This window comes from Cynocephalus volans, chromosome 5 (assembly GCF_027409185.1).
Source record: "Cynocephalus volans isolate mCynVol1 chromosome 5, mCynVol1.pri, whole genome shotgun sequence".
In the NCBI taxonomy this organism is placed as follows: Eukaryota; Metazoa; Chordata; class Mammalia; order Dermoptera; family Cynocephalidae; genus Cynocephalus; species Cynocephalus volans.
Genome location: NC_084464.1, coordinates 31,560,811 through 31,704,989, shown reverse-complemented (window position 1 = coordinate 31,704,989; position 144,179 = coordinate 31,560,811). Strand labels below are relative to the sequence as shown.

Here is a 144,179-nt window from a genome sequence, read left to right as displayed (position 1 = left end):
TTATTAGTGAAAACAATTACACAAAATTTCCAGTTTTTGTTCTATAGCTCAAAAAAAAAAAAAAAAAAGAAACCTACACACAAAAACGTTACCCACATTTTCTTCCCTTAGGCAGAACCAAAATAAATGTTTGCTGTATTCTCTGTCTTTCTCACCCTGTTCCGACTTGTGCATCAGAGGTCAAATTAAGTCCGAGGGTGCAGCTGTCAGTGGCTCCGTCAAGGAGGGGTCCAAGCCAAATCCAGACCCAAAGATGAAGTCAGCAAGTTATAGCTTTGGAGAGATCTCCCTCTTCGTTTGCTACCACTTTTCTTATTCTGGCCTTTTTTTTCTCCTTTCTGGTCCTCTTCTTACATCCAGGCTTTTATGGTGACCCATTCCTTGTTCCAGCCCTGTCATCACAGTGGGGAAGGAGGGTGGAGAACCGGCTGCAAAACGGTGAGGCAGGTTTTAGTTCCATGTCTCGTGTGATCTTGACCAAGCCCCTTCTTTGGGTTTCCCTAGTCAGAAAGGCAAATGAGATCAATTCTTGTAAGTTTTATTACATTTTTGACATGATATGATACATTACTCTGCTGAGGGTTTGTTCTCTTGGGTAGTATATTTGCATTCCAATGTAAACTTCTAAAGCCCATCTAGCTGTTTCTAGTGGGGAAAGAATATGATAATCTTCTAGTCTCCTGGACTCCCACTCATAATTTTTGTATTTTATCAGAAGTCAGAGTAGTTTTGTTCCCTAGATTGTAGGCAACCTATCCGTGCATCAGAATTATTGGAGAGGATTTTTAAATCTGTGAGTGCCCTAACACTGGGAACTCAGTAGGTCTTAAGTTGAGAGACAGAGACAGAAAGAGAAGTCGAGGGAATTCGAGAAGGTTAACAAGATTTGTGTCCCAATATACATGGTTATTACCTATTCCTTGGGGAAAGTTTTCAGCCCTTTGCCTAGTATGTGTCATAAAAGCAATTGCCCTAATAAAATGCGAAAACCAGTTCATCTACAGCACATGCATTAAAATCCATGAAAGAAATTTCTGGGAAGCCCAACTCAGACAAAAATGACAATTTCTTGGAAATTTCAGCATGGACATTTGGTGTTAAGTATTATTAAGAGAGTTTAAATGGGAACTTAACCAAAAATGATTTCAAAGTCTAAAGTGTCTGCCACAGAAGCAACGATTTCAGGGAAATGCTGCATTCAATCATAGCTGTTAGGATTCATTTTACTTGTCCCCATTCAGCTTAAAAGCTATGTTCAAAATTTGTGCACACATGTAAATTGACATATAGCCCTGGGTTGTGGGTACAACTGGGGTGCTAGAAAATGAACTTGTAAACTCCATATCTCATTACACTCTTTTAACTTGAACTGAAATGTTTGGCCCTCTCTATTTCACTTTAGGGGAAATGCATTTATTCCGTCTATGCCTCATTTTAACCACTGTGCTCTTAGGATGAGGTCCAGTCATCACAGAGGTGAGTCAGGCCTTTGTCCAGTGACCCATGAATATTCTGTACTTTTTTCCACACCTCACACCCCATTTTTTTTTGTAACATAATTGATTGTATATATCTGTGGGGTTCAGAATTGAATATCATTAACTGTGTGCAATATGTGATGTCCAAATCAGGATAATTAGTATACTCAACATTATACAATGTAATCGGTTTTCATGGCCCTTTACCAATTCCTCCTTTACCTCCTCCCCATTGCCTTTCTCACCTGTGGTAACCTCAGTTCTGTTCTCTCCTTTTGAAAGTTCAGTGTATTATTGTGATTGTTGTATCTTTCTTTCTTGGCTTGGTGTCGCCCGCACCACACTCAGCCAGTGAGCACACCAACCATCCCTATATAGGATCCGAACCCCCGGCGGGAGTGCCATTGCACTCTCCTGAGTGCACCACGGGGCCGGCCCTCTTTCTTTCTTTTTTAAAAAAATTGTTTGTTTATTTTTTAGCTCCCACTTATGGGTGAGCACTTATGGTATTTCTTTTTCAGTGCCTGGCTTATGTCACTTAACGTGATTTTCTCTAAGTTCATCCACGTTGCTGTGAATGGCACTATTTTCATTCTTTCTTATGGCTGAGTACATTGTGTACATATACCACATTTTCCTTATCTAGTCATTCATCTATGGATATTTAGGTTGGTTCCAACTCTTGGCTATTGTAAATAGAGCTGCAATAAACATGGGAGTACAGGTATCCCTTCAACATGATGATTTCCATTCCTTTGGGTATATACCCAGAAGTGGAATTGCTGGATCATATGGCAGTTCTATCTGCAGTTGCTTGAGGAATCTCCATACTGTTTTCCGTAATGGCTGCACCAATTTACAGTCCCACCAACAGTGTAGGAGGATTCTCCTTTCTCTGTATCCTCACCAGCATTTGTTATTCTCTGTCTTTTTGATTTTGATAATAGCCAGTCTAACTGTACCCCCTCTTTTAAAAGAATGGACAAGTTGGAAGGTGAGTGGTCTGACACTAATAGAGATTCTGCCTTGGTAGCTCAGCATGACAGAAGTTTATGAAGAGTAGACATTTATATGCTCTGTGGAAATAACTCAATATTCTCCCACAGATTGTGTGTTTTGTCTGTCTTATCTAACTATACAGTTTGTTGCCTACCTCTCTTGAAAAAATATAAGAAGAATGACAGCTAAATCTTTGTGACCGTTTGAAATATAATTCAAAGTATGTATCCAAAAAAAGTGTGTTACAGTTGCATAAAGATTAGGTACAATCATGTCAAAGGTAGTTTATGAATTGCAAAGGAATGGGACATAAAAGAAAGGATCACCCCCACTTCCATTGGTGATCTGTTGATTTGGCGTTAACAATGGGCTAGGGCATCTTTCTAAAATCTTGTTCTTTGACTTCAGAATTTAATCTCATATTGGACTCTTTTTCATAGGCCTTTTACAGCCTATATTCTGTATAGCTGTCAGAATGAGACTTTTAAAAGGATGAATCAGATCTTGATGCTCATGACATCTCAACACCCTAGAGTCTAGTGGTCTAGCTGTTTCTCATCACATTTAGAGTACAATCCAAAGCCGAAGGCCTGCAAGTCTCTACATGATCTAGCCCTTGGCTATCTCACTGAAACGAACATCTGGTTCTCTCTTACCCACTCTGCTCCAGCCACACTGGCCTCCAGGGTGAGGGGATAATGGATTTAAACTTGTGGTTGTGGGAAGAAGTAGATGGATTTGATGCAGAACAAAATGGTCTTGCTGATACATTAGGTGGGAGAGTTGAAGAAAAAGAGGAATAGAGAATTATTTTAGCTCATAATGGAGTCTCAATAAGTGTTAGCTCTAAGTACTATCAAACATTAACAATGACTGGATAAAGTATCACACCTGAATATGTGCCAGTGATAAATCCTGCTTTAATTTGCATGTTAGGTGCCCACATTAGGGTCAGAATTTAGTGTTCTAATCTTAACCTGTGAGTCAATAGCTCAAGTTTTATGGATTGCAGTGCTGTTTATCTTTGGAAGCAGTGACACTATTCAAGTTCATCACTTACTCTAGCATTTTCAATATTTTTGCAGTTGATTCCAAGGCCATGGCCAATGAAATATTCATTTAAAAATGCAAGCCAAATTCCTCTCCTAGAGGTAGGACCTGGGAATCCTCATTTTAACATGCTCCCCTTGATCCTTATAGAGTCTAGGCTTGAAAATCACTGTTTAACAGATTTCTCTGGAACTTATGTGCTTTGTTGGGTCTACTAAAAGTTGAACTTGAGTTGCTTTCACTCCTCCTTAACAGAGAAACTGAACATCTCTTAGATGTCCAAGAATGCAAATATTTATCTGACAGGCCTAGGAGTGATGAATGAGATCAGGTTCCCCTGCGAAATGAGCTGTTTTTGCAGGAAGGGTGTACTTTGACACCCATAAGTCTTTTGGTTCATTGAGAGAAGGCAATTGGGACCCAAACAGTTGATGTATTCAGACTCTGCTGCTTCAAGGGGATAAACTAGTTTCCAGGAATTGTGTGGCAGGCTGCTGTCCATCTCCCCTCTGGAACATGAATACTGTCTTACCAACTTGAGTTTGTTCTATCTTTCTGACATGCTTTCACAGAGACACCATGGAATGCCAGGTACTGAAAAAGGTGAGATAAAACAAAAAATTCAAGCAGTCTCATTACCTCTTCTCTTCTTTCTTTTCCAGACTTCATAAAGGTCAGGCACTATGTGAGGGTTTCTTTTTCATCATAATCAAAACCAAAAAATAGAAAAGTTCTAATCTCCAATTTTAAACACAAGACAAATCTCTAGCTGCTTTCAAGTCCCATATAAGAGGGAACAGGCCATTCCCCCAGCTGAGAATTGGACACATTCACAAATTTAAATTCAATTTACCACATTCACATGAAAAGAGATGGGATTTCTAAACCCAGTGATGGGAATGACATTGAATACAAGATTGTGTAGCACTTTAAAGAACTTTTCTTTTATTAGCAGCTCTATAATCACATTAACTTAGACTGAAAATTTGAACTAATTCTTTCCCTAGAGGGCAAGCAGTAATAATTGTAGAAATCTGTGAAAAAGGATAAATACAATTCAATAATTATATTGATAAATAAAATGAAAATCAACTAATTGTGTCATTCACTCAGATGCTCGCCTCGGCTGTTGCTGGCTTTCTGCTTCACTGCCTGCTAAACTTTTTCTGTCACACTTCAATAAATTTAATTGTGCAGAATAAATGAGCTAATTTTTGAAGTCACAGGCTCTGTTTGCAAGATAAGGGTGGTGATTTATTGACCTCTTCGAGCTCTGGAAGAGCGTTACCCCCCTTCTCTCCTGCAAGTGGCACCAGCAGCTTCCCCCCTCTGTTCAGTGCCCCTCACGGCTCTCACTAAGTCCTATCCTTGCCTTCCCTCTTCCCTCTCATCTCCTCTCTTGAAATCGCTGACTGCATATCTCAGCAGTCTGGCAGGACTTGCTTCCTGTTGGCTGCCGAGGAACATTCTGTGGTTCCTGTGGTAGCTCTTCATAAGGTGATTAATTATTTCTCCATTACTGCAGCTATTTGAACCCATCATTCAGAACTGAAGCCCCAGGTTGTGAACTTCTACCTTTCAACACCCCCAGGTAAAATCCAGCTCCTCTGTAGGTGTGACATAGATAATGGAGACAATAGTGTTCATTCTTGAACTTAAAACTGTTTCCTGCAATAGGCACACTGATGTCACATACCAGATCAAAGCTCCTGATAAAACACAATTTGTGAGAGCTGGGCCACTTCCCACATTTTGGATCAAGATATGACAACTTGAAACCATTCAAAATGCCAAGAATTATTTGAATGAGCAAAATAGAATCTGCCTTAAACCAATGCCTTCGGATCTAAAATAGCTTTCATATACAGTCTCTCCCACATTATGTCCAGTTTATATTAACTGATTAGTTGTCATATTAGCCCCAGGTTTTTAATACATGCCAAAGAACATGTATTATTTATACTTTTTCACAGTGTCCAGTTTCTAGCCTAATGCCTGGAATTAGTAGGTGTCAATAAATAACTGCTGAACGAACACATTCATTGATTAATGAATGAATCATACTGGTATAAAAGCTATCATGTTAAAGGAGCACATGTGTGTATATTTCAGCCTGTTCTGGGACAATTTGGAATTTTCTGTGAAATTTTATGTGAAACTATAGCATATGTATCTCTAAATTGTGGGACCAAATTAAGATTTAGAAGAATCACCTAAAGGGAGAGTAGAAAAATAACTCTATTGTTTAGTAGAGTAGGTCTTATAGATAATCACTAGGCATCTAAATGTTGTCCAGATTTGTACACAAAGAGAATATGACCCATGGCATAGCATAGCCACCTATCTACTGAGGGAGTCCCACAGACAGTTCTCCCAGAGGTGGGCTCATTTGTCTGCCTCTCCTGGCATCAAGAAAAATGGTGGGACTATTAATACTGAGATTTGAGGTTCTTAGTACAATGGCTTCACTATTCTGATTAGGGAAGCTCAGAGTTACAGATTTACAGCTGGGCATAAGGACTAGTAAAGTATGACTCTGTGTTCGTGTATGTGTGTTAATTACCTGGCTCTCTTGAACATGAAGAAGACAAATGCTTTATTTATTTATCCTTTTATTTTACTTTTCTTTAACTATCTTCTTCCTTTTATTTTTCTAAACCTGTGCTATTACTATCTTTTCTCCTCCAAAGCCATGTGATCTCTTTGAAGTCTGAGGGCCAATGTGGCTTAGAGAAGGCGGGCATTGCCCGCAGTGCTCTTAATAAGGACTTAATGTGATGGCATTGTCCTGAGCTCAGCAATATCTGCCCCGGAGAGTCTCCAGGTGTTTGCCTGCCTCCAGGAAGTCATAGAGTCAGTGCAAATCAGGGTAGATCCCCCACAGGCAAGAAAGAACTTGCACACACTGGGTGCTTTTGCTGTCATTGTTACCATGTTTGTTGCAATAACAATCATTTTTAATAACATCATTTTTAAAATAGTTGAGTGGGTATTAGATTTTGGTTACCAGATATATCAACAAAGGACGGAGGTAATTCCTCACAGTATGGACTATGCCCCATTTGAAAATACCCACCTCACACTAGAACTGGAAGAACCACTAGGACTTTTCTACTGGGCTTTCCTCATTCCTGCCAAAGTGTTTATTGAATCTCTAACTAAAACCACTTGTGCTCTTAAACTCTCCTCTTGGTGAAAAAAAAAAAAAAAAGCAATTATTGTTTCTTTCTCAGAGGGACACAAAGAAGGATTACCACAGAAGATCTAGAGGCTTTAGAAGATGAGCTTGCATTGAGATAGAAGCTGGAAGTGCATTTAGCCAACTGCCTCCATGGGACCTGGCACTGAGCAGGCATGTGACAGTAAATGCTACACAGCCCCCTTGTGAGAAGGAGAAGTTGGCGTTCCTCCTTCTAAACCCGCTGTCCCTCAGCCCAAAGTGCCTGGGAATTCTGTGAATCATTGCCTGTGGCAGGGACGCTGATTTGTATTTGGGTATGAACTTAAATGAAAACATGAATTGAACTCATTACTTGAGAAAGGAAACACTGCCAAATTTAACAGGATGAAATTCCAGCAGGGTGTAAGGTTTTATGGGGCTGCAGTGGAATACCTCATAGAATGGTTTCCAGTTCATAAAGCACGTTCAAAACACGCTCAGCCCTTTTAAGTTGAGGGGACATTATCATTTCTATCTATGGTATTTCTCTGCAAATTGAACTCAAATATCCTTTGGGCTGCCTACACAAAGAACAAAAGAAGGAAGTGGAAGAAACTTGGACTGAAGTTTACCACCCTGAAAAGGCTTCCTTCAGGCAGAATTAGGTGAGAACAAATGACATCAGAAAACAGCATGTCAGTATGCTGCTGCCAGCTCCATATGGTTCGGCTTGTGTTCACAGGTATTTAATTAATTCAATAAATATTATTTAGTCCCTATCAGGCATGGGGTACTGTTCTAGGCATTAGGGGTGCAACGGTCAATTAAATAAATCTACTTTCGTGGCGCATATTTCTCAGAAGGAGAGAAAAGCAATAAATAAATAAACAAGATAATACTGTAAAGTGCCAGGTAGTGATCACCGCTATTAAGAAAAACAAAGCAGGAGAAAATAGGATAGAAGATGATGGGGGTGTGGGTTGCATTTTAGATAGTGTGTTTTGCAAAGGCCATTGTGAGGTGGGAACATTTAAGCAGGGGCTTGAATGAAGTGACCTATATGCTGAATCCAGAAAACTAATCTTATATATTTTTTGGAAGGGGGTGAGAGAAAATCTAGCAAAAGGGTGAGGAAGTTATTTTGATTCAAAGAGGCCCAGTTGAAAAAACCATAAGCCATAGTCCCCATCTTTCCCCCAGGATGGAGCTTTTAGTGGCCGTTTGAATAGAGCACTGAATGTCTTCTTGGGATTTTCATGTGTGTGTGACATATTTGAGATTTTCCAATATGTGTTCTGCAGTCTTCTGGCTTGACCTCTTACTACTTGCTAGCAAGAAGCAGAAGCTGTGGGAATTGCCGTATACAGATGTAAAATAATTTTGTACCTTTCAGCCTGGGCAGAAAATTATAGAGAAAAGTAGGTGGAAGTCAGAAAAACAAGAAATGAGAAAGAAAGGTATAATTTAAGTGAATTCTCTTTTTGTTGTCTCTGTCTTTGTATGGCTTTCTTACTGGCTCTGACATGGGGTACAAATGCAATTTGTGATAATGGGTATAGAGCCAGTATGAATCTGGCCCCCACATCATGGGGATGAGGGGTGACAATCACCTTTGTGTCTCATGAATATTCATAACCAATAATAAAAGAAAAAGTAAATATCTCTGCAAATTTCATTTGATTTTCCCTCAACAGATGCAATAAGTCTTGTTTAAGTGTTTTTTCCCTGCTGTCAGGTACAAACTCCACATTAGCAGGTTTGAAAACTTACACATGTTCAGATAGCAATGGAGGTTTTAATTTGGCCAACATCAACATACAAATCAAGAATTCCTCACATGTGCAACACTTGCATAGAATAAAATTGAGTATGCAAATATTTGCCAATTCTGCTACATATGGTTTATTTATAATTATAGAATGTAAAAATTACAGATTTATTTTTAAAAGCTAGTATCCTGATGATTATTGATTTTTACCCTCAAGTTATTAATTAATTTAGATTGCAAAATCATGCTACATGTCTAAAAGATTGTATATCCTGGAAGTACTTATTGTCTAAACTAAAGCCCACTCTCATTTCTAAAAAGAGAGTTAGTAGGAGGTAGAACTTGCATTTGTATGCATGTGTATTGATGTATTTCTCATGATCCTTCTGCATGAAGGTAGTTCTAAGGTCAGGACCTTTAGGAAACAACTGATCTAACCATCAAGCTTAAAAATCAAATATTTAAGTAGTTGATTTCTGTCCAGGCACTGTTTTCTCCCGTGGTAAGCCCTGTAGGTGAGCTCACTTACCTGCATTCTCAGGTCTAGATGAGGAAAGTTGGAGGAGGTACAGAGCCAGAGGATACATACCAAAATGGGAGACAGTCACACTTGGCTAAGAGCCCCCACCTTGATATCCAACATACAAGGGTACTTCAGAAAAATTCATGGAAAGATTCACATTATCTTTTAATTCTAATTTTCCGCAAACTTTTTGAAGTACCCTTGTACTTGGGTTTTAGTCCTTGTTCTTCCAGGTACAACTATAATCTTGAGCGAGAGTCTTGAGTTCTCTGAACCTCAGTTTTACCTTCTGTGAAATGGAGCTACTTCATTGAATTATTTTGGGCTACACATAAAGTGTTTAGCCAAAGAGTTAACATTCCATAAGTGTTTTAACAAAACACTTCCAAATATTTTATAATAAATATTTAAAGAACTTGTATAATTTATGGAAGAGTTATAATCAAATGTGCTCTCAGCAGCCTTGAATAGAAGCTCCTGACTAATAACCATAACTATTACTTTGGAGATGTCTACATTGCCCTTTCCCCTGAGACTATCATTAGTGCTTTCAATGAACCTGGAGTCATCTGCAATATTTGGCAGGGATCTTATTTTCTGTTACTCTCCAAAATAGTGATAACCTCATACATACCTTTCAAAGCCAGGAAGAAGGTGACTAGAGAATTGAATGTAATAGTAGTGTTTCCTCTTAGACTTATACCAAATCCAATGTAATTGAAGTGAATTTTGCTTTTTAAATTTAAAAAGCACAAAATCTATTTTCTGGCTTGGCTAAAAGGCCACTGACTAAAGCAAACAATAACTATTTGTTTTCTAATGCAGGAATAATCTGCATAGACTGAAATAGAGCTCTAGATAAAAACCCAAATTCTTGACTAGTTGAGTTCTAGAAAGAAAAACAGTAATTTTGAAGGGCTGGTGGTGGCGAGTTAACTCGATCCTACTTTGAAAACTCTGATTAATTATGCATGGCTATGCACGTACACACACTGGAGAAGCAAAATTCCTGCAATGTGAGTGGAATTTATCTAAAGATTCATGTCACTGGAAGTGTATAGGGTATAAATGTTATTTAATGAGAAGAATCCTCATGTTTATGGTAGTAATGATGGCTAGTGTTGAGAAGATAAAAAAAGAAAAGGTAAAAATAAGTACAATGGTAATATTTTTAATAAATTATAATCTTTTATACTCTAATAATTAATAATAGCTCATTATTTTTTTCTTAATTGATTCATGCAGAGGATTCTATTTCTATCTCCAGGTAAACATCTATAATTGTATCAAAGCAACACAATAGTTTATTGAGTGCTTACTATGTGGCACAGACTCTGATAGGCACTTTAACTGACACTATTTAATTTACTCCTTTCAGACAACCCAGGAATATAACATTACTCATCCTATTTTGTAGATAGGAAAAAAATATAAATGGCCCAAAATGCTTAAGTAGCTCTAACAAGACCGTATAAGTACTTGGACAAAAACCCTGCATTTGAACCCAGGACTTCTGATTCCGAGTTTCATATTCAATATATTGCCTTCTACATAAGAATTGCTAGGTATAATTTAATAATTATGCATAGGGCTCTCTCTATTTCTCCTTTAATATAATGGCTACCAAAGATCTCAAATGTGATTTGTCAGTGAAACCGTTAAGTTTTATTTGGTCCATGTGTAAAATCCTGGCTCAGTAAACTTTTGTTGAATAAATTCTAGGAAAGAAACTGTTTAATGAATCATTTCTTAAGCATCTATGATTAGCTAGCTAGTGCCATAATTTCCACAACTTGGGTATCTATTAAACGTAGATGGGGGATAAGAGCTTAAAATTAGCATCCAGACAGAGTCTCTCTACCCCCCATGTCCAAATCTTTCCGCCAGTTGCTCACTAATTCTAGGGATAGGACTGGTTACATAATTTTCAAAGCTTAGTGTGCACAATGTGGTGCCCCTTGTCCAAAAAGTATCAAGAATCTCAAAATAGCAGTAGAAGAGCTTTAAACTAACTGTGGGCTTTCTGAGCAGGGGTCCCTGTGCAACGGCACAGGTTGAAAACTTATGAAGCCACATGCATCTAAACAAATGAGTGTTCACTTTAGTACATGCAAAATGTTCCACAAAGAAATTGAGACTGATGAAGCTTATTGATTCAGCAGCATCATCAATGACAAAAAACCTAGCAGAGAGTCTACAAAGTGGCTTAGGAGGAAATGAAAACCAATCTGAAGTTTAGAATCAGACTCATCTGTTAAGGATGAAAGAAGAAAGCAAAGACTTGATCTATCAGCCTTTGAGAGCAATGTAGATACTATCTTCCACAAACACCTTGCTGCATAGATTATTTTCTTTAGCTAATATTTATCCCCTTGCCTCCTCTCCTGTCACCAGAGATGTGGCATTCCTGCACTGATCCCTAGTTGTACTGTTTACAACTTAATTTGAGGGATTTTATGGGATCCTTGTATCATCTTTTTAACCAAAAATCCTGTAGTTTTAGGAGGGCAGGGACCATGCCTGTCATTCACTGTCATATCCCCAGCATCATGTACATGCCTGTCACATAGTAGGTGCTCAATAAATGTTCATTGAACAATTGAAAGAAGGTCAAAGGGAAAGTAGTAAGAGTGGCCAAAAGTTGATGGCAGTGAATAAAATGGCAGAACGATTATTTCTATTCACAAAGCTCTGCAAGAAGCCAAGTCAACAATGTCAATTCTTTTATCACAAATCTAGTGACAGCACTACTATCTCTGCATCCACATATCTTACTTGTTTGTTTTTGTTTTGTTTTGTTTGGACCACAGGATATTGCTTCTGCAATGACTAAAGTCAGTGAAGAAAGTAAGAGGACTGCAAAGGTTTCCCAGCTAATTCTGCCAGCGGAAATGTTTTTATTGTGCTGCTTTTGGTGTGTACGATGAGTTAGTCTCAAAGCTAAAATCAGATCAATGAAAATGCATATGGATGCATGTATTCTCTCTCTCTCTCTCTCTCTCTCTCACACACACACACACACACACACACACACACACCCACGGGCCTTCATCAGTAAATTACTTGAAAAACAAATGAAATGGGGGTGGAATTTGAAACATGAAACAGGTAACATGCTCTTTGTGCTGTACAATGTGCCATGGTATATCAGAAAAGTAAACAGGCAAGTCCAGCAAAACTTGGAGACCTCAAAATGCCACCAACATACACAGAAGAATGAAGTTGATTTTTTTTCTTCTCTTCCCCTCACATTCAGTCCAATAGCAACTAATCCTAGGGAACTAAAAATATACGAGGTGTACAGTAACTCCCTTCTTTGGCTCTTTCTATAATGTATACAATTCTGACTGATAAAAGGCTCAATTCACTCGGCAGAGAGCTGGCTTCTGTCTGATGGAATTTCACCATAGAGTTTTTGCAGGGAGAGCGGTTGGAGCCTTCCTGTCTCCCATCCTTCTCTGTGGGAGTCAGAGCCTTATGAATCTGAGCGATAGCAATGAGCAGTCTGGGACATGTTGGTCGCCGTGTCTGCAGGCATCTGACAAGAGGAGGATATGATTGCAGCAATGTGTCTGAGAAGTCTGGCTTTCTCCCTCAAAGCCCTCTTTATTCTAAGGTTACCTGCCCTTGCATAAGAGCCAAGCAGGCAAATTAAATTCCTTCTATTCAGCCTTGCAGAGAGGTGAAAAAACTCATCTCTCAACTGGCAATATTTGCTGCTGGCTGTGCCCTTCCCAGCAGCACGATGTTGGGCATGTGATAGCCGGGCAAGTCAGGAGTGATGTTTTTCACTTTTATTTATATCTGGACTTTCTTTAATTCCTTCAGGATTGTCCAAATTCGTTTTAGGCTCTGTGTTCATGTAGTCAGACTGATTTCCATAGTTTGACCTTGCATTTCTTTGCCTCCAAAAGAACTTGTTATCGAGGGTGACAGTAGCATCAAGTATTTCTCAGATTTTTGTACACTTCATTCCTCACTTCTTAGATTAAAATTTGGAGTTATTTAAATAATTGTCTTGCTCTCTTTGAAACCATTAACTTAGTAATCACTGTGCATTTTCTATGTGCCAGTTGTGATGGTCAGTATCATCTCCTTAGATTTTGATTAGTTCTTACAATGACTAGGTTGAAATTCAAATTTGTCAAAGTGAGATTATGTTGGTGAAAAGAGAAAAGATTTTCAAAATTATTTCAAGTTGGTCTGGCAAGCCTCTTTTGAACTAATTATAACGTTTTCAGATATTGCTAATATTGTAGCTATACTTTCTTAGGTGAGAAAGCTACAGATTATCTAACATCTGTAAATAAATCCAAATCTCTAGCCAAGGAAATTAGAAGCTTGGGTTAAAAGAGGACATCCAGGGCAAATGTTATGATCTTTAAGAAACCACGGATAAGGGGAGAATAGACTAGAGTCAGGCAAATGCAGTTCTCCTTAAAAAAGAGAAAAGGGGAAAAAGAGAAAGAAAAAAGGTAAAAAAGAAGGAAAGAAGAAGAGAAGGGATGAAGGAAGGACCCACAGAACAAAAACTTTTAAAAACTGGTCCAAGAGAGAATTCTAGATTAGATTAATGAAATGATGATCTTTAAGCATGTAAAAGTCTTAAACTAAAAGAATATAGCTAGGCTTTAGCAAGACATATGGCATTGTCTTTTTACATGCTTTTTATCATACAGTTATGTACAGTAGTAACCGATGGAACAAAACTTACTTGTTAAGTGCTGTGTATTCATGGTGGGATATCACACTGTCTCTCTCTTGGCCCTTTCCAGTTCAAAGACTTATTAATCAACAAGTTTGATAAGAATAAGCAAGGTGGTTAAGAGGACAGGTTCTGGAGCCTGGTTGTCTGCTTCTGAAACCTGATTCTGCCACTTATTATCTCTGTGACCCTAGGCAATCTACTTAATCCTTTTGTATCTCAATTTCTTCATCTTTAGAATGAGAATAATCGTAATATCATCTTATAATTTTACTGTGAATATTAAGTGGGTTAAAATGCCTAAAATGCTTAGAACAGAAATTGGCATATGAGAAGTGCTAAACATTACCTAATATCGACATCAATAATAATAATGATATGCTTATAAAATTTACTGAAGAGAAGTTGGGAGAAACAATGATATTGTGAGATATAAATGAATATAGTAAACTGACACTAAAAAAATAGTATTAAGACAGACAAATGTGAGGTCTGTTGGGGCTCAGAAAATAATAGCTCAAAGTATGGCACTTCAGCATGCTGAGTATTGAAGGACATTGTGGGGCTGGCCAGTTGTCTCAGTTGGTTAGAGTACAGTGTTATAACACCAAGGTCAAGAGTTTGAATCTCCATAAAGGCCAGCCACCAAAAAAATAGAAATAAAAATAAAATAAAGGAGATTGGAAGGGCTCAGAAACAAAGTCTGTAACCTCCTACTGTAACCCACCCTTCCTTCTCCCCTGAAGCGAGTCTAGGAACCAGAATTCTTCCTCCCCAAGGTAGGTCATGAAAATTAGAACCCCTCTCTCCCAAAGCCAGCCATAAAATCTAGAAAGGTCATTTTCTCCCTTCTCCCTTCTCCTTTGAAGACCCTCATTCCAGAGAGGTCCTGCCTCATATCAGGGAAGAAGGGATGGTACACAGACTGGCCAAGAAGAGTCTGAACAGACAGGACTTGCTGAGTTCCCCACCTTGGTGTATTACCATTAGGTCATCCCCTCTTAATCCAGTCACATTTCTACATGGCTGTCCATTCTTCATAAAACCTAAACAGAAAAATAGACAGTTCTCAGTTCTTTGGATCTTGATTTCTGAAGGCTCCTATGTCGTGTAAAACTTTGATTAAATAAATTTTCTATACTTTTCACTTGTTAACCTGTCTTATTTTATAGGAATATTGGCCATGACCCTTATGATGGTTGAGGAAAGGTATACATTTTCACTCCTCCAGGTCCCATTCCCAAAAGCTAACTGGGTTATAGCCGACTTCCTTCTCAAAAGGAGCCATTTATTCATTGGTTCTTAAGCACCAGCCAGGTACAAGTCATGATGTAAGGTTCTGCTTAAGAGGAAGAGCAAAAGCAAGAGGGAGATTTAATTTGAGGTGGCATCAGTGGGATAAGTGGGAATATGTTTTCTGAACCAAGTAATCTGCTGCCCTGATCAATCACGTCTTGAGTACTGGATTCAATTCTAGCTGCCACATTCTAAGAGAGACACTGGCCAATTACCAAGTGCCCAAAGAATATCAGTCAGGGTGGTAAGGAGATTTGTAACCATGACTTATAAGAAAGTGTGAAGGAATTAGGGATGTTTGGACTGGAAAGGATAGGGGTAAGAAGATTAACAACAAGTTTGCTAGAATAGTCTAAGTCTATGGCTGTTGTCCCAGCATAATTGCAAATTGTATTCTTTTTCACTTTCAAAAGTGTCCCAGTTTGGACAATGAAAATATAATCTCTCTAATGGCTTTCAAACATTTTAAGAGCTTTTATAAAAAGGATGAATCATACTTATTCCTCTACCAAGTCTCATATTTGTATGTGACAGCAATATAACTTGAAATATCTTAAGCAAACAAGAGAGGCTTATGTCTCATACAACCAAATTATGGAGAAGGCAGAGGAAGGATATAGAACCAGAGTGTCCTCTCTCTCTCATTCTCTTGCTCTCATCCCTATTTTTGGAATAGACATATTCTCTTACTGTTGCACATTTCATTGGACTGTCATCCATCATGCATAACATCCACAGAGAAAAGGAGGCTTCACTGTCAGCTAAGACTGAGAAACACTTGAAAAGGGCTTTGTCTGCCTGTGCTTGGGTCATGGACAAGATGAAGGGTAAGGTGAGAAGGCATGCAGGGCAGACTAAAATAATAATCACTATAAACAGCTATTAGCCAGTGATAGGTACAAAGAAACAGATTCCAGCTCAATGCAACCATGGGGGCAGCCTCATGAACATGAGTTTCTGATCACTGAAGGTATTTAATTAGCAGGTGGGTGACATATTATGGAAGGATTCAGGTATGGGGTTGAAAATTTGACTAGAAAAATTTTAGATTTTTATGCAATACCAAGATGCTTTACTTCCATAAATTTTCCTTTTTTTTTTTTTTTGCATACTTAATTACAAATAATTCAATTTCAAGTGTAGAAAATGAAGTAATCACCACTTTTAAAAATTGCACTGCATCCCAAGGGATCCAAGGATTGCTGCAGAAGTATTGAAATTGACCCAATAAAACTACATAATAAATTTAAATAGTGTTCTCCAGGGCCACTTTGTGTTCTGCAGTTCTGTGATTCCATAAAACCAATCATGGCAAAGGGAGATCATTTGCTTCTGGGGTGCCGAGCATAACTTGAATTATTCAAAAGTCACTTTGAGCACCTGCAGCAAGGGAAACTTTTTGAACCAGCAATGGTGGGAGCTGTAATCATGGAATAAAAATGTTAGCAAGATTTGATGAGACATCCCCGCACTTTGTTCAGTCTGTCTCAAACATTACAAAGCAGGGAGGTGCTACAAGAATCTTTAGTAATGTGTATTGTAGGGCGGCCATGATAAAGTACTGCAGACTGTGTGGCTTAAACAATGGAAATTTATTTCCTCGTGGCTCTGGAGGCTACAAGTCTGAGGTCAAGGTATGGGCAGGGTTGATTTCTTCTGAGGCTTCTCTCCTTGTCTTGTAAACGGTTGTCTTCTGGCCGTGTCTTCACACGGTCCTCCTTCTGTGTGTGTGTCTGTGTGCTAATCTCCTCTTCTTAAAGACACCAGTCTGATTGGATTAGGGCCCAGCCTAAAGACCTCTTTTAACTTAATTACCTCTTTAAAGGCCTTATCTCCAAATACAGTCACATCTGAGGTTTTGGGGGTTAGGATTTCAACACATCAATTTTAAGGATACACAATTCAGCCCATGGGATATGCTAACCACTTTGTTGTCAGAATTTCTGCTTCAGAGATTGTTTATATTTCTTATACTTTGCTTTGAATTCATACTTTTTCTTGTCCCACCTTTGGTGGAAATGGAGAATAGATCACTATATTCCCCACACAACAACCTTTCATTGGTTTGCATGAGATCATTCAATCTCCTCCTCAGCCATCTCTTTACTCCTTTTGCCTCTTTTTTTTTTTTTTTTGCAATGCATCCTACCTTCCTGTGCAGAGAACCGTTTCATGGTTCTCAGGTGCTGCATTTCTGTGGAGTGCGCCCAAACTCAGGCTTGTTTTCTTGCCAGTTAAAGCTACATCACAATCTCTATGTTTATTTGCCTCATGGTTCAGTGTGACTCTCTCATCTAAACAGTTGCTCTACAACTTATATATTCTGTAGTCTTCTACCTGAAAGGATCTCACTAGAATTTAAATAATATGTTGTTCACAGTCGGTCGTGGTAATTTTAAATTCTATCTCATAGTTGAATTAGAAGCTATCCTTTCATCTGTTGAAACAGAAAGGGTGTGTGAAAACTTTCCTCCCCATCATAAGGGTCATAGCTAATACTCCTGTAAAAAAAGACAGGTTAGCAAGAGAAAAGCGTAACAAATTTATTTTATCAAAATTGTATGTGACATGGGAGCCTTCGGAATGAAGATCCAAAGATACAGGAAAAACTCCCCATTTTTATGCTTAGGTTTGATGAAGAATGGATAGCTGTGTAGAAATATGATTGGACAAAAGAGAATGATCTAATAGTAATAGACTGAGTGTGGCAACCCAGCAAATCCTGTCTGTTCAGATTCTTTTTGGCCTCTCTGTGTGGCATTCCTTCCTCCCAGATGTGGGGCAGGACCCCTCTGGAACAAGGGTCTTATGACCTACTATCAGACAAGGGTAGGTCAGACAGTTTATTTATGGCCTGCACCTACCAAGAAAAGTGGGAGAAGGTTGGAGTAATATTTCTAGTTTTATGGCTGGCTTTGGGGAAAGGGGGTTTGAGTTTTTGTGATGTGCCTTGGGGAAAAGGAATTCTAGTTTCTATGGCTTGCCTTGGGGGAGAAAGAGGAGCAAAAAAAAAAAAAAAAGGAAGGCAGAAGTTTAGAGACCTTGGTTCTGAGGCTGCATCTGAGGACTTCCAGTGTCCTTTAGCTCAAAGCACCGAGTATGCCAAAGCACCATACTTTGAGACATCATTTTCAGAGCCTCACCACATCCAGAAAGTATGAACCACTCAGTAAGTTTGGTTCTGTCACCCCAAATTTATACAAGAGAAAATTGAGGCTCAGGATGGTTAAGTAAATTGTTAAGGTCACACACATAGATGATGACAAAGTTTGGATTTTTAACATAATGTGTCTAAATTGCCGAGTGTATAAACTTTCCACTATATCTCAGGGGATGAGTACCTCCTCCATATTCATTTCATAATTCAATCATTTCCCCAATCTCTCAATTAATAACCTGAAGTCATCTTTCCTCTCTCTCTCTCTCTCTCTCTCTCTCTCTCTTTCGCTCACCATATCTGATCAGTCATCAAGTCCTATTGACTTTCCCTTAACACTTTTATTTTGCATCCTGTTTCTTTCACCGCCAACATCAAGTTCAGGCCCATTTAATACTACTTATTGCCTATTGTAATAGCCTCCCAATTTGTCTCAGTTTGTCCATCTCCACTAATCCACTTCTGCTTCCAAAGCACCTTTTCATTCTGAGGATCCCTCTCTCCCATCAGTCCCTTCCTTGTCTTCCAGTTGCCTAAAGAAATAGTAAGGACTGAATTTTGTCCCTCCCAAATTCATGTGTTGTAGCTTTGACACCCAATGTGATTGTGGTTGGAGATAAGGCCTGTAAGGAGGTAATCACAGTTAAGTGAGGTGGTTAGAGTGGGGCCCCAATTCAATATGACTGGTGTTCTTATAAGAAGAGGGACAGCAGGGATGTGTACGCATAGAGAACATGTAATGTGAGGACACAGAGTGAAGTCTGAAAGTCAGGGAGACAGACCTCAGGAGAAACCAAACCTGCCAACACCTTGGACTTTCAGCCTGCAGAACTGTGAGAAATAAATTTCTGTTGTTTAAGCCACACAGTCTGTGGTGATTTGTCATGGTAGTCAGAGCAGACTCACACAGGCATGAAGTGTAAATTTCTCATCCAGACAATCCAGCCCCCCACATTATTGAGGGGCTGGATTGTCTGGATGAGAAATTTACCTTCCTACAACCTCATTCATGAAAGTACTTCCCATCCCAGTGAAACCCCTTAATACATAGCTCTCTTTCTACTCCAGGCTGTTGTTCCTTTCTGGAAGGGCCTTCTCTCACCTTTTCACTTCTTTAGGTCCTACCTGTCCTTTAGGAATGAGACTTAACCTCACTCCTGTTTCCTTATCTAGACTGTAAACCTCTTGTAGGGATTATGCCTCCAAATCAGTATCCCTTGAAGGACCTGGTGCAGGATCTGCCTTTGGTGCCCAACAAGTGTCTGTTAATTTAGTCATTAATTTATCCAAATTGTCATTTCTTTGATACTTGCTCCTCTATTGCAATCTTCTGGATGTTTCATGGCACCACAGTTGTAAAAATGTTAAAGCCTGGATGATAACAACAGTGAGCATTACCTTCAGAAGAAGTGTAGGCTGTCATCTACAGAGAATTTACTCTCATCCTTAATATTTAGAAACAATGGAATCATGAAACAAATTTCTTCCCAATAATAAGCCTTTCTGCCATAATTCCATTTTCCGGCTAAAGCCGGAATATCCACCCATAGCAGCAAATAAGAGTGAGCTCTTACAGGCTAGATATGAATGTTCACTTCCTCCTTTCTTTTAACAGCTGAAACCCTGAAGGCTTAAGAACACTCATCAGTGGGTCTGAGGTATGTGTAGTTAAGGAAGTTGTTTAGAAGCCTGTTAAGTCTTTTCTCAAAGGCAGTGCATAAAATGAACTTTCCACTTCTCTGCAGTAACCAAGAAACCCAGTCATTAACATAGGAAAGCCTCTTGTTTGCATTTTTTAACAGCTGACATTTGTACCTTTTGGAGGAAAGTGAAGGGCATCTCATTGCTTCCTTGTTTAAATCAGCCTGAAAATAATGGGGATGATAGGGAAGCAGGGCTAATTTCCTTTGTCTCCTATTCAGCAGATAATGGTGGTCTGCCTAGGGTGTTAAAGGCCAGGCAGCCGTGGTGACCCGGAGATGACTTCATTCTTCCGAGGTTTATCAAAGGCTCCTGTCAGTCAAACTCATGCTGGGAGACTGGGGAATGGCCATCTGGCTCGCTGCTCATCAGAGAGGAGAGAGCAGAGTCAGAAGGTGAAAAACCTTGCTGTCAGTTCTGAGCCAGGTGGAAGGGTAATGCATTCGGAGCTAGGTTTAGCCCCTTCTGTGCACACATGCACGAGACAAATAAATGTGAGTGTATCTGTGTATGTGAAAGAGAAAGAGACAGAGACACTGGGGAGAGGAGGAGAGACAGGGAAGATGGGATGGAGACTTTTATTCAAGCCAGAGTGATCATCTTGAATCGATTTCAAGTGGGAAGACTGAAGGTCACTCATGCTGCTAACCATGTGAAGAAACCTCTGAATTGTTTCGCTGGTTGTGGTGAGGAAGGGGAGTAAGTGGCTCCCAGGAGGGAGCTGATTTAATTTAAAGCACAAGGTTTCTGTTCTGAAGCCAGAATTCTTTCATCCTGTCCTTGTTGATTACAAGTGCTAACAAGGTATTACAAAAAGCACTACTAGGAAATCTTCCCCTCTCCCTTTACTCCAAGTTAACAGCTCCTGAACTAGGATGTCCTGGGGCCACACAGCAGGGCCTCCCCACAGGGCAGCACTCAAAAAGCCTTCCCTTGTTTGGAGGCTCATATCCTATGCCACTCAGATTGGGTCCTTTTTCACATGAGAATGCAAGGGTGCTTTAACACTTCAAAGATCTGTAAGGACTGAGGCTTGCTTTCTTTGTTTATTTCTTTTGTCCTTCCTTCCTTCCTTCCTTCCTTCCTTCCTTCCTTCCTTCCTTCCTTCCTTCCTTCCTTCCTTCCTTCCTTCCTTCCTTCCTTCCTTCCTTCCTTCCTTCCTTCCTTCCTTCCTTCCTTCCTTCCTTCCTTCCTTCCTTCCTTCCTTCCTTCCTTCTTTCCTTTTTCCCTCTCTCCCTCCCTCCCTTCCTCCCTTTTGCTGTGTTTGAATGTCCCAAGTTCATGTTGGAACTTTATCTCCAATATGGTATTTAAAAGGTGGGGCCTTTAAGAGGTGATTGGATCCTGAGGACTAAGCCCTCATGAATGGATTAATAGGCTAATGGTTTAGCTGGTTATTGGGAGTAGACTGGGGGCTTTATAAGGAGAGCAAGTGAGCACACTAAAGAGCTCTTCCTCTTCCTCACCGTGTGATAACCGAGGTCACTTTAAAATTCTGTGCAGACTCCCCACCAAGGAGAAGGCCCTCACCAGATGTGCACCTTGACCTTGGACTTTTCAGCCTCCAAAACTGTAAGAAATAAATTTCATCTTCTTGTAAATTACTCAGTTTCAGATATCCTGTTATAAGCAACAGAAAGCTAAAGCACCTTCCCTTTCCTTTTCTTTCTCTTTATCGTGATAAAATAAACATCCCCCAAAATGTATCATTTTAAACCATTTTTAGGTGTAAAGTTTAGTGGCATTTAGTTTAGTAGTGTAGTTGTGTGGCATTCATATTGCTGGGCAACCATCCCCACCACCCAGCTCCAGAATTTTTCTCATCATCCCAAGCTGAAACTCTGCACCCACCAAACCATACCTCCGTCCCCTCCTCTCTTCCCACTCCTGGCAACCACCATTCCACTTTGTGTCTCTACGATTTTGACTACTCGAGTAACTCACATAAGTGGAAACATACAATATCTGTCCTTTTGCTACTAGCTTATTTCATTTAGCATAATGTCCTCAAGATTCATCCTCATTGTAGCATGTGTCAGAATTTCTTTCCTTTTCAAGCTGAATGATATTCCATTGTGTGTATATACACTCCATTTTGACTATCCAGTCATCTATCGATGGACCTCTGGGTTGCTTCAACAGAGGCTTACTTTTAAATTATGCTTTTCTCAGATGTCTATCCTCTTCATCCAGTGCCTAGCATTAAATTAGGCCAATGACCTGTAAATATCACTTTTGGGTTTTTTTTAGGTAGACATTGTTGACCTGCATAAAGAACTTGAGACACTGATAAAATATCAGAGAATTTATTCAAGCCAAAATATGTGTGACCGCAGCCCAGGACAACATAGATTCAAGAGGGCTTGAACCGTGTATTATGAATTGCAAGCCAGGTTTCAGTAGTTTTTATAATCACAGAGAAATAGAAAACAAAAGGGAAAGAGGGGATAACACTTTAATCAGTACATCATTTTTTTTTTTTTTGGTTACATAGTATCAAATAAGCTAATGATTGGTTCTCGGTTACATCCTATTGATAAGCAAGAGTTGTAAGCTGTCTTTCAGAATTCCTGAGTTAATTGATCATTTTCTTTGGTGACAGCATTTCTAGCTTCTAAATTACAATGATCTTATGGGAAACATTTTTCAAGTTAGGTGTATGGGGCTGTTGGCTCCAAAGCATTAGGGATCTAGCTCACAGACTTCTGGTTTAACAAGATTAATAAGGAGAGAGAAAAGGGGATCACCGGTTCAATCATTTAGTTGCTGTCAACACAAGTCTTATCTCATTCTGAAGTCCTGTCAGGAAAGTGGGGCAATCACTGTGGTTGGTTTTCTGGCTACTTAAAGTGGAGAGAGGTGTTGCTCCAAAAAGAGCATGGAAGAAAAGTGAATGATGAGGTGAAAAGGGAATATTCCCACAAATTTTTTTTTTAAAAAGTTTTATTATAGAAACTTTAAAAATATGCAAAAATAGAAAGACTTGTTTGATAAACTGCTCATGAACCCCTTAGTCAGAAAAATCAGTAATCAACACGGGATCAACATTTCTTTATCTGGATCCCACATACCACCTCCCCTCCCTGGGTTATTTCACATTTTTTGTTCAACTTTTTATTTTAAAAAGTTCAAACCAGCAGAGAAATTTCCAAGAAAATTGGAGAAGAACTATCATATGTCATTTCTTCACCTAGATTCACCAGTCGTTACCATTTTGCCACCTGTGGTTCATATCTATCACCAATCTGTCTGTCGTTCATCTATCTTCTATCTTTACATTTTTTTCTTGAGCCATTTGAAAGTTAGTTGCACACATGATGACACTTCATCTATTAATACTTCAGCATCTACCTAAGACTAAGGACATTTGCTTCATAACCATGATACAATCATCACACTCAGGACATTTAAACACATGCAATGTGATTATCTAATAAATAATCTATATTCAATCCATATTCAATTTTCCCTGGTTGTGCTAATATAGTCTATTAGAGTTTTGTTTGTTTGTTTGTCCTGTTATAATACCCAGTCAGGGATTAAGTGTGATATTTATTTGTTATTTCTCTATAGTATCCCCTTGACTCCCAGGCCTTTTTTGTCTTTCATGTCATCACCTGTATTGAAGTGAAGATCCTGTAAATAAGTAGTTTAATCTCTGATATGGTAAAGAAATGATTGTGATTCTTTCTGAATCTGATGTCATCAACGATTTATAAATGTTCACATTGTTGTTAGAGAATTGGGGAGTTGAGCATGTCTACAAATTTCTAACTGACTGACACCCAAATATCTCCTGAGATGTTTGGAAAGAGCGAGAATAAGACATTAACTAGTTCAAATAAAGTAGTCACACATTAAAGAAGCATTTCATTTCTGCCTTTTGAACTGTTTCAGAAAGAAAGGCAGAGTTGTCTTTTGTTTCTGCTGGTACATACAGTTGGCTCATTCTAATGCAAGACTAAATAGATTTTTTAACATCCACTAGTTAAATCTTGTAAAACACCAGTCGTCAGGACATTTCTCATTTATATATGAAAGAACTGAATGTGGGACCATTTAGGGTATATGATACCCAGATGGTGAAAAGGTCTCTGATTTCTTGAATACTTCCCAGGACCACACCATCTACTTGAAGTCACTTAAGAAGTATTCTGTTAATAGGCCCAAACTCAAAACCAGTGAGTAAGCAAAATGGTCTCTAGCTATTTATTCTGGATGGTTAAGGCTAGTGAGGTGTCTGAATGCAGTAGGATCTTGTTATCATGTAAGAGTGTATTGTTTTTGTGAATATTATGTACTATAAATTTTAATAGACTTTATTTTTTAGAGCAGTTTTAGGTTCACAGCAAAACTAAGAGGAAGATACAGAGATTCTCCATGTACCCTCTGTGACTTCACAGGTATACCCCACTAGCAACTTCCCCCAACAGAGGGATATTTTGTTACAATTGGTGAGCCTACATTGACACGTTGTATTAGTCAGTTTTCTGTTGTTTATAACAGAATAACTTAAACTAGATTATTTATAAAAAAATGAAATTTATATGTTACATTTTTGGAGGCTGGGAAGTTCAGGATCCAGGGAACATGCATTCTTCTTGGAGGTGACTCTGTATGGAGTCCCATGCAACTCAGGGTGTCACACAGTGAGAATGGCAAGTGCTAACCTTCTCATTTGCTCTCCTTATAAAGCCATCAGAACCACACATGTCAATCCACTAAAACAACCCATTACTCCATGAATGAATCAATATATTCAGGCGGGCACAGTCCCCATAATCTAATCCCCTCTTAAAGTCCCCACCATCCACCACCATATTGAGAGTTAAGTTCCAATATGAACTCGGGGGACATTCAAACCACAGAACAGATCATAATCACCCAAAATCCATAGTTTACATTAGATTTCACTCTTGGTGTTGTACATTCCATGTATAAACATATGGACAAGTGTGTAATGCCATATATCCACCATTATAGGAACACACATAGTGGTTTCACTGCCCTAAAAATCCTCTGTGCTCTGCCTATTCTATATATTACAATTTTTGAGTCAGAAATATTATGTTGTTAAAATGCTCACTTAGGCATTTATAAAGTTCAGATGAACATTTGCAAACTATCTACAAAGTGAATAAAAGCTTTAAGTTTGGCTTTTTTGAAGGAAAAATACACATAGCTGGAATACACACTTACCTACTATAAATCAATGGGCAAAGCTACCCTGATCCTTTGTCCTCACAGTTTAATTAATAATATGAAAACTAGCCTACAAGACAAAGTCTGACATTTTAAAGTTTTATCTGTCACATTTGTGTTGTTTGGCTGTCTAAGAAGAAAAAAAATGTTCAAATTTGGTTCACTTAGCTGATGAGAGAAGTCTTGCTGTGTGTGTCTTGTCAGCTGGAACTTTAAAATAAAAATCCCTTTCTTTTAAAATTCCCCCCACCATGTACCTGAAGCATTACCCTAAAGGACCCCTACCTGTCTGAACCAGCCTTTTAGACAGGGCCCATGGACACTTGCCACCGTATGACATGTACTGTACTCAGTGGCTTTAAAAACAGACAAAATACAGTGAGTCTGTGGGATGCTGAGGTCAGGAAGTAACATCAAAACAGCTTCCAAGGAAAACCCCGGTGTCTGGGAGGAAAGTGAGGAGAGTCTGTCTTCTCAAGAGTTATCAGAACACCGTTGCGTAGACAGGAATAGTGCTGGAAAAGAGAGGAACGTGAACTGAATTATTTACAGAGACCAGGTACTTGCTCATCTGTTTCTGTTTCTGTTTTTTTAAAATTTATTTATTTTAACAAGATTTGCTTAACTAAGCCACGAATTGCCTGCAGTGATTTTACTCTATATGTGCTTTGAACTTACATGGTCAGTCTTTCTATCTCCACGTCTCTTCTTGGAAAGCTCATGGAAAAAACAATGGTTACCTTAATGCCATTGGATGTGTTGTGGGGATTCAGAATAGTTTTCCACATGGTTTTCTTTGACTTACTAAATTTTGTATGCTTTGGGGGTTAATTTCAAGACTCATGGAGCAAAATGTCTTCATGTTTATGTTGGTTTGGTTAAGAGATTTCTTAGTAGAAAGGAGGATAGGATGAGCTGGGTATTTGGACAATATAGGGAATAGTGGGAAAAGTCAGTGGCCCCAAGGAGCTTGGAGATCAGTTCCTATCTTTACCTTTACCTGTTTTGGGTTATTCCCCCCCCACCCCGGCAATGCTACAGCTGAGTGAATGGAGAGGCAACACGTACCCTTAGTCCTTCAGACTGTTTTATCCACAGAAAACCCAAGGACAGATTTATTTCTTCATCACTTATTTCTCTTCCACAACAAAAATGTATCTGTCCTAGGTCCCCTTCTTTCTCATCTAGGTATTACCCTGGAAAATATTAGCAGTAAATAATTATCTAATGAATGATTTCCGATAAGGTACTGATGGCCTAGCAATGGATTGGTAGCTTTTAGCTTCATAAATTTTAAATCGTAGTAGGACTACAGGAGGCACAATATCTCAGTCTAAAGACATCCATGTGGTTTAACAATGGAAGTGCAGAAAAAAAGAATTATATAAGGAAGTCACTCAGACACTAAGGAACCCAAAGTAGGCTGTAGTGGGGTCCCATTATCATAATTTTCTTGCATCAGGTTGGATCTCAGAGACCAAGGCCAAGTTCATCAAATGGAGTGATGTGGATCTAGCTGTGGAGATTGGTGCCATTAAAGTGGAATGTGATGTGAGGGTCATTATCATATTTCTCCAAGACATTAGTGACCTTCCAGCTATATTCCTGAACATCCTATCCCTACACTGTATTGAGTACTGTGGTTCTTTACCCTAATAGTGGAGATAAGAAGGATAATCAGCATAATTGTCCCGTTCTGATACTGGGTATTCCATCCCAAGGGGGATCTATGGCTCAATACTCTTATTATAGCTGGTGTTTAGTTGTCATTCAGATAGATACTGAGGCCTGGCAAAAGCTGAGGGTCTATAGATGACAGCAAATAATTTCAAAGGCAGGCAAGTAGGAATGTAAACTTAAATTATACACGAGTCTAAAATTTCAAGGTATGGAGGAAGGGCAGATGTTATTGTATAAATTTCAGGTCAAATCCAAGATCTAGAGAAGCCAGCAATCAGGCCCTCAAGGAAAATCTGGGAGGGAAGATTCCTGAAAGAAGTATCACAAACTCAGTAATTAGGAGAATGAATGAAATCACTGTACAACCTGGAGAAAAGGTAGGAACACAGTTTTGGAGAGGCCTAACTACCAAATTTAGGACGGGACCAGCCAGGTAGATTTGACACTGGTCAGCAACTGCCCTAGGAGGTTCCACCTCCTGCTCTCCTTGAGTAAGGTTGATCCTGGAATTTAGGTATGTGTGAGTGTTGAGTATTCAGTTAAATAAGGCCAGCTGCTATGTTAGAAGCACAGGAGGATGGGTGTGATAGGGATTCAGGCATCTTTTACCAAATCCAAAGGAATAGATTTGGAGATTAGAAATTTGTGCCCTACATCCAGCTTTTGGGATAGGATCTGGCTTTGCATTATCTCTGAAATCATAACTTATGGGTGAAAAATAGATTCTGCACTATAGACCTTCTCTAACAAGCAAGGGCTCTGACCTCAAGTCCCCTGAGAACCCATCGGGCTCTGGAGGTCTAAGGGACTTTTTGGAGTCTAGAAGGTTCAGTCTCATCACATGAATCTGCCATCTGTAATTCAGAGAGGAGGCTTCTTAGACCCGTCTTTGCTGTGAGTTGGTCCTGCCAGCCTCCTGAGAGGAAGATCCTGAGAGGCAGAAAGGATCTGGGGAATCAGCAGTTGCCTGGGTTTCCAAGAAATGTCTCCATCCTTCAGTTGGTTCTGAAAGTAACAGTCTGTTTCCCTTGAAAAGGGAATGCATGCTGAGTTCTCTTCTCAGCTTATAAATTATGCTGTATTAACACTGGCAACAGTTTCATTTTCGCTGTGTAAACATGAGGCAGCCCAGAATGGGAAGGGGGCTGGAAGGGCCGGCCGCCAAGCCCCAGCAGAGACTGTGAGTAGCTCTTTGAATGTTGAGTGGTGATCATGCTAGCATAGGGGTAGGGGGGTCCCCAACACCTGTCTCCAGCAGCCAGACCTCTTTGAATATGAATACCTCTGCCACTGGCACTGGCTTTGTGTGTGAAGCACATGGTTAAATAAATGCTGTGGTTCAAATAGCCCTGAGAAAGGTTCCTCTTCTCAAAAAAATGTCCAGTGGCTGGCCGTATGTCTGAGATTCTATTATAGGTTCCTTTGTGGGTATTATAATGTAATACTTCAAGAGTTCTCTGATCAACCATAAATACTCTCTATAGGTGACTTTACATATTCATTTCACTAATCCTTTTATTGGCCAAGCAAACATTTATAGATCTTCTGTTGTGTGCAAGGTGCCTCAGTTCCAAATTAAAGTTCCCACTGCCATTATTGGCCAGGAGGAGCTCAGGGTGAATTTCATCAATGATTCCACTTAGCTGACTTGAGAACTGCAACACAGTGTAACTAAAAGTTATGTGAGGATTGGGGTCCAGGGAAGACCATGTAAGAGGATGTGTATTTAAAGGGGCAGGCTCTGATAGGATCTAGAACAAGATCCTGGGCAGCCCAGGGACAGTGTGAGGGCAATGACCAGAGCGTGGGCTGAAGAGAAGGGTTGGGAGGGCCACAGGGAGGAAAGAGAAGTAGAGGATGTAAAAATGGAAAACAACAACAGCAAAAACTTGGTTCAGCTACACGGATTTGTTTTAGAGCCCATTTGTACTGCCATCCACGTGTGGAGTGAGAAGGCCCTTTGTGAACAAGGGAAGGACTTCTAAACATGAAACATCACTATGTTATAATGTATTTTAAAAATTAGAATTCTTCAGTATTAGAAAAGTGAAAATTTTCATTTGAAATATCCATCTGAAATGTGAGGTTTTTTAGAAGTTCCTCTAGGGCAGTGTTTCTTGATCTTTTTAAAGGTGGAACACTCTATCTGTTATGATAGTCCTGCTGCAGGTGATTGAAAATCCAACTCAAGTAGGCTTATAAAATAGGGCAATTATTATCCCATATAAGAAGATTTCCAAATGTAAAGCCAGCTTCAGGATCTGTTGAGTCAGCTGTTTAATAAACTCAGCAAGGGCCCAGTTATTTTCTTCTCTCTATACCAATAATGCCAGTGTTTTATCCCAACAATGATTCCCCCAGTCCTCATCAGATGGCTACAAGTGCGTGCAGGGCTATAATTCTTCCTTGTTCACACGTGGTGGGAGAAAGGATTTCTCATCTAACCCAGAATTTACTTCCTTCCAGTTGGTGTAATAGGCCAACCAGGTTCACATGCCCGCAGGAGAACGGCATCCACTGATTGGCTTCTGCCTGGACTCCTGAATCAGTCAGTAAGAGAATGATGAGATCACATGATTGGCTTGAGGGCTCTCAGCAACTGGAATCAGCTCATAGTGCAGGAAACTAGGAGAGTGAGATGGACTGGCTTAGGAAGTCAGCCACAATGTCCACACCCTCATCAGTGAAGCTACTGTGATTAAGATAGGAGGGGAGGCAGCAGAGCCTCCCGGTCCCCCACCCCTACCTTCTTTTCTCCTTTATCTTTCAAACACCACTTTGTACTTTGGGGGAACTTGTAAGATTTTAGTTTGAAAACCACTGTCAGCACAAGAACATCAACCAAAGAAAACACATGGGTGTGAAGACTGAGTGACTCAGTTTCCCTCAAGAACTTAGAGATTCTGAGTTTGTGACCAGGTCTCTTGTACAAGATTCTCCTTCACTTTTAGTCTGTCATATAAAGCCTTCATCATCTGTGCAAGGAAAATAAACCAGAATAATGATGCAGAAGTTTTGGGAGTTCCTAGCTAAAAACACAGAGGAAAAAACAAACAAACATACAAACAGAAAACAAACCCTGAATCCTTCATTTCTTAAAAAAAAAAAAAAAAAACCAGTGTGTAAGAATCCAAAGTAAAATCTTATGTACATCCAAGAATATTCTATCCTTCATCTGCACTGTGAGAAGATTTTTAGTTTATGTCTCTTAATATTTAAATTTGTCAAAGGAATTTAAAAAGAAACGGTTTGGCTGTAAACTCTGACACACTTTTTAAAAAGTAGTTTTATTTCTTTGAAATCATGGTTTATTAATACAGTCACGGTTCTCAGCATCCCAACAGACTTGTGCTGGCGGCTGCAATGAGTACCAATGAATCCAACAGAGTTCATCCAGCCCATCTGCAGAAGCTGTGAACTAAGTGCTGATGCTGTCATGGGGACTACGCTTTTTATATGTTTATCTGATAAGGACATTGAAAGTGGTTAGTTTTGACCATATTACTAGCAAAATGAGTTTTATGAGAACTCTTTTTCTTTTTCTTCTTGAGAAATCACTCAGGAATTGTTTTGGTTGACCACTAGGATGAACTAAATAATTTATAGTCTATTTTAATGCCATGATTCAATGCTGTTATTCTCCTGCCTATGTGTCCTATGTGTAGGACCCTACAATAGTGTTTGCCCTACATTACACATTCTCATAGGAGACAAGCTACAGCCCATTTGCCTCTTAGCTCTCAAATGAATTCCATGCCCTTACCCTTGTTCCATTGGAGGCTGAATCTGCATCAACATTTCCAAGTCTTTCTTGCCAACTTGCTTCCAGGTTAAGTTCTAACAACGGGAGGCGCTAGTAGGAGACTAAAGGATCTGAAGGCAGCAGACGTCAGGTCATTTCCCTTTTTCTCTTTGCCCTGGTAAGTGGCTGCAGTTCCCACTAGCCAGTTTCTCCCTTCAAATTTCCAGCTCCCACCCAGCAGACATGCCACGTTGCAGTCCTACTAGCTGAACTGTTTGGATGCACATTCAGACATACTTGGTTGAACAATATTTGATTTCTTTGAAGTGATATTTTATAAGTGTTCATGTGCATCTTAGCTGCAATGTCGAGGCCCCAGTGACACCATCTCCTCTCATCATCTCTCCAGCCCTAAACGTGGTAGGAATTTCCTGCAGTTGCTGCTCATCTTCCTTGGGTGTCTTTTAGTTCTTCTGATGCCTTTGAAGACATTTCTCACTATTACATTCTTCCTGTCGCATATCTGGCACAGGTTTTGTTTTCTTAGTTGAAACCTAACTAGTATTGTAGGAAATTATTATTTTTTTTAATAGAAAGTTCTTTTGATACACCAACCATGCAACTACAAATGATGATGACAACATTCTTTGAAAGTGGAACCATCTCCCTGCTAAAATCCTATTCTATCTTCTTTTGTTTATTTTATGGGAAATTTAAAATTTCCATGTGCGGATTATATGTTTTGGGTTGATGCTTGTCCACATCTTTGAACAGTGAGAATTGAAGTCCTAACTGTATACAATAAGCATACAAGCTGTCAATATGACAGGAACAATAGTTCACTGAGCTCCTCCTGTTTTTTTTAGTCTTTGCCCCAGTCTTTCAAATTCCCTGTTAAGTAGTTTGTGCGCTTTTCAAAGTCAGTAATGCCAAAGGAATCTTTTGAATCTGATTTAAAGCAGGTGAAAAAAAAAAAAAAACTGTGCTCAAAATTGGCATATGTCTCTCACTATTCTCACATAAGATACTAATGCACATTAAAATGTAACTTGTAGTTTTTGACCAAAGATCAGTTGAACCAAAGGGGAGCCGGGAGTTAGTGCTGGTTGAGTGAGTCTGAAACTTTGGTTGAAAATCCCCGGAGGTCTCAAGTCAAATCACATAGAAGTGCAAGCAGACATCCCTGTCAGGGCCTTCGTTCTGGAGTCAGCCATTTTGAAGGCTGGATTGTGGAGTACGGGTCTGTGTGTCTGTGTTAATTACTACTTAAATCACTGGGTGGGATTGGCAGAATATGTATGCATCACTCAGGTGGGTCTTTATTTGCACATAATGACTTTGGTCTTTTCCTTAGCAAATAATAAATTGTACTGTAAGGAGAAAGAATGACATTTATAATAATTTCTATTTCTTAAAACTGCAGACAGAATAACGAGCTATAATTTTTTTTGGAAAGAGAATTCAAATTTTCCATTTTGCTTAAGAAAGACTCAGGAAAAGCTTATATAGGACAGTTCTGGATACTGCTGCTGAAAAAAACCCCAAAAAGCCAAGGTTGGTGGGGTATGAAGAGGACCCCACTCCTTGCTAAAAAAAATCTTGAAAAAAACAAAACAACAACAAAACCCACACAGAAAGCAAATGAAACAGAAACACAAGCAATCACTCTCTCCTTCTCCCCACACAAAATAACAGAGAAAAATCTGTATTTTGTTTTTCAAAGTATAGTAGAGAGAATTTTTTTCTTTTTTTAAATATGCTTTCAAATCCTCAGGGACTTTATAATTTATCAAGAAAGACACATTCTTCCTAATGAAAGGTTACTGACCTTCATGAATGTGACAGTTCAATTACAGCCCATTCATATGCAGAGCAGCGTTGATAAAGGATTTGGGAAATGTGACTAGCATAGCAAAAAAAGAAAAATGTCTAGGAAATTATTATTAGTTTTTGAAAAATTTTAATCATGAAGAAAGAATAAATAAGATTTGCTCAGGTAGTAGAATCTTTTCTTTTGTGGCTCAGCAACCCATTAGATTGGCTCTTTCTTTTTTCTTTCTAATATTTCTGCCTTTTTAATCCTCTAAACCACTAAACCTAACAAATCAGAAAGCCCTTGGGGTTCTGAAATGCAGGGTTTCAAATTTTTCCTTTTCCCTCTGACTGGCAGGGCAAGCTGGAACATGTCTTAATGTTTTTTCAAGTGCTTGACTACTATTTAGAGGCTGAAATGGATGGAGAGTTGTTAAGACGGAGGGCACATACAAGCATCCACCCACACATGCACTCAGGCCAGCCTCGCCCCTCCAGGACAGTGAATAGCTAGGCCAGATCCTGGCTAGACTCATTGGAGCCAGCTTTTAGCCAGACATGAGTGACACCTGCAAGCTGCTGTTTGCTGAGCTCTTCCAGGTGTGGGAAAGACATGTGATTGCCACTTTGTAAATCAGCAGAGAATGTCACTCAGCCACAGCTCTCAGGAATATTGCAGAACCAGGTTCTTTTTTAGCAACTGCTAATAGGAATTCTCCTATAACCATAAAATGTTCATTAAACATAAGACAAAATGCATCAAACTATAAAATTCCTCTTGGGATATAACCAAGATAAATATTTTAAGCAATTTTGACGTATAATTATTACTTTTATTTTTCATTCCTTACCTTGGAAATTAATATTAGCCACATATGTGTGTGGTATGTATGAGCCATTGAATGGTAAACTTAACTGAAAGTTCTGAGAAAACATATGTGTTCCCAACGCCCATCATACTGCCTGGCACATAGTGACTATTCGGTATTTGTTGAACACATCCCTTTTCCTACTGTATTTATTTTCTATTCCTTCATTTTTGGATAAGCTGCATGACCTATCAATTACTCCTTTAAGATATTTACCCTCTCTAATTTCCCCTTATAAGTTGCCTTCTTCCCCCACTACTCCTGGGCCAAGTATTTGTCTTCGCATCACTTTCAATCAGCTTGTTTCTTTGAACGCAAGTCTACCACAGAATCAAGAATGCATGATTTATGTAGACTTGTAATTAAAGTTCTATATTAGCTTTATTTTCTCAAACTTCACCTTTGTTTAGAGGTCTTACCCATTTTTGCATAATCCAAAGGACATAATGTGTTCAAAGACGCTCAATAAAAATTTCTTCCAATTAATATTTTTCTGAGTTTCAGACCTAGACATATTCAGAACTCTGAAGTGGCTTTTGGAAGCTTATCAGTTCTGATTCAGTGCACTGGGAAGGTGAATTTTGGACTGTAAAAAAGAAATGTAGATCAGTGTTGCATGCTTTATATCTCCTGATATTGTTCCTGATGTTTCTTCTAAGTATCCTTTTTTACCTTGTTAATTTTTGATATCACCCAGAAGCACAATTTAACTATTAACAAACTTTATTTGAGCAAATAGTATGCATTTTATATTTGATGGGTAAGGAACAGTCATGCAGATAGTAAGTGATAGAGTAAATCCTCAAACCCTGGTTGGCCTGACTCCAAAATCTTTTCAGTTAACCCATTCACTACTATATCATTAAATGAACTTAGCCACAAGTAACAGGAAATCTAACCAAAAGTGGCTTAAGTAATAAGAATATTTTATTATCTCATATAACACATGATCCTAGGCAGGGTGGCTCCAGTGTCAGACAATACAGTAGTTAAAAATATCATGGAAGATTCAAGTTTTTCCATCTCCCTTATCTGCTCTCCCCCTATCTACTATCCTCAGATAGGTTAATTCTCCTCATAGTTGCAAGGTGGCTGCTATAGCTTCAGGCATCATATTTTTAAATTTCAATGTCAAAGGTCAAACTATCCTAAAAAAAAAAAAAAAAAAAAAAAAAAAACAAGTACCTGTATTTTCCTTTGGACATTTTGTGAGAGCTAAGAAATCTTTCTTTGAAGTTCTTCCAGCAGTCTTACCCTCATATCTCATTAATCAGAACTGAGTCATACAGACCATCTTAAACACATCATTGATAAGAAAATGAAATGGCCACAATTGGCTTAGATAAATTCAGATTTATTGAGGCTAGGGCTGTACTTTTTTCAAGAATATGGCTGCAGAAAAAAAATTAGGGTATCTGAAAATTTGGTATTTTTAGCAAAGGTGGGGAATAGGTGTTGGGAGGCAACCAGTAAAGTTGGTATAACAGAGCTATCTCAGGATCATCTGAGATAAGGAGGAAGACAGGGAAATACTAAAAGGTAGTATTAGTGGTGGAGAAAGAAAAAAAGAGTAATCTGGTGTAGAGCAGGTGTTTAATAATTGCTAATGACAGAAAATGAATGAAATACAATTTACAGCAAAGTTAATCTGACACATATTTAATGATATGTGTTGTTCCGTGACAATTCAGGCCAATAGCTGAAATTAGTACTACTTTTTGACAGATCTGTATAGTTTGTAATCTTCTGTTGTTAACTAGTTTAAGCACAAGCATCCTTTTGTTGGCTCATCCTACAAAGAGTTGGGCCTTAATCATATATTCACTGATAAGTACTGGAATGATCCCCCAGCACTTGGGGTAGCCTGTGATTCCTCTGGTCTTCCCCATCCACCTGACCATGTCTAGAAATGAACCTCCTCTCATTTCCTAAGAGAAGTTTTCAGTGGCAGATAGAAAATAAACTCTCAAGACATATTGCTGTCTGACTCTATCAGATCTGGGAGAAAGGCCTTCATTCAGAAAGCACAGCAATGAATAACTGGTAACAGATCTTTTTCTATTTTAGTAAGAAGGGAGGGACCAGAAAGCAAACTGATAGTGCATAAGAGGCTTCCGCCATGAAATACAGAATAGTACTAGGAATAGCATTGGAACAGTACTGGGTCACAGAAATAGTACAAGACAATAATCGGGAAATTCAGTTCTTCTTTGGCTAAAATGTTTAGTGATTAAAAATTCATTTCCTTAGATGTGAGTGGCTGGAAGTAAGTGCTACCTAAGATCCCTTCCAGCTCTACCTTCAATGATTCTACTTTACAATTTTGCTTTAGGCCAGAGAGGTTTAACTCAATTATCAGTAGACATATAGAAATTGTATTTGAGGTGATTTCACATATTACAGAAAACATTGATTTTAATTAATTAAATAGCATCCTACAGATTTTGGTTGCTTCTAGTGTTTTGAAGTTGCCAATAAAGGGCTCTGCTATAGTGATAAGCTCCATCAATCTTACACAACGCATGCTAGTTTCTTGAAAAAAAGGTAAATCACTTTATATTATATACTTTGTTTTCTTTTTGGAACCCTGAGCCCAGATCTGACTTATTTTAAGACAATTCAAAGAAAACTGAGATCAAATATGACAACATTATCCTTTATTATTGTTAGTATTTTCTATAAGTGGCGTAAGAAGCCTCCTCAAGGCAATACCATTAGAATGGTCAGAAAATGGCAATTTCTGAGGAAAGTCCATTCTTTCCTTTTTTTGGAGAATATATCTTCCAAACATTTGCCAACTTCACAAGGTTAAAGTCTTCTGGCTGATTAGCCTTGAATTCCTTGATAGACCTTTGTTTGGACACTGGAGATCGGACAACACTTGTCAAGGAAGAGTGAGCACTAGAATGCTCCATCCCAAGTAGCTCACTCCAACACCTGGTCCACATGCTGTCATCTGTCACCCTCCTCTCCCACTCAGTGTGTCACTGTTCTTTTTCTTGGCTACCCACGTAGAGCTATGGCTGGGTCTTGAGCTCACAGACCCCCCGAGCCCATTCACAAACCCTTCAAAGATGGGTCTATGAGCTAGGTAGCCGATAAAAAGGTCCTTGGAGCCTTAGTTGAAGAAGGAATAGTCTTTATTCAGCACACACACATCTAATACCTAGGCAGTCCAAAGAGAAACTCAGAAACTCAACTGCAACCCAGCCAAGTCCAAAGGAAAACTGAGCAGCTGCCAGCAGAGAAAACATGCTCTATTTTTAGACAGGAGCTCTGCCCACCAGCTTTTGCTTCACAAACTGCAGAGCACACAATAGCAACAAAACAAAAAAGATACGGTGCACATGTGCACCAACTCCACCCACACACAGCTTGTTTACAAGAAATGTGCTGCTCATGCCCAACCAGACCTGAGCTGAGGGAGCTTGACTAAATTATCCTATTTTCCCCACAATCCACCCTTCAGGGTCCCTCACTGTACAATCTACACGTTAAAAATCTTCCATGATGTTCCCTTAGTGAGGATAAAGGACCCTTTTATTTATACAACCTGTTGTCTGTTCGATATGGCTTAAGGCTTGTCTTTAAAGCTTGTCCTGTAGTTCTGTCCTTTAGTCATACATTTCCGGTTAGTAGTCATCACTGGTGTGATTTTCCATGGGAATCTTGTAGTCATACTGATGTGAAGTTCAGTGCATATTCAGTAGATGGTCATGCCCATGTATGTATATACCCAGTCAACTCTGGTGCAGTGCTTGCAACCAGAACACTATGGGCAAAAAGACAGAAGGGTTATTGGTACCAGTAGGGGAAGTTCTCGCCCCTCTGGTAAGATACATGCCAGTTTGTCATCCTGAGAAAGAACGGTTGCAGGAATAGGTATCTTACCCAGTTTCGGGCCCCACAAGTCCATAAAAACAGAAGACCAGTAACTCTGACTATGGCAGTGGTCCCACAAGATCCACCTGCCACTGTGTCAGGGGCATTCTCACATGAGTTATCTGGCCATCAGGGGCACCCGTCTGCTCATCAGGAGCACATCTGCCCATCAGGGGCATTTTTTCTCAGGTTAACGTGGCAATTGGCAAGCCATTGACCACCTAGCCTTGCAGCCAGCATGCTGCATTCTCCAGCGTAGCCACCCAGCTACATCAGCTGCTGGAGTTCTCTCCAGCCACCTTACAGCTGCATCATTGCCAACTCAACATGAGGCCTCTGGTCCTCGCCTACCCCCAAAAGACAAGCATCTTGGCCTGCTCCCTAATTGGAATGGAACATTTCATCTGCTTCCTCAAGAGCAATCAAAAAGTCCTTTAAATCCACTGAATGTACTTTGCTACCTGTTTCTGGATGTTTAGTGAAACGCTGTTCAGGACACAATTGCTGCCACAAGGCAAACAGGACTGCATTTGGCTGCCAGTCAGTTTTCTTCCTATCAACGCCTGCTGCAAGCAAGTCAAGCCACATCTGCTTATGGCTAGTCTTGCTTGGTCCCCTTGGGATAAAATCCCAAGCATCATTTCTTGGGGGTTTGGTCTTAGCCACCTTTTGGACCTCCTTTGCTTGTCTTCTATCCTCTACTTCACCCAAGCTGGCTATCATGGTCGTTACCTCATGTATATGATGACCAATGTATGGGGCCAGTATGGCCATCAGTGACCCAAAGGATGTTGATGGGGAACTCTGCAGCACTATGTCTCTCATGTTACCTGTAAAGTTTTCGTCGTCTGGGCCACGAGTGTTCACATTAAACATGGACTGCCGCATCCCCAGCTCTCGGATTATTTGGACCAATTCAGCATACATTTGCCATTTACTAATAATCTTGGCCAGTTCTCCAGCATTTGCCCACACAGTTCAGGCAACTGCACTCACCCAGTACATTAAGGAGTGACTACCTGGCCCTGGTGCATATCTGGGGCTATTCTGTAGCCACTGCCTCAGGGATGGGTGCATGGTGATGGAGGCCAATTTTTCCGTCTCCTTGCCAGAGCACATCACACTATCCACCCCTAGATCTCATAACTGCAACAGCCAAGCAGCCAGGGGATCCCCCATTTCTGCCGAAACTGTCTCCCCAAGTCAACCAATTCAACCAGGGTATACGGTACATAGGTGGTGAACTGAGTCACCTGTGGATCACCCACCGGTTGCCCACCTGGTCCCCTAGGCTGATTGTGTTTCACTTTCTCATACATAACAGGTTATGCCTGGAGACGCATGGTCTCTCCCAACTCACCAATGGGTTTGTCGTCCTCCTTGGTGTGAGAAGCAGGAGTGGCCAGTTGCTGCATGTCATCCTCCAGGGCATCTATCCGTGCTTCTAACAACCCCGTTTTCCACTTCGAATCTTCCAGTCACTGCACATCATCGGCCAACAACTCTGCTTTCCACTTCAAATCTTGATCAACTTGCAGCATAGCAAGCAGCAGCCAGGCTCTGGTCATCAGAAAAGTGGCCACCGGGTGCCACACACTCAAAAACAGCCACATTTCTTCCCTCTCCCAAGGGGTTTTCACTGTAATGCCTGGTCGATGCTGACTTGCAGTGCAGTGAGCAGCAACCAGATCCCGGTCAACAGGAAAGTGGCCACGGGGCACAACATGTTCAAAAGTAGCCACATTTCCTCCTTCTTCAAAGGTTTCTTGGCTCCTGTACCTGCTCAGAATCCTGCCAACTCTGCCAATTGTAGGGCTAGGGCTGAGTCTGGAGCTCACAGACCCCTCGAGCCCACTCACAAACCCTTCACATGCAGGTCTATGAGCTAGGTAGCCAGCAAAAAGGTCCTTGGAGCCTTGGTTGAAGAAGGAATAGTCTTTATTCAGCACACACACATCTAATACCTAGGCAGTCCAAAGAGAAACTCAGAAACTCAACTGCAACCCTGCAAAGTCCAAAGGAAAATTGAGCAGCTGCCAGCAGAGGAAACATGCTCTATTTTTAGACAGGAGCTCTGCTGGCCAGCTTCTGCTTCACAAACTGGAGAGCACACAATAGCAACAAAACTAAAAGATTGGTGCACATGTGCACTAACTCCACCCACACACAGCTTGTTTACAAGAAATGTGCTCCTTGATCCCCAGCCAGACCTGAGCTGAGGGAACCTGACTAAATTATCCTATTTTCCCCACAACCCAGTATGGTCACCAAAAGTAAGCCTTGCTAAGACCAGAAGCAGCACACATGTCTCACCACCTCCACCTTCAACAAGGTCATTGCAGCCACAGGACTCTTTCTCAGATATTGGAATAGTTTAATGCCCTGGAAAGAAGTGTAAAAAATGAACATAACCTGATTCTGCCAACTCTTCCCACTTTTCCTCTTGTTCCATCATTTCTGGTGGTAAACTGAGGAAAGTGGGAATCTTGGAGTCGCACATTTTCTCTTTGACTCTGCTCTCTCTCTCTCACTCTGGCAGGAAGAATCTAAGGTGAGAATTCTAGCCTTTCTCAAAGAAGAGTTCAAAACTGCTCCTCTGTCTTTGTGAGTCCCACTAGCTCATTCAAGTTGGGGGATGTAGTTGTCACTGAGCAGACCTGGAACAATTACTCCAGAGACATAACTTTCAACTCCAGAGCATGTGTGCCTATATTGTATGCCACGCCCAATGCCCAGCTTTCCAGAAGTAGGGTTATTTCATTTCAGTCTACAGTCAGCCCTGATCTTCCAAGACCTTTCCAGATTATAGGACCCATTCAACTGAAGCCTCCTCTTGTCCTGAGCAGTTCTCAAGTACCAGATTTTACATTCATCTGTTTTACTGATATAAAGTTAAGCTAGGGAACTATTATGCACGTAAATTTCTCTGGTAAAGTTGAGCCCAAGAGCATAATTTCTCCTTTCTTTATGCTTAGCTACTCTTCAGAATATGTGTTATTACCAAACACAGTACATCTCAGGGGTGGAAAATATGAAAGGATAAAAAAATCATAACATCTTGGTCAAAAAATATGTGTAAGTAGGAAAGGGGAGATATGTTAGTAAATATTTGTTAATTTTCACACATTTACTGATTGTTGTTTGAAATGTTTTGCTTAATCTTACATGATTTTAACAAAATATTCAGTCTAATTGGAAGAAGATTTGCTTCCTTTACCCAACCTCAGTGTATGCTTTGCAAAATTAATTAGAAACTGGCTAGTGTGACTTTGTGAGACTAGGTTATATTTGCTGAACTTGAGATGGGAAAATTTCTTTTGTTTCTTTTAAGCAAGATTCAGGTGGTTCAATAAATGCCACTTAACTGGGGCAGACTTGATCAAGGAAGTTGCTGAATTGGGAAACCAATTAAGTCTAACGATAATTAGCATGCGCTGCTGCTTAATTGGGATAGGTGGTCCATTGAGTTGGTATTACTGTAGGTAATTGAATGTCGTTCTTGGAGGATAAGAGATAGAGTCTTCTTGATGCTTTCAAGACTGAAGGCAATTTATTTTCTCTCTTGATCATGCTATTGCTGATTACAGAAAACTCAATTTCTAAGTGACGCCTTCAGAAGTTCTATTTGTGTTTCCCTTGGGTTCCTGAGGTAGGAGAGGGGGTGGGGGGGTGGGGGGGTACTGAAGGCCTCAGCCCCACCCATCACCACTGCAACAAGTCTAGCAAGGGAGCCAGCAGTGGACCAGCCCCGTCTCCCAAAAACATCTTAGATTGTACTTATTATATATAATAAAGTTCTACTTGTTTTGAAAGAACTTCAATATTTGTGTTATTTGTACACACACACACTCACATATATATTTGTTCCTCCCTGTTAATGGACTGATGAGAAATGAAGGATTACACATTTTAAGAATGGAAATAGTGAGATAGAGAGAGTTTTAGTGATTTATCCAGAGCTGCTACCATTTAGTGATTGAACATGAATAAGAACATGGACTTCAGAATTCCTGAAGGAATTTACATTCCAGCACAGGAATGTTGACCACTTGGCAGCCAGGTTCAGAGAGGCTGGGTGGAGCAATGGAAAGGGCCTGCCTGGGAGTCCAGGGACTTGGCCACAGCTCTGTTGTTGCTACATGGAGATAAGACACTGGCTTTCTGGGCTTCAGATTCCTCTTTTATTAAATGAAGGTGTGTAACTAAATAGTCACCAAGACCCCTTCCAGCTGTAAAAACAAATGTGTCTCAATTCAGTTCCTTTATTTAAAAATTGTTACTAGGGAAAAAAATCTTTATTTTAAACTTGTATAAAGCTTTTCTTTACTAGGCCAGGTCATTGGCAAAAAGTAATGATAATCTCTGGCTCTATATTTAAAAAAATCTTATGCACAAGTTGTACTGGCTGCTTTTTGGGAGAGGGTGGGGAAAGTATTTGCAGAACAATTTTTGTCTATCCTATGAAAAAAGTATAAATCCAGGAGTAAAGAAAATGAAAAGATACTCCTGAGTCTGGATAGTCTGAAAAATATATGAAAGTGAAGTAGTAAAGGAATGTAGAAGAAAATGAGACCTAGTGGGCTCTATGAAGGAGAAAAATGCTGGGGTGAGCCAGTGATGCAAAAGGCTGGTTCTGAGGAGTCATGCAGGATGAGAGTTGAGTAACTTTGGACGTGACATTTGGGAAAGATTGCAATGGAGAAATTATACTAGCAACCATATCCTAATGGCTGAGACAAGACATGAATAGTAGTTATTAGTGGGATCTACTCTAGTTTATTGATTGATTGATTGATTTAGATATGAATTTAAGGTATCCCATCAAAAAATTAGTTTCATCTATAATTTTTCTGTAAGAATCAGCATAATACCAGGCATTTGGACCAAGACAAACACAGTAGAAATCTCATGACTATCGTAGCTCTTATTTTCTTTCTTAATTTGTCTCTTGAGGCTCATAATTTGCATATTCTCTCAAAGTAACATCAATCTAGACCATCAATTCTAGATCATTGATGACTCGTAACTTTACTCGGAATCCTATTCAAATTTGTAGAGTCCTATATTGGCTTCTGATCTTGCAGATGGCTTTAAATGCCTCATTGACCTAACTATAAATTCTGTCTAAATGTTTATTTTGAAGTCACAGTGTAGATAAATATCATAGAAATGTATGTAAACACACACACCTGTATAGATATACAGATGAGGATATATCTCGTATTTTTGAAGTAAAATAATATGCATTTGAAAATGTGTTCACTTTTAAAAATTTATTTTGCTTCACCTATCAGTCACATCCCAGTTAAAAGCAAGTGAAAGGGCACATTTAAGTTATGTTATATTCCTCTGTGTGTTGTTATTACATGCAGGCTTGTAAAAAGTCAGTGAAACATTTCCAACTACCATTTGAAGAAATTCATATGATTTATTTAAAAAATAAATCAGCAAACAAATGGACATAAAATTGCCAGTGGACCACTTCAGGTTCAGAAGCCATTGCCCTTGTGGGGGAGTTAACAATCATGCATTTAATAGGAATCTGATGACAGTGGCCCTGAGCTGAAATGGCAAGTGTTCTATGCTCCATTGCATAAGTTGCCTACTTCTTTGTATATTTTGTAAATATAAAATCTACTTCTGGTGTTAACTGAGCTTTATCTTATTATTTATTATTGTATAACTCATATGGTTCTTGAATAAAGATGTTTTTGGCGGGTAGACTTTGTAAACTCTTCTTTCATTAACAACAACAACAACAACAAAAACTATGTCCATCTGTAATTAAGGGCCCTAGTGCACGTAAATCAACATTATCTCCTTTAAGTTTGCTCTTTGCTGCCACTTGGGACGTGCAATCAGGCTATCAGGGAACAGAATTTTGGGGAAACTGTAATAAACTCTCCAGCCACACTCCTTCACCAGAGGGACAAAACAGTTCACTGCAGCTCCAGCTTTGCTGAACTTTATACTCTGACTGCCTTACTGCTTGATTAAAAATGTGCTCATGCTTAAAGGCAAATTGCTGATGGGGTTTATAATAAGGCACAAATACACAGAGAGATTTATTGGAGGTACTCTATGTAACCATTTTCGGCAACGTGATTTTGTTTGAGAAGTTACTAGAAGCCGGAATGGCAACTTCTCTGTAACTCTCTGGTAAGTTTTCCCAATCAGTTCATGTGGAAATCAAATTGCACCTGAGCAAATATTGAAGGGTGTAGCAAAAGGAAGGAATAGCTTTCATTTTGCAACCACAAATATTACAATACCCTATGCACATATTTTAGGAAAACATTTTTTCTTATGTGAAGTCACTTTGCATGAAATTACAGGATAAATTTTGGTAGAGTGGCTAATCTGAGTTGTTCTTTCACAGTTATAGCCTGCAGGAGAATTAGGATGTAACTGCTCACAGAAAGATAAATGGGAAAAGAAGCTCATATTTCTTGCCACCTAATAGCATTAGTGGTATCATTTTACGCCATGATCATAGATGAAAAACACAATCTAGAAATTGATAAAAACACTCCAAATCTTACCATAAAAATAGATGATAGTCATAAAACAGTCAATATTTAAAAATTCATAATATGAATAGCTATATACATTAAGTGTTTAATATTCCAGGCACTATTCTAAGAGCTGTATATTGTTTCCATGTTGTAATCCTCACATTTCTAAGCATTAGATACAGTTATTACTCCACTATATCACTGAGGAAACTGAGGCACAGAGAGATTCAGTGTCTTGTCCAATGTTATACAGACATTGTGGTAGAAGTAGGATCCAAACTCAGACAGTGTGACTCTGAGTACCATTCTTTTAAGCCATATGTGATACATCTCCTTAAATGTACTCCAGCTGAAACAAACGTGGCCTTTGTGGCCAGAGATGATCAAGCCGTTGGTATCAAAGATTCTACTTTGAAATGAGCTTCAAACTGTAGAAAATAATTCCATATTCTCCTTGAGTGGTAAGACTACCTGAGTGAACTAGTATCCTTTCATTTTTACAGAGAAGACCATAGTAAGTGAAAGCCTCAACTTCTGGAGCCAGGCATACCAGCTATCAACACTTGATAAATTACTTTATCTATGCCTATTTCCACTTATATAAAATGATGATAAAAATAGGCACCTCAGATTTTTTTTTTGGGGGGGGGAAGGCTAAAACAAATAGCATTCCTTAGCTGTTTACTTAGTACAGGGTTTGGCAACTAACATGCACCCAATTAATGGTAGCTGTCACTATTATTAATTAAAAGCATTTAACCAAACGGCATCAACTAGATCTGGAAATTCTGATTTATTTGCCAGTTCTTATTTTTCTCTTCATGTATTATTTATATTTTCCTCTCTTGTTTTATATTTTTTCCACTTTTCTGTGGATCTTATTAAGAAGAAAGTTATTCTTTGCACAGTGTTTTGTAACATAAAGTTTAAACTCTGGGCAAAAAGGAAAGTCATTTAAATCTATTTGGATTAATGAAATAAAGGATTAATGAAAAAAATGAGACAAAAACCAATCAGTGGACATGGAGAATGGTCTATTTGGGGGTAGTAATAAGTTGAGTTAATAAGTTAAACAAATACATGAAAAAAGACCGAGAGGACATTTCTAACACCAAAGAAAGAGCATGCCTGGAAAGAACTTGACAGGGGGAGGTTGATGCTAGCTAAGCTGATAACACATGAAATGTCAGTACTTTAGAGCCTATATTCAAATGGCATTTGCTTGCATATGGGCGAGTGATGACATTTTCAAACATTGTCTTGAACCACAACTGAGTAAGTCTGTAAAAGACTGTCTCTTTCACTGACTTTAAGTTTTTTTGAAAAAATACTTTCAACCAAATTTTAGTTTTCCATTGAAGTATGCTAAGGAACTACTGAGGAAATTCATCTGTTTAATGATAGCCTTGCAAGGTATAGTGAAGTGGCATGGTTGGGGAGTCAGAGAGACCTGGGATTTAATCCCATCTCTGATAGCTCCTGATGCATGATGATGATGTGTGATGTTGGCTGAGCCTCAGCCTCTCTAGCTACGATACTTCTGTATATGTTGTTATAAAGTACGAAGTGCTTGGTTACATCAGTGCTCAGCCTGTGGCCTCCAGCCCAACACCACTAGGGAATTATTGGAAATACAATACCTCATACTGAACTCTTCAGGTGGAGTTTTATCAAGCCATCCAGGTGATTCTGCTGCAGGCTAATCTTTGAGAACAATTGACCTAGCACAATTTTTGGCACATTATGGGGGTCAATAAAAAGCTTCTAGGATGATTGTGGTTATGTGGCTAGCTCTATGCTAGGAGCTGGAGATACACAGAGAAAAAATGTTTGTGTTTCCAACTAGAAGAACTCAGCTGTAGAGAGTGATAAGAACTATTTGAGACTATCATTTGGTATCCTTCATGGTTCTCAAACTTAGGTGTATTGAAACACCTGGAGTCCCCCCCCCCCAATATTTTTAAATGTTAATTGTGGCAAATGTAGGTAACATAAAATTTATCATTTTAACCATTTTAAGGTAAATAGTTCAGTGGCAGTAAGTACATTTACATTGTTGTGTTACCATCACCATGATCCATCTTCAGAATTATTTTTATCTCCCAAAACAGAAATTCTGAACCCATTGAACAATAACTCCATCTTCTCCCCACTGCCAGCCCCTGTCGGTACCATTCTATTTTCTGTATCTATAAATATGACTATTCTAGATATCTCATATAAATGGAATCACCCAATATTTGTCCTTTAAATTGGCTTATTCACTCAGCATAATATCCTCAAGATTCACATATCTTGTAAAATGTGTCAAAATTTCCTTAATTATTTTTTAAGGTGGAATAATATTTTATCATATGTCTATTTCACATTTTGTTTCCATTCACCAATCAATGGACACTTGGGTTGTTTCCATCTTTTGGCTATTGTGAATAATGCTGCTATAAACAGGTGTGTAGAAATAACTTTTAAAGCCCCTGCTTTCAGTTGCTGTATCACATGGGAATTCTATGTTTAATATTTTGAGGAACTACTGTACCATTTTCCATAGCAATTGCACCATATTCCATTTCCACCAACAATGCACAAGGGTTTCAATTTGTCCATGCTAATACTTGTTATTTACTGTTTAAACTATTTTATTTTGTATTTTAATAATAGCCATACTATGGGTGTGAAGTGGTATCTCATTGTGGTTTTGATTTGCATTTCCCTAATGAATAGTGACATTGAGCATATTTCCATGAGCTTATCGGCAATGGTATATCTTCTTTGAAGAAATGTCTGTTAAACTCATTTGCCCATTTTTTAATCAGGTTGGTTTTTTTTGGAGTTAAGTTGTAGAAGTTCTTTATATATTCTAAATATTAATCCCTTAACAGATATATGATTTGCAAATATTCTCTTCCATTCTGTGGGTTGCCTTTTCACTCTTTTCATGCACAAAAGTTTTCAATTTTGATAAAGTCTAATTTATATTGCCTGTGGTTTGAGTGTCATATTAAAAAATCATTGGCAAATCCAATGCCACAAAGCCTTTTTCCCCTATTTTTTCTACTAAGAGTTACATTTAGGTCTGTGATCCATTTTGAGTTAATTTTTGTATTATGGTGTAAAATAAAGGTCCAACTTCATTCCTTTACACGTGGACATTTGGTTTTCCCACCGCCATTTGTGGAAAAGACTTTTTCTTTTAGAATAGTCTTGGCACCCTTCTTGAAAATGATTTGACCATATATATGAGGGATTATTTCTGAGGTCTGTTCTATTCTATTGGGTTTTATGTTTGTCTTTATGCTAGTACTCTACTGTTTTGATTACTGTAGCTGTGTAACGAGTTTTGAAATTAGGAAGTATGAGACCTTCAAATTCGCTCATCATTTTCAAGATTGTTTTGGTTATTCAAGGTCTCTTGAAATTCCATATGAATTTTAGAATGGCTTTAAAAAATTTCTACAAAAAAATAAATTATGATTGGAATTGCTTCGAATCTGTAGATCTCTTTGGGTGTTATTGATATCTTAAAAATGTCAAGTGTTTCCAGTCCACTTATTTATATCTTTAATTTCCTTCAGCAACATTTTGTAGTTTTCACTGCACGTGTCCTTCACCTCCTTGAGTAAGTTTACTCCCTAGTATTTTATTCTTTTTGAAGCTATTGTAAATGGAATTGTTTTTTTAATTTCCTTTTTTGGATTGGTCATTGTTGCAGTATATAAACACTACTGAGTTTTGTGTGTTGATTTTATATTTTGAAGCTGCTGAATTCACTTATTAGTTTTAGCAGTTGTGTGTGTGTGTGTGTGGGTGTGTGAGTAATCTTCAGGGTTTTCTACATATAGAATAATGTTGCCTGTGAAACACAGATAATTTTACTTCTTTCTATCTAATTTGAATGCTTTTTGTTTCTTTTCCTTGCCAAATGGCTGTGGCTAGGACTTTCAATACTGTATTGAATAGAACTGGTGAATGCAGATATCCTTGCCTTGTTCCTGATCTTAGAGGTAAAGCTTTCAGTCTTTCATAATTGGGTATTGTGTTAGCTGTGGGTTTTTCATATAGGCCTTTGTTATGTTGAGATAGATTTTTTCTATCTCTAGATTGTTGAGCGTATTATCATGAAAGGTTGTTAAATATTGTCAAATGCTTTTTCTATACCAATTGAGATCATCATGTGTTTTTTCCCCCGTTCTACTGATATTGTGAATTGTGTTGATCAGTTTTCAAATGTTGCATTCCAGGAATAAATCCCACTTGATCATGGTATACAATCCTTTTAATATGCAGTTAAATTTGGGTTGCTAATATTTTGTTGAGGATTTATAGTTTTCCTTTATAGTTGTCTATAGTTTTCCTTTCTTACAGTGTCTGTCTAGCTTTGGTATTAGGGTAATGGTAGCAGCATAGAATGAATTAGCAAGTGTTTCCTCCTCTTCAACTTTATGGAAGAATATGAGAACGATTGCTGTTAATTCTTCTTTAAATGTTTGGAAGAATTAACCAGTTAAGCTGTCTTGTTCTAAGCTTTTCTTTGGGGGGAAGTTTTTTATTACTGTGTCAATAGTCTTACTAGCTATAGGTCTATTCAGATTTTTTATTTCTTCATAATTCAGTCTTGGTAGGTTGTGTGTTTCTAGTAACCCATCCATCTCATTTAGGCTATTCAATTAATAAACATATAATTGTTCATAGTGTTTTCTTACAATCTGTTAGATTTACAATTTCTTACAAATTCTTACAATTTCTGTTAGATAGGTATAGTGTCCCCCTTTTTGTTTATGATTTTATTTGTCTTCTCTATTATTTTCTTAGTCAGCCTAGCTAAAGATTTGCCATTTTTTAAAAAAATCTTTTTGAAGAATCACGTCCCAGTTTTGTTGATTTTCTCTGTTGTGTGGAAGGTATTTTTAAAAAGTGCCAAGGCCCTACTTCCAGAGGCCCTCCTTTAATTTAGTGTGGGATAGAGTCTTGACTTTTTTCTAAAAGCTTCCTAGGTGATTTTAATGTGCAATCAAGTTTGAGTATCACTGGTGTAAGAGATTCTTGATTCCAGGTATACTTAATGGTATTTTCCTAATTCAATATTTAGGTTTGTGATAGGGAAATTCTTGCAGAAGGTAAAACAAAATAATGTTATAATATTATATAGAGTTGGTCAGTTAAAAAATGATATGTTGGAAATTGAATGCTGGCTTTCTCTATTTTCTTTTCAGTGGTCTTGTTGCCGCATAATGATGACTACTTCTTATTTGTGTTATGACAACATAATGAAAAATATTTATAATAGATTAGGTATTGTAAAATATACAGTTAATCCCTGTATTCAAGAAGCTGACAAGAGGCAAAAGAAGCAAACACATACCACTAGAGCTAATTTATAAGACTTTCTTCTCTAATACTTCCTAAGTTTACTTCTTATTGCCTCCTCATTTCTAGCACTACCAAGACAAAAACTTCCCAAGAAGTTACAACTCCTGTGTTTCATCTAATCTAAGACACTATCACTTTAAGATGTAATATTTTCTAATATTTTAATAAAATTATTCCCAAAGACACTGCTTATAAAATTGATGACAAAGCATCAATTATAAAATGCATTCTGATTTGAGAGAGATTAAAATGTGAAAAAATAGGCATCTTTGGATCAAGGAAATATGTAAATTTACTATTCACCTGAGCAGAAGTATAAATTGATGGGAAGAAAATAACCTAATGTATTCCAAGGCTCAATATATTTAATTTACGGATTATTTGCCAATGTGGATTATTTTTGTCAAGATTGCTAGCATTCACACAGCTAATCAAAGTTTGTCTGTGCACCAATTTATCTGGGATAATAGAATTTTGCTTTAAGAGTCAAAGAAACATAAGAGATGCGTTCTTCCTGTCTCTTGCAGTGCTCTGATTATGAATTCAATATAGCTTTAAGGCTGAAGACCTTACCAGCTACAACCTAGACTTGTACTTTCAGTAGAAGGGGCAGTCAAAACATTTCTGTTCCTCCAGATATTCACTCTTGCTAGGCAGTATCTGTCTTGTCCAGATTGGGATAAAGCCAGTTCATCTCCCAAGTCTCCACCTCACTTATCCTGAGAAAGCAGAAGAAATGTATCATCTGGGTTAGAAGAAATAGTAAGAACATGGATCTGAATCCACCCACATGCTGGTGATCCTGCAGAACCAAATTCAGTGTGAAGGCCTCTCTCATGTTATTTGTGAACTTGGCAGGTCACAGGAGGGAATTCAGAGTGGAAGATGTGCACATTTAAAAGCCCCAGGAAGAATTCTGAACGATTAGAGGAGTACTGGTGATCCAAACAAACGAAGTGACCTGCCAAAGTTATGTGGCAGTGATTCAAGCTTAGAACTCAGGTCAGGAGACTTTGCAAAAAACAAGGAAAACACTGACTCGTTTGCTTCTCCCTCATACTTTTCTCCTGCAACATATGTATCTTGTGAATATTTTTAAAAGTTTCCTCATGTAATATGCCACCCGCACCCCATTTTTTCTACTTTGAAAATGTAAAAAGCTCCTTTAAATAGAACCTGCTTTGTCAACTCCCAGATAGACAAAGGATTAAATTAAAGAAACAGCCAGCTGCTTTTCAACAGTTATAAGTGGGGAAGGAGTGAGCTAGAAAATATTCCTACTTTAGGAATGCTTAACTGCTCTTGGGGTTCTTCCTTCATTATTTCATTGTTTGCTTCTCTTGGGCTGGGGCACCACATTGTCAAACCCCCAGCCATGATCTTCAATCTGATGAGAAGAAGGCAACAGTGACCAAATTACACTCTGTATAGATCCTTACAAATTATCCACATCTCACTTTCTTCTAAACACAGACACACAAACACATAACTTCATATGCAGTCTTTAGTTTTGCTTTTCAATTTCGAGATGTGACTTTTTCCAACTTCCCATTGCTATAAACATAACAATGCACAAAAAGGGGTCAAAATAACTGATACTAAAGACAACCAGTCCTCTCCAGAGGTTTTTCTGGAAGGAAATAATTTACTGTCACAGTCCAGATGGGTCAGGATAAGAAATCAGCTCATGTGCAGACTTCCGGAAAGGGAACTTGGTTAGATTTTCCTAACTATTCACACCTCACCAGGCCTCCTTGTTCCCCCTTTGATTCTTCCACAGACTCAAACATCAGAACCTCTCTTTTTGTAGACATGACACAGATTAAAACTGCAAGCCCTTCAAGATGGAACAGTGTGGACAGGAAGGGACAATAGAGATGTTCTCTATCTTGGGATATCAGCACTAAGCAGGAGAGAGAGATAGAGACAGGAAACGCCTGAGGGCTGGCATGTTACTTGGGATAAAGACACCTCCTCACTGTTAGAAAGCAGACAAGGGAGCAAGAGAGCACTTACCTCAGTCTGGGAGAGGAGTACTAAATAAATACAATTAAAGCTAACTAAGGACTACACATTTTTGCTTGGAGCTATGAAATCAGCTTGCCCTTGAGCTTCAAATTTGAGAATGGAATGTCATAAAGATCCAAGTAAAGCAGCACCTGCTTGCTGGCATTCTGCTGATCTGAATGGAGCTACTTTTGTTAGAAGAAGAAGGAAAATAAAACTGGTAGGATAGAACCTGTGTATCAATTCTGTAATACGAAAGAAGAAAACTAATAATTATAATAATTAAACAAAGCGTGCACCTGCAGAGATTTTACTCTGGGAAACAGAAGAATAATTTAGAGTGCAGTGTGGTAGACACCGCTTGGGGAGGGCCCCAGTGCACCCATTTCCTACAGCAAACACAACCGATTGATTATTCTTTTCCACTGAGCTAGAATCAAAAAACACCACTCAATCCTTCTCAGAAATCACTGCTGTTGGAAGATATTTTAACACTCTTTGGTACTGTCTAAATAGGTATTGCTTTTACTGCTCAGGGCTCATCAAACTTAACGCATGAACTGTTTCAGCTTGCTTTATGCCTGATATTAAAACAAAACAAAACAAAACAAAAATTGAGCTTGCCTTTTCGTAGCCTATCTGTCCCTACTAGATGACTTTGCTCCTAGGGATATCAGCTCATCAGAGGCCTGTCTATGATGTTTTCATGAACTTGGTAATAGCCAATGAGATAACTGCTATGATTTTACCCTGGATCACAGCAAGACCTGCATGATGGCACTAGTAACTCTGGAACAGTACTACGTTTTATAGGAATTATAAATCAGATTCCACACAAAGACCTCTTGACTGTCATCCCAGAGCAATGGTTTGTTTGCTACCAATAACTAAGGTCTGATAAAAAACTCAACTGATTAGGCCCTCCACGTGCGTTGGACCCCCAGGCCACCAGCTAGGCAAGTCTCCACACCCCCCAAGAGAGGCTGCAGCCACTGCTGAGCCCCCAAGACTGAGGCAGCAGCCAAGCCACAGAGTTTCTGGTGCCCTCCAGGTGCACAGGACCCCCAGGATACTGGCCAGGCAAATTCCTGCACTCCCTGAGAGAGGCCACAGCTGCTGCCAAGCCCCAGAAATCCAAGGTAGCAGCTGAGCTGTGGAGTTCGCAGTGCCTTCAGTGGGCATGGGACCCCCAGACCACCACCAGGCAAGTCCCTGCCCCCGAGAGAGGCCACAGCTACCACCAACCCCCCAGAACCTGAAGCAGCAACAGGCAGCTGAGCATCAACAAAGCTCCCTGATATTGCTCCAGACACCAGGGTGGAACAAGTAGACTATAATGACCTTACCCACAATGACTAAACACCAACAGAGAGAGACAAGAAATATGAAAAACCAAGAAAGTACAACACCGCCAAAGGAATGCAACAATGCAACTTCTAGGCCCTATAGAACAGGAAGTCCTTGAAATGACTGACAAGGAATTTTGAGCAACAATCCTTAGGAAATTTAATGAGATACAAGAAGACCCAGTTAGACAACAGCAAAATGAAAAAAAGTATACAGGCCCTGAAAGAGGAAATGCACAAAGAAATCAATGCCCTGAAAAACATATAGCAGAGCTTGTGGAGCTGAAGGATTCATTCAATGAAATAAAAAAACAGAACAGAGAGCTTAACCAGCAGACTAGAACAAGCAGAAGATAGAATATCTGACCTTGAAGATGGCTTGTTCAAAATAACACAGGTAGACAAAAAGAAAAAAGAATTTAAAAACTTGAAGAAAATCTAAACGAGACAACAGACAACCTCAAGCACTCCAATGTCCAAATCATGGGTATTCCAGAGGGGAAGGAAAAAGGAAATGGCATTGAAAACATATTCATCAAAATAATAGCAGAAAACTTTCCTGGTATAGGAAGAGACATGGATCTTCAGATTCAGGAAGCTCAAAGATCTCCCAACATATTCAACCCAAAAAGGTCCTCTCCAAGGCATAATATAGTCAAATTGGCAAAACTCAAAGACAATGAGAGAATCTTAAAAGCCACAAGAGAGAAGTGTCAAGTCACCTATAAGGCGACCCCTATCAGACTAACATCAGACTTTTCATCAGAAACCCTAAAAGCTAGAAGAGACTGGGATGACATAATATCAAAATACTAAAAGACAAAAATTGCCAGCCAAGAATACTATACCCAGCAAGGCTATCCTTCTGAAACAAAGGACAAATAGTATATTTCCCAGACAGGCAAAAACTGAGGGAATTCACTGCCTCACAACCAGCCTTACAAGAAATTCAGAAGGGAATACTGGGTCTGGTACCTGAAAAATAACCATCACTACCATGAATACTCAAGATAGAGCAAAACCCACCAGTAAAATAAAATGTTAACAATGAAGAAAGAAAGAAAAGAAAAAGGTTTATCCACTATTCCAAGAAACCAACAAACAGAACACAATCAGTAAATCAGAAAGAAAGGAACAAAAGATATTTAAAACCTCCAAACAAAAATCTGTATAATGCCAGGAGTAAATCAATATCTTTCAATAGTAACTCTTAATGTGAAAGGTTTGAATTCCCCACTCAAAAGACACAGACTGACTGATTGGATTAAAAAGATGGACCCAACAATATGCCGACTTCAAGAAACCCACCTCACCTGTAAAGACACATGTAGACTAAGAGTGAAAGGATGGAAAAAGATATACCACCATGCAAATAGAAATGAAAAAAGAGCTGGAGTAACTATTCTTATATCAGATGGAATAGACTTTAAACCAAAAACCATAAAAAAAAGATAAAGAAGGCCACTATATAATGAAAAAAGGATCTATCCAACAAGATAACAACAATCATAAATATTTATGCCCCAACTTAGGAGCAGCCAGATTTATAAAGCAAACACTATTAGACCTAAAGAAAGAGATAGACACTAACACCATAATAGTTGGGGATCTGAACACCCTGCTCTCCACATTGGACAGATCATCTAGGCAAAAAATCAACAGAGAAACACAAGACCTTAACAACACTTTAGACTAACTGGACTTGGCAGATATATATGGAACGTTTCATCCAACAACGTCAGAATATTCATTCTTCTCTTCAGCACAAGAAACATTCTCCAGGATAGACCACATGTTAGGTCACAAATCAAGTCTCAACAAATTCAAAAAATTTGGAATTATTCCATGTATTTTTTCTGACCACAACAGATTAAAACTATAAATCAATAACAAATGAAACTCTGGAAACTATACAAATACATGGAAATTAAACAACATTCTACTTAATGACAAATGAGTCCAAGAAGAAATTAAGCAGAAAATCAAAAAATGTATTGAAACTAATGAAAATAATGACACATTATAGCAAAACCTGTGGGATACTGCAAGAGCAGTACTAAGGGGTAAGTTTATTGCACTAAATGCTTATCTCAGAAGAATAGAAAGAAGGCAAGTGGGTCTAGAGGTATGGGACCCATACCTCTCACCATATACTAAAATCAACTCAAAATGGATTAAGGATTTAAATATACACCCTGAAACAATAAAACTTCTTAAAGAAAACATAGGAGAAACACTTCAGGAAATAGGACTGGACACAGACTTCATGAATACGACCCCGAAAGCACTGGCAACCAAAGGAAAAATAAACAAATGGGATTATATCCAACTAAAAAGCTTCTGCACAGCAAAAGAAACAATTAACAGAGTTAAAAGGCAACCAACAGAGTGGGAGAAAATATTTGCAAAATATACATCTGACAAAGGGTTAATATCCAGAATATATAAGGAACTCAAACAACTTTACAAGAAAAAAACAAGGAACCCAATTAAAAAATGGGCAAAAGAGCTAAGTAGGCATTTCTCTAAGGAAGATATACAAATGGCCAACAGACACATGAAAAAATGCTCAACATCACTCAGCATCCGGGAAATGCAAATCAAAACCACACTGAGATATCATCTCACCCAAGTTAGGATGGCTAAAATCTAAAAGACTCTGAACGATAAATGCTGGCGAGGTCGTGGAGAAAAAGGAACTCTCATACATTGTTGGTGGGACTGCAAAATGGGGCAGCCTCTATGGAAAATGGTATGGAGGTTCCTCAAACAATTGCAGATAGATCTACCATATGACCCAGCTATCCCACTGCTGGGAATATACCCAGAGGAATGGAAATCATCAAGTCGAAGGTATACCTGTTCCCAAATGTTCATCGCAGCACTCTTTACAATAGCCAAGAGTTGGAACCAGCCCAAATGTCCATCATCAGATGAGTAGATACGGAAAATGTGGTACATCTACACAATGGAATACTACTCAGCTATAAAAACGAATGAAATACTGCCATTTGCAACAACATGGATGGACCTTGAGAGAATTATATTAAGTGAAACAAGTCAGGCACAGAAAGAGAAATACCACATGTTCTCACTTATTGGTGGGAGCTAAAAATTAATATATAAATTCACACACACACACACAAAAAAACCCGGGGGGTGGGGGTGGAAGAAGATATAACAACCACAATTACTTGAAGTTGATACAACAAGCAAACAGAAAGGACATCGTTGAGGGGGAGGGAGGAGAGGGAGGAGGGAGGGAGGTTTTGGTAAGGGGCAACAATAATCAACCACAATGTATATCGACAAAATAAAAGTTAAAAAAAAAAAGAAAGAAAGAAAGATGGCAAGTGAGCAACCTAACACTTCACCTTAAAGAATTAGAAAAAGAAGAACCATCCAAACCTAAAGTTAGTAGATGGAAAGAAATTAAGATCAGAGAAGAACTAAATGAAATAGAAACCACAAAAATGATACAACAGATCAATTAAACAAAAAGTTGGGTTTTTTTTAAAGCTAAATGAAAATGACAAACGATTAGCAAGGCTAAGTATAAAAAGAAGAGAGAGACAAAAAGAACAAAAATTAGAAATGAAAATGATGATATTACAACTGATACTTAGGAAATACAAGGAATCATTAGAGACTACTATGAACAACTATACACCAACAAATTTGAACATATGGAGGAAATGGATAAATTTTTGGACACATACAAACTACCAAGACTGAGTCAAGAAGACACAGAAAATCTTAACAGACCAATAATAATTAAATAAACTGAAGCTGTTATCAGCAGTCTCCCAACAAAGAAAAGCCCAGGATCAGATGGCTTCAGTGCAGAATTCTACCAAACCTTTAAAGAAGAATTAATACCAATTCTCTACAAACTATCCCAAAAAATTGAAATTGAGGCCACTCTCCCAAACTCATTCAATGAGGCAAACATCACCCTTAAAACCAGACAAAGATACAACAAAAAAAGAAAACTACAGGCCAATATCCTTGATGAATATAGATGCAAAAATCCTCAATAAAATACTAGCTAATAGAATACAGCAACACATACATAAAATTATATGCCATGATCAAGTGGGATTCATCCCAGGCATGCAAGGTTGTTTCAACATATGCAAATCAATAAATATGATACACCACATCAATAAAATCAAAGAAAAAAACCATATGCTCATCTCTATAGATGCTGATAAAGCATTTGACAAAATTCAACATTCATTCATGATAAAGACTGTCTATTAATTGGGTATAGAAGGAATGTATCTCAGCACAATTAAAGCCATATATGACGAACCCACTGCCAATATCATCCTGAATAGAGAAAAATTGAAAGACTTTCCTTAAGAACAGGAACGAGACAAGGATGCCCACTCTCACCATTCTTATTCAACACAGTGTTGGAAGTACTAGCCAGAGCAATCAGGGAAGAGAAGGAAATAAAGGGTGTCCTGGTTGGAAAATATGAGATCAAATTGTCCCTGTTTGCAGATGACATGATCCTATATATAGAACAGCCTAAAGACTAAGAAAAGAAAAAAAAAAACCCTCTTAGAGTTAACAAATGATTGTAGCAAAGTTGCAGGATATGAAATCAACATGCAAAAATCAGTAGCATTTCTATATTCTAAGAATGACTGGCAGAGAAGGAAATCAAGAGAGCTATTCCATTTACAATAGCCACCAAAAATAAATAAATAAATAAAATAAAATACCTAGGAATAAATTTAACCAAGGATGTGACAAATATCTGTGATGAGAACTACCACTGTTGAGAGAAATTAAAGAGGACACAAGAAAATGGAAAGATAGCCCATGCTTTTGGATTAGAAGAATTAACATTGTGAAAATGTCCATACTACCCAAAGTGATCTACAGATTCAACTCAATCCCCATCAAAATTCCAGTGGCATTTTTCTCAGAATTGGAAAAAACATTCCTAACATTCATATGGAAGAACAAAAGACCATGAATAGCCAACGCAATCCTGAACAAAAATATAAAGCTGGAGATATAACACTACCTGACTTTAAGCTATACAAAAAAGTGATAGTAACCAAAATAGCATGGTACTTGCATAAAAACAGACAAATGGACCAGTGGAACAGAGTAGAAAATCCAGAAATCAACCCATGCGTGTACAGCCATCTGATCTTTGACGAAGGATCCAAGACCACACACTGGGGAAAAGACTGCCTCTTTGGTAAATGGTGCTGGGAAAATTGGACATTCATATGTAGGAGAATGAAACTAGACCTGTATCTCTCACCATATACCAAAATCAACTCAAAATGGATTAAAGAATTAAATATATGTCCTGAAACAATAAAACTCCTTAAAGAAAACATAGGAGAAACACTCCAGGAAGTAGGATTGGGTACAGACTTTATGAATATGACACCAAAAGCACAGGCAACCAAAGGAAAAATAAACAAATGGGATTATATCCAACTAAAAAGCTTCTGCACAGCAAAAGAAGCAATCAACAGAGCAAAAAGACATCCAACAGAGTGGGAGAAAGTATTTGCAAAATATACATCAGACAAAGGATTAATAAGCAGAATATACAAGGAATTCAAACAAGTTAACAGTAAAAAAACCAAGTAACCAAATTAAAAAATGGGCAAAGGAGCTGAATAGGCATTTCTCTAAGGAAGATATACAAATAGCCAACAGACACATGAAAAAATGCTCAACATCACTCAGCATTCAGGAAATGCAAATCAAAACCACTTTGAGATACCATCTCACTCCAGTTAGGATGGCTAATATCCAAAAGACTGAGAATGACAAATGCTGGTAAGGTTGCAGAGAAAAAGGAACCCTCCTACATTGTTGGTGGGATTGCAAAATGGTGCTGCCTTTATGGAAATAGTATGGAGGTTCCTCAAACAACTGAAGATAGATCTACCATATGACCCAGCTATTCCACTGCTGGGTGTATACCCAGAGGAATGGAAATCATCATGTCAAAAAGATATCTGCACTCCCATGTTTATTGCAGCATTATTTACAATAGCCAAGAGTTGGATCCAGCCTAAATGCCCATCACCAGATGAGTGTATAAGGAAAATGTGGTATATCTACACAATGGAATACCACTCTGTTATATAAAAAAATGAAATAGTACCATTTGCAGCAACATGGATGGACTTAGAGAAAATTATATCAGGTGACATAAGCTAGGCACAGAAAGAGAAATATGGCATATTCTCACTTATTTGTGGGAGCTAATAAAAATAAATAAATAAATAAACAAACAAATGGGGTGGGGGGAGGGAAGAAGACACAATGATCACAACAACTCCTTGATTTTGTTAAGACATGTGAACAGATATGATGTTGATGAGGGTGGAGGAGGGAGAGGGAGGGAGGAAAAGGAGGAATTGATAAAGGGACAGAAGTCAACTATATTGTATATTGATAAATTAAAATAAAAATAAATAAATTGTTATCTGTTTATACCCTGCCTTTATTAATCCATTCAAAAGTGACTGACAATGCCCAACCAGCCCCTCTCCAGACACCCATATGCAAGAGGGAAGTAACAGTGAAAAAAACCAAACAAACAAAACAAAAAAACCTCAACTAATTACTTTTTCAGAGGCAGACAATAGCAAGGCTCAGAGTGGCTGCACAGCATGATCATGGAAGAGTCTAAACCACCATCTCATTAGCACTGGTCAGAGAATGAAGATTCATCTATGTATAATATTTGCTTCTCTACAAGAAACCAAAGCAAATAGAAAAGAAGCAATGTTCAATAACCAGGTAAAGGACGAACCCTATGCCTTCCAGAGAGGGGCCCCAAAAGAGATAAACACAAGCTGGAATTTAGCCACCTACAAAGGGGCTTTGCCTCCCTCCTTCTTGAGAGTATGAGCTGCTCAGGAGAAACTGCTAGCAAATGGTTAATAGACCGGGCAACCTCTCTCAGTCTTTGGCAAAGCTGATAATAATAATATTAAGGATGCTAATGCTGACGACAATCACAAAGGCAACATAGACTTGAGGAAGTAACATCTAAGCTGAGAATTAAAGGATCAGAAGAATTAAGCCAGATGAAAGGGAAAGGGGGAAAGTGTTCTTGGCAGAGTGCATTTGATATGGCTAGAGACCTAGAGGATAAAGCACAGTATATTGAACACAGATACAGAATTGTAGTATGGCTGGAGGAAAAATTGTGACGAGAAATGAGGACTGAAAAAGTAACATAGGCATGTCTTGAGGTCTTCATTGCAGAGACTGCTACTTGCCTACCTGATGGTTATTGTCTTGCCTTGCCTACTATTCCAGCCAATGAGATATGATCAAAGTTATGGTTGCAGATTCTGGATGGATTCCACAAATAGGGCTGATTCTGTAGGCACAGACCTTTTCTCCCTTGCTCTTCACCTTCTATAGCTTGCTCAACAAGAAGATTCCTCCTGTGGGCAAAACACGAGCATCTGCCAATCCAAGGCTTTGAAAGGGAGCAGGATTCACCTTTTTCCCTTTTCTTTCCTCTCAGCTTCGGTCAGCCAGGTTCTCCAAGCCCTCAGAGCTGTTTTATAATCTGCTTAAATGGTTTGATTTCTGAGTAACTACAATGATCACCTGTGGAAGGACCACTTACTATTGAAGTCACTGATCCTGACAGGAGCTGATAATTCTCTCTTCTGCTTTCCTACGTGGCTCATACTGATCATTGCCTTCAGAAGAGCATGGTAGAGCCACATCTAATGACTTTGACTTAGGAATCTATAATAAGTTACCAAGAAAGTATTTTCCCAGGCCCATGTCTTGTAATCTCAAAATGGCTTCTGATTTAAATGTTATAAAGAAATTAAAATTAAGATAATATTTAAAATATGAATACTAAATATTATTCACAACTTTCCAGTTTTTAAAGAATGTCCAAACGTATCCATATATCTATATCTATCTATCTAGCTATCTGATCAATTGCATTGATAATTTGCTTGTTCTTAAAACACTTTCTTTACTTGACTTTCAGGACACTATGCCCTCTGGGTTATTCTTCTACCTTGCAAACTATTTCTTCTCAGTCTCTCTTGCTATGTTCTTCTTCTCTCCCCTAACTTCAAATATTGAAATTTTCCAGGTCTCAGTCCTCACATTTATTATTATTTTTTTTACTTATGCTCATTTCTATGAGATTCATGGTTTAAATATTATCTATATATTGATGATTTCCAAATTTATATCATTAGCCTCACCTCTCCTTTGAGATTTGAACTGTTTTCCCGACAGTTTAAACAAATATTTCCAACCAGATGTCCAATAGGCGTGTCAGACTTTGAGGTCTAAAATGAAACTCCTAAGTCCTCCTTCGTGTGCCCTGCTCTCAGTAGTTGGCATTGTCCCTCATCCAAATGCTCAGGCCAGACTCCCAGAATTCACCCTTGCTGTCTCTCTTTTTCATACAGCCCACATTTATCCAACTCCAGCAGCAAGTCTTGTTATTTGTCCCTTGAAACTGATCAGTTTTCACCACTTCTGCAGCTACCACCCAAATCCAAGCTACTATCGTCTCATGTCTGAAATATTTCAGTAGCCTCCTAACTGGTTTTCCTGCCTTTGCTCTTTCACATAATGGTCCAGGTGAGATTTTTAAGGTGTAAATCAAATCATGTCATTCTCCTGCTCAGACCCTTACAATAGCATCCCATAGCCCTTAGAAAGAAGTCCAAACTCATAAACATGACAAGGTTCTGCCTATTTCTTTGATTTCGTCTTTGATGATTTCCCGCTCTTGCCAAATGTTTTACAGCTCCACTGACTTTCTTGCTATTCTTGAATACCCAAAGTGTGTTCTTACAGCAATTTTTTTACTCTGCTGCTTCCTTTCCCTAGAATTCTCTTTCCAAATCATCGCTGCTCAGTCACTCTCTCTCTCTCTTGCTCTGTGTGTGTGTGTATATGCACTTCAAGTTCTCAACTAGACCTTTTCTCAGCACCCTAATTTAAATAGCTTCTTGACTCCTTCTTTTCTCATGGTAAGTTTTTCTTCACAACATATATTAGTAACTGATATTTTACAATTTTCTATTTATCCCATAAGAGTGTGACAGCAAGTTTGTTCTGTACTCTAAACACAGCAACCCAAACAGTATCTGACAGTAGCAACTGAACAAATATTTATTGAATTTATACATGTGACATGTATATTTGTTTACACACACACACACACACACACACACACACACACACACACACACACACATACACACACAGTACCAAATGTTAACAATGGTTGTCATCTGAGATGCTTGGGATATTACCTGAAAGCCTACAATGTGTTCTTACAATAACATCACATTTGTATTATTCTATTGCATGGTCATACCAATATTTTATTGTTTTCCTTCGTTCCTTCCTCCTTCCTTCCTTCCTTCCTTCCTTCGTTCCTTCATTCCTTCCTTCCTTCCTTCCTTCTTTTGGTCACCTCATGATATACCTTTTCTACATGTGATCAATTTCCTTTGAATAAGACATACTCTTTCACTATCATAGAACAAATATACCTTCATAATGGTCTCAGTACTATATGAAAGATTGTACTAACTGCCTAAAGATAAATTTTAAATTCATTTTATTATCCTTATTGGGATAAGGTCATATAACGTAGAGGTTAAGGCCATGAATTCTGAAATCATACTGCCTGAGTTCAGTTTCCAGTTCTATTGTTAACTGTTTTGAAACCTTAGACAAGCAATTTAATCTGCCAAAGCCTTGGTAACTACCTCACTGCCGTGTTGTAGATAATCAATGAGTTCATGTATGTAAAGCACGTAGAATAGTGTCTACACATACAAAGTACCCAATAAATGTCAACTATTATTATTATCTTCCATAATAATATCAAAGGTAGAATTGTTTCTCACTACCTTTGAGAAAAGTTATCTATTATTATCATTTTTTTTTTTAAAGATGACTGATAAGGGGATCTGAACCCGTGGCCTTGGTGTTATTAGCACCACACTCTCCTAAGAGCCACAGGCTGGCTCTTATTATTGTCATTTTTAAATGGTACTTGATATCTGCTTTGATACCAGGTTTTAAAGTTCAACTGTCCCTTTCACCAGAAGTATCTGGTTGACAAATCTTCTGTAAAAATAATACTTTTCCAGTCTTCATAGTTGTATTTCATTTCTTGCCACTTTATCATTCCATTTTTATAAGCCAGAACAATTAATCCCAGTCTTTGATAACTTCCATAGAGCCAGCAGCTGTCTTCTGAAATTCTCTTTTTTTTTTGGACATTATATTTCAACTAGAAAAACAGGAAAAAGTAAGCTCTTTCCTTCCTTTCTTCCTTCCTTTCCTCCTTCCTTCCTCCTTCCTTCCTTCCCAAGGCTTTTTGATTTATCCACTCTTTACTTTAACTTTTAACATGTACCTTGCAGTTTTATTTGGCTTTGTCACTCTTTCCTATGTGTATCTGCAGAGCATGACTGTGGCCACGAAGTTTGGTGACTCCTGGCAGATGTTTCCTCGTACATGCTTGCAGCTGTGGTGCAGTAGAAAGAGCATGATACAGGGAGTCAGGACATCTCTGATCAAAGTCTCATCTCTGAGGTTTTCCAGGATATAATTTGTACAATTTAACTTCACAAAGCACCATTTTTTTCCCCTCTAATGATGAGAGAACTGGAGATCGTGATAGATTCTTTCACTTTGGAAATCCTTTGACACCAGGAAGACAACATAGGACCATGATTCATCAACAGCGGTCTAACCTATACTGTGCACTGAACCCTAGGGCAGGAAGTCACCAGTGCTTTTACGTCTATCCTATAGAGTTAGCAGCAGCATTGCTTGAATTTGCCGTGCCTGGAAGTTGTACTTGTCTTTGGCGAACTATTGGCCTAGCAACTACTGTAGACCATGTGTGGAATGGTGTGTATGAAATAGTTGAAGGGTAAAATCTTAAAATCCTAAGCTGTACAACCCGAAAATTGCCCCTGGAGTTCCCTCCCAGCCCAAAAATGATGATTATGCTAAGAAATATGGGAAGTTGCTAATATGAAGACATTTTAGTTCATTTACAGCTACTTTAATGATGACTGAGATTATTCTTGGTATTTATTTATAACTGGTGTTTTGCGATTGGTTTAACTAGAACAGAGAACATTTTCAAAATATTGTACATATTTGCCTTTGTGCCTCAGTAATGGAATAGGCTCTGTAAAGTCTTTCTTTCCTTTTCTCTGTGTAGGCTGTGCTTAAATGAAGCTGCCCAGCTAGGCCTTTTAAAATATATTTCTCCAGCCTTGTCACAGAAACATAATTGGATCAGTGTTCAAAAAAAGAGTTTTTCTCCCTTTAGAAATTGTGTGGGTTGAAAAATTCTCCATGCTGTCAAGCTCTTTATGACTAATAAATGTTACCTGTATCAAGTCTTCTAATTATCTCCAAGATTTTGGAATTTAGAGCCAACAATTTGATTATTTTACCATCTGCCAAAGAGTGTTTTTGGCAGGGTGCAGTAGAAAAATAGGCAATGTGGATGAAAACTTGACTAATTAAATACTAAACCTATGTGTAAAAATGATACTATAGAGCTTTACTTAAGCCAACCTGAGGCTGCATCTGGTACCACTAGGTCTGTGGTAAATTTGGGTGTGTAATATGCTTTACCCACTGACCATGTCACTCATGCCCAAGGAAATTAAAGAGGAAGAGAGGAATATTTTCTATAATGGTTAATGTTGAGTTCCTTAGGAGAGTAGTTTATTTTTAAATAACTTGTAATTTCAGGTTATTAAAAATAACAAATTAACAAAGAAAGCCAAAAATGTAAAGTAATATGTTTTTAACATTCTATATTTGCTACAGAAACAATGTCTACATTGAGACCTAGCATGCTTTTTGTGATCCTTATGAGTTTTTCCCTATCCACCAAACACAAAAAAGGTGGGCATATGAATTGGATATAGATTTCTCAGGTAGTTTTAAATACCTTATAGACTGGGTAAACTGCTTCTAAACAGAAACACTACATGAGTGCCCTTTTACCCAAAGAAGACATTTAGACACTGAACTAGTCCAATTCTTTCTATACCATGAAGGTGTCCCACTACCATTTTAATGAGGATTTATGTAATAACATGTTCTGTGCATTATCCTGAAAAAGACTCGTACTGATACTCAGTCTTAGGAGTGTGAGTACACCTGTTCACAGGTGCGCTTGCAATGCTCCATCTTTGGAATCTGCAGTTGAACTCCAACTCCATCACTTACAGTCTAGCCATAAGGAAAATATTTAATTTTTCCTGTGTGCCTCATCTTCTGCCTCTATAGAGTAGGGATCATAATACTACCTTCCTCAACAGATTCATGTGAGGATTAAATGAGTTCATATATGTGAAGCACTTAGAACAATATCCAGCCCATAGTAATCCCACAAAAAATGTTACCCATATATAATGTTATTTGTATCATTTGACATAAAAATTCCCTTAAGAAGAACTACTTAAACACATATGTGTATGCAGAGAGATATCCATTGCAACCTTTATAACTGCATAAATATGGCAGCAGTTATAATGACCAGATATAAGGAATAGAAGAAAAAATAAGTAAATGATGATATAGCCATATAATGGAATATTAAATGAAATGTGTAAAAATTTTAGTAACATATAAATTCCAATTCCCCCTTACCCACTTTCTGCGGTTTCACTTTCTGTGATTTCAGTTACCTGTAGTCAAACATGGTAAAAAAAGTAGGTGACTACAGTACAGTAAGTAAATAAGATATTTGAGAAAGAGACCACATTCACATAGCTTTTATCACAGTAGATTGTTATAATCATTCTATTTTATTATTGTTGTTGTTAATTTCTTACTCTGCCAAATTTATAAATTAAACTTTATCACAGGTATATATGTACCTTATTTATTATTTAGCAATACGAAAGCTAATTTATTAGCTGTATATTACCCTGGACAAGCAAGACACTTAGTTAGCATGTCCTTATCTTCTGTTGGTGCCCTGAACACCGCCTCCAGTCCCCAGTCAAGTTAGTATTTTCTCATGTTTTAATACCACATTATATGGATTGAATTCTTACAAATTTTTGCTTATTTGGGCAAGCATAAACTTTAGTAAGATAATCCCTTTGCCTTTCCTCCATATCTTACTGCTTCCTCCTGCATTTGTTTTGTGTATTCCTGAAGTACAACTTCTAAAGATTCTTTCAAAGCCAGTCATGTTATACTACTGTTTGAGATCCTGCATGCATGAGAATATCTTTTATCCCCTTTTGTATTAAATTCACATTTAGCTGTATATGAAATTCTTTGTTAAAATGTAATTTCTTTAGCACTCTCAGAATGATATTCCATTATCTTCTCTCACCAGTGTTGCTGTCAAGATATCTAATGCCAATCCAATTCTTACTCCTTTGAGAGAGATCTGAGATTTCTCTCTAGAAACATATATATATATATGTATATATTTGTCCACGATGTCTTGAATTTTACTAAAATGCATCTAGAGTTTTTATCTTCCCTATTTGATACTCTCTGAGCCCCATTTATCCAAAATATTACATCATATACTATTTGTAAAATTCCCATCATATTCTCAAGTACTTTCTACTCTCTGTTTATATTTTTTTCTGGGACTCCTATTGGGTAGATGTTTAATATTTTCTGTCCTCTTCTGCTGTTACCTTTTCCGTTATCATTTATCCTTTCCTGAAGCCCTTTGACAATATTGTTTGACCTAACCTCCTGCTATCTAAGTTGTTCCTTAGTTTATGCATTGAGAGTATTTCAACCACTATATCTCTTATACCAAATATCCCCAATTAATTTCTTATAGCTGCTTTTTTCTATTTCATGTACCCAATATCCTCTTCTATCTATACATATTCTAAATTCTTGTCTTTTCTCTGTCTCTTTTTGTATAGCTATTTTTTCCTCCTTTTGTCTGTCTTTTTTTGTACAGCTTCTTCAATTTTTTTTTAAAATTTTATTTTGTCGATATACATTGTGGCTGATTATTGTTGCCTATCACCAAAACCTCCCTCCCACCTCCCTCCGCCCTCCCCCCACCAATGTCCCCTCTGTTTGCTTGTCGTATCAACTTCAAGTAATTGTGGTTGTTATATCTTCTCCCCCCCCCCAGTTTTTTTTTGGGGTGTGTGTGTGTGTGTGTGAATTTATATATTAATTTTTAGCTCCCACCAATAAGTGAGAGCATGTGGTATTTCTCTTTCTGTGCCTGACTTGTTTCACTTAATATAATTCTCTCAAGGTCCATCCATGTTGTTGCAAATGGCAGTATTTCATTCGTTTTTATAGCTGAGTAGTATTCCATTGTGTAGATGTACCACATTTTCCGTATCCACTCATCTGATGATGGACATTTGGGCTGGTTCCAACTCCTGGCTATTGTAAATAGTGCTGCGATGAACATTGGGGAACAGGTATACCTTCGACTTGATGATTTCCATTCCTCTGGGTATATTCCCAGCAGTGGGATAGCTGGGTCGTATGGTAGATCTATCTGCAATTGTTTGAGGAACCTCCATACCATTTTCCATAGAGGCTGCACCATTTTGCAGTCCCACCAACAATGTATGAGAGTTCCTTTTTCTCCACAACCTCGCCAGCATTTATCGTTCAGAGTCTTTTGGATTTTAGCCATCCTAACTGGGGTTAGATGGTATCTCAATGTGGTTTTGATTTGCATTTCCCGGATGCTGAGTGATGTTGAGCATTTTTTCATATGTCTGTTGGCCATTTGTATATCTTCCTTAGAGAAATGCCTACTTTTATCTTATTTTCAATGTAAGTTCTCAAAAGTCTTCAATTGAAATTTTATGCTCTGTCATTATCAGCTGTATTAACTAGTTATGTCCACTTTAGGGGTATTGATAAAAACCTGGGTCTCAGCTTTTACTCAGCCCAGTGAGATTGGAGGGAGCAGTGCTTATAACCCATGTCTCTTACCTCCCCCAGCATCTCTTGCTTCTGCAAAAATCATCCAGTGCTTCTGACCCAAGCTATGTTTTAATCCAGTGGTACACACCCTCTGAGGTTATTGCCTAGTTCAAAGAATGGAAGAAAATGGTCTAGACCACTCCAACATTTATTGATATTGGATGCCCAGGGGAGCAAAGTATAAACTACTAGAGAAAAGGGCACTCCTAGAAAATTCTCCCTAGGCCAGACCACAAATGCATATCCTGGAGCTCTCCCATTGAGGCTTTTTCCCACATACTGAATTTATTCACTTTCTCTCTTCCAAGGTTTATACTAAGACTTTTTGTTAGTAACTATGGCATTTTAAAATCTGGGTTGATGGGAGGGAGTCAGAAGCCTGGACTTGTTATTTGCTTAGAAATGTATACCTCTTGTATTACATGTATGATCACTTACATGTAAACTGTTAAGTATGTTGATGTATTTCTTAGCCAGACTAGATTCTTCAATTTAACTTCAAGGATATACAGAGGTTTTAACCAAACAAAAACTATTACAAACACTTTAAGCAGTTAACTTATTAATAAAAAATTTTAAACAACTTTTTAGTTTTGAAAGAATAACTAGATACAAAATATATAGATAATGCAAACAATATGATAATAATAATACATTAATGTTGAACACATATTAAAGTTTGTATTATGCAGAGAAAATGCTTCATTTTTTAGGTACTCATGTTTTACTTTACCTATACAATCTTCACAAGAAACCTCAATACATTTTGAGAAGTAAAGTTTTTACCAATCACATTCTTATATGAATTGTTGCAAGAAAATTCTGAACCAATAATAATAAAAGGCTAAACAACCACCACCAACAACACAAAAATCCAAGCTTCTTAGAAATTAAAACTTATCTGCTAAATACCACAGAGATCAAATTATAAATTAAAATGTTGGTTATATATCAAGGTTGCCCAGGATATAGGAAAATGAGCATGGATACTATTATTGTATGAACTGATACAGCTTTTTGTGGAGTGCAATTTGTGAATACTTATCAAAATTAAACATGTACATACCCTTTGACCCAGGAAACCCACTCCCTGGAATCCATTATAAAGAAATATTTGCACATACAGGAAAGAATATGAGCATAAGAATGGACATTCACAGCCTTTTTAAAAATGCAATGCATATTTATGTGCATAAAAAAATATCTGAAAGAATAAGGAGACTGTTATCAGTTGATAACATTGGAAAGTTGGTTTGAAATGAGGTAAAGAAGAGAATTTATTTTTAGTTATATATTTCTGTATTTTTGAATTTTATAATGAATAAAATGACATAAAATAATAATATATTTGATTTTAGAGCAGGAAATAATCATAATGTGATTAAAACATCATTATAATAGGTGGCCAAAGGTCTATTTACACACCAATTCGGATCACTGAATACTAACATTATACTAGGAATAATGAAAATATGTAAATAAAATATTCAATGATAGAAATTGAATATGTACAATAAAGCAACTCTGAGAAAAATAGAAAGAAAAAATATTAAAAGTGAAAGTGGACAGTTAATGATTTAGTAAATACATTCAAGAAGTGGTTCTTTGAAAAATTTAATAAAACAGAAAACCCTTTGGGAGGTCTACAGTAAGTGTAAATACTCAAAAATTAGGAATGAAAAACAGGACATAATTACAAAAAGAAAAATTGCAAGATAAGGGTTGTATACCTTTAAGTTACTTTATATGTTATGATAAAATACATGATTTTCTACAAAAATAAATCTATGAAATTGATCTCTTTTCTTAAACTACAAAAATAAGCCAAGAACCAACATCTATTAAAAGTGCTAAGCCCTGTTGATAAACAAAAAACTTTTTAAAAAAAATTAAGAAACAGTTCATAAAATAAAAGGAATATGAAACAAATGGAAAGCATTAAAATCATTTTATAATTATTGTCATAATCATTACATAAAAATCTGTTTTGTAAATGTATATTTCAAACCAATGGAAGAACAATTTCAGGCCAAATCAGGCATTGGATTAAAATCCAAATACTACTATGTCCAAGTAAGGTATATTTTGAGACTATAAAGAAAATGTAAAGTTAGAAAGTATTTTAATAAAACAAAGCATGTGAATAAGCTAAAGTTATTTTCTAGACCAATGGCTAACTCTGTTTGCACCAAAGAAAAACAAAAAACAAAAACCATGAAAAAAAATCCAAAACAAAACAAGGCATTTGACAGAGTACTACATCAGTTTCCGATACAAATTCTCAGTATACTAGAAATAGATCGATGCTTTCTTCATATTATAATGAGTTTCTCAACCAACAACTGCATCTTTCCTCAAGAGGAACACTAGATTCCCTCTTTATAAAACAAAACAACAAAAAAAAATATTACAGTAAAGAATAATAGAATCATGTCCTCTCTGGTAGCTGGTGAATTCTTACTCAAGAATTCTCTCTCTTCCTTCTTCTAATAGAACCTCAATATGATTCAGGTACTATGTGTCCATGTGCTCTCTGGGATGCTGAGCCCCTCTTTAATCCTAGAGGGTGAATCTTGACAAATTTAAGCAAATCCTGGTGATATTCTGTTTGTTTAGGCAAAGATTGCCTTAGAAAAGGGCATACTCTGAAAATGAAATATGAGATGTCTGTTGTGGGGTTTCTGGAAAAATGAGCAAAAATCAACACACCAAAGTTCCTGTGTGCTAGTTTTAGCATGTTTTGGTGAGAGAAGGTGATGTCTGTTGCTGCAGCAGCCTTCTTGCAAGCATGAGGAATGGCCAACTCCTGAGGATGGCAGAGAGGAAAGAAGGAAAGAATCTGGATTTCTTAAATGACACTGTGGCAATATGTTAACCAGCCTTGGAGTAACTTTATTTTAGGATTGTCTAAAGTGAATTAATTAACTATCTATTGCTTAAGCCACCTTTATTTGAGATTTATGTTAAGTAGATCTGAAGCCATTGGTATACCCATGCTTACCCAGGTTGTTTAACATTGTTTCAGAATTTGAACAAATGAAATCAAACTGATAAAACAAAATTTTACTTCAGAAAAAGAAAAAAAAAACACGATTGTTTTTTGCACACATTATCACTGTCTCCTGGGAAGACTCAAGGGAAGCAACACAATCTGCTGGTGTCTGGTGGGTGTGCCTGAGACAGGCCCCTTTATGTCATCTGAGCATTCACCACCAAATGCTATTTTGTAGTGATATTTTTGTTTAAGCATCAGACTATTCCCTAATATAATTAAAGCCTTTGGCCTTACATGTAAACCTGACTGATAAATCTTGACTTTAATAGAACCATCTGAATTTAGAAGACAGTGGTATCTTTGAAATATGAGTGCAATTGAATTACAGCTCAATAGATTTTCACAAAGTAAAAACCCAAAAACTGTGCAACCACCATAAAACATAGACAATAGAACACTGACGACATCTTGCAAACTACCTGGTATCCTCTCCCAATCTTTACATCTTCTCTCTCTCAACAAAATATAATCATAATAGTTAATTTATCTCTTCTACTGCTGATGAGCACTTGGGTTAGAGGAAATTTGTCTTTTTTAAACTTTTTATTTTGAAATAAGTTTAGACTTACTATGGAGAGGTCCCATCTGCCTTTCACCCAGCCTCCTTTAATGATAGCATCTTACATAATCATAGTACTATTATCAAAATAACATTAACATTAGTACTATACTGTTAACTAGAGACTTTACTCACATTTTACCAGTTTTTTGATTAATGTGCTTTTTCTGTTTCAAGATCCAATTCAGAACTATCCATTGCCTTTAATCGTCATGTCTCCTGTTTCCTCTAATCTGTGGCAATTTCTCAGTTTTTTATATGTTATGAGGTTGATTTGCTAATATTTTGTTGGGTTCTGCATGTATATTCATAAAGGATATTAGTCTGTAGTTTTCTTTCCTATGATGTTTTGTCTGGTTTTGATATCAAGATACTACTGGCATCATAGAATGAGTTGGAAGTATTTTCTCCTCTTTAATTTTTTTTTGAAGAATTTGTGAAGGATTTGAGGTTCTTTTGAAAAGCCTGGCAGAATTCACCAGCAAAGGCATCAGGTTCTGTGTTTTCCTATGTGAGAAATTTTTTGATTACTGATTTCATCTCATTACTTGTTATAGGTCTTTTCGAACTTTCTATTTCTTCTTGAGTCAGTTCTGGTAGCTTGTGTCTATCTACAAATTTGTGTATTTCATTTTTAAAAAAGAAAAAAATGAGATTTTAACAAATCTGGAAACCTAATAGGCCTAACAGTGTTACACTTCTCACTGTGTAATGGAGACGAAAAAAGGATTACTCAAAGCACCATGAATGCATTGAGAACCCGGAAGGGTCTGTATCCCAGAGCAAACTGGGTACAGCAACCATTCAACGTTAGCTTCTGTCTTTTATTGTAAAGACAAGGAAGTTTCACAAGAAAATTCAGTTGATTCAATCATTACAACAGGACACAAGGACATGGGCAGAGTTACAAAAGTTACCTATGGCTAAGTACAGCTTAGCAATGGAAACTAGTAACATCCGTAAAATAAACAAAGTGACATTCCAAAGTACAATTAGTGAAAAGCTAAGTTGGTCAAACTGGCTCATTATCTAACGTATAACCTCTCCTTAAGCAAAAGTTACATTCTTATGATAAAATCTAAATACAATTATCTCCAAAGTTTCCCCTAACAGACAGCTTGCTCCTAGCAAACATTTTTTCCACAACTTTCCCTTCAGCAATTCTTAAAATCTCTTAACAGGATGGGTATGACAAGCACCTGCTATCTCTAAAGTCATGAAAGTATACAATCCCACACCTATTCAGTGATTAGAGTTGATTAGATGGGCTTTTGCCATGTTCTCTGTGGGCTTTTGCCTTATATGCATTTACCTAAAAACCCTATTCTAAAATCAAATGAGAATCAAGATTTCTAACCCTCCATATAACAGATATCTGTAGAGTATTCTATTCAATAATAGCAAATACACAGCTACTCAACTGTGCATGGAACATTCTTCAGGATAAATCACATATGGCTACATATAAGTCACATGTAAGGTCACAGAACAAGTCTCCTTAGTTTCCTATTAATTTAAATTTAAGTCAACAACAAATTTAAAAGTGTAGAAATCAGAGTATTTGTTCTTCAAACATGATGAAATAAAAATTAAGAAGAAAAAAAATTGGGGAGATTTACACATATTCAGTGTGTATTCTTTGATTCCTTTGATGTTGCACTTTAGAGGTCACAGCTTTGGGCATGTGCACAGTCAACCTGATCACCAACTCCCATAGATGACAGCACTTTTATTTAGGTGGGTTCATTTAACTGTCTCTTTCCCTTTTCTCCCTGTTAAGTTTCTAGCTGTCTGCCTATGTTAGTATCAAACTCAGCTGTTAGCTTCCACTAATTGCTCCATTGTTTTAAAAAATACCACAGGGTATAAATTGCTCCACAGTCTGATCCAACTAAAGCCAGGCCCCATGTAGTACTAGTCTTTGAGGCTAGCCACTGAGGATTGCTCTGACCCCAGGAGGACTAAATAGTAGCTTTCTCTCATTTTCCCTGTCAAACTCCTAGCTGGTATACCATTTCACTTATTGCTATCATGTAGTACCAGCCTGTGCTTAATTGCTAATCCACAAAATATCCATAGTTTTTGACAGTACTTATAGTCTTGAAATTCCTCATGCTTTATTCCAAATAAAGTCAGTCCCATTGGGGAAAGCTATAGAACTTTCTGTTATTTTGGGCTGCCTTCCCTACTATGCCACTGCTCCAGATCTAAGGGTAAAGACAGTGATTTCTTTCTCAGCGTGACATCACTGCTCTACATATTAGATGTTGGGTGGGTGTGGTAATCACTGATCTTCTCACTTGCCCCTCCTGGCATGGAAAGTCCATCCTCCCAACAATGTGAAGCAAGGGTGATTGGGGCCCAGAATTCTCAGCCTGCTGCACCTGGGGTAGAGTTTCTGCTCAACAAGTGGGGTCTTGGTGGAAGAAGGGAACCTCAGACATCTTAGCTGCACTTGCTTGTAGAGCTCGTAGAGCTCCTACAATACAGAGCTGGTGGATAAATAAGAACTTATGGTGGCCTGCCTTCTCGAGGGGAAACTGTAGACCAAAATTGGGATCTTTGTAGAAAAGGAGCTTCATCTTATCTTCTTGATTGCATCTACAAAAGAAGAGCTTCCATCACACTGAGCTGATGATAGTGGGAAGGGAGCAGGCCATGGATCAAATGCCATAGACTCTCCCTTTTCTTACCAAAATTTAGATTTGGTGGATTTTCTTGAATAAATGCTTCTTTATTTACTGTATGCCCTAAAACAAATTCCAAAGATTTTAAGTAATTGCTTTTTTATAATTTTCACCAATTATCATTTTTTATCTTAGAGAGGATCCATGGAACTCCTCATGCTGTGATTCCAGAAGATACTTCCTATTCTTTTATCTGGAAGAGATTAAATAAAATTTATACTATTACTTTCTTAAGTATCTTGTAGAATACTCCAATGAGACCATCTGGTTTTTGAGTTTTCTTGCTGGAGGGCATTTAAGTAGGAAATCAATTCCTTTAATATATACAGAACTATTCAAGTTATCTATTTCTTCTTGAGTAAGTTTTGTTATTTTGTATCTTTCAAATATTTACTTGATTTTATATTTAAGTTGTTAAATTCATGGGCACTGAGTTGTTCATTGTACTCTCTTTATATCTTTTTAATCTCTGTGGGATCTGTAGTGATGTCACATTTTCATTTCTAACACTAATAATTTGTGTTTAATGTTTCTTCTTGGTCATTCTGGATACAGCCGTATAAATTTTATTAATTTTTCTCAAAGAAACACCTTTTGGTTTTATTTATTTATTCTCTCTATTGTTCATTTGTTTCTTACTGATTTTCTGTTTACTTGTTTTATGTGTTACAATGAGAGGGATATGTCTCCAACCATAATTATAGATTTGTTTATTTCTCCTTTCAGTTCTGTTGATTCTTCATACATTTTAAAACTCTGTTGCTAGGTGGATAACATTAACGTTCTTAATCTCCTTGAATAATTGACTTCTTTATCATTACATAATATTCCTCTTTATCCCTGATCTAAGTTCTACTTTGATCCAAATTCTTGATTAGCTCTAAATTCTACTTTGCCTGATATTAATACAAGCACTTAGTCTTTCTTATCTTTTACCATCCTTATAATTTTACCCTAAATACAACTTTATATTTATTGTTATTTCTCATAGACAACATATAGATGGGTCTTGATCTTTTGTGCAGTTTGACAGTTTCTGTTTTTCATTGTCATATTTGTACCATTCTCGTTCAAGGTGAGCTTATTGATATGGTTGGACTAAAATCTACTAACTTTATTGCTATTTTCTATCTATTCTATTTGTTTTGTTTCATTTTCCTCCTTTTTTTCCTTCTACTAATTTTTTATGATGTCATTTTATCTCCTCTACTGACATATTACTTATAACTTTTAAGGAATGTTTAGTGGTGGCCTTAGAGTTTACAACATACATCTTTAATCAATCAGTGTCTACATTTAAATATGATTATATCTCTTCATGTATAGTGTAAGAACTTTATAACAGTACCAGGGTATTTGAAAAATTTCATGAAAAGATTCTTATTTTTTAATTCTATTTTTTCATGAACTTATTGAAGTACCCTTGTATATTCCCAGTTCTGTTTTATTCATCATGCTGTTGTTGCAATACACTGTGCTTTTCTTTTCTTTTCTTTCTTTCTTTTTTTGGATCTTTTCTCTCTGTATTCTTTTTTAATTGTTTTAATTTTTATTATTTTAATTTATCAATTTATGATATAGTTGATTTTCATGTCCTTTTACCAATTCCTCCTTTTCCTCCCTCCCTCTCTCTCCTCCACCCCATCAACATCATATCTGTTCACTTGTCTTAAAATCAAGGAATTGTTGTGATTGTTGTGTCTTCTTCCCCACCCCCACACCCCATTCGTTTGTATATTTCCTTTTTTATTTTTATTAGCTCCCAAAAATAAGTGAGAACATGTGGTATTTCTCTTTCTGTGCCTGGCTTATTTCACTTAATATAATTTTCTCTAAGTCATCCATGTTGCTGCAAATGGTAGTATTTCTATATGCTGTAAATGCAGTATATGTTCCTACTGTCTATGGTTTAGCAATCAATTATCTTTTAGAGAAAGTAAAATAAGAGAAAAAATTATGTTTCCTCCATTTCTAGCACTCTTCTTTTCTTTGTGTAGATCCAAGTTTCTCTCTGTTGTTATTTTCCTCTACTGAAAGAACCTCATCTAATATTTCTTAAGTCTTCTGCCAAATTCCCAGAGTTTATTTTTTAATCTGAAAAGACTAAACCTTTTTTTTTTCTTTTACACTTAGGCATTTGTTCATAGGGAGACCACAAGTTTTTGCCCCTTGTCAAAATAATGCCATATTCTTGTCAGGTGTGTGTAAACAAAGGAACCATCCCTTAGGCCTCCTGCTCTGAGCACACCCCTTAAAAAAGTTATTATTTTTCTTTAATTTTTAAATATATTTTTACCAAATAGAGAATTGAATTAATGGGTTTTTCTTCTTTCAGAAGTTTAATGATGTCACTGCATTGTTTTCTAATTTGTATGGTTTCTGACTAAAAATCTGCTGTTTATCCTCATTCTTGTGTAGATAATGTGTTTTTTCCTCTGATTTCATCAAGAATTTCTTTGCATTTAAAAAAAAATCAGTTTGAATATGACATACTTAGGTGTTGTGCATATGAATGTGTGTATGTTTGATATTTTTCCTGCCTGAGGTTCTATGAGCTTCTTGTATCTGAGATGTGTTGTCTGTTATTAATATTTAGAAATTCTTCATCTTTATCGCTTTACGTTTTTCCTCTGCTCTGCCACTTTTCCTTCTGAAATTCCAATTACATATACGTTAGACCATTTGATTTAAACTTGGATGACTTCTTCTGTTGATGTTTACCCTCATTTTTCTCTTTCAGTTTTATCTTGTCTGATTTCTATGGATTTATCTTCTGAATACTTTATTATGTTATGGGCTGAGTTGTGACCCACCTAATTTGTATGTTGAATTCCTAACCTCAGTACCTCAGATTCTGACTGTGTTTGGAGATAGGACCTTTAAAAAGGTAATTAAGTTAAAATGTGGTTACTAGCCTGGGCTCTAATCCAATATGACTGGTGTCCCTATAAGAGGAGATTAACACACACACACACACACACGCACGCACAATCTTGTGAAAACACAGGGAAAAGATGGCCATCTACAAACCAAGAGAGAAGTCTCAGAAGAAACCAAATCTGCCAGCACCTTGATCTCAAACTTCTAGCCTGCAGAATTACAAGAAAATAAATTATATTGCTTAAGCCACCAGTCTGTGGTATTTTGTTATGGCAGCCCTTGCAAACTAATACATTTTGGCTCTATCAAGTCTACTAACAGAACTGTAAAGTTTGTTCTTTAACTTCCTAACTGTATTTTTTAACACTTCAATTTGATATTTATAGTTTTCTCCTCTCTTCTGAAATTACCCAATTTATCTTGTATGGTATCTATCTTTTCAATTAGAGCCTTGAACCTATTAATCATACTTATTTGAAATTCCTTGCCAGGTAGTTTCAACATCTGTGTCATATCTGAGTCTGCTTTTAAGGATTGCTTTGTTCCTTGGGAATGTGTTGGGCTTTTATTCCTTTATTGTACCATGCTTTGTAATTTTTATTAAAAAACTAAACATCTGTGTTTTATACTAAATGCTCAAGTGTATGGTATTTATTCCTAGAAATGGGCATACTTTTCCTTCTTTTATTTATTTATTTATTTATTTATTTTATTTTATTTTTTATTTTTTAATTTATTTATTTATTTATTTATTTTTTTATAAATTTTATTTTGTCGATATACATTGTAGCTGATTATTGCTCCCCATCACCAAAACCTCCCTCCCTTCTCCCTCCCCCCTCCCCCCCCACAATGTCCTTTCTGTTTGCTTGTTGTATCAACTTCAAATAATTGTGGTTGTTATATCTTCTTCCCCCCCCCCCCCGGTTTGTGTGTGTGTGTGTGTATGTGTGTGTGTGAATTCATACTTTTCCTTCTGCCAAGATTTTACTGTAGGGGGTTAGAGTTAATCTAATTGGGAGTTGGTCTGGGTTTGAGGTTTGTTGTTGCTCTGGTTACCCTCAGTGTACCACATATTTTTCTAGTGATGCTTTGTGTTTAAGGTGTGGACTGTTCTGCCAGAGATTTTTTTTCTTTTTCTCAGTGTCTGCTCAACCTTCAGCTTTTGGTCTTTTCTTAATGCGGTGCATCAGGGAGGGTCTACTTCTTCAAGGTTCTTTCTTACCGGATGTTCATCAGACCAGCATGAGGGCTTGGGGTATTCTCCATTTTGATGAAGCTGCAGTCTTAGGGCATCATGAAATACCTACATCTTGTGTTTATTGCTTTCAACACTGATCGTATAGTCCTGAGCCCAGCATGTATCCCTGCTCTTCCTCCAAGGTTAGCAGTTATTCTCTCATTCTCTTCCCCTATTTGCAGTAGGCAACAGTGCTTATTGCCCTCTCACCTGCCCTCTAAACAATAAGGCTTTTGTTCCAGAGGGATGATAGGGGAGAAGGGTCTTGGCAAAATTTGTCTTACTGCTCCAAATCTTTTAAAGATATTTTTTCTTTGTTTTTTCCCCAGCATTTTTTTTTCAATTTTGACATTTATGTGTACATATTTGTGAGGTATAGTGTGCTGTTTCAATACATGTATATACTGCACAATAATTCACTTAGGGTATATAGCATAGTTTTGTACACATTAGTCCACCACTTCTACTCCCTCCCTACCCTTCCCAGCCTCTGGTGACCATCATTCTACTTTCTACTTCTATGAGAACCACTATATAAATTCCACATATGAATGAGATCATGCACTATTTATCTTTCTGTGTCTGACTTACTTCATTAACATAATAGTTTCATTTCATCCATGTTGCTGCAAATGATAGGATGTAATTTCTTTTCATAGCAGAATAGTATTCCATTGTGTATACATGCCACAGTTGTTTTTTTTTATCCTTTCATTCACTGATAGGTATTTAGGTTGATTCAATCCCTTAGCTATTGTGAATAATGTTGCAGTGCACATGGGAGTGCAGTTGTCTTTTTGATATACTGATTTGGTTTCCTTTGGGTATATACCCACTAGAGGGATCATAGGGTCATAAGGTAGATAGATCTACTTTTAATTCTCTGAGGAACCTCCATACTGTTTTCCACAATGGCCTTACTAATTTACATTCTCACCAGCAGTGTAGGAGCATTCCCTTTTCTCTGCATCCTCACCAGCACTTGTTATTTTCTGTTTGGGGTGAGATGATATCTCACTGTGGTTTTAATTTGCCCTCCTCTGATGATTAGTGATGGTGAGTAATTTTTCATGTGTTGATTTGTTATTTGTATGTCTTCTTTTGAGAAATGATGATTTTTTTCTATTTTATAGGCAAGTACTATTGTTGCCACTTTTTATAAAAAACATATCCTATAAAGCTTTTACTTTCCATTGTGAGGTCAAATTAAATAGTAAGCATTTTATTCATTTATTTAGTTTTATCAGTCCAAAGCATTTATTTGGGGGACTTGCATATGGAGAACTTCAGCATCAAGGCACTATGTGTTTCTTGGTCACAATAAAGAAGGAAAGTGGGGGCAACTGGAGGACCCTACAATATGATAAATCACATAGAACGATTTAGAGTGTTGAACAAACTTTTTGCATTTTTGAGAGAAATCTGACTTGGTTATACATTATGCTTTTTATAAATTGTTTGATTCAATTAGCAATAGGATTAGCTAAAGGATCCCCCCAACCCCTATCTGTGTTCATGAGAAATATTGTCTGTGGTTTTCTTTTCTTGTAATGTTCTTGTCACGTTTTGGTATCAAGGTTATATACTGTTTTCATAAAATAAATTGGGAAGTGTGTCTTTCTTCTTTGTTTTCTGAAAGAGATTGTAGAAGATTGGTATTATGTCTTTCTTAAATTTCTTAAATGTTTGATAGAGTCTGCCAATGAAGCCATGCAGCCCAAATGGAATGTTCCATTTGAGAATTTTTTTCTTTCTAATTTCAAAATTTACATTGGAAAAGATATAGAGCTATTAAGTTTTCTCTATTTCTTATGTGAATTTTGGTAGTTGCATTTTTTCAAGGAGTTTGTCTGTCTCCCATAAGTTGCAAAAATATTGGAATAAAGTTATTTGTAGTATTCTCTTATCATCCTTTTTGCATCTGTAGTGTCTATATATGCCCTCTCATTAATTCCAGTTATTGATAATTTGTATTTTATCTCATGCTTTCCCTTATCAATTTGACTAGAGGTTCATCAAATTAATAATAATGTATTGTAAATTTCAAAAATGCTAAAAGAACTGATTTTTAATGTTCTCACCACAAAACAATGATAAGTTGGGAAGGTGAGGGGTAAGTTAACTTGATTTAATCTCTTGTCAGTGTATACATAGATCAAAACATCACATTTTACTCTGTGTATATATATATATATATATATATATATATGTAGATCCATACATACAATAATTGTTCATCAATTAAAAAATAAAAAATTTATGAATCTTTTCAAAGAATCAAATTTTGGCTTTATTAATTTTCTCAATTTATTTATTTATTTATTTTTATTGAGAGATCATTGATTGTATGTATCTGTGGGATGCAGCATTGAATATCAACACCAGTGTGCAATATGTCATGTTCAAATCAGGATAATCAGTATATTCATCATTATACAATGTAATCAATTTTCATAGCCCTTTACCATTTTCTCCCTTTCCCCTTTTCCTTTCCCCGTTCCCCCACCATCAACCTCAGTTCTGTTCTCTTCTGTTAAAGAGTTCAACATATTATTGTGATTATTGTATTTTTTTTTCTTTCTTTCCTAGCTCCCACATATAAGTGAGGATATATAGTATTTCTCTTTCTGTGCATGGCTTATTTCACTTAACATAATTTTCTCTAAGCTCATCCATGTTGCTGTGAATATCAGTATTTCATTCTTTTTTTATGTCAGAGTAGTATTCCATTGCATAAATATACCACATTTTCCTTATCTGCTTATCTGATGGTGGGCATTTAGGTTGGTTCCAGCTCTTGGCTACTGTAAATAGAAGCGCAATAAAGATGGGAGTACATGTGACCCTTTGACATGATGATTTCCTCCCTTTGGGTATATACCCAGCAGTGGGATTGCTGGGTCATATGGCAATTGTATCTGTAGTTGTTAAAGCTGACCATAAAAAATTTTTAAAAAGTCATTTCTATTTCTTTATTTTTATCAGTAACATAGAACAGAAGTACAATGAAAATATTATCAAAGTGTTTATTTCAGGTAGTCATTAGGGCTGTTCAATGAAAATTTAGTTTTCCTCATTCCAGTTACATGGTGGGATTGCATTTCCCCACCTGCTTGAAGGTGGGCATGTTACTTTAACTTGCTCTGGGAAATGAAATTTGTAGAAGTGCTAAGAGACAGTTTGAGATTCTGCACACTCCCTACTTCCTGCCACCAGAGAACTACCTATACTCTTGGTAGTGACAGGGCTCCCTGCCTGGCACCTAGAGTGAAGTGATGTGAAATGGATTCTATGTAAAAATGGACTTGTAGCCTGAGCAAGAAAAAAACTTTTATTGTGATAATACACTAATACTTTAGGCGTGTGTGTTACCTCTCTTTTATTTGGCTGTTTTGACTAATACTATTGCATTTCTCTGGGAAACAAATTTCAACAGCGGTGTCTGTATTTCAGTTGACATTTGGGCCACCCTGAATGTAGAAGGCCCAAACCAGATTGCATAATTTGTTATCAACAACTCATGATATTTGCATTGTGAAAAAAAAAACACATTAAAATTCACAAGAAGACTTTAAGTTTTACTCAGGGGTGGAGAAAGCCAGAAACAGAGCTGGCATCTGCTTTATACAGACACCTTGTCAAAGGTTATTTGGTTTTCTTATATGTTGGTTCCCTTAGTATGTCTGTATTTTTATATTCACCAGTATTTCCATACTTTCTTTTCCTCTTCTATTTAACAAATAATAGTCAGCATCTTCTTTTGGAAATAATCTTTTTGGACTATTGTGTTTGCTCTTATAAATTGTATAAGTCCTTTGTGTTAAATTGCCACATTACTCTAAAAAGATTATGAGGTAGTATATCATTCAACCACTGATATATTTAATGAAAGACACAAGTTTGTGTGGGTGTACACACACACACACACACACACACACACACGTACTTATCCACACCCACATTTGCTTAATGTCTACTCTCACAAAATTATGTGAAAAATCATGTAAACTTACATTTTCAAAATCCTTTTATATATCTTTAGTTTTACATATGATCACCATAATTTTTCTTTAAAAATATATATCCTGTGGTGAGATACATGATTACATATAAAGAAGTTATTTAACATTATTTTACACTAATCACTGAGAGCTGTGTCAAGAGTAAGACAAATTACACTTTAACTAGGCAGAAGATCTAGCATTCCCATTTCTTTAAAGCAGCAACAAAGGAGTTTGTGCACCCTGTTTGGAAAAGCTTATGGTAATACAGACGAGAAACCTGGGGAGGCAGAACCCAGACTTGCAGTGTAGGTTGACAATGAATAGAGCCCTCTCTCCTCTAGTGATTAATCTTCAGGCAATCTTATCACCAGCCAAAGCAGACAGAGATGCTAAGCGTGCCTTATAGGGAAGAAAAATCAGGCTTTGAGTCTGGGCACCCGGATGTTTGACTCTTTCAGGTACTTTGCTCATTTGGTGATACCACTTTGTGTGGGATTTTGTTTAGTTTTTCTATCAGTATTTCCTCTCACACTTCAGTAAAATGTAAAATAAACTCACTGGCTGCCAAAGCAAGCGTATAAGTAAACAGTGCTGGAGAGAGCCAAGGCAGAGTGCTGAACTGAAGGCCATGGACAGGAGGAACAAGAGACCAGCCCCCCGAGCCTTTACATGATCTTCTTTGAAAAGGCTTGTAAAAATGGAATAAAACATTCAGGAAGAAAAAATAATTTTTAAAAGGTTATATAGCAAAGAGGCCATCAGCAAAAATTTGGCATAAAATGTTCTAAAGCTGTTTCGTCCCTCTTGCTCTCAAAGCCATTTTGGCTTGATTTCAGGTTCCACGATATGGCTCAAAGGGACCTCTATCTTTTGGAAACCTTGTCTGTGCCAAGAACCCTTGGTCCAGAATGCCCCTGGGAGCCTGGCTTGGTTCTGGGGAGTTGGCATGGACTCTAGAGACTACAGAGAGAAAAGAAATATTTTTTACATTCTAAAACCTTCTTCCTCTGCTTCCATTCCCCCTCATCTTTTTCCATTTTCTTCGCAATTTGAGATGTCCTGAGGTAGATGGCAAGCAACCAGTAAGACAGAATGGTATATGAGAAAGAATTTTCCAAAGTTCTTAAGACAAAACTTATAGGGACGATCACAAGTTAACTTTGTTCAAGCTGCCAATGAATCCTTGAAATCTCTGTTCCTGTACAGTCCCATCAATCATTGCTCCTATCAGCATTTAATTTTCCCATTATCCAAATCCCTGTGGCTCTTACCGTCTCCACATTTGTGCTGATTCTCTAGACGTACATTTTTTAATTTCAGGATTATTATTAGAGATTTCAAATTTTCATGGTTTCATCACAGTATTGTACTTGATTCTTAGAGTTTACACTCCATCTGTTGATAAAACAAATCTGGGTAGAATGTGGCAAAAAAAAAAAAAAATTATCACATACTATAACTATGTAGATATTGTACACCAAAAAAAAAAAAAAAATTGGTGAAGTGAAAGAAGGTGGGTACATGTCTAGATTGTTTCATCTATGATTACTCAGGGTCAAAGCTTATCAATAAAATGTTCATAAGTCATATAATAGAAGCATATTCTTATTTAACTCTATAGAATAAAACAATAAGGAATAAAATATTGATATGAAAATACGGTGGAGGAAAGAAGGGTACAAGAAAACAATACAGGCAATTTTTATAATTGTCATATTAAGGAACTAATAGATATTATATAAAGAAATATATATCTAAAAACAAATCAGATGAATTAGAGACCAGCAAACCATAGCTTTTGGCCAAATATAGTCTCATGCCTGTTTTTGTATGCACTAAAAATTAAAAATGATTTTACATTTTTAACGGTTTTAAAAAATCAAAAGATAATAGTTTATGACACAAAAATTGTGTAAAATTCAAAATGCAGTAAAAGTTTTATTGGCATATAGCCATATTTATTCATCTACATATGATCTATGGTTGCTTTCATGTTATAATGGCAGAGTTTATTAGTTATGACATAGACCTGATGGCCTGTATTTTCTAACTCCAGCGAATTAGAAAATGATAGATTTGACATATAAAGACAAAAGCTGGTTAAAAATGTAGTAAACAGTTAGCTAACTTAATCAGGGGAAAAAAAAGAAAAGAAAAAGCTTCAGTTAAAAGCAAACAAACAATGAGACACATTTAAACAGTAAAAGGGAAACTAACCACACAGGAACAGGGGAAATTAAAGATTTGTACGAAGACTACATTGAAAAACTTGGATGAAAAAGGTTTTTTTAGGAAAGTAAGATTTACACAAAATGACATCATGAATACAGAAAATCTAAACAGAACTATTTTAATGGAAGCAATAGAAAAACTTATCAGAAGGTTATTTCCAGCAAAGTAGCAGATTTAGACATCTCCATAGGAGAGTTCAAAACTTTAAAAGCAAGTAATGCCAATACTATTTAAACTGTTCCTGACAATAGCAGAAAGAAAAACTCCAAAATCTCTTTTGGAAAGAGGGCATAACATTGATAATGAAACCTGCAGAGATATTGTACACACAAACAAAACTGTAGATTAATCTGAATTATAAATAATGAAGGAAACATTCTAAAGAAAAGTTTAGCAAATGCAACCCAAAATCACATGAAAAAAGTAATTATTTTGACAGAAGAATCTATTTTAGATTCAGATTTTAATCATCAGAGAAATGCAGACCAAAACCAAAATGAGATATTACCTTACCTATTGATATGACAATTACCAAAACAAAACAAAAAAATGCAAAAGATACCAAGTGCTGGTGAGGATGTGTGGAAAATGAAATCCTTGCATACTGTTGGTGGGAATGCTAAATTGGTGCAGCCGTTATACTGGAAAACAGCATGGAGTTTCCTCAAAAAACTAAAAATAGACTAACATATAATCCAGCAATTTTATTTCTGGGAATCTATTGAAAGGAAGTAAAATCAAGATCCTGAAGAAATATTTGTGCTCCCTTGTTCATTGCATTATAATGCACAGTAGCCAATATATGCAAGCAACCTAAATGCCCATTGACTGATGAATAGATAAAGAAAATGTGGTATATACGAACGATAAAATATCATTCAGCTTTAGAAAAGAAGGAAATCCTCCTATTTGCAACAACATAAATGAACATGGAACGGCTTATGCTAAGTAAAATAAACCAGACACAGAAGGACAAATGCTACTCAGTCCCACTTATACGAAGAATCTAAAATAGTCAAACTCATAGAAAGAAAGAGTATAATGGTGGTTTCCAGGAGCAAAGGGATGAGAGAAATGGAGAGGTATTTGCCAAAAGGTACAAAGTTTTAGCTATGCAAGATGAATAAGTGCTAGACATCTACTATATAGCAGTGCCTACAGTTAATATTGTATACTTAAAATTTGCTAAGAGGGTAGATCTTATGTTAAGTGTTCTTATCTCTCTATCACATACACACAAATAAGAAAGAAAGATGTAAAGAAACTTTTGAAGGGGAGGGATATGTTTATGGCACTAATTTTGGTGATGGTTTCATGGGTGTATACTTGTCTCCAAAGTCATCAAGTTGAATATACTAAATATATGCAGATTTTTGTATGTAATCTTATTGCAATAAAGTCTTCCTTTTTAAAAGAAAGAAGTACAAGAATGATTTATTATTAGAAATTCTGTTAATATGTAGCTCATAGTGTTGGAGAAACATTATGATCATTTCCGTATATGCCAAAAAGTCTTTTGACAAAGTATGACAGCCATCTTCACAAACAAATTCAGATAAATAGGAATAGATAGATACTTTTAAAATATAGTAAACATCTATTTATCTCAGTCCAAAAGTCAGCATTATGCTCAGTAGAGATACTAGAAGTATTACTGCTGAAAAATCAAGATCAAGATAAGAATGCTGACTATCACCTCTACTATCCCACAAAGTACTGGAATTACTACTCAATATAATTAGACAGGAGAAAGGAAAATTAGAAGCATAAACATTGTAAACTGTAACTGTGTGGAGATTATATGATGGTACATTTGAAAATGCAAGAGAATCAACTTAAGCACTACAAAGATTCAGAGAACTCAGGGAAATCATAGGATAAAAACAATTATAAATAGAAAGTAAGAAATTTATTATGTACAAATAGCAAGTAGTTAGAACACATAATGGGAAAAATCACTTAAAACAACAAAAACAAGCAAAACAATACTTCTGAAATAAACTTGTTAAAAATGTATAAACCCATGTGTGTTAGTTTAACAGAATACCTGAAACTAGATAATCTATAAAGAAAGAAAATATACTTATTATGGTTTTGGAGGCTGGGAAGTCCAACATCCAGGCCCTCCTGGTGAGGGCCTTCTAGGTGGGAACTCTCTTCAGGGTCCCATGGAAATGCAGGGTGTCACATGGTGAGAATGGCATGACAAGAGATCTTTAATGTGCTCACTTGCTCTCCTTATACAGCCATGAGTACCGCTCCTGTGACAATTGACTAAGCCATTAACCCATTAATCCACAAATGCATTAATCCTGTTTACAAGGACATAGTTGTCACTACCTGATCACCTCTTTAAGGCCCCACCTTCCCCCACCATATTTTGGGTTAACTTCCAACATGAGCTTGGGGGGACATTCAAACCATAGCACCACATGAAGAAAAATTAAAAACACTTCTCAAATGTGAAGGCAAAGATGGACTTCATAATGTTAGTATAACTCACTCAGGGAAAAAATGTTGACTCTATACCTCACACCCAACATCAGAAACAATTCCAAATGGAATAAATAAATAAATAAATAAATATATATAATATATTATTATATATATTATATATATTATATATTACATATATATATTTAATATTGGAGAAGTAAAGTCCTTAAAATAGTGAGAAAAAATGGAAGAATTTACTTATGAATCTGGAGTGGGGAATTCCTTTTTAACCAACAACTGAAAATCTAAGTTGTAAAAGACAACATAGGAAAACAGAAAAGAAACTTCTGCACACAAAAGCAAAACCCAAACAAACAAAACATAAACACTATGAGGATGAACACTGATGCCATGACAGGGAGGCAGGAAAGTGCCCTGACCTGGCCCCAAACCACCCCACCTCCTGGCCCAGGCCCACCTCACCCCATCTCATGCAGGAGACAGGAAGAGCACCAATGCTGTGACAGACAGGCTCAAGGCAGAGAAATGCCCAGGCCCAGCCCCACTCCACCCCACCTATATCCATGCAGAAAGCAGGAGGAGCTCTGCCGCTTCCATGGAGGTGGTCCACAGCAGTAGCCACCACAGCTTCCACTTCTGCAAGCATGGTTTGTTACCACAGTAGCAGCCACACCCACCATGTAGATTGCCTGCTGCATATTCAACTGCGTTGACACAAGGAGAGTCATGAGAGGAGTCCAGAAAAAGAAGAGGAAATCGTTTTCCTCAAATTCCACTCCAGAGTAACATAAACAATTAATCTACCAGATGACCAGAAATCAATGTAGAGATGCTAGAAATATGAATTAACACTGCCAAAGGAATATAGTAATTCTCAAGTACCAGACCCTAAAGAACAGGAAATCCTTGAAATGACTGAAAAGAAATTCTGACTAGCAATCTTAAGGAAACTGAATGAAATAAGGATAGACTCAATTAAACAACACAATGAAATGAGGAACAGTATCCAGGATATGATAGAGGAAATTTACAGAGATTAATACCTTAAAAATGAATGTAGCAGAACACATGGAACTGAAGGATTCATTCAATGAAATAAAAAACACAACCAAGAGTTTAAGCTGCAGATTAGAAAAAGAAGAAAGAATTTCTGATCTCAAAGATAGTCTTTACAAAATAATTCAGGTAGACAAAAATAAAATGATAAAATAATTTTTAAAAATGAAGAAAGTCTAAGAGCACTAGCAGACAACCTCAGCCACACAAACATTCAAATCATGGGTGTTCCAGAAGAGGAAGAGAAAGTAAATGCATTGAATATCTATTTGAAAAAAATAATAATGGAAAACTTCCCTGGTATAAAGAAAGACACAGACCTTCAGATCCAGGAAGCTCAAAGATCCCCGAACAGATTCAACCCAAAAAGGTCATCTCCAAGACATGTTATAGTAAAACTGGCAATGCTCAAGACAAAGAGAGAATCCCAAAAGCAGCAAAAGAAATGCATCAACTCTCCTATAAGGGAGCCCCCATCAGACTAGCAGCAGACTTCTCAGCTGAAACTCTACAATGAAGAAGATAATGTGATGACATATTAAAATACTAAAAGAAAATACTTCCAGCCAAGAATATTCTATCCAGCAAGTCTATCCTTCAGTAATGTAGGAGAAATAGTGTATTTCCCAGAGAAACAAAAGCTGCAGGAGTTCACCACCATACAAACAGCCCTGCAAGGAATTCTCAAGGAAGTTCTGCATCTGGAATCCCCAAAATAATAATCACTACCATGAATACACAAGAAAGAACAAAACCAAGTGGTAAAAAACAAATGCAAAGGAGAAAGAGAAAAGAAACTAAATCTTACTCCCTCAAAAAAAAAGAATCAAATATTGAAGACAAATAGTAAGAGTGGAAGAAAGGAACAAAAAGAGATAAAATGCCAAGAGTAAGACATAACATGTCAATAACAACCGTACATGTAAATGGATTAAACTCCATGCTCAAAAGTCACAAACTGACTGACTGGATTAAAAAGCTAGACCCAACTATATGCTGTCTTCAAAACACTCACTTCACCTATAAAGACACACAGACTAAAAGTTAAAGAATGGAAAGAGATATATCATGCAAATGGAAACCAAAGATGAGCAGGAGTAGCTATTCTTATATTGGATAAAATAGATTTTAAACCAAAAACCATAAAAAGAGACAAAAAAAGCCATTATATAATGATAAAGGGAGGTATCCAGAAAGTAGACATAGTAATCATAAATATCCATGCACCAAACACCAGAGCACCTAGATATATAAAGCAAACACTGTTAGACATATAGAAAAAGACCCCAATATGATAATAATGGGGGAACTGAACATCTCTCCCAGCATTGGACAGATCATTTAGGCAACAAATCAATGGAGAAACACAGGATTTAAACTACAACTTAGACCAATTGGAACTGGCAGATATCAACAGAACATTTCATCCAACAACTACAGAATATACATTCTACCCATCAGCACATGGAACATTCTCCAGTATAGACCATATATGTTAAATCACAAATCAAGTCTCAACAAACTTTAAAACTAAAATCATTTCAAGTATCTTTTCAGACCACAACAGATTAAAACTAGAAATCAGTAGTGAGTGAAACTCTGGAGACTATAAAAATAGATGGAAATTAAACAACAGGCTCCTGAATAATTGATGGGTCCAAGAAGAAATTAAACAAGAAATAATAAAAAAAAATTGAAACTAATGAAAATAAAGACCTGTCATACCAAGACCAATGGTATATAGCAAGAGCAGTACTAAGAGGGAAATTTATTGCAATAAATGCTTGCATCAGAAGAATAGAAAGATTTCAAATAAATGACTTAATGCTGAACCTCAAAGAACTACAAAAACAAGAGCAATCCAATTCCAAAAGTAGTAGACAGAAAGAAATAATTAACATAAGAGCAGAACTAAAAGAAATAGAGACCCATAAAAGATAGAAAAGATCAGTAAAACAAAGAGTTGGTTTTTTTTGAGAAGATAAATAAAATAGACAAACCATTAGCTAAGTTAACAAAAAAAAAAAAAAAGAAAAAAGAGAGAGAAGACCCAAATAACAAAAATCAGAAATGAAAAAGGAGACATTACAACCAATACCACAGAAATACAAAGAATCATTAGAGACTATTATAATCAACTATATGCCAACAAATATGGAAACCTGGAGGAAATGGATATTACCAAGACTGAACAATGAAGAAATAGAGAACTTAAAAAGACCAGTAACAAGCAGTGAGATTAAAGCAGTAATCAGCAGTCTTACTACAAAGAAAAGCCTAAAACCAGATGACTTTACTCCTGAATTCTACGAAACCTTGCAAGAGGAATTGATAACAATTCTCTTCAAACTATTGCAAAATGTTGAAACAGAAGCAATTCTCCAAAACTCATTCTATGAGGCCATTATCATCCTGATACCAAACCAGGCAAAGATACAACAGCAAAAGAAAACTACAGGCCAATATCCTTGATGAACACAGATGCAAAAATCCTTAACAAAATATAAGCAATTAGAATTCAACAACACAGTAAAAAAATTATACACCATGATCAAGTGGGATTCATCCCAGGGAGGCAAGGATGGTTCAACATATGCAGGTCAATAAATGTGAAACATCACATCAACAAAATCAAGGACAAAAACCATGTGATTATCTCAAAAGACTCTGAGAAAGCATTCAACAAAATTCAATATTACTTCATGATAAAAACTCACAGCAAATTAGGTATAGAAGGAAAGTATCTCAATGCAATAAAAGCCATACATAACGAATCAATTACCAATATCATCCTGAATGAGGTAAAGCTGAAAGTTTTTCACTTAAAGAACAGGAACAAGACAAAGATTCCCACTCTCACCACTCCTATTTAACATAGTATTAAAGGTACTGGCCAGAGCAATCAGGCAAGAGAAATAAATAAAGTGCATCCAGATTGGAAAAGAAGTTAAACTGTCCCTGTTTGCAGATGACATGATTCTATATATAAAAAAACCTAAAGATTCTACAAAAAGACTCTTAGAGCTGATTAACAATTTCAGTAATATTGTAGGATACAAAGTCAGGCAATAATCGCTAGCATTTTTATACTCCAATAACAAACTGGCAGAAAAAGAAATCAAGAAAGCAAGCCCTTTTACAGTGGTTGCCAAAAAAATAAAAAATAAAAATAAATAAATAAATAAAATACCTAGGAATCAATTTAACTAAGGAAGTGAAAGATCTCTACAACAAGAACTACAAGACACTACTGAAAGAAATGAAAGAAGACACAAACAGATGGAGAGACATGCCATGTTCTTGGATTGGAAGCATTAACATCGTGAAAATGTCTATGCTACCCCCAAAGAATCTACAGGTTCAATGCAATCCCCATCAAAATAGCAATGATATTCTTCACAGAAATAGAAAAATCAATCCTAACATTCCTATGGAACAACAAAAGACCACAAACAGCCAAAGCGATCCTGAGCAAAAAAATAAAGCCAGAGGCATAACACTACCTGACTTCAAATTATACTGCAAAGCTATTATAAACAAAACATCATGGTACTGACATAAAAACAGACACTCAGACCAATGGAACAGAAGAGAGAACCTAGAAATCAACCCACATACTTACAGCCAACTAATCTTTGACATAAGCATCAAGAACATACATTGGGGAAAAGACTGCCTCTTCAATCTATGGTGCTGGGAAAATTGGACAACCATATGCAGAAGAATGAAACTAGACCTGTACCTCTCACCATACGCCAAAACCAACTCAATGTATTAAAGACTTAAGTATAAGACCCAAAACCATAAAACTACTAGTAGAAAACATAGGAGAAACACTTCATGAGGTAGAACTGGGCAAAGACTTTATGAATAAGACCCCAAAAACACAAGCAACAAAAGAAAAAGTAAACAAATAGGATTATATCAAACTACAAAGCATCTGCACAGCACAGGAATCAATCAACAGACCAGAAAGACAACCTACAGAATGGGAGAAAATATTTGCAAACTATACATCCCCAACTAAGGATTAGCATCCAGAGTATATAAGGAACTAGAATAACACAATGTGAATGTGTCACCCTATCTAAACAATTAAAATAAAAGCAATGCAGCAACATTTATCTCTAAAACCAGTAATTAGGAAAAGTGGTAGAATTGGTGACAAAACCTGTTAGCTCAAATTTCAGATGCAAAGGAATATATATGGAATTCCTCAGACATATCCTGTCCAAAGGTGGTAAATGTGGTAAATGCTCTTAATTATTTTTTTGCTACCACTGGTGATGTCACACCCTGCTCTGATATTTTGTCACACCTCCTCCGATGTTTTAAGGAGAGGAAAGAGTGAGCTCCTGCCTGAATTATTCACTTTTCTGTCAATCAGTTTCAAGAAAAAGCCAAGTGTTGGTAATATGATGAGCATTCTTGACTTTTAAGGACAGCTAGAACCAATCTTTTGGGAGTAGAAACTCGAGCCCAAATCATTATTCTATGGCAACAGGATGTGGAGATCCCAGACTCTGGAAGAGCTTGCTGGGCATCAGTCCAGATTCCACCTTTAGGACCTTTCTTACCTTGCTACTAATCTCCTCATCAGGAAAAGAGAGATTATAATATCACTTCCCTCGGAGTCGTCATAAGAATGATTCCACATAGAGCATTTAGTAGAGTGTGTATCACGTAGAACATGCTTCCTAAGTGTTATTTATTATTCTTTTTGTTGCACAACTCTTATAATCACCAATAATGCCTTGTTCTATGAGACCAGACATTCCTTGAGGACCTACTGTATGTTTCTTCTTTACCATGCACTGTACCTAAAGGAGTGTGCCAAACTAAGGTTTTATGACATTTATTTAGTTCTCTTTAAAACACCAACTAAAAGAGTCTTAAGGTCACACGTTGTCTCCTCATTGTGAATTAGTACAGTGTAGTGACTAATATTATGAGACTTGGAATCAGATAACTCGAGGTCGCATCCTAGCTCCATAAATGCCCTACTCTCTTAGTCTCAGTTTTCTCGCCTATATGAGTCTAATGCCAGGCTCACAGGGGCGCTGTGAGAATAATGAGGTACTGCTTGCACAGTGCTACACAAATAAATGGTAGATGCTGATTAAATAGCTGCTATTTTTATTTTTATTGATTTATTTTAATATGTCATCATGACCCACCTCAGAGACTTCTGCCACACAGTAAATCAAAGCAGGAAAAATGTTGCAATCCAAAGATAAATTCCCAGATTTAATGAATAATACTGATGTTGAAGGAAAGGCTGAGGTTAATTTTTTGGAAAACTTCCATCTCATCCATTGCCAGATTACATTCCTGAGATGTAAAGGTCAGAATTGGTATTATTTTCTAACTTCAGAGGTTCATTATACTCTCTCCAAATTCTGTGAAACATCAATTGTGTTTCATGCTTTAGATCTTGGCTCCCAGAGGAATATTCTCTTTTTTATAAATAGTGCAAGGTCACAGGTTACAAAAGCCTTACAATTCACAGGGGATATTCTTGTGAGGGGCTGCAGCTGTCCCAGATATTACTGATGAAAATTTTGCTTCTTTCTCTCACCCCAATTCCATTAAATGTTCATTTGATAAATTTTATTTTACTACAATAATAATTCAAATTAAATTCAACAATGTGACCATCTTATTCGCTGCCTCTCTTGCTATCTCCAAACCTGCTGGTAAAAGGCATTTATGTACCAAAAGGCACACATTCTTAAGGTGCTTCCTTGCTGTTTAAGTTCAGTACCTCCAGATAAATGTAGAGTCCATGATGATAACTTCTCTGAGTGGCCCATTAAGTGGAATTTTGCTGTCCTACCCATATCTCTAGAGTCCCAGCTATCTGATTATGAACTTCCAGGGTACAAGGTGCTACTTTGTCTCAGTTTCAATCTGTTCCAAGTCCTTGGAGAGACCAGAGTGATGAAATGTTGTCTCCAATGAACTAAATATTAAGTAGTCTACTGTACCACTGTAAGCCTCAGGTTATTAAATGTATCATAGTGGATAGAACATCCATTGTAATACAAACTGTTTTGATCTACGTATGTAGCCGAGAGTTTATAACAAATTCACAGCACATCTTGTATCCCAATGATAGAGATGCATATTTCTAATGATATGCATAAATGCATACCTATCATTATATATATATATATATATATATGCATATACTCATATAGCACTAGAAATATATGTGTATATGTTTCTGGTTCTTAATTCTACCAGTTACATAGTATGCATAATGACATCTCATAATGTAGGTATTTTATACTGTCTTTATAAGTAATTACATGTGACCTAGTGAGGATGTAAAAAAAAAAAAAAATTAAGTATTTTCTGAGCCCGAGTACACCCTTTTGCAGGCATTCATCACACCATTTTTAAAGTTCTACTTTGTGGCTTATAAGGCAAAGATAATAATTCAGACAAGCTTGCAAAACCAACTAATTGGATATATTATGCAATGGTAACAGTAATGATACAAGAACCTTGAAATGAAAGTCAGTCTAAATGTCATCTTTTAACCTAATGCACTTCATATAAATATGTCCTAACTTGGGTTCTTTACTCAACCCCCATCCTTATTGTTTCACTTTTCAGGGACTGTATTGGGAGGATTTCATGTCAGATAGAATCGGTCATCTTGGTGACACAATAGGTCCTGCATTCTAGGGTATGGAGAGTGGCCTTTTGTTTAGATCATATGCTACAATAGCACTGAATAGAACTGGGCCTAGTACCACACCCGTAAATACTCTCGACTTATGCCCAACTTGGATTTTCTTAAACCAAAAGCTGTCATCATTTTTCTACAATGGCACATCCTAAAGCAGATGTAAATTCCTTGAAAGCAGACTGTGACTTATTCATCTTTGCATTTTTATCAGTGCCTATGTAGTATTTTCCTTATACAAGATTCCTAATAAGTGCTTGGTTAGAAAATCCTTCTGGAAAATTTGTATAATTAAAGGAATATCCTGCTTGGTGTTGGAATTTACTTGCAAATCAGTATTTGTATTGTTTTATAAAGCATGAGATTCATGGAATAATTGGAGTTTGGTATTTTTTCATATGGCTTTGATGTAGATAATTCCCACAAGGAATAAACGGAAAGATGAATTTAATTAATGTTTCTTTTTAGGTCAGTTCTTCCGGAGGACTTTGCCAGTGATTAAATGTTATACACAAATGCTACATGACTCTTTTCTCCCAGTATTTTTCCTACTGATCTTCATTTCTAAGTGATAAATGTTCATTAGGATGTTGCACTGTAAAATTCAATTTTCATTTATTAGCAGCATTGCAGTTTTGGGCGGGGGGAAATTCACACTTTATCTTTCTTAGAGCTTTAAGAAAAACCTTGAGGCCATTTGTGACATTTCTTTGAAATCCACAGAGAAGAAATAGCCAAAGAGATAATATAATTTTGAGGAAGAACTGCTCACAAGAAAGACCATTGATATATCTTTCTATATCTTTGAGATAGATTTCTTCAGTTGATTAGAGCTTGGGATCACTTAGGCTAAGTCCGTGAGTTAGTACACGATGGGTCTGTGTTATGACAATGAGCTGCTCTACTTATTGTGAGGATCAGACTTGTACATACATGTTCTACCATTCATCACCGGAGGTCTGGGGGCTGACTCAGTGCTTATCATCACTACTAACAAAACAACTCAGAATGCAAGCTGCACTTTTGGTAAAACTGTGGTGTGTATCTTATTACCTATTTGTTAGTACTTGTACTGGTACTATTGTAGGTATGTAAAATACATCACACTGATACAGGTGCACAAGTAACACACTCATTCCTCTTTGCTCCGCATGTTCTACTGTTTATTTTCCCTCATCAGTGCTCATTTCCACATCATGGTCTTCACTCCTTTTTTCTCTTGAGTTCAAGTATTTTTTATTTTTATTTTGTATTCTTTGACTCCTTTTGCTCTCTTTGCCCTCTTTACCTGGTTAATTCCTACTCAACTTTCAGATCTCACTTTAAATGTCCTTTCCTCATATTGTCTCTATTTCCTCCACCCAGATTTGACATATACTCTTAAAACCTTACACATCTTCTTTGTAAAACATTATAATTATGATAGAAATAATTGTGAGATTGGTTATAAACTGTCTTCTCTGCCAGAAAATGGAAGCTCCATGAAAGCAAGGATAATGTGTTTTTATTCTTCTGTATGTTTCTAGCATATGGTAGGAATTTAATTAGTGTTTATTGAATAAATGATTATATATATAATTATACTTAAAGCTGTCCTTATAATTTTTGGTTACTGTGATATTTAACATATGATAACTGGGGTTTTGCTAAAAGGGCACATAATGTCATATTACATATTCATAAAAAACCGAGTTTTAAAATATAAGGAAAAGGCAAAGCTTGTAAGTTTAAGTGAAAAAAGCAGAATACAGCATTATAAGTACACTATGGCCCAAATGGTGTCTACATAGGAAAACCCAGGAAGAAAATTCCTTGAATGCACAAAGATACTAGGGATGTTTTATTTTTTCAATACCGTTCTGTAGTTTCCATGTTCTTTTTTTAAATTAGCATGAATTGAGAAAATAAAGCTATTAGAATATAAATATTTTAATTATTTACTCACATTGGTTGAGCAGTTTCTTCTCCTAAACTCTGGGCAAAAGCAAGCAGTGACAATAAAAACAGAGTCCCTGCATGCTTGAACATATATTTTTATGAGAGGAAATATATAAGAAATTAGTAAACAAAGAAATGAGAGACCATCATACAGTAATAAGTGCTATGAAGAAATAATACAGGGCAGTTGGGCAGAAAATGACTGATGGCAGAATTTTAGACAGGAGTTCATGGTGACAACAATAATAGCTAACAATGTTGAAACAACTGTTCCATACTAGGCGACCTAAGAGTCACTGTAGGTGATTGACTTCATTCGTTCCTCACAATACTCCTAGGAGATAGGTTTTGTGCTTATCCCCATTTTAACAGGTTTAAAGAGATCACACAATCAAGATTTAGCAGCCAATTTGTGGTGTATCTCAAGCACAGGGTTTATGACATCGTAATTATTCGTTTCATTCTCTGTCTTCACTATAATACTCTTTCATGATGGCTGGGCCAAAGTTCAAAGGACTTTCTATCTTGAGCACATATTCCAGAGGCTGAAACATACTGAGTCTCAGCACATTTTGGTTAAATAAACAAATACATGAGTCAAAAAAATTTTGAAAGACCAAGGAAAAAATTCATCATAAGAGAAAGGGAATATTATTCTGAAAATTCATGAAAATGTATACCTCATAAAATGAGTAGAAGATTATTCTGTAACATATCTATGCATGTTCTCAATATGATAAGGGAAAAAGTTTTTATGAAATAGAAATAGGTCATCAAAAAATAATAAATAACTGAAACATTAAGGTGAATCACAGATTAATACAGATTAGCTATTAGATTTATGAAAAACCTAAAAGGAAGCTTAAAATGCTATAATAAATTTAAACTTTTGATTGGAGGATTTTAAAACTTTCATAGGTGAATTTAACCACACCGTTCTCAAGCATTATTGACCTAAGTACCTGAAAATCAAACTACAAAAAAGAGCATTTGAATCTGTAATACAATTAACAATTCAGCACGATAACATATAAGAACTTTATAAAGAAAAACTACAAAACCTATGAGTGATATTAAAAAGGCTTAATAAATGATGTCATGCTACTGGAAGAGAAGAGTGAATACTATAAAGATATAAATTCTTCTGCATTAAATTTACAGGTTTAAATGTTTTTCCAAATAAAACTTAAATACATTTAATTTTAGGGCTTTAACAAAATGATTTAAAGTCTTCCTGAAAAATAAAGTTCTGAAGAGATTAGAAAAAAAACATAATTAGAGATGACATAGGGAGGGGATGATCATATTAGGTATTGGTATACATTTTAAAGATATAACAATTTAATCAATAAAACACAAAAACCAATAGAAGGAATAGAGAGAAATATAGCATGGTAGTTAAGATCATGGGTGTTAGTTTCTAAAAACCTAGGTTTTTAGGCTTTTGGTTTTACCTCCTTTGTGTAAGGAGCTTGGAAGTCATTAATCCCATCATTCCAAAAAGATAAAAGCTAAACAAACTGAAAATCATTGACTTTTCTTAGGCCTATTATAGAATAGAGGTCACAGGGTAAACTGCCACCCTGACATCTACAGAGACAGATGAATTCAAAATATCACGGTCAAGATAAGCTAACCTGGGACAAAAGACACTGGAGCCATAAACTAATACACTATAACATAAACTGGATACACTTAAATGATAATTTTAATGAATTTCTGGAGCCTGAGATTAAATCATCACAATTATCGTGACAGTAATTTCAGAAGGGCCTAGACTTAGGAGGGCCACACTTTTACTTCCAGGGGTCCCACCAGGCTCTTGAGGGTTGAAGATCCATGAAAAATCCCCTCATGTCTTGGGCAGTGGTGGGGAAAAGTAACCATTTAGAATCACGCCTAGCGTGAGTGTAAGAAATACACCTTGCAATATATGTAACTTTAACAAAGGAACAGAAGGCAATTGATGGAGAAAGGATATTCTTTTCAATGAATGCTACTAGAACAACTGGACATCCCTATGCAACAACAACAGAATCTAGACTCAGACTCTATACTTTTCACAAAATGACCCCAAATGGATTATAGACCCATATATAAAATGCAAAACTATAACACTTCTAGAATATAACACAGGAGAAAATTTAGGTTAACATGGATTCAGTGATGAGTTTTTAAAAACAATACAAAAAGCATGATCCATAAAAGAAAAGTTGATGTTTGATTTTATTAAAATTAAAAATTTCGGGCCAGCCCCGTGGCTCACTCGGGAGAGTGCAGCGCTGGTAGCGCTGAGGTTCTGGGTTCGGATCCTGTATAGGGGTGGCCAGTGCGCTCACTGGCTGAGCGTGGGACAGACGACACCAAGCCAAGGGTTGCGACCCACTTACCGGTCAAAAAAAAAAAAATCAAAATTTTTCTGTGAAAGACACTGTTAAGAAAATGAAATGGCAAGCCACAAACTAGGAGAAAACATTCGCAAAATGCATACCTGATAAGGGACTTACATACAAAGAAAACTTAAAAGTGAATAATAAGAAAATGAACAACTCCGTTAAGTAATGGGTAAAAGATCTGAACAGACACCCCATCAAAGAAGATATCCAGATGGAAAATGAGCTTATGAAAGATGCCCAGCATCATATATCATTAGAGAATTGCAAATAGAAATAATAACAAGATAGTACACACACACACGTGTGAGAGTGGCCCAATTCAAACAACTAACAACACCAAATGCTGACAAGAATGTAGAGCAATAGAAACCCCCATCCATTGCTGGTAAGGATGCAAAACCACACAGCTGCTTTGGAAGACAGTTTGGTAGTTCCTTACAAAACTAAACAGCATCTTGCCATACAATCCAACAATTATGCTTCTCAGTATTTACCCAGATGAGTTAAAAACTTATGTCCACACAAAAATCTGCATGTTGTTTGTTTATAGCAGCTTTGTTCATAGTTGTTCAAACTTGTATGCTTCTCAGTAGGTGAATGGATAAACAAACTGTGGTATATCTGTGCAATAGAAATTTGCTAAACAATAAAGAAATGAACTGTCAATTTATGAAAAGACACGGAGGAACCTTAAATGAACATTGCTAAGTGAAAGAAGTCAAGCTTAACTGTACGACGTTCTGAAAAAGGCAAAACTATGGAGACATTAAAAAGATCAGTAGTTGTCAGTGTTTGGAGGAGAGGGAGAAAGATAGAATAGGTGGATTAAGGGAATTTGGGGGGCAGTAAAACTATGCTGAAGGGCATTGTAATGGTACATATACGCCATTACACATACATCAAAAACCTACAGAACTTTATAGCACAAATATTGAAACTTAATGCATGCAAATTACAAAAAAATATATATATATATATATATATTTAGGAGAACATGAAATCCCAGGAAAGAAGACAGACTATGACAACAGACTCAAACTGCGTTATAAATATATGAAACAGCCTCACTGAAGGGTTTGGGAGAAAAGGTGCTGACCCAAGTCACACTGGAAATGAATGGCACTTGTAAGACTTAAGGAAAAAGGAAGTGCACATAGATACCGTACTCTGATGAAGGTGTTTTCTTCAGGGGTACAAGTTAGTTCTGATGTTGATATACATATATCAACATATGTGTGTGTGTATATATGTGTGTGATAGAATTGAACAATTACATAAATGGATGGCAAATGGTGGGAGCCTGGTTTCTCACAGTTGGAGTGGGAAGCTACAGATAAGCAAAGGTAGCAGGCTACAATGACCCATGTGGTAATGGATTGGAGTTTGAGATATCAATAAAAAATCATATTTAACTTAGTATACATATAAGTGATTACATGTAGAATATTTATAGATATGTGCATATATGTGAGTTAGTATATGCATATGTATTTTTGCTCTTTCAGCTGAGAGGGCCTAAATGAAATGACACCCCAAAGGTAACAAGCATATTTAATGCCTATATCTTAGATTCTAATACCTTTCTCCAGTAAAAGCAACTAGATCTTCCTAGTCACTGGGTCTAGGACTTGGGCAGGAAGTATACAAGGTGAGACTGGAGTATCTTATATATAGTACCAGAGAGTAAAGAAGTATCCAAAAAAACAAAAATAAAAACAAAAACAAGCAAGCAACACACACACACATTGATGGGGTATGTCTAAAGGACACAGGAGCCAGCTGAAGGAACTCCCAGTGACCAAATCTGGAATAACTTGAGCATCACAATAAAATAGTATTAGATTATAACCCAACATATAAAATAGCTATCCATCAGTCCATACTGATATAAGTGATTGAATGAATAAATAAATGGGGAAGAAAAGACAAATCTTCCACACAGAAAAACTCCAGATAAATTACGTAGATACTCTATCCTGAGTGAAAGTCAGAATAACTCCTCAGTAAGTAAGAACTGTGAATAGTGACTTCCTTCCAAGCAGTACATTTAGAAAGGAGGGGTGAAGTAACTGTCAGGTGGAGAAACCTGACAAACACTACCTTACCCAGGTGATCAAGGTAAACATCAGTAGTCATAAGTCATGTTGTTAGTATGTATCCTTGATATGACATGATGAAAATGGCACTTTAACTCTGATTTTCCTCCCCAAATCCCATAACCCCTGGCTAGTCATGGAGAAAAACATCAGATAAATCCCAATTGAGGTCACTCCAATAATATACTTGACCAGTACTAATAAAAACTGTCAAGGTCATCAAAAGCAAGAAAGTCTGAAAAACCATCATCGTCAAGAAGCTGAAAGAGACATGACATCTAAATGGAATATGATATCCTGAATGAGATCCTGGAACAGAAAAAGAAATAGGTAAAAAATAAGAACATATGTATAAAGAATAGACTTTACTGAATTAAATAATCATGAATCAATATTGGCTGATTAATTGTGTAGCAAAATGCACCACACTAATGTGAGATGATTAACAGGGGAAATTAGGTGTGGGGTATATGGAAGCTCTTTGCACTATCTTCACAATTGTTTTTGTAAATCTCAAATTGTCGTAAAAAAATAAAATCTATTAATGAAAAAATAATTTTTAAAACTCTAGCTTTGGTTAGAGCATGGTGTTATAACACCAAGATCAAGTGTTCACATCCTAGTACCAGCCAGCCACCAAACAAAAAATAAATTTAAAAAAAAACCCCCAAAAACTCTAGCTTTGAATCCTGACTCCACTACTTACTATATATACTACTTGTCAAAGTTATTCAAAGCTCACTAAGCTTTAGTATTCCCATCTGCAAAATGGGGATAATATAAATGTTTGCTTTTTAGTACTATCATAAACATTGAATTAAATAATGCATGTGAAGTGTTTATCACAGTGCCTGACATATAGCCAGTGTTCAATAAAGCTTAATTATACTTACATATATGCTTATTGTCCCAAAATAAATCTGACTACACTTAAAGGATTTAGCATATGTTAATAATGACACCACAGTACACTGGAAAAGGGCAAAATTGTCAATTAAGTATTTTGGGTAAAACTTTCTTTATAAAGTTTTACCTTATGTTGTATCAATTCTATTGAGATTAATGAGTTAAATGATAAAACAAAAAAAAAACGTAAAAAGTGTAAAAATATACTGTATATAAAATCTTCAAATGTGTAATATTTTTTTAAGCTGAAATGCATGGCAAAGAAAAAAGATCAGTAGATTTGATTTCACATAAATTTAAAAATTTAATAAAGAGAGAAAATAGGTCAAGAGGTAGACTTCATTATGGGGAAAATATTTGCAAAAAAGGTCATTTGGTTAAAACTCATACAGTTAATATCTGTAACTTAAATTAACAAAAAAATAAAATGAGAAAATGCAATACAAATAAGGATGTGCGGGAAAAGGCACTCGTAAATATTATTGTTTGGAGTATACAGCAGTTTAATATTTTGCTAAGCATCTTGGAAACATATATCGAAAGTACAAAATTACTCATTTTCTGTAACCCAGGAATTATACAGTTTATACTGTTAAAAATAGTTTTGAAACAAGGATTTATATACACAATTGAATAGTTTTTTCTTATCTTAGTAAAGAGCTGGAAAAAATCTAAATATCTTCATAGGGAGATGATTAAGTGTTCTTTAGCATAGTTATAATGTGTAGTGTTATACAGCTATTAAAATAGTTTTCAAGTTTTCTAAAACTCACTATGTTTTTAATAAATAATATATATTCCTAAAGAATTTAAGCAATTCAAGAAAAAAGGATAAACCTATACATCTCCAAACCTCCTCTACCCTACTATTAACCAAAGCAAAACAGAATTTTATTCATCTAAGTATATAAATATGTAGATAGACAAAAAAAAATAAAATAAAGCACATAAAGGGCTAAACACCTATTGGTATGACTTTAAAAAATGACAATACTAAGTGTTGATGAGGATGCAGAGCAATTGGGATTCCCATACATTTTCTGGTTGTGATATAAAATTGTGCAGCCATTTTGAGATAAAATTCAGCAGTTTCTCATTAAGTTAAACAATACACACTTACTATATGATCTAGAAAACACACTTAAACAAATTTATTTAAGAAAAATATCAACAAATGTTTACACAGAAACCTGTGTGTGGATGTTCATAGCAGCCTTATTCATAGTCACAAAAACTGGAAACAACCCAAATGTCCCTTAAATGGTGAATGGGTAGATAAACAAATTATGGTATGTCCATACAGTGGAATAATATTCAGTAATAAAAAGGGACAAACACACATGCAACAACTTTGGATGAATCTGTAAAGCATTGTGCTAAGTAAAGAAGTCAGACTCAAAATGTATTATATGATTCCATTTATATGACATCCAGTAAAAGGCTAAACTATAGAGATAGGAATCTTCTCAGTGGTTAGCCAGGGGCATCTGCTAGGGGAATGGGAACTGGGTAGGGATGAGGATTGACTACATAGGGGCCTGAGAAAAACTTTTGGAGAGATGGAAATATTCTGTATCTTGATTGCAGTGGTGATTAAATGACTATACATTTCACAAAACCCGTTGAATTTAATTTACCTTTACAAAGGTAAATAGAGGTGAAATTGAAGAACTCTATTATTCTACACCACAAAAAAATTTATCATTTGTTAAAAGATCATTGTAAGGTTCAGATAAAAGATCTGTGAAAATTGTAAGCGACTAGCATCAATATTGTTTTTAATCAATCTGTTGTCATTTGCTGTCATACAAGTCGACTTCCTGCTGTAAAGATGAGGACATTTTAATACGTGCACCATTCTACCCATCTTCCTCCTCTTTCCCCTCCTGATTTTGATAATTATTTGTTTTACGTTGTCAAAGTTTCTTCTGTTTACAATTTATTTCATAAACTGCACAATTTTTAGTTTTATTTCCATATTTAAGGTGATCCCCTGCATGCAACCTCCAAAGCATATCTATATTCTTCTGTTCTTTGTTTTAAGTAATTTCATAACTTATTCAATTTTTGTCATTATATGGATTTTTAACTTTTGAAAATTTCACAATGAGCACATTAAGAATGGGTTGTGCAGTTGGAATTGATGAGTTTCCTTAAAGTTTTGAAAATCTGCTTGTGGCCTTTAGACTTGAATGCATTATCATGGAACTTAATTTTCTTTGTCAGGATTTCTTTCATCCAGAACTTTGTTGACAAACCTCTGACTCCCATCACTGAATGTGGCTGTGGAGAAGTTTTCTCTTTTCTTCTTTCTTGGAATATACTTAATTTTTGTGCCATGAGGCATTTCTTTATTTTTCCTTGACTTTCAGTATAACAAGATGTGTCATGATATACAGTGTGCTCTTTTACTTTGCAAATGCAGTGTTTTTCATTTTAAGGGAATTTTCTCTTAATACCTTTGAATGTTTTTTCTTTTTAATTTGCAGTTTTAAAATTTATGGATGTTCAGTATCTACATGTAGGATTATTCTTATCTGTCTTCCATTTCTATTAGCTTTTCTCTGTTGCTTTAATATCTGTATTTTTCATGAGCCTTCACTGTGCTTATCTTAAACCATTTTCTCTTTGTAATTATCAATTATGTATGCTGTGTTTCTGTTTCCAATTTATTTGTCAGTTCTTTAATAATGTTATTTTTGTCCTCAATTTGTTTCCTTAAGCCTGTAATCTCCCTTCCTTTTCATACTGGATTTATTAAATTTGTGTTCTTGGGAAGCTGTTTTTTTATAGCACAAAAGACGTATATGGAATTACATTATGTTAAGAAATCTTCTGAGCTAATTTGCAGTCTACCTCAGAATATTTGGTCACTTGTAAGACTTTATTAAATGTCCAATATCAAGGTTCGCCCCATCTAATTGAGAACTGTACCCCATTCCCACAGGGGGATATCCACACGGTCTAGATATCTCCCCCATATTGATATAAAGCCCTAGACCCTTGACATCTTTCTGATGAAGGCTCAACCCATTGTCCCCTTTCATAAGTTTCTCCCAGAAGCTGTTGTCACTACTTCCTGGGAGGAAGAAGGAAATCACAGATAAGGATATCTTCTAAGAATGGATCTCTCTGATTTGGGAGTGTTGGTGAGAAAGATGAGGTTTGGGTTGACTTATCAGTGCAGCGCCTGTGGGTGAGATTATGATTATTAAGGCTGAGTCCCTTTGCCCTGTGTCTCTCCTCCAAGCTCCTGAATTTCCTTTTTTTTTTTTTTTTTTTTTTTTTTTATGGTTTTTACCTATTGACATTTATGACATTGGATCATCCTTTCATAATGTGTTGCTGTAAGGGTGGTCTACCTGAATAAGTAGATGCCTACATTCCTACATCTAGGACATCACCATTGCACTGTATCCCACTCTCCCATCTGGAGGTGCCCGAGTCTTTAAACACAAAGGCAAAGTACATTGAGCTGTGTAGTTGTTTCAGGTGCAAATCGTGAGTTCTAATTACAAAATATCTTTCTTCAACAAGGCTTTGAACCCAACACTAGAATTTCCCTTAACAAATTTATGCATTCGCTCTGGTACATGAAGTTGGGGCAGAAGGGATCATAAAAAATCATTTCTAATAAAATTTAGAAAGGCATTCTGAGAAATATACTTCACTGCACTGATACTTACTAGCATTTGGGGACAGCGAATGCACCTTGAGTAGCACTCATTCTTCCAGGAGGACATCCTCACCTTATGCCCCATTCACTGCACCATAAGCACATTAGCCAGATGCTCTCTCAGATATACTCTACTTTTATTGTTTTGACATGACCACTGACAAAGAGCTTCTGGCTTCCAGTGTTGGGTCAAACGTAACATGGCCAAACCATTTCTTGCAGTTGTATTTTCCCATAGTTGTGATGCAATATACTTGGAACGGGCCACAGAAATACAGTTGTCACAAAAAATCTAGAGGTCACTGGTTGGTCTGCATGAAGATCCTGTGGGAGGTGCTGGGCCTTGAAGATTAATCTTGCACAAAGTGTGAGAGCCCCGAAGACTACACAGTGGTCTAATATTGCACAGTGTATGTATGTAGTCTGTACTTGATAACTTATTGATTTTCCTTCTGGAGCCTTACAAAGGCCTATGGCAAAAACAAATAAAAGGATCATTTCCCTTAATCTCACACTAGTGTGCTTTTCTATTAGGTTTAGAGAAATGAAAACAAACCAACTTGTTATTTTTGGAATGAAAAATTCACATTTTGATTTGTTTTGCATATGTGACAAGCCAAATTTAAGAGAGTACTTATAATCAGATTTGAAATCTGAAATGAATTTAGAGGGAGAATTATTTTGACTACACTATCACCCTTCTCCTCCAAACAGACTACTAACATAATAAAAACTGTAAATAATTAGTCGAGATACATTCTAGGTTTTGAAGATAAAAACAGAGTTTATTATCATCTCTAGAAAATTCTCTTAAAAGAAAATCTAACTTTATCCAACTTTTTAAAACCATAACCATTTTTTTTTCAAGTTTATTTTTTATTTATTTTTTTAAATATTTATTGATTGTACGTATTCATGGGGCACAGAGCTGACGGTCAGCACCTGTGCCCAAGATGTGGTGATCAATACTATCAGCATGCAACAGCTGTGGGAAGGACAGCTTTGTGCATAGTAAGCAGCAGGTTGTGGAGATGCCCGTGTTGGTGAGGGGGTTTGCAGCAACACTCTCTCCTGTCCTTCCGCTTTCTAGTCCCTTCATAACCACCCAACACGGACTGCTGGGATTACAAAGAGTGATTGCTGTGGTCACAAGATAAGGGAATGCAATTCTTTTGACCAGCCGCATACTGTTAACCAAGTTGAAGACTGATAGATTGAGAAGAGAGGAGATAAGAAAGGAGTTGTTTCTTCAAGGCCATGCTACACAGGCTTTTATCCAAGCTATAGGCATGTATCCACCGGCTTCCTTGGGAAAATAAAACCTAATCTCTTTGCAGAGGCCTGTAAACTTTAAGAGAATGGGAATGCCTCTTCCAATCAGGAAAGAACTTAGAGGAAGGCTCTTCTCCTCACCAAATAGCCCCAGTGGCTAGGCTGTGCTACGTTCACCAGCATCGTCAGTCATTTGTACCAGAGCAAGGCAGCATTGTGGTCTCCACCACAGCATAAGAGCAGAGTTCTGAGCCAGCCTGCATATAAAACTTACTGAGAAATAGTAGGGTGAACTTTTATTGCTATAAAAAGAAAAGGATGGTTTTTCATTGACCTCAGAGCTGTGGGAAAGAAAAAAAACAAAGAAGCATAAAGACAACAGACTGAATACAAAAGCAATTATTTTTTATTCACTCATATTCCATTTGGTAAAAGAAAAATTATATGCTGTGGGCTTGGTATCCTTTAAAACACTGAAAAATAAATCAGTCAAATAAATTAGGTACTTTGGAATTTTATAGCTGATTTGAAGGACATGCCATACGGATTGTTTATGAATTCAGAACTATTTTTTTTCTAAAATATGTTGCATTAAAAGCATTTTGAAATTATTTGAAGCAATACAATATAATAAAAATAAATGTGGATAAAGAAATAACAGCAAATCGGCCAGGGCTTCATTTGGAAAGGGGAAAACTTTTGTGCAAGCTTGGCCCTGCTAAATTTCAAATGTGATATCAGGACTTTAGTTTTCAGAAGCAACTTCAAACAAAGTCTGCTAAAGCCCACAGGTTGCCTTGTTATTATACAGTGAGGGGAGAACTCTTTGCTACATTCTTCTTGGCCTGAGAATTTATCATGTGGAGTCAATCTCCTCCCCTGGGCAGTTCTAAGCTTGATCCCGGTACTAATGCCCACAGCCGATGGACTTGGCTACCAATGTGAAGGCAATGTTTGTTCCCTTGGGGTTTTGTCTATCTACCCAGCTATCCTAAGATGCAACTATTCATTTGTGTACTGATTGTTATTGGTAGACATTTTTATATTTTAACCCACACATTTATTAGTTGCTTTCTATATTTTCTGTTTTCAGAGCTTAAGCATCTAAAGATGTTTATTAGTTCACACTTTTTTTGTGCTCTTCTAATGCAAAGCCCAATGAAGTACTTTATGATGCTGAAACACTTCCCAGCTTTTCAAGGATAAACAGATTCTATTCAGTGTAATTTTAGTGGAAACAGTATTTTAGTCATACTGTAATATTTTAAAAAAGACATTAATCCCTGTATATTGCCTATAGGAACTTTCTTTATCATGTATATAATGAGTCACAATGCATAATTTATTTCTGGTAACAAAGTTTATTATCTACTCATGTGGTATCTGCTTATAGATTGGAATCACGTCTTGGTTATTTATGTGATCTGGCAAACAATATCATACTTGAAAAGTGGTTCTGGATTCCGTAAGGACAGGGCACAAGAATTCTCTATGTTAATGGGAGTGGAGCTATTCTGGTTACGGGAAAGTAACATTAGAAAAATAGAGATAAGAGAGCAGGAACTCACAGGAAGAAAGGGAGAGTCAGCATCTTGGTGGGACACTGCATCCGAGAAGAGGACATGGTACTTTTCATAAGGCAAGAATGTAGGATCAGCAAAGGCCTGTGAAGAACAAGTAGTTTTCTTCACTATTCTGCAAACTAACAACCTTGTGCAGCCCCAGGCTTTCAGTAGTATCTGCTGCACTCTTGTCTTCAGGCCAGCGCTACTCTGGGGATTGAAGTCATCAGGGCTTCTTCCAGTGATAAGATGGCATCTTGAAAAGGAAGAGGATGTTCAATAAGCCAATTGTGGAGACTGAGAACAGAAGCGGGTACAAAACTAGTAATCAAAAGAAATGTAAGTTCCCCAAAGAATCCTCAACAATCGTGGAAGGGATGCTGAGTTTCCCATTCTACATGGGATAGGGGTTTATGCTAATATTTCTTACATTTAAAGTACTGAAAGGCCTTGAGAGGACCCAAAATGCTGATGTGTGGGTTACATTATCTCAAAATTCCAAGTAAAATTCCATTTAGGAGAAATGCTATAAACTTATCAATGCAGGGAGAGATAATTGTAACTAAAATAAAGCCTCAATTACTGATCATATTAATCTGAATACAAGGTGAGGTGGGTCAGAAAGTGCCAGGAACTCTGTGGAGACGACGATTGAAGCAAGTGGTGAAATGAAAGGGAGGAGTTGGTGAGGCTTCTGGGACCAATTTGTTCCTATTAATGTCATTTTGTTCATTATATCTTGAAAATGTGGGAGAATCCTGCCTTTCTGTCATTATACTTCTGCCAAAACTTAAAGCACTAGTTACTTGGGGGTATAAAACAGTTGTTTTACAATTAAATTATGTTTACATTAGCAAACTGTGATGCTTTGACTTTTATGAGTCTTGTTCACCTGGGACTATTAGCCATGTGACAGAGGACAAGTTATTAACCAATCTGAGCCTTACTTTTCCCATGTGCAATATAGTATATTCACAGGCAACTCGAACAGCTGTTGACAGGATTAAAAGTGCAAAGTACCTAATCAAAAGCCTGGTTTAACAATGACGTATGATACATTTCAATTCCCTTCCTCTTTTCTCCAACAATCATCAGCAAATATTCCCAGGGAGGAGGACTAGCTTAGCATCTGTCATCTAAGCAGGAAATGACCACTTACCATGACTCATAGGGTGTCAATCTCCACAGCTGGGAATGGGATGTGAGGTCCAGGGAAGATAAGGGAGACATGAAAAGAGAACTAGTGAGTAGTTAACATGTCCTAGAATATAGCTTGACTTTAGGGGTTCAAAGTCAAAATAAGTCTGAGAGACTTTCAGTCCAAATAACCAAAGTCTGTAGGTCTAATGACTAGAAATTCCAGGAAGGTGGACTCTGTGCAAAGTGCTGTTAGTCAGTGGGTAGGCATATTTTCTTAGGAAACAGAGATTGAATGCTTAATAAAGAAAAGAATTAAAACATTCTGCCTTGGCAAGTGTGTTAGGAAGCTTTGATGTCTTAAAAGTACATCTCATTATAGCCTCTTCTGCTAAAAGCAGCTCCTAATTTAATAATCAGTGGAGACAATGCACTTGAAATTTTTTTTGTCATTATTAGGACCAAGTTTTATTTCTTACCTAAGCTACTGAAAGTCACCATTAGTATCTTAATCATTTTCCTTACATCTTCAGAATTACTTTCCAGAATCATCTGCATCCATTCCCTTAGAATTGCCTCATGCCATAGCATAGACCACAACTGGGATATTATGGCTACATCACAAGAGGTCTATATCAACAGTAGGACAATTCTAGTCTTTCTTTTCAGCTTCACTTTCGATCTTTCCAACCTTCTACTCCCTTGTTCCAAAACATTTTGGTCAAGCTTTTCCCCAATTATTGAGATATGCATTCCTTTGGCAAGCCTCAGTTTCTTTGCCAATGCTGTGGAGTTTCTAGAGAACCAGATGGCAATAATGCACTGGCAGATGCCCTGGAAAGTAAAAGTGTTATGCAGATAGAAGCCACTTGACATGGGAGACTTTTGAAGGCAAATGATAGATGTGTTTCTCCCAGAGGCAAAAGAAAGGCTAGTGTTTCTTATTTAGCATCTTCCTTCTTCTTGAGTATCTGGTTCTCTTTTTCTGCTCTTGTCTTTATACATAAATTTGGCCATCAGCCTCATATTTGCCTGGGAGCCTCTGCTAGGGATGCATGTTGGTTTTTTTCTACCCTACTTTATCACATCTGTAGGAAGAAATGGTGGCTGATGGAAAAACATTACTTCTCTTTGTAATGGACATTTCATTGCAGCAGCCAGGCATCATCTTCCTTTCAATGTGCTTGGTAACTAAGGGGTGACTAGAAAGGGTAACACACAGGACTGACTTTCAAGGTATCCCACACCTGGATGCAGAAGAGGATTTGACTGCTTTAGAGGAAGGATTTTAGAAGCCAGCACTAACTCTTCAAGAATTTGCTACCAGAACATCAACTGGAAAGTATCCCAGATAGCATCAGAGGACCAAGATGTTGAACCAACATTGTCCTCCAAGAGGGTGGGAAAACATTACAATGTGCTCATAAAAATAAATGATTACATTAAATTTATAGGCAGTATCTAAAGTAACCACTTTTGTTATTTATGCTCATCTATCTTGGGCAAATATACCATGGCTCCTTTAAAGAGATATATGACCCCGTCGAGCTCTTTTACCTGCCCGTAATTCTGCTGACTGGGCCAATTATTGAGCTAGGGCTGGGTCTGGAGCTCCAGACCCTTCATACACCAGGCTGGGTAACCAGACCCCTCACACGCAGGTCTATGATCTAGGTAACCAGCAAAAAGGTCCTTGGAAGCTGTAGGTTTTAGAGCATGGCCATGTGCGGGGGTTGCCCAAGGCAGTGAACGGCAGCCAAGTGGTGGCACCGCCCATGCACACTAACTCCACCCACACAAACTTGTTTACAAAGAATGCACTGCACTACCCCCAACCGGACCTAAGGTGAGGAGGCCTGATTAAATTATTGTATTTTCCCAACAGACCCCTACAGACATCAATTTCTGATGTTAAACAGGTCCTCAATTTTTTTTTGATAAACTAATAATATAATAAATGAAAACATTTGTATAACTTGGGTCAGTGTTTCCTCATTTCCCAGATTTAATTTAAATGGGTATTATACTTATGAACTACAAAATCCTGATATGCTTTTACAGTTATCTACATATCTTATTCAATAATTAGACAAACCACTGGACCTACCATAAGAGAGAAATCCAAGACTTAAAATATGTTCTGCCACTAACAAGTGGTGAGACTTCCATTTCTTTATCTCTAAATCAAAGGACTTGACTTGAACATTCTATTCTTTTGCACATCATAAAATCTTATGCAAACACATACAAACGTATCCTGACTGATGGTCAAAGGAAAAGTCTTGGAGCCTGCCGATGGTGCAGCCTAGAAGTAGGTGCCACATTTAAAGGTGTGATTCCAGTTCATGGCAGACTCTTTAATGCAGAAGAATCTTGGAGCAAATTATATAAACTGTTCCTGGGCTCTCTTGTTTAAATCCTGATAGGGGCCTTTAATTCAACCTTCAAATGTTTCTACTATATTTTCTACATTCTGTTACTGGAGCCTCAAGGCAAAGCTTATACCTCCCACAGCTCTTAGATTTCCCAAATTACAAAGAAGTGGGGTGTGGTTTTGTAGAGATAAGGAAATTAAGAGGAGCTGAAGTCCCCCAGGGAGGACCAGTGGCTGCTGTGGTGGAGAATTACCCGATTAAGGGAAAAGAAATCAGAACAGAGAAGCAGCTACAGCTGGAGGCCTCCTTATGGAATTGGAGAGTACCTAAATCTGTAGCTCAAACTCTTTAAAAAATCCTATAACCCTTTCCCATCTTCCTCTCTTCCCTTCCTTACATGATCCCATCCCAAAGTACTTGGAAAGGGTTCATTTGCCAAACTGGCGTGGGATCTTTGGGATGCAGAACGTACTGCAATCTAAGATCTGCATGATGGTAGCAGTTGAAATGTGGGATGGGGCGGGAATAGGAAGCCTCAGAAATGTGCTAAATCCTTATGTGCCAGATCTTGTTCTAGTGACTCTCACATAACTTGTCACTTTATTCTTTTAAAAAATAATTGTAAAGAGACACGAAAATCAACTCCATTGTATATTGATAAATAAAAATGTAAAAAAAATAAAAATAAAAATAATTGTTAAATATTCACAAACTTATAGAAAAAATTATAACATCCCTGTACTTGCCATTAAAATTCAATACATATTAATATTAATGCTAATATTTTGTGATATTGATAAAGATCTTTTTTTAAGTACAGAAATAAAATCTTACAGAATCCATTCATATGCCTCTTTTCATCCATTCAATTATTTTTCATTCTCTCCCTTCTCACTTTTCACCTGAAGAGCAGAGGAGTTGTCCATCTGTCAGAGACACAGGGTCTGAGGGCAGAGTCAAAGGTGGCCAAATGGTGGCCTGCAGGAGCGATGCCGTGACCATGCCACGTCATGGTGAAACACACTCAGGGATGGGGAGTCTCTGAGGAATTCATAAACACGGCCTGGGAAAGACAGGACAACAGTTGTGTATCTGCCACGTCTAGATGCTACCAACGTCTAGATTATAGTTATGCCAGAAAAGCAACACCATTTTTGCCCTTCATCTCCTCCCTCTCTCTCTCTCCAAGAGTTTACAAGTCTTTTAAATTAAATCTATATCACTGATTCAGTCATGGTCCCAAGAGGAAACAGATGGGACTCTCAAAACAGTGCAATTTGAGGAGGGTTTATTTACAACAGAATTGTCTACAAAAATGTGGGTATAGAAGGACCACAAGAGATAAGTAAGTAACCCAGGGCTAGTAACAGCTGGGTAGTTCACCTCCAGGTCCAAAGAGATGAGGGGAGGCTGTACTTATACGAACCCAGAGGAGAGTTATGCAGAGTAAACTGCTATGGGACATAGCCAGCCAGAAGCAACCTCTTAGGCTGGATGCCAGGAGAATAAATCCCCTAACATCACTTTCCTAACTCCGTCTGATCCCCTGCTGAGGCTCCATCATGAAGCCAGAGGGCACTGGAACTCATTTGTATAAATCTATACAGGTCAGCCATAAATTTACATGCCAATAATATTTTAGCATCATTACAAAGTTTTGCTATATGACATTTCATTTTAAATACTTTGCAAGTTCTATTACAACTTCTTTGACCCAAAGATTTTTACAAATAAATTTCTAAATTTTCAAATATGTAATTTATGGCTGTCTTTTTGTAATTGAGTGCCAATTTTCTGGCATTACAATCCAAAAATATGGTCTCTATTGTATAACTTTTTTGTTATTTGTTGAGTTTTCTGTGACATAGTACATGGTCAATGAAGAAATACTTGATGTGTGGTGGATAAGATTGCATAGTCTCTAATTGTTGGTTTCAGAGTTCAATATATGAGTATGTCCATTAGCTCTAGCTTCCCTTTTTTTTTTCCTATTGAAACACATTGATTATACATATTTATGGGGTACAGAGTTATATTTCAATACATGTATGCAATGTGTGATGATCAAATCAGGCTAAGAAGCATATTCATCATTACAAAACTGATTTTTTTCTTTTCTCTTTTTGTTTTGGAATTTTATTTTTTATTTTTTTATCCAATGACTTTTTAAATATATAAAGTTTTTCATAAAACCATTATCATTCCGCTGCTGAACACCCATTAAACTTAATAAAAAATTTTTTTCATCAAAACATAGTTGATTGTACATTTCTGTGGGGTACAGAGCTGAATATCAGTACCTGTGTGTCGTATGTGATGCTCAAATCAGGATAACAAGGTTGTTCAACATTATGCAATGTAATCAGTTTTCGTAGCCCTTTACCAGTTTCTCCCTTACCCTCCCTGCCCATCCCCCACCCCCTTTCCCACCTCTAGTAACCTCAGTCCTCAGTTCCGTTTTGTCCTTTTAGAAATTTCAACATATTATTGTGATTGTTGAATCTTTCTTATTTATTTATTTATTTATTTAATTAGTTAGTTCCCACTTATGAGTGAGGACATGTGATATTTCTCTTCTTTCTGTGCCTGGCTTGTTTTATTTAACATGATTCTCTTTAAGTTCATCCATGTTGGTGCAAATAGTAGGATTTTATTCTTTTTTATCACAGAGTAGTATTTCATTGGGTAAATATACCACATTTTCCTTATCCAGGAAAATTTTTAGAATTTTTAGAATTTTAAAGCTTTATTTGTTTGATGGTTTGGTTTTTGTGAGTTTGGGTCAACATTTTCACTTTGTATTTTTAATTTTCTCATTGCAATCTTGTTGATCTTTGATTCATATAACTAAAGTTAGATTGTTATGTGTCAAAAACTCAGTATTGCTATGTAAATCTTGCAAACATTTCCTTCTATCACTATGTAATGAGTCTCTTGGTTCTTAATAAGTTTTCTTTAGAATTCTATTTTATCTGCTATTAACATGGCTAAACAAGCTTAATTTCTGACAGTATTTTCTCCGATTTATTTTTCATTCTTTAATTTTTAAACCTTTTGTGTACTTACATCCTAGGTGTCTCATAAACAACATATAACAGATGGATTTTATTCTGTATTTTGGTCACTGCCAAAAAATAAAGAGCAATTTAAATCTATTTACTTTTATTGCAATCACTAATATATTTTGGAATCTCTTTTTTTCTGTAACTGTGTTTTTCTTTGCTTTACTCTTCTTTTCTGCCTTTTATTGAATTGACTTGAAGTAATGCCCTCTTTCTAAGAGCAGGACCGATGCCACTTAAGATAGCCCCTCCATTGTGTGAAATTTAGGTGGGAAAGTGGAGGTGGGAGGAGCTCTGCTAACTGCAAAATTAGCTCATGTACTGTTGGCTTGCTTGCATTGGCTAATACCTCTTGGTGCGGTGATCGAGTGACCAAGTTGCTGTGCTTGCAGCTTTAAAAATCAAGAACAAAGACGGTTCGGGGCCACAACTTGAATTGGCTTGTGTGGTCCCGGCTGCTGGAAATAAAAATCTTTTTCTCTTTTTCTATATCGGTCTCCAAGGGTGATTTTCTCCCAACACCTATAACAGACTGACCTTGTCTCCCTTCCTTCCTTCCTTCCTTTTTTTCTTCTTTCCTTCCCTCCTTTCCTCTTACTTTTTTGGTACTGGGATGGATTTATACTTTCTTATGCCATTCTTAATTCAACAGTATCTAAAGTTAAATAATTTCTCTACTATATTTCTACAAAAACAAGAACATTAGAAAGTTTGAACTTTTCATTTTCCATTTGTTTCTATTTTTTGTTATATTTCTATCTTGTTCAGAATCTCTGCCAAAATTACTTATACAAGAAAAAATTATGGCTGTTTAGAACTAATGCCTCTTTAGTTTTACCCATCAGTTTCTTTGATTACTTTTGCTTCTGGATCTCATGTCTTGCTTTGGGTTGAATTCTTCTCCAACTGACATTCATTCTTCCTTAGTTTTTATAGCAAGGGTTTGTGGATGGTAAATTATCTCCATTTTATTTCTCTAAATTATTATTCTTTTACTATTACTTTTCTTAATAGTTTGGTTTATGGTAAAATTCTAAGTTCACAATTATTTTCCCTCAGTTCTTTAGTAAATCTAATATCTGTCTTTTGGTTTCTTTGTTGCAAATTTTGTTTATTGTAAGTAATCTGCCACATCTCTCTGGCTGCTCTTAAGGTTTTTTTTAAAGATTTCAGTTTCTTTTGTTTCATTACATGTTTAGACATAGAAATGTTTTTTAACCTTTCTCAGTTTGCTTCTTTAATCTGAGAAATCATGACTTATTTTAATGGAAGAAAAACCTCAGCCACTACTGTTTTCAATAATGCTTTTGTCCAATTCTTCCTGACAGCTTTTTCTGGAAAACCTATGCTCTGTATTTTTATTATCTTATTCTACCATCTATATCTTTGAACTCTCTTTGCTGTTTATTATTATTATTAACTACAGTAATGTGTGTAATTTCCTGTTATCTGTCATCCATTTCACTAATTTTCTCTGCAATTGTGTTTTTTCTGCTGTTTATCTTGCCTATTGATTTTTATTTCAATGACCAGTAAGTAATTCTAATCAATTATTTTGTAAATCTGGCTTCCCCCTCATGAAATCATATTCTTTCATTACAGGTTTTGTTTTCTCTCTTTAATCATCATGTTTAATATACTATACTTATTTTGTGGTCTCTTTTAAATATTTTATTACAGCAAATTTTGATTTTCCTGTTTGTTTCTGCTTACTCTTTTTCATAGCTGATTATTTCCTTGGGTGATAGGTAATTCTTTTTTTTTAAATTTTAACTCATCTTCTGTGAAGCTGTTTTTCAGTGGTAACCTCATTCACTCTGGGTTGTGCTCTTATAGAAAAGTTTTATTTTCTTCCTTTATAGGATCTGGGATGTCTTCAATTTAAGATCAATTTTTATGCATCAATTTATCATTTGTGACTCTTGAATATGTTGGTAGTAGAAATTCTACCAGTGTTTCTACCAGAGCCTTAAGGTGAACTTTTTCTAGTCTGTTTTCATAGGTGGAGCAACTCTTCCAGGGACCTGTATTTAAGCATGTCTCAAATATAGCTCCTTTCCTGCATGAGCTCAAGGCCATATCTTCTTTTCCAACATGGACATGATAATTCTAATAGCTAGCTATTTGGTGTATGCTCTCATCTCATGTCTTTTAGGCCTCCTTAGCATTAGCTAAGCTTGAAACTCTGACTTTGACAGACTTATTTATTTTAACAACATGAGGAATTTTTCCCTCTTATTCATTATTTTAAGAAATAAGCACCATTTATTATTTCTGAGTGTTTGAAGGTGACGGTAGGTGTGCTTTCTGTTTCAGGCCACTATAAGTGCCTGCTCTGAATATACCTGACACTTTGTGAGGCAAGGATATTTTTAATGCCTTCTATAAAACCTTATGGAATATCAACAATATGCAATTTTCTGAATCCTGGGAATACAGAAATGGCGTAAGATGCAGCCCATGATCTAAATGACATGGAAATAATCATTAAAATTGCTCTGGTCTGAATGTTTGTGTCCCTTCAAAATTCATATGTTGAGACCTAATCCCTAATGTGATGGTATAAGCCAGTGGGGCTCTTAGAAGATGATTAGGCTGCAGGGGCAGAGCCCTCATTAATGGGGTTTGTGCCTTTATTTATAAGAGAATCTGGAAAGAGCTGCCTTGCCCCTTCCACCATGTGAGGATTCAGTGAGAAGGTGCCAATTATGAATTAGAAATTTGGCCCTCGCCAGACACTGAATCTGCTGGCACCATGATCTTGGACTTCTGAGCCTCTAGAAGAGTAAGAAATACATTTCTGTTGTTTATTAGCCACCCAGGTTATGGTATTTTGTTATAGCAGTCTGAATGGAATGAATTAAGACAATGATTAAAGGTAAGAATTCCCAAATAGAGACATGAATAGAATGATACTATAGCACAGAAAGAGAAACATCTGCTTCTCCATGTTTTTAGAGGAAAGCACTGAATTTCAAAGAACTGATAATGACTTACCTGATTTAAAGCAGATATTGAAGATAGAACCAGGATACATGTCTCACTTTCTAACACAAAATCTCATTTTTTTCTCATGCAAAATGGCAGCAACTACTTCAATATAAAGGTTACATCATGGGTAGTAAGAGAGTTGACAGAGTACTGGGTTACATTTTAGATTTATAATGAATAAACACTTATTAATTAAATACTTTTCAGAGAGGCTGGATAGAGTTTTATACTCAGTGGGACAGAAGATAATATCTGGGACAGTTTATAGCCTCACAAAACAAGGATGTCACACTGAAAATGTCTAAGGAACAGCCGCCAAACCTCCTGTTGTTTCCTCCTCGTGATGAGTAGAGAGACTTTTCAGAGACCTCACCTTAATTTCCCGTCCACTTGGCAGCCTTTGAATTTTTCAGTAAATTTCATGTTAAATAAAGTTGTTTTTCTCTCTTTAAATGTCAGTTTTCTCATGTTGTGTATGTGTTGTGTTTTTGATCTGGAAAATGCTCTGAAAAGCATTAATTGTTTCATCCAATATTGATTTGAAATGAAAAGCAGAAACCACGGGGCAGGCAGATTTGCTATACTAGTGATGTTTTGTAGCTAATTTGATTTGCTGGGTAGAAAGAAATGTCAGGAATATCCTAAATATTCACTTTAATGGATATGATGTCTGATGGCTCCTTTTAACCCACCATCCTCATCTTTTCAGAAAATAATGCATGTGAAGAAAAAAAAAAAAAAAATCTGCCTTAGAAACCTTTGGTTGACTAACCAACTTGGCCCAATAGTTCAGCTTCTGTTGATTGTCTGGTTTCAAAAACTTCTCCCCTGGTGCTATTTCTTAGGGTCCTGAAAAAATTTTAGTAATCTTAATATTTCTAATTCCCTACTACTAAAGAACAAGTTTTTATCAACTAATAATTTATTTGTTGACAGCTATGGGTGATAGGAACATAGATAGAAGAAAAGTAGTTTTTCAGAAGGACAAAATGCAACACAGAAACTAGAAGTTGAGAGCATTATTTTCATATCCCTTGTGGTAATCAACTTGACATATACTCATATGTGTTGAGATGACCTCTTCAGCCCAGCTCTCTCCCCTTTACTCCATTTATATGTATTAAGCCACTTACTGTATACTCCATCAGCTGGTTGCACGTTTGCCTCCAAATTAGTATGTCCACAATCTAATTTATTATCTTGGTACTCCTCCCAGCCATATCTGCCTTTTCTTCCTACATTCCTTAAACGAATGAATGGAAACACCATTTAACCAATGGCCAAAGCTAGAAACTTGGGCAATATCTTAACTCCTGTGTTATCCTTTCTAAATACCATACCATAATATTGTAATTTGCTATCATTTATTGGGCAGCTCCTATACAGTAGGCTCCATAGTGGGTGCCCTTGTATATGCTGTCTCATTTAATGTTAACAAAAACCCTGTGTACAACCTGTCATCGTTCCATTTTACATATAAGACAACTGAGGTTCAGAGACGTTAAGTAGTGTGCTCACAGTTCACAGGCAGAGTCATAAGGCATTACTTTCATTTTCCTTAACATATCTCAAGTGGTTGCCTACAAATTTTCTCCTCCACCTCTTTGACTGACTAACCCTTTTTCACCTTTCTGGCATAACTCAGCTTAAAATGCACCTTCTCAATGATCTTTGGTCTTCCAAGCCAGGTCTGGATGCCTTTCCGATCTTCCATTCCTTATATTTTATTTCTACCCTTATCACACTGCATTATAGCTTTGTTTAATTGCCTACATCCACTATAATACTGAAAGACTTTTAAGGGTAAAGACTGAGCCATTTCCATTGCCATCAAATCCCTGGGCCATAGCATGTAGCAGATGCTAAGAATTGGTTTAATGAACGGATGAGTAAATGGGAGAAAAAACACAAATTCAGTTGACTTCTGAATTATTGCCTAAGTTTGGGCCTTTAACAGTTTCCTCTTTCTTGAACTATTCTCTATCCTTCAAGCTATTCCATCTTAGTTCTTATATGTTCAATTCATTGCCAGGTTCTAGAGGCTGTTCACTTGCAGAGAGCAAATCCACGTAATTACCATGTTTATTTAACAAAGCAGAATGTTTTACTCTTTTATGTTCTATCACATAAACTGGGAAGGGATGTGGCTTCCTTGTTTATCCTTTCTTTGTGGTGCCATTTCATAGGATTATGCAGTGTCAGTGTTCAAATGAGACTTAGAGACCATTGTATTAAATCCCTCAGAAGAAACAGAATCCCAGAAAGATAAGACAATTTACCCAAGACCCTGCTGCTAGCAAGCAGTGGCCTGTTTCTATTTTATTTACTCTGTATCTCTCCATCATTTTGCCTTTTTGAGATCAAGTTGATCTCCACTTGGGAAGGTGCCCACACCTGCAAGCCCCAATTCCACTGCCCTGTGTCTGGACATTCAAGAGGGTTTCAGCACTGTGCCTCACTTCTTCAGGGTCAGCCGAGATGTCCACTGCAGGATCAAAAGAAGCCCTTCCCATCATCTGGTGTTACAGCCTCAGAGCAGCCACCAGTCACACACTAACAAGCAACACACTGAACAGAATCACAGCCAATTCTGTCACCCGCCCAAGGATTTGTAGCTCAGCCATGACATCTGGGGGAAGGATTTGCAGAGTCCAGCGTGAACTCACAGAGGCCATATGTGCACATCTGGAGTCTAGACTGAGTGGCTCTCTCACTTGGGCTCACACCCCCCTCACGCCTCCTGCTCTCTCTCTTTGACTCTTTCTCTTTACCCCTCTTTCATTTTGCCAGAGTCTTTTCTTTTTTCCTATCTGCCTCTCCTGATTTTTTTCTTTTTTCTTTCTTTCTTTCTTTCTTTCTTTCTTTCTTTCTTTCTTTCTTTCTTTCTTTCTTTCTTTCTTTCTTTCTTTCTTTCTTTCTTTCTTTTTCCTTTCTTTTCTTTTCTTTCTTTTTTTTTTTGTTTGTTTTCTTAAATCACTTTGGCTTAAGTTTTTCAAGATACTACTGACTAAGAAAGCAAAGGTTTTCCCTACAGTGAGAAGAATGTAAGGGCACAATGTCATGGGACAATGTCTAGCAAGGTTCTCACACAAGCTCTTCTGCTAACCAGTTGCACAACTTTAAAAAGTACATCCCTGGGACTTGAATTTTCTTACCTTTCAAATGAAAGAATTAGACCATATTTGATGTATTTTACCTGTTTTGTTTGTTTGTTCATTTGTTTGTTTTAAAGCAACAAGAATACTTTCTTTGAAGATCAATATGGAAAAAACATTGAAGAAAATCTTTTCTGGTTAACATGGGAGTGGGGCAGAATAACTTTTCCACCTTCAGGAATGCCTAACAGATGCTGGGAGCAATAGTTTCTGGAATGCACAGTTGGAAAATCCCTGGCCTGGAAGATCCTTGAGGTCTCTTCTATTTGGTAGGTGTGGCAAAAACAACAATGACTACCACGTATTCTCTTTGTATTCTTACATCCCCCAACCTCTAGCAGCTAGGTATTGCAATGTGAATAGTTCTGGCCAATGTGGGCAGAAATGATTCCTCACTTCTGAGTTGAGACAGTGAAAACTGATGTCTGATTCGTCATGCTTTCTTCCTTTGCTACAGTGGCAAAAGAGGTTGCCTCTTATACAAAGTGCAGCTATAAGATGATGTATCCTTTGGGTCCTTGAATGACTATGTGGAGCACACATTTTTTGGTGCTCCAATGGCATAAGTGTGAGTCAAAAATAACACTTTGTTGTGTTAAGACATTGGGATGTGAGGGTTAATGTGTATGCTGGAATAAAGCCCATCTATGTTGACTAAGGTAGCAGGTACGTAGAAATTAGGAGGAAAAGATAAACGCTCTTACATGTTAGGTCTTCTTTAACAATCTGTGCATGGTGGAACCATTATACAAACCAGACAGTTCCCATACTGGTTAATTTGAATAAAATTCAGCAGAAAAGGGACTGTCTGAATAACATAAATAAAAACACTTTGAATATCATTAATCCAGAACTCTTCAAATCCAAATAACAATTTTTAAACAAAACCCTTTCCCAAAATAGAAGCCCACACATTTTTGCTGAATCTTAGGAGATAGAATGTTAGAGCTGTCAGGGTGTCTTTGGATAGGAAGGTGTCAGGACAGGCTGGAGCAGAGGCTGCTTTCCCATTGTAATACATGGCATCTGTCCTGAGGGCTTTCTCTGTTCCCTCACCCAGGGGCACTGGTAGCTGAAGATTATTAGTAGTAGGTATAAGTAATCCAGCTCCTTCCTGGGTGCAAGGGAGAAGTGGGGATAGCTCTGAGTCACGTGTTCTACATTGACTCCCTAAGTTCTCCGGTTACTCAATGAGCCAACTGGCATAATAACACATCCTTTATTGGCTGCTTTCCTTTCCCTGCCCCACTCTCTTGTCCTTTATTGGTTTTTCCTGGTATCATACCCTGATAAATGACTTGAACATGATTCCATATCTTAGGATTTGGGGGAAACCTGAACTAAGTAAACAGCCTCTTAGCCAACCACTCTGTCTTTTGTAAGTTCAGATCTTATTTCTCTCTAGGAGATTTCTAAATGCCATGAATTCATTGGATAAGTGGCAATTTCAGGCCAGTGGATGGGCTTTTAAATGCACATCACAAGAGGATTGAGAGCTTGTAGTGGAATTTCACTTGTGTCTTCTACTGTGGAACCGTAGCTGTGCCTCCTGATGAGTTTTGCCATTAAGGAGTTTACTAGAACTCATCTTCCACTTGTTAAAAAAAAAAATTATAAGAAGAGCATGCACATGTTTTATGTTGAGTCTAGCATTCCCATTTATTCACAAGTACAGTAGCGCCATCATATGACCACTGCCCTGAAAGCGTTCCTGGTTTACTGGATCAAAGTTTCTTAAGGTTCTTGGGAGAGTGTTGGATTGTGGAATGGAAAGTGCTAATGGATAGAAAGAAAAGGCATCAATGTATCAAGGGGCTCAATGTCAAATGGATTTTTGTATTGGAAGTATTTGAGTGAATAGAATGGGAGAAATGATGCTTATGGTCACAGAGTGTAATGTCTGACTTCATGGTTTCAGGAGTGGGACAGCAGGTCATAACAAATTGCAAGGTATTGGCACAGAAGGGAATGGCTAAAATGAAGTGGGAACAATGGATAAAAGATGTCAAAGAAGTGTGTAGCCTCAGAGTGGGGCTGTATTTCTAATTCCCGTTAGTAATGAACTTCGTGTTTCTGAATGTGCACTTTTCAGTCTTTATTTGATTGATATCTCGGAAGCGTTGCCATTGTCTACTTTTTTTTTTTTTCCTGACAATACACTTCCACTCCCATTTGGCTCTGTAATGTAAAATTATGTTCCAAATTTAGGAGTTTCTTTTTCCACTCTTTTTCTTCCCAGATCCTTTGTAGATACCTCTTTTTAAAACATTGGTGTTCTATAGGAATACGTCCTACTTTCTCAGTATCCTCAGTCAGCACTTTCCCTGAATGATTACATCCATCTGTGTGCTGTTGGGTCCCAAATCTGTGTCTCTAGCTGGACTTATTTCCTGAGCTCCTTCAGTAAATCTCGGCATGGATACCTCACAGGCACCTCAAACTCAACATGGTCAAAGGAGAATTTTACATGACTCCATTCCTTCCCCTTCGCCCCTCCCCAAACCTCTACAAAAACACTGTTTCTATTCTACTTTCCTCTATCTTAATAAATGAGCACACTGGCACCCAAGATCTTGGGAAACCAAGAACTTCTTTATGTTTTGTCTACCGATATATCCCCAGTAGAATCATGCCTGAAAAGAGTAATTATTAAAAAATATTTAAATGAATGAATGCTTGATTTCTCCATAAAATCAATTGCAAAGTCCAATTTAGCTCTGGCTTTGATTTCGTTCCTTGCTAAATTTTGTCCTCCTCATCGCAGTGCAACAATGTAGTAAACAGTGTAGTAAATAGGAAATAAGTTTATCGCATCATCATTAGTAGCAGCAAAATTTGGTATTAATATAAATGACTTTCAAAAGAGGAATAATTAAACACACAGATATGGTATGACTATGCAATAATATTTCATAACTAAGGAACTTGAAATATTATGGGAAAAAGAATACTACATGATATTACATTTTTAAAGGAGCACTAAATATTTCAAATATAGAATATTATTAGTATACATATATAACTACATATGTTTAATGTGTACAGAAGTGACAAAGAAAAAATATAGCAAAATGTTAACACTAGAATAACTGGTGATTTTAATTTTATTTTTATATTGTCTATAAAAATCATGCTTTAGTTTTATAATCAGAAAAAATATATATAGTCTAAAATATTTTTATGTAATAGAATCAAGGCTAAGCATTTTATCTTACTTTTTAAACTTTTTTTCACAGTTTTCTTTTATTATTCAGTGAATTTTACTAAAATTTTTTTTGAATTCTAATAATGGAGCCAAATGTTGATTTTGCTATAGAACTATAATATGACTTTTTTTATATACTGTGTCTTTTTGTTTTTTAAAGTATTAATATACAATGGTGTATGGCATTCTTTTTATTTTATGTAACTACTTACAAAAGACCCGGGCCCTAGACACTTCATAAAGAATACAGAGCCAGAAGGCAACAGATCAAACTTGCTGTTTGCATTAATGAAGGTATGGATGAACTACCATCATTTTGAATTTTAACTGTCATTTATGAACTTTGTTGTTCTTCAGCAAGTAAATCTATAAATTACAAAGCAGTAGTACCCATCACAATGAGAATACATCTCTATCTGTCCATAGATATTGAAATATGAGTAACTGTGCTATTATAAATGGAGATGATAACATCATACACATATAACATGCTCTGCAGAAGGACTTTTTAAAAGAGGAAAAGAATATAATTACTGAAAGTTTAGAAAGATTATACATACCCCTATCTCTACCAAATATGAGCATACATATCTTTAAATGTGACCCCTGGTAAACACAATTCCTATTGTGCACAGAGAAAAGGAGTTTATATTTTAATTTCAAATACCTTGGATTTCAGAGAACAGCATCTAGGAATCAAGACTCTTTTGTTTCATCAGAGTTCTCTTCAATACTAGGAGAGAAGGTGGGATGGATTCCTTCTTTACTCACCTCCCAGCCACCTACAAACTTCGCCACACAGCTCAAGCAAATGGAGTTTTACATAAGCCTGTTCACTGTTTCCATCACATCCTCCAGCACAGATTCCATCACTCTCCTCTCCTGTTTTGGAATAAGTGATCGCAAAATTTTGCTAAAAATTTCTTACTGTGCCTTTGAGATTAATTCTCTCTGTTAAGTGAACAAGGATGGAAATAATTAACCTTTCACTTGGTATTAATAGAAAAAAGTAGAATTTCAGTAGCGCTAATCTATTTTATAGGCTATTACTCCTCTGGCCTCCATTCCATCTCTTCCCACATGTGACCATCTGGTTCTCTGAATGCAGCTGTTCCTTTGTGTCATTTGCATGACTATGGGTCCAAAGCACAGAACAGGAGGTGAAGGAAACCATGCACATGCTGGAAGGGGAGAGCTGAGTTATGTACCTCAGGAGTTTTCATTTTGGATAATTTCAGAAAATGCATAGCATATCACTGCTGTGCAATGGGACTGTTAAATTGCTGTTCTGACCTCAGAAAGAGAGCGTGGGTGCGGCAATTGGTGTTTGGGAAAAGAAATGTGTTTATGGTATTACATGTCAAAATGACAAGTGAGATTGAACAAGCAGCAATACTATATTCCCTGCCTTTACTGAACACCTATTCTGATCATGGGAAATGAAATCTATACAATAAGGGGCTTGACATAGAGTATTAGATACATAATTTTACTTTCTATGGAATCTTGAGGACTTCTCTTCCCTATCATTCTATATCATAAAAAGGAAGATCTCTGGGGTTTGAACCCAGAAATCTGTGTTTTAACAAACTTTGCAGAAGATTCTGATGCACTCTTGAGTTTGAGAACCACTGTCATACGCCTTCAACCATTCACTCCAGGTGATGTTTCTTCCCACTATTTTAGATCCAATGGTGTTGTTTGTTGTTGCTCTTATTGTTGCTTTTTACTCCTCTACTCCTTCTTCTTTTCCAGATATCTCTAACAAAAATTTTCTGCCCTAAATACCTTCCCCCTCCTTAACCTTTTAATCTTTCTTAAACATCCCTTTCATCATGACCTCTTACTTCAAACCTCCAATGAGGCTCCACTGCCACCTGGTGAAGTTCAATGGTTCTCCACTGCTCGGTAACACTCCACCTCTTACAAGCTTCTGACCTAAGGACTTATTTCTTCTGACTTAAGAACTTATTTCTCCTTTCTTCGCAACTCAGTTCTCACTCTGATGAGGTTTATTTTCTTAATTTCTATGTCATTCATTGCACACATTTTTGCATTGTGCTTTTGTTTATGCTCTTCTTCCAGGTCTAGTTTATTCTTTTTTAACCTTCTTGTGTTTTCAAATCCTCATCACCTTTCCAAGTCCCCTTCTTCCATGAAGACCCTCCCATCACCTCATCATACCACTCTTTCTCCCTTACTGCTCAGTCCTCTCCTCTGACAACTATTAAACACTATCTCATATTATTATACACACATATTGTCCTCAAGGACAAAAATTTGATTTCTACTTCTTTGTATTTTTTCATCCAATAGCTTATTTGGTACAGACTTAAGTGTTCAAAAACTGTATTGGCCTTTGAGTAATAACTCCAACATTTAGAAAAATAATAAAAGTCCTATCTTTAGCTAAATCATTATTTAGACAGTTGACACATTATTCTTTATTTCTTGGTCATGACTCACTGTCCTAAGTGGAAATCACTACGGCATTTCTGGATGAAGGTAATTGTGCAATGGGAGGTCATCCTTCTGCAGAGGCAAGGGAGCTGTGATGGCCAGTGGCAGTGAACAGCCCTGAGGACTGGACCAGGAAAAGGAAAATAGGCACTGTCTTCAAGGTGTGTCCATGAGTTGCAACTAGTCCAGTGACACAAAGATAATGTTCTTGTTTTCTGTCAAAGATAAAAAAAAAAACGATCAAAGAGGAGGGGAAGAAAGAAAATTTATCTCTTTCTGCTAGTCTTTGCTACTGCAGAGAAAAGTATTTTGGGAAGTGAAAAAATTATATCAACCATGCAAGTTATATGATAAAAGAAGTCTTGATTGTAAGCTAGAGATAAAGTTCTGACTTGCTATGTGATGTTAGTCAAGACTTTATGCTCTCTTTCTCAGAGATTTTATCTATCAAATAAAGATCATAATGCCCTTTTCTGGGAGTTGTAAAAATTTGAGACAATGGCTGTTCCTGGACCCCAGAGATTGAAAATCAAATCCTTGTCATTCTGGGAGCTAGTTTCAGGACAAAGTGTGAAGTGTGGGGCACTCATACCAGGGAACATGACAATCTTTATTGCCTATATCCTATATCCCTCCCCTACTATTGGAATTTCCAGGCCCGAAGAATCTGTGAAGAGAAGAAAGTTAAATGCTCTGACAAATATGAGGACAATAGTATGGCTACACCTTTATTAGGGACAACCAATGTTCTCCCTGGGTTTCCCTGGATCCAGAAATGACAAGTTATGTTTACTTTTAGAAGATACCATTGAAGAGTATCTGTGGATTAACCAAGTTCCTGCCATGTGCCAGGTAACATACTAGGTGCATTCATATGGTTATTTCACTTCATCCTGATTACAACTCCATGATATAGGTAAATCAAAGAAAAAAGAAATCAAAAGAGGACATATAGATTTCCCAATGAACAGCCAGAAATATTTTTTACTCCAAAGATGATGTTCTTTCTACTCTATCAGGATGCCATTCTGATGCCAGCATGACCTAGAAGAAGAGAGAAGGTGAACTTATACTAATTGTACAGAATATTATACCCAAGTAGGAACTGAATTATTACAGTCCTGAGTTACCTATTATATTTGGGATAATCTATGCAAAGACATATGGTTAAGGATACTGAAGAGTGCAACTTAATAAAAAAATATAATGCATCCATGCCTAAGATGCAGTTTAGTAAAATTTTCAATTAATGGAGTATCCACTCCCTTCTGATCTAGCTTCAAGAATCTCTGGCATAGATTTATCTGTCTCACAAAATACTGGGTCTGCTGCGCTCCCAGTGCTTCATTAGATGTGTAGTGGTCTCAGGACATCAGAGGTGGGTCCTTATATGGTGGTTGGTCAGCTTTCAGGAAAGCATGGGAATAAGTATGAGATTGTCCTCTAGTCCATCTGCTGGTCTAAGAACATACAAAGAGTTTCTCCTGCATACTTCATTTGGCCCACTGGCTCCAACATGGCGTTGGCGTTAAAACATCATCAGATATCCTGAACCAGTTTTTTGTTCTTTTTGCTGTCTTGTCCTAATGGTCCTGCCAACCCTTGATTTTTTTTTAGGCTCTCATAAAAAGAGGTCCTTCATCCTTTCCTCTTGCAAAAGCACAGGTTTTCCCTCCTAGAAGCGATTGATGGCCCATTTAGAAAGGCTCAATTGCCAGCAGTACAGGACAAATCTTTTGTCCAGCTTAGAGAACAGGTGGAGCAAATGCCTTTTATTTGCTCCTGATGCTTTACTCCTCAAAAGCCTAACTGAAAAGTTTCTTACTATAGCTATGATATACAAAATACAAGTTAAATTCTCAAGGCATCCCATAAAATAAACCTTTGGCAGCATGCCCTTCTACATTTATATTTCAACAGAGGCCATTTTTTTTTTTTTTCTGTACTAAAATGAATACAGGGAAATCAGAAGAAAGAGGAAAGGAAAAGATGGAAGAATGAGCAAAAAGAATCCAAAAGGAGAAATTTAGATCTCAGATTAACAGTATATCTCTGAAATTTTGTCTATCAGAGTTTAATTAATCTGTGTACTAATGAGGATAAATACTTGTTACTCTAACCTTGAAATCTCAGTGACTTAACACAGTAAAAGCAGATTTTTCCCACACATCACAATCCAATACATGCCGGCTGTTGGGAGGGGTTAGGCACTCTGTTCCACACAGTCAGTCAAGAACCCAGCTCCGGTTTGTAGTTTGCCATATTTAAAGACCTCAGATTCTTTTCTTTTCTTTTCTTTTTTTTTTTTTTTTCTTATTCTTGGTGGTGGGGGTGGGGGTGGGGAATGAAGTTCCCAGCTCCAGCTCCCCAGGTGGTCTGGGTAAGACCTTGCCTTTACTTTTGGCAAAGTGAAAGAAAATCAAACTCAAGCGGAGAATATCTCAGGAAACTTCTAGGGGTCAAGATTAAAAGGAGAATATGTCACTTTCTCCCACATTCCATTGGCCAGAACTCAGCCTCATGACTTCATCTATCTGCAATGGCAGCTATAAATTTAGTTTAGTTGTGTAAACAGGAATAAAAGGAAGCAAGGTTTGGAGAAAACCAGCATTGTTGCCTTCCTCCCTAGCAGTACCCACGGCTGAGTGAGATATGTGTGTCCAACCAAGTAATGGAAGTTAGTTTGTTTTTAAACATATTTATTATATGGTAAAAGTAAATTTGACATCCTTTTATACTTTGTGCAATTTGACAAATATATTATTAATTAATTTTTGAATGTAGATGAAGTTATAATGTACTGGTTCAAATCTTATAAAATTGATGATGCTATGAGAACATTTGATAGATGTCTACATTTGTACTGGCTTAGAAGTTTAAAAGATCTTAATAAGGAATTATAATGTAAAATATACTTGGAATAGAATTTTTTATTAGATGATTTAATAGCCTTTAACACTATCAAAAAGAAACAAACAAGGAAGAAAAAAAAAACTGGCATGTTATTTTCTTCCAAAAATTTCCTTTAAGTGGGAATAGAAGGATTGCTCTGGGGTTAGCATAATTACTAAAAAAATCCTTTAAGCAAAACATACTTTCTTCTACTCACTCAAAAATACATAATGGCAAATATTCAATAATTAATTATAGCTCACCATCTTGGCAATAGTTAGGCTTGTTGTAATTTTCCCATACTCCTCAATGTTGTCATTACAAAGCACTAAAATAGTCCCAAATAGGTTATTAATGCTGTGATGAATTTTATGTGCATAAGGGTTTATAAATCAGGTTTTAACCATAAAAACAAAAACAGGGTCAGATATCTTTACTCAGAAAATTAGTTGCACAGGTGATGGAGGTGTTAAAAAAAAATAAGAGAGAGTAAAGACACCTAAAAGATTGCAATAGCAGAAAGCCACTCTCACTGCTAGGCTGAAGAGACAAAGATAGGAGGTGATGCTCCCAGAACCAAGGGCACAGGGTTTCTCAGGTGAAGCTGGAAACATACCAGACATGTCCTCCAGGATGTGGAGAGCATGAAGAAGCCAGCCATGTGGAGTACGAAGAAGCTGGTCATGTGGAGAGTAGAAAGGAGCTGGCTGTGTAGACAGCATAAATGCTCAAGAGTCAGCCCATGGCAAAGAGCAAGGGAGAGAAATACCTCGGCTGCTTTTCTCTCCTTGCTCCTCACCCTCCACAAGCTCCTGCCCATTTTTGTCATTGACCATACACAGCCAAATGGTGGCTGATGGACAGACTGGAAAGAGCTCAGCATCCCCTTTTTCCCTGATAATGTGGAGGAGGATAGGGGAGTGAAGAAGAACCCATCTGATGGCAAGGAGGCCCGGGATCACTGATGACAGTGAATGTACCGAGGGTGAGCGTCATGTGTGTGCTACATTCTCCATTGATTCACCTTACTCAGAGAGAGCGAGTGATTTCCTCTCTCCACTTAGCTTCTTAAAGACTACTTACCAGTCCAGAAAGATTCCAAATCCCTTGAGTGATGTCTTTGAGTAAAAGTAACATTCAGGTTAAATAAATTGCTACCTAAGGTTTGAAAACACATCCTGGAAGTTTGATTTTTAGATTTGTGTCCTTGCTGGAGGAAAAAAACAAAGAACTCAAGTTGTTGGAAAAGTTCATTTCGATTTAGCACCTAGAAGATCTTCTCCAAAAATATCTAAGAGATGAACACAGGAAGGAGATTGTGTTCCTTGAGAAACAGAGTGGTGAATACTTTAAACCTAAATGTCAAACTGACAGAACAAGTTGATAAACCCTGGAAATTCATTTCCTGGTCAACAAGCAAGAAATACACAAATAAATCCCCACATTTCCTACACATCTCTGAAAAATCTATAACCTTTCCTTGGGGTTAGTGCATAATAATGCAAATAACCTCAAAAATAAATAATTTCAGACAGGCAGCTCTCTGAAAGGTGATAGAAATGAAACATCAGTAGTAGAAATAAAAAGAGTTGACTGCAGGGAGAATCTCAGGGCAGTAATGAAAATGACACATTTTCAACCCAGCAGTGCTAAACGTTATTAAAGAAATATCTGAAAACATATAAAATGCTTTAATACTTCATAAAAATAATTGGGGTTCTCGACAACTTTAGCCAAATGGATGTCACAGGAATTCTCCAAGGATGGTTTCTAATGTGTACTTTGTGAAGGCTTTTTATTTTCTTTAGAAAGTGCTATGGTCTAATGGAAAGAGCAGCGCTATATGGCCAAAACAACCTAAAATAACAATTGTGATTTAGGCATCTGCTAAATGTGTGGTCTAGGAATAAGGCATTTTGCCACTACAATCCTCAATTTTTTCTTTAGTGAAAAGGGAACACTGTTTCTCTTATGGTTGTGATAAGAATTAGCAATAATGTTTATAATGTACCTGCCACATAATAAATTGGTGTCCCATAATTCTTGGTTATAATTATGATCTTATTCTTATTTTTTAAGATATTGTCCTTTCTTGGAGACCACTTCAAAAATGCAAACATCTTTGGGAGGAGTTACTCCCAAAGCATCTCTGAACATTGTGGTTGTTTTAACACCTCTGCAAAGCTCAGTTGACAGCCACCTAAGAGAAATATTAGGATGGGTAGTTGGGTGGAAGAAGGACATAAGAAAAAGCTTCATTTCACCTATTAATTGAAGTGCTTGCCACAGATAAGGTCACTCGGCACCATGCCCAGCTCATCAGAGTACAGAAATCTGTATATTTAATAGGCAAGCCAATTGACTCTGAATTATGTAGTTGGAATTCAACTTTGAAAACTATTGCTTTCAAGAAAATACGAGGAGTTGTCAGGCAGAAGGGATCGTGAGTGGTTAGTGGTCAATCCACAAAGACTATAGCTCCTTTATGCAATTCTATTGGGTGCAAGTCGTGCTAAGGTTCTTGGTTCTGTCCTATTTCATTGCCACATAAACAAGAATAGGCTGAGAGTAATTCGGAGGTTTTTATGGCTTGATGTTTTCACTGTTGAGTTCAAGAAATCCCTTAAATGCCAGGCCCTGGGGTTGGGGGTATCTATAACTATATATTTTGAATTGCATTTTGGCAAGATTAAAAAAATAGTCACTCTCTGCAAAGTATAGTGAATTTATCAGTGCAGGCAGAGGGCCAAGAGCCCAGATTACCAAGGAATAAGCAGTCCTCATTTTCTGCAGAGATGGACGGTGGGCAGGCTATTATGGACCTGACTCACACCTAAGAATAGTAATTGTGCTTCTCCTTTGCCACTTGACTTTGACCTTTTCTTGCCATGCTTTATTTTCTGTCTTCTTCTGTCTCCTATATTTTGTACTCTGCATATCCACCACCCTTTCTTCTGACTCACTGATGCTTTGAGTTGTCCTGTGGCTGCAGTGGGCACTCACCTGCACTCCACAACCCAGACTAAATGAAAAACAGGTTTACTCCAGATTTTATAATAATTATTTTAATAGTAATAACAATTAATATTAAAAATCATGATTGCTGTCTTTATTAATACTCCTGCCACTACTAGGTATATAAAAAGTAAATAAAAAGGTATGCTAGGAAAACTGAAAACAGTTATTTAAATGGAAACATTTATTGTTCTTATTGTTATCTCTTGTTATCCCCATTAAAAAAAAACTTAAAAAATATTGAGGTTCATTGTTATAGCAGCATTTCTCAGGGTCAAGGTGATGAGCCATCAGTAAATTTATGCTTGATTCAAAAGTAGTAGCTGTGTGTAGTTTGCTCCTTCCCTGTAATATCTGTCTTTCTGTGACAGGAATAAACTCAAATTTCCAAATCACAGAGAGGAACGTGCAAGCTTCCTTTGTTGGTAGAAGTCTGTGAAATGTGTTCCTCTTACTCTTTTGATTTCTGCACATGGAATTGAAGACCTTTTTTTTCTGGATCCAGTTGATAATCATGAGCAAACTGTTTCATATATTAGCCTCAATTACACTGATTACTTTGGACCTGGGTGATTTATGGAATTGAGAGCAAACTCTCGGAATCAGAAAAGGGCCAAAGCCTAGGTCCTTATTTAATCTAATTTCATGGAAAGTCCCCTTTTTCTTCTGGTTCAGAGACGCTATGAAGTATAAAAACTCAGCTGTATATTAATTCCAGTGGATGTGGATTAGTAATATTACAAACCATGATCAGTTTCACAGCTGATTCACTTCTTTGCCCCAAAACTGGAGAAATGGTAAATTTACTGACTCTGTTTCTCAGTAGATAATAAAAAATATATAGAAAATGTACTCTGAAGCATGACTTCTTATATTAAATATTTGAGACTATTTGTTAAAATCCTGAAACAAATACAGCCATCGATTTTTTAAATTAATAGACTTGACTTTCTAGAAGAGTTTTAGATTTGCAGAACAGTTGTGATAATACAGAGAGTTCCCATATACCTTCCACTTCCTTGGACATGGTTTCCCCTGTTATAACATCTTGCATTGGTGCAGTGCATTTATTATGATTAATGAACCAGTACTAATACATTATGACTAACTAAAGTCTATAGTTTAGATTAAGATTCACTCTTTGTATTGTACAGTTCTATGGGCTTTGACGAATGCACAATGATGTGTCCTTTACTGCAGTATCAAACAGAACAAGTTCATCACCCTAAAGATCCACTATACTTTACCTACTCATTCATCCCCATTTCTTCCAGTCCCCTTCCTCCTATCAATAACTGATCGTTTTACTGTCTTCTTAGTTTTTCCTTTTCCAGAATGTCATACAATTGGAATCATACAGTATGTAGCCATTTCAGATTGGCTTTTTTTACTTAGTAATATGCATTTAAGTTTCCTCTATGTCTTTTCATGGCCTAATAGCTGGGTTTTTTGTTTGTTTGGTTTGGTTTTCTGGGAGCATTAAATAATATACCATTGTCTGGATGTACCACCATTTATTTATCCATTCACCTATTGAAAACACCTTGGTTGCTACCAGTTTTTGGAGACTATTAATAAAACTGGTATAAACGTTTATATCCAGGTTTTTGTGTGGATGTAAATTTTCAACTCCATTGGGTAAATACCTGGAAGTACTTAGTCATATAGTAAGACTATGTTTGGCTTTGTAAGAAACTGCCAAACTATCTTGCAAAGTGGCTGTACCATTTTGCTTTCTCACCAGCAATGAAAGAGAGTTCCTGTTTCTCTACAGCTTCGCCATCATTTGGTGTTGTCATTTTTTGGATTTTAGTCATTCTAACAGATGCAATTTCCTAAAGATATAATGTCAAGCATCTTCTAGTAAGCTTATTTGCAATGCCATCTGTATATATCTTTGGAGAGATATCTATTCAGATCTTTAGCCCATTTTTTAATTAGGTTCTTTGCTTTCTTACTGCTAAGTTTTAAAAGTTCTTTGTATATTTTTGGATATAAGTCATTCATCAAATATACATTTTACAAATATTTTTCCCAGTGTATGGATTTTCTTTTTATATTCTTAACAGTGTCTTTTGCAGAACAGATGTTTTTAATTTTAATAAAGTCTGACTTATTAATTTGTCTTTCATGGATTGTGCTTTTGGTATTGTATTTAAAAGCTTATCACTAAAGCCAAGGTCACCTAGATTTTCTTTTTCATTTTTGCTTCTTTCTTTTTTTTTTTTTTGCAACTGGCCAGTATGGGGATCTGAACCCTCAACCTTATTGTTATAACACCACATTCTAACCAAATGAGCTAACCAGCCCTACCTAGATTTTCTTCTATGTCATCTTCTGGTAGTGTGCTGTAGTTTTGCAATTTACCTTCAGGTTTATAATTGATTCTGTGCAAATTTTTGTGAAATATGTAAGCTCTGTGTCCAGAGTCTTTTATATTATATATATATATATATCATATATAAATGTATATGTGATATACAATTGTTCCAGCACCATTTGTTGAAAAGACTGTTATTTTCTCCACTGAATTGTCTTTGCTCCTTTGTTGACTATAAAAGATCAGTTAAAATAGTAAATTTACTTACTCTGATTCTTAGTAAAACAGTAATTCATTAAATCTAATACAGAAAATCTGTACTGAAACATGACTTATTATGTTAAATATTTGATAGTGTTTGTTAAAATCCTTAAACCCAAACACAGCTATTAATTTTCCTCCATCAGAGACATGAAGTTCTCACTCAACCATTCATCAAACGTCAGATGCTAAGATATCCATACATATATTCATTTAATTTTCACAAACCCCTATGAGGTGTTATTATCAATATCTCCATTTAGCAGATCATAGAAAAGTGGTTTAAAGAAATTGAATACCTTGTCTATGGTCACCCATGGAAGCCAGAATTGGAAGTCACCAGGAGATTCTAGCAACAAAGGTTTTAACCTCCTTGTGACATTGACTTTATGTTCCCCTCTAGAAGTTATGAGTTCTCACCTCAGTCGGACTCTCCTTCAGGGCTATGGTGAAATGACTGCTGAAGTTCTGGGTCTCAGATCTCTTCCAGTAACTTAAAAAAAAAAAGCAACAGTGAAACTTTTCCTCAGATGACCTCTTAAACTTCCCGTGCCACCTCCTTGCCTACTTGGGTAAGTCATATGCCCATTCCTGAAACAATCGCAGTGGGCTGGGCAATGATGGATGTTGATTGGGTTTGGACAATGTTTCTGCATCAGTCACTTGTAAGGAAACTGAAGTTATCCTTAAAAATATAAGGCCCCTTGAGCTCGAGGTGGTCAGATTTCCCTGCATGGGGTGGTGATAATGAGAAGATACCTATTTGGAGTAGACAGCCAGTGATTTTCATTACACCTGTTTGTACGTTTCCCTAATTGTGCTCCCCCTCTCAGCCTCATCCTTTGTGTGCTTTCCTTACCTTCAGTTAGACTGGACTATCACTATTTCCAAAGATGCTCATGATAAGCTTCCTCTGTGCCTTTGCTACTTTGTAGAGACATTAAGCTTTTGAGTCAGAGACACCTGGTTTCCAATTCTGGATCTTCCCCATACAGAATGAGTAACTTCCTATCCACAATCCTCAGTTTCCTATTCTGCACAAACAGGAATAATGTGTATCTCGTATAGTTACACTGAGTATTAAATTAAAAGAGGAACTTATAATGCCTGCAGTAAGAAGTAATAAATGATTCCTATTCCCTTGAAATACATTCCTGTTAATACTGCAGAAACCTGTTCTGGCTTTTCATCCTGTTTTAGTCTTATCTTAGTTAAAAGTTGAAAAATAACCAAAGTATAAGAAGAGTGAGGGGGAACATGGCAGCAAAAGTTTTTTCCTAAAAGTTTGATTTTAGACATTGGAAAAATGGACTTCCAAAGTATGTCCTGAATCCTGGCAATGAACACTAGTCAAGGAAAAATCTGGTCCCTTATCTTACTTTATATCCATCACAAAGGTGACTCTTGGTGTCTGGAAAGCCTCACTTTTCTTCCCCTACCATTTTCTATCTGGCTGATGCTTTTATTTCTCAGCACAAATGTCATCTCCTCAGTGAAGATGTTGCTGATCCTCTAATCCACCAGACTAAATTAAGTCCTCTGTCATTGGTATAGAAAACACCCCATCTTTTCCTTTTTGTGACCCTCATCTATTGGTGATTGCAGATACTCTCTGTGTCTTCTGCTCTGGCTTGTGCTCTCCAGGGGATCCAAATGGCTTTCTCTACTGCACTGCCATGGTCCCAGTGCCTAGGTCCTTGGCACACACACGAGGCACTCAGAGATAGTTCTTAATTAAATGAATGAGCAATTAGAACTTCAATTGAAAAGTGACAGTTCTCAGAATTCAGAAAGCCAGACTTACTTGTTTGCCTGGGAAAGAGTAAGAAAAAATAGCAGAAATAAGATATTTCTAAAATAGCATATAGATCTCTTTATTGCCTTGTGGGAGTATTAAAGGTCCAGGATGTTCTATGAAAAGTGAAAGATAACTAAATTGGCAAGTGTTGTTTCCAGTTGACAAATTCATTCTATATAAACTCTATATTATTCTTTTTGGGTCAAACCATATTTCACAAATGCAAAAAAAAAAAACAAAAAAAAACAGACTGAAGCAAGAAAAAAATAAAGTGTAAGAAAATGAAGGTAGACATAGCAAAAGTAAGTTAAATTAAAATAAGGGATGAGAGGCAAAATCCCCTCAAACATCTTTAAAATCCCACAGAATATTAAAAGAAAAAAATGCTTAGAATCATTTAAACTCAAATAACATGTCTGATTTCATTAATATGCCAATCACATTAGGCAATGATTTTGATTTCTGTTTTGAAAAATAAGTACATGCTTTAAGACTTTTTGATTTATTTTCACTGGTTCCTGATAAACAACATTGAATTTGAACACTTCAGATTACACCTAAAGACCCCAAATGCAGCTCATTGCAAAGTTGAGAAAACCAAATATGACACAGTGTACTGCTCCGTGAATTTTGGCGTTTTCAATTCTCCTTGAAATGGGAAGAAGAGTAAACACTATAACGTGATTGTCATCAGGAGATCTGCAAAAGGTGATTAATATAAACTTTGTATTTTGAAAAGTTGAAGACTGGGAGAAATGTATTCAGAGAACATTTCTGGTGAGAAGAGAAAGGGTTAGAATACAGGGTTTGCTTTCCAACTATCCTGGGTTTAAATTCTGTCTTTCTTACGATTTTCAGTCAGCTATTTAATGGCTACTCTGATCACTCTGAAATTGTTTTTGAAGCTATGTGATAAGAATAATAATTGCAATAAAAACTGCATATTACTTTTGTTTGACTCAGAAATAATATACACCAAGTACCTGACACATAAAAAGTAGCACAGTAAATAGTAGGTTTAATTTTATTGTATAGGATGATAAGTCACCTCTTCTCAACAAGTCTGCTTCCTACTGGAAGTTTCCTATGGAAACTACTTCATTTCAATATTAAATCTGGAACCTTACAGTTATAAATGCTCAGGTAAAGAGCAATATACTTGGCAGGTATAGAATAAAGAAATAGCTCTTTTCTAGTACAAATTGCATTTGTCATAAATCCTGCTGACAGCTTTGGTAAAAAGGTCTCAAAAGAAAAATATTTGTAAAACTGGGAAATACACTAAGGGCTCAAAGCAAAAAGGACACTATTGCCAGCAAAAATACCTGCAAGAAAACTTTGATTTTGCTTGACTTTTTTCTCTCAGTCTCAAAACCACCAGTTTCCTTCTCCAAATGCAAAAACTAATTGAGGAAATAGAACTGATGGATGAGTTCAAAGCCAAATTTCTTTGAGCCTGCAATGGCAGGGTAGAGTCGAGAACAGGAGTGTTCCTGCAAGTAATCTGATTTCTTGAACTTAATTTCACAGTCTATCAGTTACCAGAGAGACATTATTTTCTGGTCAAGTCAAAAGCAAGATTTCACAGATAGAAGTAAAAAAGAGAGACTACTGTCTTCTCTCAGGGGAATATTAACCTCTGGAGACATAAACCAACTTCTTATAGCTTTTTGCACCCCTGGTGTTTTCTGAAATATTGGTTAAATCATGTATTACATTTAATAGCTTTAGCTTTTTTATGTGGAGAAAAGGGCCCAACAATGTCTTAAATGTGCAAATGAAGGACATTGCACCAGTGCATAAAATGTAACCCTAAGATTTATGATATCAGTGGTACTGTTTTTCTTAGGTGTATTAATGCCTTTAAGAGATTTCTCTTGGATAATTTGGAAAGCAGACCACTTTGGCTAATAGACACAAAACCAAAATAATGAATCAATTTTTAGAAGATACTATCTCTCTGTAGTAGATTCGTGGATTGCAGAGTATAAGAAAACTAGTGGTGGAAATTTCAATGTATTTACGTATTAATTTGTTTTTATGTATTTATGTCTTGCCTTGTTCCAAAAATGATATAAGATGTGTAAAAACAACATAATGTGATTTTTTAAAATTAAAAATAACTTACTGAAGAAATCAAGGCAAATAAGAAGAAAGATAAGATATATTGGTGGTTAGTACAAAATCTGCTGGCCATGTAGTTTTGTATATGTGTTGTTTTTGTGTATTATTCATAATTAATTTTCAGTGGGTAACAGTTGCCTGAACAGCTATGAACCAACAGAAATTTTACTTTTTCAAAGACTCAGTAGAAAGCAAGCAGTCCTGACCTGTTTCCTCTCGAAATCTTGAAATCCCATCTTGGGCCCCACCAAAATTGTAGGTGATCCATCTCTTTTGTTGAAGTTACTGCATTTTGACAGCCTGTGTACCCATAGCTTGATAACTGGTGAAATGTCAACAGAGAAAAAAAGGTATTCTATGTATAGTGAAAGTTAAACTTCTTTCTCTATATTTCTCTATACCCTTCATGTAGTCACTCACAGGTAGGTCTGCCGAAAAAGCATCAAAAACTCCTGAAGCAAAGTCAAATCAGAAGAAAATAACCTCAGCAATAATGTAAATATCAGCTTCTATTGTATCCATGACCACTTGAATCCACAGAGGATTTGCAATGTTGTGACTGTGTAACTTTTCTTTCCCTCTAATTCTTACCCAGGGATCTTTTAAGTCAGCAATGACAAATAGATTTTTAGAGTGAGTTACAACTTAGCTCCATTTTCAATTGGCAGTAGACATCTAAAACTGTATGTTGAGAAAAATTTTGTGCCTATATCTGGGCCCAGTGGAAAAGACTAATGTGACCAATTAATGATGTTGGCCGAGACAGTGGGAAGGAGCATGGTGGCAAGTGTGTTGGGTATATCTGGTTTCAAGTGCTTTTGAGATTTTTTATTCTGATTATACTCCAGAGTCATAGGAAATTAACCTTATGATACCTATATTCTTTTTCTAAGATGCTTTTAGGAAGGATAATCAAGAGTGAAGCATTTTCTCATCCCTAAATAACAGGGAAAAACTGACGAGTGTTCCCCATTCTGTGATTTTTTTCCATGTGTATTTGTTGTTGTCAAAAAGGTGGTGAGACGCACAATAACATATTCCATATATTGAAAAAAAATCCTCTGTTCACACAGAATTGATTTGGATTGCAGATGAAGGGGAGAAAAGGGATCCTAAAGGCCCATTTCTAGGGCTATGCCTCTTCTTTCATTATTTTCAGATCTTCCATTATATTAATTTGCCTTTGAGCTGGAAACGGGCAATTCTGACAATCTTCTGCTTCCAGTATGTAGGTGGTTTCCAATTTTAGACCCTTCCTATTATGGATGGTAAGATGATTTCAGGTCCAACATAAGTTGTATTTGCTAAGATTCAGAAGGTATTACTTAATCCTTCAGGAATACGAAAAGCATTGCGTACATTATCATGATTGAAAGGGTAAACACAGATGTGTGTTTCCAGTGAATTTTTGAGCATGCATAGTGTGAGAACATCACTAATGGAATTCCAAGAACTTTAAATGCTGTGGGAAACTGGCTTCTAAGGAGTTACAGAGCATCTGACATGCAACTATCCTTCCAGTAATCATTTCATTAAGAGTCAATAGTGTTCGTAAGGCTAGTTGGTTGCTGAAAAGCGTTTATGGGAGAAAATCTAAAACTGTAATGAAATTGTAGCTGTAGATTGAAATTTTTAGTTGAAAATCACAATAATAGAATCCTGGCAATTAATGCTTATTTTTATGTATAAATATGTAGTATATTGATTCATGACTAAAGTCATCTGTGATGTTGTAAATGATCAAACTTGTTTAGAGAGCTAAGGCATCCCAAAATTGCTAGGTGAATTTATTTCACTGATGTTGGAGGTGTTTATTATTGGAACAGAAATCTATTTGGTAGGATGTGAACAGGTGTCTCTGAAGAGATATCACAGTGGGAAATGTTCATGGAATTTCAATACTTGGTTTCAACCCAATAGTACATATTTCATAACATTTCAGCTAAATTAGCACATCCATTTTTGTGTTATATGGGGGTGGGAAAAAAAACTAACCTTTTCTAGCTTTTGAAAATTAATTAAACTTTTTTAGCTTTCCTTTTCTTTTGAAGTAAAAAAAAGTTGCAAACATGAACTTCCACCTTGGCAGAATTAAAAAGTTCATTCAAGCATGAAGAATATCAATGTCAAGTCAGAAGAAAAAGGAAATGAGGAGACTCAGTTATAAAGGTTTGAAATATAACTCCTGTGCACAACGAGTCTCATCTTTTCAATGTCATACCTGGTAGCTGCTGATCCCTATAGAGGCATAAGCTTATGAATCAGGAAGTATAGTTGAGCACGGTCATCAGAAAACTCTCAGAGGGAGGGCCACTGCATGGCTGCTGTGCTTTTTGGGAACCTCATAGTCGGCGCTGATACCTCCAAGGTGGGTACTTAGAAGATGGAAGCTTGATGCTAATATTTGTGTCTTATTTTTTCCAATGGCATTATTAAGGGATGATTGGAGAGTAGAGCTAAGGTGTATAGCTGAGATTGCTAGTTGAGCACCAAACCTATTTTTAATTTTTCTTGTACACACAGCTAGACCTCCATTTCCCAGGCTCCCCTGAAGTTAAATGTGACCATGTGATTGAATTCTAGCCAAAGATATACGGTACTTAGAGACGTGATCTGTTAAAAAGGGAAATTCCTCCTTTCTCTTCTCCTTAGCAGCTTGATGCTGAAGACTTGATGTCCTGGAAGCCATTTATTGATGATGTCGGTGCCCCAGGATAGAAGAAGCCTTGTCCAGAAATTAGAACTTGGAGAAACGCCACCTGACCAGGAATATACATTATGTTATGTGAATAAAAACTAAACTTTTATTATGTTAAGCCATTGATATTTTAAAATGGTTAGTCTCAGCTGCTGGCATCACCTTAAATAATATAAGCAATTCTCCTGTTAATCTCCAGAAGTTTCCTCAAAGCTTTTCAAAAAAAACAAGTAATTTATGTAAACTGATGTGCTTGCTAGGTAAGGTCAGCTTGACCTCAAATTCCCCCTATACAAAAATTATAAAATAGCCTCTAATTTTACCACCCCCCACATGCTTCCACTAAGAGGTATACAGTGAATATATCAGACTCAAAGGCGCCACATAGAATGGGTTATTTTGTGAATAGGACCCTGTGATACTTTAATATAATAAGAAATATGTATTTGGCTTCTGCCCCTGGTTTCTGGGACACAGAGCTCCTAAAACCCTGGTGATAGGGGTGCTAGAAGAAATTTTTTTCTGATATCTGGCCTTTTAACACGGGTTTCCAACATAGAGTTCCTAAGACCTTTGTAATTTCCTGAGTAATAGCATCTGGCACAAAGCTCCAAAGGCCCTTGGAATTTCCTGGGAGAGAAGAGCATCTTTTGTTCTAACTAAGTGACTTTTAGTGGGATCCTAGAAAGCCTTGGGATGGGAGCTCGTTGCTAGGGGAACCAACCTTGTGATTGGAGGATTGAAACCTTTAGCAGCAGCCCCCCCCCCCCTCAGGAAACCTCTGGGGAGGGGAGAAGTGCTGAAGGTTGAGTTGATCACCAATGGCCAATGATTTAATCAGTCATGCCTATGTAATAAAGCTTCATAAAAGCCCAGGAAGACTGGGTTCAGAGAACTTCTGTGTTGGTAGACATATCCAAATGCCAGGAGAATGGCACACCCCAACTCCACAGAGAAAAATGTTTCTGTGCTTGGGACACTTCCAGACTTTGCCCTATGTATCTCTTCAACTGGATGTTTATCTGTATTCTTTATTATATTCTCTATTAATAAACTGGTAAACATGAGTAAAGTGTGTTCCTGAGTTCTGTGAGACCCTCTAGCAAATTAATCAAACCCAGTGTGTAGGTTGTGAGAATCCCAATTTATAGCCAGTTGATCAGAAGCACAGGTCACAACCTGGGACTTGGAATTGACACATAAGTGGGAGACAGTCTTGTGGGACTGAGCCTGGATCTAACACTATATCGGGGTAGATCCTGCCAAAATTGAATTGAATTAGAGGACACCCAGTTGATGTCTGCCGGAGAATTGGTTGGTGTGTGGGGAACACCCTTCACACATCTGGTCACAGAAGTTGTGTGTTGGTTAGTGGTGTGTAAGAGGAGAAAAAACACTTTGTTTTTTCCCTATCTTTAAATAGACCCCTAACTCAATTCTAGGTACTGCCTTTATTTTTCTAATAGCTAAATAAACAAAACACCTCAACAATGAGCACTACCTCAGGAAAATTTAACCAACTTACAGTCTAAGAAAGTCAAGATACTTTGTCTAAGGCAACGGGTTGTATATTAAAGTTCCTGGATATATATTTTTTAATTTTAACTTATTTTTTCATTGTACATGTTTTTGGGGTACAGTTTGTTGATTCAGTACATGTATTACATGTGTATATTGTATAATGATCTAATCAGAATAGTTAGCATATCTATAACCTAAACCCTGGATATTTTTTTGTTTGTTCGCTTACTTGCTTCTTTTCCTTTTTTTCTATAAGTGTTGAAGCAATAAAAAATCTTTATGCCAGGCTAATAATGAGGCTGAAACATGAAAGTTGCAGAAGAAGTTAAAGCAATAATTTATGCTCCAAACTTAAAGGGTAGTCACATGAACTTTTACTGGCAGAATCAAAAGTCAAAATTTCTGTCAATCAACTGGAAGTTGCCAAATATTCATACGTTTGGCACTAAGTAAACAAAAGATGTGAAAGAGTCATGTTTTTTTTCAGCTTTTAGGAAAATTCTTTTGGTTTTTACATTAAACATTGATTTATGTGAATAAGGTATTTCTCATATGCATTATAAATTCTATAATAATGTAGTACTACCATCATTTTAAAGCCCTCAGCTATAGCTTTGATAAGAGAGTTATTCAAAATATACTTTAAATTATTGTCTGAGAGATTCTGTCCATACATTTATACAATATCTCTCCAGAAATATGAATTAGAATCTTAGGATTATAATAGTGGGAGAAAACTGGGAGGTTAATCTAGTTAGGTTATATTCTTTGCACCAGAAAAACAATGGTAACAGTAAGTATTTGGAAAATATCACAGAAAGAAATCAAATTTCATATTTTTGAAATAGCTTACAATTTAGTTAAAGTTAAAGAAAAGGAAACACCTTAATAATTAATGTGAAGCAAAATATTAGAAAGTGAGTGTTAGAAGTATGCAGAGGAGGACTAGTGTTAATGGGTGATATTATCTGCAAAGAGTGGAGTTTTGAGGTAGATCTTAAACTCTATCTCTCTTAGGGAGATAGAGTTCCAACCAGTAGGTAAGAACAGGGAGGAGCCACTAGTAGAAATTTACATTTACAGAATTTTCCATTTAGGTGAGAGTTTAATTAACCTGGAGAATACAACCATCTAGAAATTGTGCTTTTTGTGCCACTTTCAGCAGATTTTTTAGTTCATAATTTTCCTCTGGCCCTGGTTATGAGATATTTATGCTCGAC

General features: G+C 36.8%; 1 non-coding gene across 1 annotated transcript; it reads right to left on the bottom strand.

Moving 5' to 3' along the window:
- Positions 1-75,661: 75,661 nt before the first annotated feature.
- On the bottom strand, positions 75,662-75,787 carry LOC134379392 (small nucleolar RNA SNORA11). Its single transcript, XR_010023790.1, has one exon. It is a non-coding gene; the product is annotated as a small nucleolar RNA SNORA11 (small nucleolar RNA).
- Positions 75,788-144,179: the final 68,392 nt, after the last annotated feature.